This window comes from Acanthaster planci, linkage group LG09, assembly GCF_054643075.1.
Source record: "Acanthaster planci isolate LZ-2023a linkage group LG09, COTS_SCS, whole genome shotgun sequence".
In the NCBI taxonomy this organism is placed as follows: Eukaryota; Metazoa; Echinodermata; class Asteroidea; order Valvatida; family Acanthasteridae; genus Acanthaster; species Acanthaster planci.
In genome coordinates this window covers 3,173,417-3,304,563 of record NC_141785.1, presented here as the reverse complement: position 1 = coordinate 3,304,563, position 131,147 = coordinate 3,173,417, and the positions used below count along the sequence as shown (strand labels likewise).

The 131,147-nt window shown below is 40.4% G+C and overlaps 6 protein-coding genes and 2 long non-coding RNA genes across 21 annotated transcripts; 3 read left to right on the top strand and 5 right to left on the bottom strand.

Moving 5' to 3' along the window:
- Positions 1 to 1,292: 1,292 nt before the first annotated feature.
- On the bottom strand, positions 1,293 to 8,080 carry LOC147798023 (RNA-binding protein Musashi homolog 2-like). Its single transcript, XM_087141567.1, has 4 exons — positions 7,713 to 8,080; positions 7,317 to 7,357; positions 3,130 to 3,211; positions 1,293 to 1,437 (listed from the first exon to the last, which is right to left on the bottom strand). The coding sequence occupies exons 1-4, from the start codon at positions 7,772 to 7,774 to the stop codon at positions 1,308 to 1,310; spliced, it is 315 nt and encodes a 104-aa protein (XP_086997693.1). The 5' UTR covers positions 7,775 to 8,080; the 3' UTR covers positions 1,293 to 1,307.
- Positions 8,081 to 16,801: 8,721 nt separating this feature from the next.
- Positions 16,802 to 54,239, bottom strand: LOC110986742 (uncharacterized). 3 transcript variants are annotated; one of them, XM_022248903.2, is made up of 9 exons: positions 53,872 to 54,229; positions 51,551 to 51,769; positions 49,395 to 49,486; positions 47,473 to 47,537; positions 44,529 to 44,643; positions 43,658 to 43,714; positions 39,048 to 39,109; positions 37,076 to 37,203; positions 16,802 to 20,016 (listed from the first exon to the last, which is right to left on the bottom strand). In XM_022248903.2, the coding sequence occupies exons 1-9, from the start codon at positions 54,025 to 54,027 to the stop codon at positions 19,732 to 19,734; spliced, it is 1,179 nt and encodes a 392-aa protein (XP_022104595.2). In that variant the 5' UTR covers positions 54,028 to 54,229; the 3' UTR covers positions 16,802 to 19,731. The 3 variants fall into 3 exon arrangements, with proteins under 3 accessions (XP_022104595.2, XP_022104596.2, XP_086997714.1); XM_087141588.1 differs by lacking the exon at positions 16,802 to 20,016 and adding an exon at positions 22,621 to 24,737 and having other exon boundaries at positions 53,872 to 54,239; XM_022248904.2 differs by lacking the exon at positions 43,658 to 43,714 and having other exon boundaries at positions 53,872 to 54,223.
- A 63-nt stretch (positions 54,240 to 54,302) lies between these two features.
- LOC147798022 (putative tRNA (uracil-O(2)-)-methyltransferase) lies at positions 54,303 to 64,212 on the top strand. Its single transcript, XM_087141586.1, has 9 exons — positions 54,303 to 54,952; positions 56,158 to 56,263; positions 56,579 to 56,810; positions 57,388 to 57,564; positions 58,223 to 58,401; positions 59,179 to 59,362; positions 60,202 to 60,664; positions 60,893 to 61,009; positions 61,828 to 64,212. Exons 1-9 carry the CDS (start codon positions 54,421 to 54,423, stop codon positions 62,070 to 62,072), a joined length of 2,235 nt encoding a protein of 744 aa, XP_086997712.1. The 5' UTR covers positions 54,303 to 54,420; the 3' UTR covers positions 62,073 to 64,212.
- Positions 57,504 to 66,927, bottom strand: LOC110986745 (uncharacterized). Of its 2 annotated transcripts, none has more exons than XR_002599185.2 (4): positions 66,810 to 66,927; positions 65,821 to 65,918; positions 65,006 to 65,162; positions 57,504 to 57,592 (listed from the first exon to the last, which is right to left on the bottom strand). It is a non-coding gene; the product is annotated as an uncharacterized LOC110986745 (long non-coding RNA). The 2 variants fall into 2 exon arrangements; XR_015426534.1 differs by lacking the exon at positions 66,810 to 66,927 and adding an exon at positions 66,582 to 66,707.
- On the top strand, positions 66,895 to 77,437 carry noc4l (nucleolar complex associated 4 homolog). Its single transcript, XM_022248902.2, has 11 exons — positions 66,895 to 67,108; positions 68,422 to 68,670; positions 69,650 to 69,754; positions 70,203 to 70,355; positions 71,112 to 71,246; positions 71,905 to 72,067; positions 72,322 to 72,382; positions 73,282 to 73,392; positions 74,030 to 74,193; positions 74,977 to 75,173; positions 75,372 to 77,437. Exons 1-11 carry the CDS (start codon positions 66,947 to 66,949, stop codon positions 75,486 to 75,488), a joined length of 1,617 nt encoding a protein of 538 aa, XP_022104594.2. The 5' UTR covers positions 66,895 to 66,946; the 3' UTR covers positions 75,489 to 77,437.
- Positions 75,886 to 87,328, bottom strand: LOC147798021 (uncharacterized). Of its 4 annotated transcripts, none has more exons than XR_015426531.1 (4): positions 86,590 to 87,328; positions 85,791 to 85,943; positions 81,657 to 83,560; positions 75,886 to 78,599 (listed from the first exon to the last, which is right to left on the bottom strand). It is a non-coding gene; the product is annotated as an uncharacterized LOC147798021 (long non-coding RNA). The 4 variants fall into 4 exon arrangements; XR_015426533.1 differs by having other exon boundaries at positions 81,657 to 83,208; XR_015426532.1 differs by lacking the exon at positions 81,657 to 83,560 and having other exon boundaries at positions 85,791 to 85,895; positions 85,926 to 85,943.
- txndc17 (thioredoxin domain containing 17) lies at positions 78,152 to 82,412 on the top strand. Its single transcript, XM_022248906.2, has 4 exons — positions 78,152 to 78,293; positions 80,284 to 80,365; positions 80,690 to 80,771; positions 81,673 to 82,412. The coding sequence occupies exons 1-4, from the start codon at positions 78,152 to 78,154 to the stop codon at positions 81,742 to 81,744; spliced, it is 378 nt and encodes a 125-aa protein (XP_022104598.2). The 3' UTR covers positions 81,745 to 82,412.
- Positions 87,329 to 87,471: 143 nt separating the features above from the next.
- Positions 87,472 to 130,939, bottom strand: LOC147798020 (copper-transporting ATPase 2-like). 8 transcript variants are annotated; one of them, XM_087141583.1, is made up of 24 exons: positions 130,748 to 130,939; positions 128,227 to 128,267; positions 127,592 to 127,728; positions 123,727 to 123,814; positions 122,147 to 122,336; positions 119,586 to 119,681; positions 113,614 to 113,667; positions 112,032 to 112,229; positions 109,754 to 109,920; positions 106,532 to 106,693; positions 105,928 to 106,167; positions 104,460 to 104,693; positions 102,970 to 103,219; positions 101,760 to 101,884; positions 100,315 to 100,452; positions 99,092 to 99,277; positions 97,072 to 97,254; positions 96,567 to 96,741; positions 96,100 to 96,258; positions 95,505 to 95,647; positions 94,633 to 94,836; positions 93,665 to 93,782; positions 91,250 to 91,352; positions 87,472 to 90,402 (listed from the first exon to the last, which is right to left on the bottom strand). In XM_087141583.1, the coding sequence occupies exons 5-24, from the start codon at positions 122,325 to 122,327 to the stop codon at positions 90,339 to 90,341; spliced, it is 3,180 nt and encodes a 1,059-aa protein (XP_086997709.1). In that variant the 5' UTR covers positions 122,328 to 122,336; positions 123,727 to 123,814; positions 127,592 to 127,728; positions 128,227 to 128,267; positions 130,748 to 130,939; the 3' UTR covers positions 87,472 to 90,338. The 8 variants fall into 8 exon arrangements, with proteins under 8 accessions (XP_086997709.1, XP_086997708.1, XP_086997704.1 ...); XM_087141582.1 differs by lacking the exon at positions 123,727 to 123,814 and adding an exon at positions 122,781 to 122,905; XM_087141578.1 differs by lacking the exon at positions 123,727 to 123,814.
- Positions 130,940 to 131,147: the final 208 nt, after the last annotated feature.

The following is a 131,147-nucleotide window of genomic DNA, read 5'->3' as shown; positions in this document are numbered from 1 at the left end:
CAACCCACTGAAAAACCCCTGGCCTCAACTGGCAATTCTAATTTGTCGCCGAATTACCGTGCCAAACACAGCAATACTGGCCCTGCCAAAATTAACAAATCTTTAAAGGAACAGTCCCAACTCGGATATCCAAGCATGCAGGTGAACAGAACAAGCCAACGCCAATTCCTCCTTTAAAAAGCCCCTTCAACCACACCCAATGGTTATTCCCGTCCCAGTCCAGCGAGCACGTGAAGAACGGGACAATGGGGTGTTGGTACAGGGTGACCCCCATGCTCTGCAGTTTCACTTCAAAGTCCTTCGATGTGCATACAATGCAACCGGGTACAAATAAACCATGGGAAAACACCCACCACCGACAAATGTACATGTACGTCATTGGCAAGGGGGGGGGGACCATTGAGACAACACAGTAACATTCGGGTGGGTATTGTTGTGTTCTCTGCCGTGTCTGGAAATACGGTGACATGCATACACGTAGTTCAGACCAGACAGTCTTTGACTGGATCTGATAAAGGCATGGGGGTTTGTCAGAGAAACGGAAAGGGAGGACAACGGCACAATGAGGAGAGGGCTGGAGGAGAGACAAGTGGGTGCTTTGCAGCCGTGATGGGCGAGAGACAGGGGTGTGAAGAATAAAGAGGGCCGGGCCAGGGAAATTTGAGGGCCGGGCCAAGGATTTCTTCCAACAGAAATTGCCAACAAGGGAGGGGAAAATAAATACAAAAGAGGCGACCCACTGAACTTGGAAGGAAATATTCAAAACTTACACAATTCTGGGATGTGTTTGGGGCATTTGAAATAATATGCTGATTGTTGCTTTTTTCGTACCAACTACATGTACACATTGAGAAAAGGAAAAACTTGGACAATCTGACCAGAATATCAAGTTTGACACTGTCAAAGAAGGTTTGGTTTCCTGAGAGCACAACACGGTGCACAGGTCAGAGTTTGAGTGGACAATTCAGAATCTGTGTGGACTCAATGTACTGAAAGCTGGACAGAACTGCAGGAGATTACGGTGCCCCAAACTGGTCAAACGTCTAACAGGATTTATCTTTTAACAAAATAACAAACAAAATTTTTAGGAGACACCTAGATGCTTCTTCAGCCAGAGCTATGGCAGGCATGGCACAAAGTCCACCCACGAGGCAAGGCTGGATAAGAATGGACTACTTGGATTGTGGGTCTGTTTACACTGCAATTTGGGAGCCTATCAAGCTCCTATAGTTTCATGGTAATGTGTGTCCAACCAGGTGCACACTTTTTAAGTAGGGCAGGTTTTGACCAAAATGGTGGCCAGAGAGTTAACAGGAACAAGTTATCCAAATGCAAAAATGTTCAAAGCCTACCTTTTTACTGTCTACTTCGTGGCGCTCTGTTTTAAGCACTTTCTCTACGCACTTGGGATCTCCAAAAGTCACGAATCCAAAGCCCCTGGAGAGGCAAACAAAAACATGTGAATCACACCAGTTGTCGAAACCCATTGCCCTGCTGTGCCTAACTAGACACTAAATCCTGCCCCCCTCCCCGATACAACACTGAGATTCGACAGACAAATGGCACACTACATGTACTATTTATAACAACCAACATGAACATTACAAACTTACACACAATAATGTGCAATAAGGGTTTAACGGGCAATTCAGTTACTTCACCATGATTTCATGTCACATTAAAGACAATCTACTACACCGTGAATTCCAACAACCCAAATCCCTAGGTATTCTTATATTATAGGGATCTGTCCCCCCCTCCCAAAAAGAAGAAAAAGTGAAACACTATGTATAAACCAGGCTTACATGACCGTGCAATAAGTAAACAGAGTCCATTTCACTTATGGAATTGCACTTGACTACAATGAGATACATGTGCCTATCTGATGCTGACTGTAACTCCTTGCGGCAGCAGCACCAACTCTGACCAGGGTTCAACCAATGGCCAATTCAGGGAAGAGTCCCAGTGATTTCAAGCTTTTGACATAGCATGCAATGCATCGTGTACCAAGGCCAAATGATTTGGTTCGTCAGTGAAAAGTGCAAGTTCGAAGCTAATGCACCAGGCCTATGCCAATTATTTGGATATTTGGTGATCCAATTAATCAAGTAAATTTTCAAAAGGCGCCAATTCAACCATGTCTCCAGGTTTTACGAGTAAACTTCATGGCAAATAAATACATATGGCCAAAAATAACTTTTCCTTCAAGTGTTTCCCCTTTTTAACTTTTCATAAAGCATGTATAGAAAGTCTTCTGTTTTTGTGGGAATTTGGTACATGCATCCAAATATTTAATATTTTATCGAACGGCAAGTTGAATAGTCAAATAATTCAATTATTCAAATCATCTCACCCTCAAAATTCACTCCATGGAATTCACTTCATTTGTAGGCTTTTACTTTAGGTTTACATCCTTAACTTATTTCTCCATCCCACCAATCCCCTAGAAATTTGGAGTCCATTCCAAACCGACTCATGACTTCCCAAGAGAGTCAAAGTCGATTTCAAAATGTTGGAGTCATCACCGAAGCCTAATGTCAATTCAGGGGCACTCAGGTTCATGCACAGGCAATGCCATTTGGGCTTAAGATGCAATCGCCAACCCATCAGAGCGCAGGAAATCCATGTGGTACACTTTGAATAAATCAAAGTAGAGTTGGTAACCACTTCAACATTGTGAAGCGTTAATTAACGACAGCAGCCACTAAACACCAGGCTCAGGCATGGCCAAAAATGTACCTGTCGGTACAAATTACGTTGTCTGTCCTTGAACAAATCCTGCACAGTGTACCACGGTGGCCCAATCTGACATTGGGTGTTCCAAACCATCAAAATTGAGAAGAAAAACATAATCAGCTCACAGAAAAACTAAGGAGTCTTTATATACACTGATGTATCCCTTTGGATAAAACCATATTAGTATGTAATATACATGTAGGGAATGGTTACTAATATCAAAACAGCAAGCGTAATCGGTACATAATATTTTTACACCTGACCCGCATCCCCAAAAACACCTCAGGGATTCTGTTTTGCGAGATAAAGAAGGAGACAAACACTCAGAGATACGGATGTCACTTGGAGATTATATTTTTCTCCCTCTGTTTTTTTTTTTTTATGTTTCCTCACCGTGACTTTTTTGAGTTAGGATCCCGCATGATAACGCACTCCTTGATCTCTCCATACTTGCGAAAGTATTCCCTTAGGCTGTCTGGAAGATTCAAAGACAAAAAACAAGCGGGATTCACGTTACTCTGGGTCAAACAAGTTTACAGTTAACATCATAAACAAACCCACATGAGAATTACACAACAGAGAGAATGGTAGAAAGTACTAAGACAAAACCAGGATTTTGTGAGAGAATTTCTCTGTATTTGTAAAGGAAAGTATTCAGATAGATGTACGTTTGTAACATTTAGTGGAAAATACCATTGACATGAGAGATGACACAAGACACTGAACAAAAATTATACATTAAATCATTTATCACAGTTCTGTGATTCAGTCTTACTAGCGAGGCTTAAAACCAAATCAACTAATCCTATATTTATATCTGGCTTGAACCTTCTACTTTCTAATTAAATCGTGAAATTGATGCATTCATATTATTTTTTATTGCCAGGATTAGCCTCGCGACAATGGTCGACGTCTGCCCAAAGGGCTTGGAGGGTATTATACACCAGATGGCACTACGGTAGACCCTGGCGCCAACATCCATCCACCAAGTCCATAGGAATCAACCCAGCAAGGAAAAAAATGTATTAAGTCATGTATTCTTAGGGTTCTTATTTCTTCCCCTTTTTTTCCTTTTTTTTTCTTTTCCTCAACCTCGATGAAAAGGGCGAACGACCATGACACGTTTGCTGCTTGTTTGATGTGTACGGCCACATCAACTGAAATTCATCCCTTTAAAGGTACAGTCCATCATTTGCAGTTATCCGAAGAGTAAATAAAACGATTATTGTTGACAAGCGCACTTGGTTTAGAGATGGTTATGGGACTAAACTGCCCGTGAAATTGTTGCCTTTGGTGTGCTTTCATTTTCAGGAAAACAAGACCACTTCCAATGATGCGTCTAAAGAATTCCTTTTTGGAAAATTGTCATTAAAAACGAGGGCAAGTACTGGCAACAAACACACACATGGTTACTATAATTTGTCGGTTCAGTGTGCAATATCGCGCAGCTGCACTTGAACAAACTTGAGAATGTGGTCTCAGATGCTGCATTCAGGCGAAATTTATTCAAAACATGACTCAGCAACTTTTCATCTGAAATCAAATCCTGGAAAATAGTTTTTCTCGGACTGTATGGTGGTATTTGCTAGGCTGAAACTTCACTGGGATCATTAGGCCACTTAAAAAAGAAATTGTTTCGCATCAGTTGTATTTGAAACAAGTGAGGAGGGAGGATTTTTTTTTTTTTTTGGTATGCATGCTGATCTGGACTCCCGCAAGAACAAAAGCGCCATGTTCACTTCAGACTGACAGACTCGTGCACTGAAGTGCACATGACATTGTGTGTATGTACTCAGGTCACATGTTGTGCGTGCAAGAGGTTGTGTGGGCACTGAGGGAACTATGGGGGACAGCTAAGGACATCGGAAAAGACAACTTTTAAAGAACAACAAATCATGCGACAAGGCGTTTTGAGGCAGGCGCTGATGCTAAACTAATTAGTTTTTTATGTGGCCTTATTACGCACCATTCTTCATATTTTTGTTGCCTCAAAAGGAAAATATTGCACACATGACGGACTGTACCTTTAAAATAACAGTTGTGGACTCGTGAGGACAGGGAATTGTGGAGAAGATTGTGACACAAAGGAGCTTCAATTTTGGCAAACTGATCCCTCCGTCTACATGAATGTATCTCAATATGAAATCTGTAAGCCACCCTTCTCTTTGCCTTCTCTTTGCAGTCACTTGTACCCCCCGTGTGTTCTTTCAATTACGATTTGCCTGGAAAGGGAAGACCTTATGAATTACTTATGAAGCCAAACTGCGAGTGTCTCACCGGTTCTTCTTTTTTTCGCTCTCTGTATTCTCTTTTTTTTCTCTACAAATAACCTCAATGGGATTATGCAAACCCGAGCTGGAAGAGCAACTGTCATAAATCAGGCTGCGCGACGGCTGAAATGTTCTTCAGCTAGCATGTCTCTAGGACCAAAAACCAGGCAAGTGCTTCAGAATGACGCCTTACTTGTAAATCAGTTTACTGCATTACACACCTTCTGTAAAAATGCCGTATAATTTACTGACTTACTTAATGCATGGTGTACAAACACGAACAGCCAACATGAATTTTATCTCTCTGAAAAATGTGAAAGACTACCTGCAGACCTCTTTTTGTTTTTAACGCTCTATATAAATAATGTAGACATGTGGTAACGAATCTACGACTAGCTCCTTGTTAATGAGGCTTTCTATATGTGTTCCATCTTTTCAGGTCAATTTTTTCTTATTAACAGATAATTTATTCAATTACTCCAAAGTTTAAACTGGCCTTGCAGCTTTGGTAGAAATTTACGATTTGGGGTTTTTTTCCATACTGAAGGTGTGACAACATCTAGCAAATAAAATGCAAATTCATCTTCAAGGAATTTCTTCAAGTGACCTTTGATACTTCCCGCCTTGCTCAAATATCAGAAAACTGGCAGCAAGGAGGACTTGCTACGTGATCTCACAAGCCCAAATGACACTGTTCGAACAGTGCTTATGCGCAAGCAGATGCACTCAATAGTCTCAGCTACACATGTCAATGTGCACTGCCCTTTGCTAACAACGCAGGTGCACACTTGGGGCCAGTGCACAGCCCCACTGGCAATGCAACGCCTTGCTATCCAAGGACCAAGGGACAAACAAAAGGGGATCAAGGCCATGATAATGCTGTTTTTTAAGCCAGGTAGTCATGTGTGTGCTTAGACATGTGGGTGCAAACACTGGGGAAGAAAACAGCAATGTGCAGTGCATGGCCCCTACCAGATTGACCATGGACATTAATACACCAGTTTAACCATGAAGGTTGAAGTGCAAATTTGACATGGGGGAAACTAAACGGAGCCAAGGCGACCGATGGCGTGTAAAGGAATAAAAATGTGGAGAAAGGAGGTCACCTTCGATGGTAACTTCAATATGTCTCATGGCTTTGTGTCGGACTGGCTTGACATGAATACGTTACTTAACTCACAACTTGTAATGTGTTGGTATAGGACTTCCTCCCATGAAGCCATTGCAGTAATTAAAATCAGTGACCTGAATGATATGTCTGCTGGCACACGTAACCGTGCAGGAGTTTTTCCCCTCGTCAGTGTCTCTCAGGTTTTTTTTTTTCCGATCAAGGTTGTGCATGCATCGATATACGGCGGAGCCAAGTGGCCGGTATTGTGAGAAGAATTGCAATATCGTGCCCAACCGCCTGGCCTGGCCAGAGTCGCCTCGGGCTAAGGCAGGGAGAAATGTAGGACAGCCGTGGGCGCCGGCACAGCCTGCACCTTGCGCCAGTAGGGCTGGCACCTTGTCCTATCCTGCTTGACATTCAAACGTGTTACAGGCATCCTTGTCATGTAAATGCAGAAACCATCTCACTCTTTCTACATGAGCGTGGATTGTGGATGTGCGTGTCCGCACTCCTCTTGTCAAATGCCATCAGTCCCCAACCTAAATCCTTGCGTGCAACAGCATAGCAATATTCATTCCGCTTCATATTTGCCATCTTTGTGTCAGAACAACTTCACAGATGAAACACCGTGTGAAACACCGATGATCACGGCAAAGTCCTCCAGGACAGTCTGCAGTTTCCTCTCATGTGGACATTCCATTTGTGGGCGAACGTGTTCTCGGTCATCCGAATATGTGTATAAATGTCTCGTCGATTTGTCGGTTTGTTATCTCCCACAAAAGATCAAATGAAGTAGTCAGGGCAATTCAATTCACACGTACATGTCCAGTATTTTGGGCTCCACTTGTGTTGACAATCCTCGTGCCTCCTGATGGCTGCATGGACATGCTGACCACAACGGTCACATTTTGTTGTTTAGTTCACATTTTCAGTTGTCCAGCATGCATGTAAACTTTGAACTTACATGTTCAATCTATAAATCCTCTGGCACTGGCAGCTGACCTATGACCTTTCCCTATGTTTAGGGGTTCACGTTCATCTCATGTTTTGTGGCTGAATTAACATGATTAATGTGGTTACTGAATCGATTTACTTCATGGCAAAATAACAACTGTAACAAAAATATCTAGAGGACACAGCTGTTTCTTCATAACATGTGGAAAACTACAATATCTGGAAATGTGGAAAAAAAAACTCACCTGTCTCTGTCTGCCAACTCAGCCCTCCTATAAACATTTTCCTGTCAGACAAAAAAATACACCAAAGAGAAATTGAGGTGTAAACACTGAAAAGGAACCTCTTCATGTATATCCAAGGTCGACAGAAAAATATCACACGAGAAAAAAAAACTGGCGAGGCAATATAACAACGCTGGCTGACCCGTACAATCATGTACAACACGCACATAAGAACCTGTCCATGGGATTTGCGTGATGAAAGATCCCGTTCCATTGTGCTGCTCACACACGAGGAAGGATGCAGTACATGCCCTGCATGCACCGCAGCACAGCTGATCGCCCCACTAGACATCGCGAGCATTTTCCCCCACCGAATTGAAGCCCCGAAAACACCCCTCTCCGGGCACTCTTACTCACCCAGGATCGTTGGCCACCTCCGTCCCGTGTACGGTGGAATTCTGGTTGTTTCCTGCGTCCATATTTTTTTGGTGTTTTTAAATTATATCTTAAAATCTACGCTACTAAAAACTGAACTAACAGGTAATGTTGATGACTACAGTATAGTGAAATGTGTGTGGTAATACACACGCGCTGGCTATGCTATAGCTGCGGATAATACACGACGGTACGGTGTGGTAAATGTCCGTGTGTGCGGTTTTACGCTAGGCCACTATAGTAATAATACACACACAACCTGTACACCGCGCCAATATCACAACTCTACACGTGGGGCAATGGGCCCATGCACATACGACATACACCACGCGCGCTATGTGCACAACGGCATGGCCCAGCATGGGTGGCGCTATAACCGCTTTGTCAACACCAACCTGAATGAATGACCAGTGACTGACAGCCGTATCGGCGATTTGATTGGCCGTCCCTTCCCCTCCAGTCCTAGCCGGTCACTCAGCGGTCACTGCCGTGACCCCCCGATGACGTATGCCAGTGTTGATATTAAATTATGCATATCGGACACACCTTTATTTTTTGTTCGTGTTATCCTGTTCTTAAAATACATTTCCTCTTGAAGCGTTGTTAGGTAATTGTTTGGTTTTTTTATACTGCCAGAGTCAGTCACGTCACCCCAGTGGTATTGTTTGATCAGTGATTTTTTTCCCTGCCTGTGGTTTATCGGTTAAACTTTGCATAGCTCAATTATGTCAAAGATGTACTACCCTTTTTTCTTTTGGGTTAAGTAATTGGTATGTCTTTCGTGAACGTTTTGACGTTTCTAATAGCATTGTCATTGTGCGCTTTTCCACAATTATACTACATAATTTAATTCAAGGGCTGATCCGCAGGCGCAATGGCGTCCGAACCCCCCCCCCAAAAAAGAGGAATCGTCCTTGATTATATTTATGTCAAAACTACCAGGAATCTTTCCTTTCCAGGTCATCAATACAGATCAAATCGAATAAATACTTGTTTCAGCTTGTTTTATCGTTGGGTTTGATGATTCTTTACAATACTAACAATATATTTTCCGGTAAACTATAAAGAAAAGCCCCCCGAATAATTGTTGTTTTAGGGGCCTAAACAAACATAAACAGCTGCCGAATGGGATATTCCCTGCCTTTTTCGGGCAAAGTTTGTAGTTTTGTGTTTGTTTCAGATTGCTTTGATTCGATCCCTTAACTGGAACCTTTAACTCGGATGGATCAATCCGCGTTTATAAGGACAACTAATTTTAGTGAATAAATTAATAATGAAAATCTATACATTAGCGAGCAAAATTCAACTACCGCCCCCCCCCCCCCGGAAAAGAGGAAAAACCAGTAGATCCGGAAGCGCTATGTAGACCTACTGGCCTTCCAATTATTTTAAGTTTTTAAGAGGGCAAATTAATGATTTTACTAATACTTCGTGTTTTGTTTTTTCCTCGACCTGGCTAATTGTACCACCAGAAATGCAGGAACCAAATCTTCCACACTGTTTTCAAGTTCCGTTCTTCACAGGACTCAATCGGTCAATTCATTAGCCATCGATTGGATTAACCTCGGGTCTTTGAACACAGTTCAGATTATCGATCGGTCAATGGGAAAACCAGTCTGCAAATCACACTTCCCTTGTTGACAATCGAACCCATAGCCTTTTGCTTAATAGCACAAATAGGACCACGATAAGATTTTCTCCCTCCGTACGTCTGTAATTGTGCGTTGTGTTTCCAGAGTAATGTTAATTCCACTTTCATTTATACCGTGGTGTACTATACCCAAATGCGATGTTAACAGATTATTGTCGCGGCGACGCGACGCCCTCTCACCTACTGCCATCAACATTTTATTTTGTCATCCTCGAATACATCCCTTTCTGATAACTTTTATCAACTTTCTTTGTAAATCAATCTTTAAATGGACTTTGTGAACTTTCTTCCCTTCCGCAAACCGATGATGTAGGCTTTCCCCTTGACACTGGTTGGTGTGGGGAATCTATCTGTTCGTGTGACGTGTCAGGCATAACGCCTGTAGGCCTGTATTATTTCGCAAGGTAAAAAGAAACGTCTCTTGGCGCAAGCTTACTTGTTGCCAACAGGAACACCAAGGATGGTCTTCGAACGGCAGCGAACATCTCGTTCAACTGGACCTCGATGCATGCCATCTTTCCTGAGGCCCACATGAACATAACCGAAAATTGTGGATCAATCCAGCTGGATATCTCCAACAATTAAAGCGAACAAGTTGCTCCATTGCAAAGTTCATCTCCGAAATGGAGCATGGCCGACGCACCTATGGTTGCAATTACGAGAACGCTTCGGGGGCAACGTCCAGCCAGGACCCAGGCGAGGGGGCAAAGACCTGCCATCCACCCGGGGAACCATCCCCGGCTGATCCGCCGGCGAGAACATTAATGATTCCTGCCGATGAAGGAGGGTCAAAATTAATCAGGAATGACGTCTGCTGAACCGTTGACAGCTTAGTCATAGCGGTTCGAATTGGCGTTATTGCACTCCTAGTACGCATGAACTATTGTTAAAATCGTGCTCCGGCTTACCCAACGAAAACACTGTCTCCACGGTATACGGGCAGATTGAGATTGGCGTGTCATTTTTCAATTCCCCGTGAAATTTTTTAACATATCCGGCTAAGTATACTGTTGAGATACTGGAAGTGTTGCTGGAGTCACGTCGTCTATCTCCAAATTGACGAGTATTTCACAAGAACCCAGTGTATCAGATATTGCAGAGGTGCACGACAATTGCCGAAGGCTAGGCACGACGATCGAGCATGCTTAAGTTTAATTAAACCCGTCCAAACTGTGCCATATTTACGCTATTTCATTCGTGAATTCTTGATTCAAATCTTGTATTATGCTATGAAACATCAGTCGCCCTTACCTTTATAGTAACCACACTTGAGAGATGTTTTCGAAGTCCCTCTTCAACTTAGTGGGGTATGTCTGGTCGACAAACCCGCCCCAGTATGACGGCGCCTCCATCGCATATTTACAATCGACACAAGAAAGACTTGGATTGTAAAAACATTAACCAGAGAATGGGAAGTACAATTTTCTACATTGGACCAATTATCCGCCCGAATCACTAAACCACGTGAAACAAACCTAACTGGGTGTTGACGTTACACCAGCTAAGATGACTCGAGAAGAAAGTCTGTTTTACGCGTTTTGCCTTGTATAGACCGCAAAGACAGCGCCATCATATAGGTCCTCGGTAAGGTCATCGGGAAGAAACGAGGACACTGTCTGAGCATGCTCGAAAACCTATTCCTAATTCCTGAAACTGTGTAGGTTCTCACCTCCACCGGTACGATGGAACTTAAGTAAACTCGTTTCACCCAGTTTAAGTTACCACCACTTCCAGCGGTTGTGAGGCACGGGGCAACGAAGATCGCTTAAGGTCAGAGTTGGAAATCAGAGAGCTGTGTCTTTAATTACCACTGAACCGAGGGAGCTAAGAAAAACACACAGGGGCATGAAATGAACATGCATGTAGACACCACTGCAGAGCCAGTGTGACTAGCAAATCCTTTAAGGGCGGTCAAACCGACAGTCATTTCCAAGTGCAAACAAAACATCCACGTCTTTATTATACGCCACCCTGCCGACCCGACGGCTGCAACGGGTCGGTCCCCCTAGTCTTAAATATTCAAGCCATAGACATGCAACCACCATAAATAAGAAAGGGGAGAGTAAGGAATTGACTGAGTCCCCTCCCCGTCCCCATCTCTTGTCCTCTGTTTTTTTTTCTCTCCCCTCTTCTTCTTTTTTTTCCGCCTCGCGAAACCCCAAGAGGACAAGAAAAATATTCATCCGGCTCTCCCGGGCCGCCCCGGAGGACAGTGAGCGGCGCTCTGGCCCCAGGCTGGCCGAGTCGCAGTGGCGACGAAATCGGAAAAGGGTTTTCGTCGGTATGGGTCTAGGCTACTTGCTGATGGTCGGGGAGGGGAGACAGAGATCAAGCTCGTTTGGAGTTTTGTCGCCATGGTCAGCCAACTCGGGCCAAACATGTTACACGTATATATTCTCACTTCGAAGAGGACAGAATGCACGTCAATGTAATAACATTGTGAACCTTTGCGAACCTCAAGAAAACGAGACGATCCCGTCTGGGAACGGAGCCTGTTTCCAGAAATCCTCGGTCTAAGAATTTCCCCCAAGTAATCCTTAACCTGTATCAATACCCTGTATGGTACTTTTTTTTAGTTTTGTCATAAAGCTGGTTACTGAACAGCACAAGGCTATTTTATTAAGTGTTTTCGAGGTGATGCGGGTTCCGTGGGTGGGGCTGTACCAGGGTCAGACTGTCTTATTCCGATCAACACGAAAACCGGCACCTACTTTAAACGAAGCCATTCACCTCATCCATGAAACCCACCTTCAGGGGTTGTAATTACTGTCACTAACACCGTCAATGTGGATACATGTTATTACCAATACTAATCAAAGAAGGTATCGTTTTGTAATTACTATAGGACAGACAATCAAACGATCGTCATGGCTTTCGTCGAAGTGAACGCATGTATCGCCAATGCCACTACTTAGCGCCGTCGACATTGACACCATTAGAAGCCGCATGGGCCCACTTCGAACGATCCGTTTTCGTCCAACCTGACCAGGCCTACTTAATGACGAGAATAGCCCTATGGTGACGACAGTGACGGTAACAAAAAGGCAATGCTACAAGTGAAAGCCAAGATGATGGCTAAGATAACGAAAGGGCAAAATGACGGCGACGAAGGCATAGTGTGATGATGAAAATCATGTTGATGATGGGAATGGTTCAGTTTGGTGGTTGGCTGCGAGTAGCGCTATACTGCTGCTGCAGCTCCTAATAACGATAAATCACGATGGCAAGGACGACAAACGACGATGACAATCACGACGGCAAACGTTCCATATCACAGTGCACGTGGAAGGGGTTGCCCCAATACAATCAGACATTTTTTAAAGAAGCACCCAAGATCATTGACACATCGCCACCTCGTCTGCCAGGCGAGACGCAGAAGAGACGGAGGCCGGATAGGAGAGGACACCATAGTGACGCTGACCACTCCATGTCCGTCATCTTAACGATCAGCCACATCCATTTACCACACCGATCAACAGTCGAGTCCAGTGCCGGTGAGGAGACGAAAGGGGGGGGGGGAATAAAGCGAGCTTTGCAGCGATGATGACACCACGATTCATCTTCATTACAGGAACGTTTTCAGCAGGATTAAACTTAAAGGGGCATGCATGCACGAACCGTGCAACCCTAAGTCGAAATCAGATTTGGCTCGCTTCAAGTGTGCATGCAGAAATTGAGTGGGGTTGAACAGTTCCCTTCTATTTAACACCCACCTATTTGTTTTCTCTCTGTTTTCTTCACCATGAATATTCTCCGAGTTCCGGGTGTGCACATGTCGTTTGAATTGTTGTCGGACAATTTTAAGACATTTCCACAAAACCAGCTCCCAAAACACATTTCCGATAAAAATTCTAACTGAAGTCAAAAGTTATCTCCTAAAACGTCGCCTCCTAATATCTCCAGCCTTACCTTGGGACTGATAACACAAGTGGGAGATCATCAATGTTTGAAGGGTGATAAAATCAAGTGCATCCATCCAGATGTTCCTCAGGAGAACTGAAACAATGCAAGGCAAAAACTGTTGCTTGGCCAGTAAACAATTGCATGAAACTCTTTCGAGTAGTCTGTAAACATGTTTATACGCTAAACGTGTTTAAACTTGGATGCTTGGCGTTCAGTCATTGGACATTGGTGTTTAGCAATTGGACACAAAATGTTCAGCAGCTAAACATGTTTCAAAGTGATAGCAAGATCAAACCTTATTCATTGGGAAGCCATTTTCGATCTTGTTCCCTCTATCATATTCACTGTAGTTTGTTAAATGGGGTAGTGCCAGACTGCTTTGGGATCGAAGCCTCACTTTCACTTTTGGTGTTAAACGTGGCTGAAAACTTTAGATACATGTACAATAAGTCACAATTTTGAATCTCAAATTAACTTTCATTTCTTTGCTGTTATTTCTTCTCTCACGTTCCCAAAAAGAAAAGTAACCGCACTTTCGATGTAAGTTGGCTGACATACGAATACAGTCCATTGCTCAGCCCAGTTTCAGAGTGTAGTGGGCGAGTTGTCTGCGTTGACATTAAGCTTAGCCTCGACCTAGAAAACGGAGTTCTGCAACAACTAGTGCGGAAAGAGAAAAGGTTTAGCAGCCCAGATGACCCACGTCAGTACAAGGAGAACCGCAGAGACATTTTATTTAATTGTCGTTGAATGCATAATTTAACGACACTTTGTGGCACAAGGGAACGCGTTTGATAATTTTTCGTTTTGTTCAAATTGTCAGCTGATGATTAGGTTAATGATTTGAAACGTCAAATGACAGTTCAGAGTTAATTAGACTCAAATTCTGTTTGGCATCGCGAGTAGCTCCCAACAATGTGTAAAACGTAGATTTGAGGAATGTTGGTCTAAAATAGAACGTCACGCCCACGTGACCGTAAGAACTTCGCTTACACTATCCCAGTTGCGATGCGCAAAGTGAATGGACAAACCGCTAGCCTCGCGTTCAAAATGACGTAGGTCTTAATGGTTGATAAGACATACATAGTTAAGGGGCATTCTCAGCGTACAGCGAAGTCGAGTGAATTATCTCGAAATTATCAACTGAAAGCAAAGTACAACGACACTGCCTGATGAACGCATGGGCATGCATTAAAGATTCTTCTCCCAAAATTAAATTGATGACCTAGATGCGGGGGAGCAGAGTTTACTGGCCACTGTGAAACAGATGGGCAGTGTAAATGTAACAGGCATCGCCCGGGCTGATTAGGAGGGATTGCCGGCTGGTAGCTTCGCCAAACCTTTGGCACGAATTTGTCGTCCGCGGACTTTGATTCTGCAATTTTAAGAGTTGTCCGCTGACTGATGATGAACTGTAGGCCTGCCTAAACACACCGCGGGCCTCTTTTCCCCCACTCAGAAACGATTTTGTTCCTACCAGACACTCAAGAAATGGAGAGGCCCCGCAAACTAATTAGCTGGCAGGGGTCGAGGGAATTTATCAACGCGTAACTGCTGTTCGATGGGGTGTTCAGAATTCCTGTGGCAAATACTGTGCGATTTTTAAATGCATATTTCAAGGATTTGGTCAATTTATCAAATTACAAAGGGTGGTGATATACAGCACGTGTGTGCGACTGTTGAGGGACGCATCGACAGACGATTTGCGAGACTGCAACTGTTTACAACCAAAAAGCTGCCTTCGACCGAGTCGAACTGGGTCATCATGTAAAACATGACGGATATGCGCTTTGAGTTTTGCAGCGTGGGCGTTTCACAATAGTGCGCCTCCAAGAGTCTGCAACGCTTTGGCCAATCACAATCCGCGAAAACTGTAGACCCAATGGAAATGGTCGACAAATTTCGCGCGTAGTGATTGGCCAACGCGTTGCAAACTCTTGGAGACGCACTATTGTGAATCGCCCGTATAATGTTTTGCGTGTTAGAGCATCCCAAAGAAAACGCACAATTTCTCCTGAATAACTCTTCGGTGAAACTTGTTTTAATTGACTGGCGTTTATGGCAGCGACGGGTCAAATAATGGAACAGATTTTGTTTCCAGTCTATGAGAACAAGATTTTATGAAAGTATATTAATTTAAAAATGAATGACTACCGGTTGTTAAATTTCTTTCTCTTGTTGTTGTTTTTGTTTATCATTTTTTTTGGTCTTTTTTTTTTTAGTTTCTCTTTTTTAATGAAATAAAAAGCGGTTGAAGATAGCAATTGTAACAAAATTGGGATTGGGTATGGTACACGTCTCGTAACCCATTTTTCCCCTCAGGACTGAAAGTGGAGAACTTATTGGGATGAATTTATGGACAGTATTAAGTAATTTATGAATCGGAATGGTCACTTAGAAAGAGATGAGATTCTATTAATAAATGTGATAAATTCATCCACGTCACGCCTGCCTTGTCGCATAATCCCCTGCCCCACTGATGGGTGAATGATCATCCTTCCCAAAATGTGTCAAATTAGAAGAGAAATCCACAGAGGGTGTTTTCTCCTCTACTCTCTGCTTTTCGTTTCCGTGACCAACATTCCCGGCACAGTTTTGCATCGTGCCGTGGAGATCGGAATACATTTCCCTCTCTGTGGTTCCCCACGCACACCCTTCTCTGTGCCCATTACCCCCATTAATCAACGAACACTTACAGCTCTACTTCAACCGAGATCCGATTTCTCGTGCTTTTCTCCTCCTCGAGCGATGCAGAGGATCAGCGCGCTCACCACTGGCCCTTCCCCGCACCGTCAACCGGTCACATATACATATATACAAGGCCTGCCTTAATTGGGTTACCGTGTTAGCGTGGAACGCCGAACCATTTATCACTTTAGATGAGGTGGGACGTGGAAGAGACGGATTCATCCCAAGGTGTTCGAGAACAAGATGTTCTCATGGACATGACGAGTGCGTTGTTCAGCACAGGGAAAGATACCATGCAAATTTCAATCAGTAAACTCTACCGAGACAAGGAAGAAACAACGTGAGATGTGAACTTGGATTTTCGTGACTCTCTCTCTCTTCATTGTTACACTGCACGGCCTGTTGAACAACTGTGGACATTTCATGAAAGTTCTTTCAGTGACGAGGTGTAATTGGACGTATACTCTGACTAGTTGTGATAATCAGATCACTGAGTAAATAGTTTTGAGCTAATTTTCAAACGTGTTGATGAAACGTGTACAAGGAAAACATGTCCAATCAGCACTCATCCCCACAATTCTATGACGCACGTATAGTGATTGTTTCATAACGTACAGCTAAAACGGCTTTTCTCCAAAAGGTGATTATCCTAATAAAAAAAAAACGAATCACAGGTGTCCTCTGTAATGCTTCAATGGAATGTAGAGAGTACCTGTTGTCAAAATGAAGCTTTCTGTCTTTATTTCTCCCCACTGACTCTCTGGGGTAGGTTTAATTATACTGAAGACTGCAACGACTCACAATGGAAGAAAGAAAAACTATGTACAGGTTAATTCCAAAATATACTTTAATTAATAATGATTAAACTCTTCAAAAATAACATACCATTATAACAAGGACCAAATTGGAGGGCGTATTCCTCAATGAGTTGATTATACTGATGCGTAATTTAAATAAATCTATCAACCTTCTTCCACTCTGAGATAATCATTATAAATGCTGCTGCACTTTTGGAAAATAGATTTTCAAATATTTACAAATGTGCAATAAACATGCAACATAGGTTACAAATATTTGATTAGTGAAACCAAACTTGTAGAATTCAACAAAATCATAAAATCTACAACCAATCTTTGCAAAGTCTTTGGTGGTGACAGAGTTACTAACTATGGTCCTTCTGAACTATTCATAAGATGAATTTGAATGTGACTGTAAATCTGAAATCATAAAACAAATGCTAGGAAATTCAACAAGGTTGAATTATGTTTGGCATGAATATTTATAGTGACATCACAAATTTGTATTCACAGGTGCATCTGCACAAAGTACGAACCAAAAGCCATGATGAGCTCCAAATGATGGATGGGCAGTGATGAGAGGTCCTCCTCCCAAGGGATAAACTGCTTCAAGGAGATTTTTTCCAGTCACAGCCCAAGTGTTACTTTTTGATGAACAAGAAACACCATTCATCGTTAGAAAGCAATGTATACTTTGTGACTTCAAGGGTGAAATAGTGCACAGACCCACTTGTGTTGGGCTCCAAGCCACAATACCCTGTGTTTTGTGCAACTACTTGTTACAACTTGATAAGTGTTAGGGGTGGGTACAGATCAGTCATGGGGCAAAGAAGTTCAAGGTGTAATGGATATTTACCCGAGTCCCAAGCAAAATGAAACAAGATGTTTAACCCCAACCTGACTTGAGCTCTCACTCCATCGAAACCCTCCATGTACAGATCCAAATGTGTGATTAGGACAAAAAACAAAAAACACCAGCGTCGTCTCACGAACAAATGTCAGACAATGTTTCACCAACATTAGATGTCAAACATAAATTTGTGCCCCTTTAAAGTGATCCAAGGAATAGTAAAATTCAAAGTTGTGCCTGGACGAAATGTTCATCACATGTACTTACATTGTACATGTATCAACTTAGGCCTGTGAATTGTTTTGTTGGATAAAAGAACGTAATTAAGGTAAATGTTTGTTAGGCACTCTACAAGCAGTGATTTAATTGAAAGCTATATAACACAAGTTCCTTTTTTGGTATTTATCTATTTCATGGTTGAAAAGCAACTTTACTAGTCAAGAAATAGTTGTGGAAGTAACTAGACGAGCAACCACAAATGACTTATCATCAAAACAGCTTACTGTTTGTCAATCAGAGGTGTAAAAAAAAAAAAATAAATAAATGAAAATATCCTCTGTGAACTGTATTGACACCGTTTAAGATATGACAGGAAACCATGAGCACGGACAAAGAGTACACAATGAATGACCGTGGTGATACCTAGAACATGGCATAAACCTGAACAAGAATGGTCATTCAAGGGGTAAGTTTCCTTTACTACAGGCAGCCATTATGTATCACAATGTCAGAAAGCTTTGGGGGGAAATTGATAAAAAAATGAATGAATTTAAAGCCAAACAACAATGCATTTGGGCAAACTATTTTTCACATTTTGTTCGCACAAACTGTGTGCATTCAGTTGTAATGCAAACATGCATGGTTGGGCAGTTTTTGCGGCCCACCACGATGTCACAGTGAGGGCACCCTGGGGGCGGCTCCAGGATTTGCCAAAGGGGAGGGCACAAACTCAAATGTTAGGGCCACGGCTGTAAAATCAGGGAGCTTGGGTAACTGGAAACAGAACTGTTTCTTTGTTTTTTTTTCACATTTTTGTCACATTTATGGGGCTGAGTTCCTCCCTCTATTTTCTTCCCCTCTTCCTCCTTTTCTTCACTTCTTTATTGTTCGGTAAAAAGGGGGTAAGGCTGCGCCCCCTTGGATCCGCCCCTGGTACCCTTGTTGCTATTCGTAACTAGCACACTAGGCCAAAGAACTTGTGTCTCCACCAGGTGGTGCCCGTCAGTGAAGGGAGGGTGCTTAAAGTTTCTATATGGCAACACCACCCTACTGGGCTGACACACTGCTTGCGTTGAAAGGATGCACACATAGGTTCTGGAGCATGCTTGACCAACTTCCGTTTAACTACAGACTTTGTGTGAGCCCTGGGTGACCACTTAAAACAGTCAACCCAGACAGTGATGGAGCTCAACGCTGCCACAGCAGAAAATGTCTATAAGAAAAAAGGGTCACACAGCGTAGGCTTGTGGTAAAAATGTTCAAGCCCTCTGCCAATCAACAGACCCGGTCACTTAAAGTTTGACAATGTTACTAAAGCTGATTATCAGTTGAGTTATCTACCAAGCACATCATCTCAAGGTTGAGTGTAAACTCAAAAAATTCTGGCAGTAGGCATTGTAAAATGAATACGCAAGTAAAGACCAGAAAGAGATGCTGCCCGAGGTAGACTTGCACAATGAGACTCCATGAGAATTCCACTTACCATTTCAGTGTTGGACCAACTGAGTTGTGCATGACAGACCGAGTAAAAACTACACAGTTTTTGTCTGTTGTTAGAGAAACTGGCTTTGGAAGCAGAACCTATGGAATATCATTTCCAAACATGCGACCATATGTATTGATTTGAGTTAAAACCATTACACAAATTTTCATTGTAACTGGATTTGAACCCCAAACCTGTGGAATGTCATTCCAGCATTCAACCAAGTGATTTGTACGGGCATGGGTTTAAACTAATGAGGAATTTCTTCACTGGAACTAGGTTGGAACCAGGTTCTGAACTGTGACGAACTCAGCCAGAACCGGATTGGAGTCCAAAAACCACTATTCCACAGACACTGACATCGCTGAGTTAACAACACTGCCAGAATCCCGCTTAAAGGTTGGCTGTCATCAGTAGTCAAAGACAAACTCGTCTGGGTGGTAGAGCCTGTAGACGTACGTACCAATCAGGACGCAGAGCTGGACCAGCCGGGACACGCCTACCTTCTGCACCAGGCCCTTGGTGGCCACCTCCATGATGGGCCCGCTGGCCGTGTAGGAGAGGGGCTTGGTGGACACCTCTATGTTGTAGACCACAAGCTGGGTGTAGACAAAGATCAGGGCCAGCTTGACCATGCAGGGGGAGTGCCAGGCAGAAGGGGGCATCTCATCACTGGAATCATCATAGTCATCTGACTGTGTGAGTGCGAAACAAACGGGAAGAAGATAAGTGGCCCCCCAAAAAACTGGACCAATATGTTGTCAGCCAAGCATAAGGAATCGATTAATAGCAGACAATTAAGAAACTATTGCCCAGGCCGATACACATAAAGGGAGAATCAAGCAAAGTTTGATGAGGACTCTCAAATATTCCCACAATTACTTCAGTCCTCAAAATAGCGGTTACAAACTATGGGTGTGACGCCGCAACCATACACAAAGTGTGCACGTAATACAAAATAATGTTGGATGAGTGATGAAGACCAGTGATGCTTGATGATTGAAGGTGGGGTTAGACTCTGTTCCAGTCTTACTGTTCCCGAGTGCTTCTCTCATGCAAACCGTGGAAAAGGTCTCAACGGTGGGAAAAGGTATACAGAATGAGCCACATGTTTATATTGGCAAATTTGACTGTAAATCGAAACCAAGCCGCAGTGAACATTTCCTGAAAGTGGTGATAGGAAGCCTTGATACCAATGGATATTTTGTGGTTGTGTTCATTCCAGAATGAGGTGTACATATGTGCATGTCATAATGCAGACATGGATCCGGGGAGGAAGAGGGATTTTGGGGTCAAACCCCCCTGCTCTGAGACCCCCCCCCAAAAAAAAAAGAAAAAGAAAAAAGGGGGGATGGAGAAAAGAATGAAAATCACTGTATGTTCAGCATTATTTCGGCTTGTCCACAAAAATGAGAAATTAAAAAATCTCCGGCCTGAACCCTCCCCCCTCCCCGAAACATTTCTGAATCTGCCCCTGTAATGGGCATTCTGTCATATGCTAAATATTGTCCCAGGAATCCAGAGACGGGGAGGAGTTGAAATTCACAATTGTCTGCAAGAGGTAGTTGGTCAAGGAAGAGAGGGGCACTTTTCTAACGGTTCGCATCAATGTTTCTATCAAGGTCCTATCTGGTTGTACAGTGACATGTATGTTACTTTTAAACCTTTGGGCAATAACTCAACAATATGATAGATAAATATATTCCTTGAGCGAATTGTATCCTGCTAGGAAGGTGTGATGATGCACAGAATGGGGTTCATCTGTTTAGTACATACTGTCACCTACACACTTATAACCAGATGCTTGTTGTTGGAGTGGTCACATGCGTACTGTTGAAAGTGGTCATCAACCCCACTGCATTACTGCAATAAAAACATTTCCAGCTGACATGTACTTTCACTCACAAACTGACAAATAAATCCGTATAACTTCATGGTTTCCAACATAACATGGTCTGTGGTATGCAGGGACTGAATTAAATATTGGCATATGCATATCCCATTTAGACTGCAGCTTCAACAAACTTTTGCTAAATCCATTTCCTTTTCCTCAGGAAAATATATGTTTCTTTTAGTTAAGATGATTCAGGGATGAAGAAAAGAGTGCGTTCTGTTGTTTTTTTTCCTGGCTCGTATGAATCTTCTGGACAGTTAACTGATGTAGGATCTGGTTAAAGTAGTTTCTGCTCTCTTCTTTCAAATTTCCTTTATCTGAAAACACACCTGTTTAATTTACTTTGACATAAAAATTGTGGATACAATATAATTTGTGTAGAACACCAGTCCAAAAACCAAAAGAATACACTGCACATTGCAGTGAAACAAAATGACATGAAAGAAAACAATCTAAACCTAGACAAACGCAACAAAAATGACCTGAAATAAACCAACAAGAAATGCAACAAAATGGAATGGAATGAACCAAATCGAAACAAGATGAAACAAAGAGAAAACAAATTTAACCTCACCTTGCCCAGGCCATTAACCTGATCTACTGATGAGCAAAAAAAAAACCAATTTGATATTTCTACTTGAATTTACTACAAATGATTTCACATGGACTACAAAACACCACTTTTGTGTATTTGCAGGGCACCAGCATATCCTTACATTGTCTATTTGTTTTTCAAATGTCTGTGGTTGGCACAGTGTATACAGGCCTTCCGAAGAAGCAAAAGCTTTGCCTCAAGACACAAACTGGACAACTGAATAAGCCATTCCCAAAGGTATCCAAACAACTCACTTAGTGTTTAAACTTAGGATACTATTTCTCAAATTGGTTTGGATAGCATTGATGATGTTATCATTCTGCTGCATTTTTTTCTCTTGGTTGTATTCCTGGAGAAAAAAAATGAACGTAAAACTTCACAAGCATTCGCTGGTGAATTTAGCATTATCCTCGGAAACAGATGTGGCATTTTATTGATGAATCATCAACACAGGTGTACGTTGACTCTCGACAATTATCTTTGGGAATAAAAGCTCAAAAAAAGAAGAAAATGACAAACTAAAAGCACAACCGAACCAAAAAATTGAAAGGAGTAGAGGCAGATACATGGCGATAGAATCTGAAATACGTGTAGCTGTTTAGCATACACTCTGTGTGTTCCTTGCATGTGGTATTTCTTGACAAAATAAGTTTAGGCTGAAGACTTGAAAAGTCAGATTTTGAAGAAAAAGGTGTTAATTAAAATTTGTTGAAATATGTTGAAAATGAAAACTTTCTGGAGAGCTGGAAAAACAGCCAAAGAGATTTCATAAGAAATAACTCAGCCGGTTTACTCACTTAATGAGCGCCATCTTATTTGTGAAAGAGAGGTGTCACAGTGATTGTGTGACAGTGACAATACACTGGGCGCTTGCTGTCAAAACACTGTAATTACGAGGGGCAAATGTTCATGAAGATGGACAGTTTGGTATCCTCTTGGTTCAAAGGAGCCTCCAAAGATGGGCAAACGACTTGGTCAAAAGAAACTTCCAACTTTGGATATTTCAATCACTCAAAAGAAATGTCCAAAGTTGAGCATTAGAATCTTCCAAACTGGACATCTGATTTGGTAAAAAAATCTCAAGGTTTGACATTTGACATAGTAAAAGGAAACTTCCTAAGTTAGACATATGACTTGGTCAAAAGAAACTTGCGAACTTGGACATTTCACTTAGTCAACAGAAACTTCCAAAGTTGGACATCTGATTTGGTCAAAAGGAACTTCCATTACGGTCCAACATTGATAATAATGAACAGTGGTGAAAAACAAAGAGAAAAAAAACACCCCCCCAAAACAACAGACATCCTGTCTTCTTTAGTCAACAAAAGCGTTTCATCAACGCTTGAATTACCACACCAGGTCAAGCAGTCTGGTGGGACTTCCTAGCCCCTTCCTTTTTGGGCTGGATAACTGTGAATCTGTAAACAAGATGACTGAACAAGTCTACTCCCAAGTACATGTATGTTTATCAAAGCCCCCAGCTTCACCATGTGTACATTTGCCACACTGTGTATGATGGTATAAAAGCCTCCCTTGTTGTCGCGGAATTCCTCTGTCAAATCTCTACAGGACCAATGGGTCAACCACCTCCTGTAGTGCAATGGTTATTCAACAAATGATTGGATAAAAAAATAAAAACCTTTCATGAAAATCAGTTAAGAAAAAAATTATGCTTGTTCAACCGTATGTGGACATAAGTTCACTGAACTAGAGTGACTCTAGTGTGCTGTCAAAAGGTTACCGCAAAAGACATCTAAATCACATTACTTTGGCGGAAACTCAATTGCCAGCGAACATGACCATTAGGTTCTCTTAAATTATTGGTAGTGGCAATGCATTATCACGAGTCTTTGTGTCTATCAATGGTTGGAAATTTGTCTGTCTGCTGATATCCCCCCCCCTCCGATTTCTTCATAAATCTTAGAAGTGGGAATGGCCGCACGGATTGCGGAATGAGCTGGAGTGAAGTTAAACAGCGATTAGTGTCGGTGAACACGAATCGATGGAGGTATCTCTTTACAGCTTGACGATGACAATATACCAAGCCGCGAGAAGTGAAACTACTCCTCTGAGTGCCTGTACCAAAATGAGTGGCACTGAAAAACATTTCAGCTTCCCCAGTGTCAGTCTTTTGAAACTGTAGGTTAGTGACCGACTGACCGACCGCTGGCTGGGAAAAGGTGGCACGAATCGAGTCAATAATGCAAGTTCCAATATGAATTTTACGATAACAATGCTGGTAAGACGAAACACACAATATATTATCTGTTGCCAGCTGTTGTTTCAATTTACTGAAACCAGTCAAGTCCAGAATTTTCCAGCACCCCTTCCCAACAGATATTATCTACATATATTTCTACTGTATATCCTTTATTTGCTACAATGACGATAATTGTGAGGATAATTTTTTTATTACCGTACTCCAGGGACATACAATGCTACATATCATAAGTCTTGATCGTCACAAGTATCAATATTGATGGGTCCATCTCAAGTCTATGGAGACTGCATGTTGCTGATACAAATGCTAGTCCCACGTTGCAGTCTCGGCAGCACCAGACTAGGCTTACAACAACCTGGTCCATCCCAACAAATGCCATGATGCTCCACTTGCTGAGATAACCAAGAGTAGTGGTGACTTGGCCCGAGGGAGAGGCCACCATTTTCTTCGCCCGTTCACTGATACAGACCTAATTCTCTCACACCGAATTCTTGAAGCCCTGGCAAGAAGCACAAGAAGCATGCTTCCTACTGTAACATTTGGGGCATCATCATTCCACAGACTGGCTTCCGCCCACAGGTGCAGAAAAGTCCATTGCACGGAACCAAACTGAATTTGAGGTCCCTCAACTTGTTTGCTCAAGTGGGGAGGGGGGTTGTTGGGACTTGTTTCACTGATGGTAGAAACAGCCTTGTTTTGTTGTCTCCTGTGGAATATACAGTCATTTGCAAAAGTTTAAGACCACCTGGAATTTTATTGGTATTTCTGTCACTGGGCCTGCATTACATTGTCTCATTGAATAATTACTTAACATGTTTTTACAGTGGTGCATAACATCAGTGTGGTGCTACATACCCATTGGAATGAAATTTTTAGCAAAGGCAGGTCTTGTATGACACTTTGTAAGGCAGCATGGGTAAAAAAAAAAGCCAGTCTAAGTAATCAAAAATAAGGGAGGACACACTAAATATTAGACTTTTACATTTCAAATCAAGGAAATGCAGTCAAATAGCTGTTTAACCAAGATACGAAGGTAACACACTGAAAATATACCTAAGTTACCATGATTGATTGGTTTAAGCTTGGTTTTTCTGCAGGTTAATGCATTTTTGTATAGGGGGTCCTAAACTTTTGCAAATGACGGTACAGTTCTGATACACTCTGGCTCGTCGGTGTTTCATCTTCATTTCTTTGATTGACACTTAGCATTTTAGCAGCATATTCCTCCTGCTCCTACTTTGAAGTTATTCCCAAGCAAGTACTTGCACTCAGTTTGGGCCAATAGACAGACTCGTTTTTCCGGGCTTAATTACTTTCATACAATGCCTGAATAAATACCTGTCATCCGATAAGTGCATTATCAAATGACTATTCATCCTAATGCACAGCATGGCAGCACCTCAAAAACAGAAGTTCTATTCAGCAGTAAAAAGAATGTTCCATTCGTAGGTCACGAGAAATGCCTGAACTCATAGGTGATGCAAGGGAGTTTACAGGTGGTGTTGGGGGTTCTTTGGCAATTATTTATGCAGTGCAGGGGTGAATTAAGTCAAGGTTTATTGAGGTACTGCCTACAAAAAAATGAAATGCGTCAAACTGTGAGTGTTGCTACCCACACAGGGATTGTACAGACTTGAGCAAATCTGGGCACAGAGACAGAATTTCAAACTTCCTGGGGAACTTTTGACATGGAACTGTCCTTAATCCTCCAAACCTCTCACAGTGCAGGAAACTGATGGTACCTAGGCCATGTTTCCACGGGTACTTTTTTTGGTCAAACTTGCTGAGACAATGGTTGCTTTTGCCATTTTACGTCTAGTGCTGACATCATAGGAAGTTTTCCTCTCGGTTACTTTATTAATTATCAGGACACTTTTTCCCGAGACGGAAAGACCAGTGCGGACAACGTGAGCCAGTAAAAGCATGAGAAAGTGGCCAAGTAGAGCATACTACTAAGAGTGCACCATTTCGAGATAATGAGGATGGTGATGTTGTGTCTAAGAATGAAAATAAATGCCGAAAGGTCACGAAAAGCGCCCTCATAAGTCACTGCATTGCCAGCTCAGTTGTTTTTCCTACGCTCTCAGTAGAATTTTCCTGTGTTAAAAGCCCAAGTGCAGACACTGGTCACATTTGACCATTTTTTATTTGACCATTGTCTTGGTAAAACCCACCGAAAATATGTCCAGTGCAAATACGGCTAATCTCTGGTGCTTAAACTTGCAAGGAGCAGAAAGTCATCTACCTCATTCAATCCTACAAAATCCTTCAAAACCTTCTGGAGGCTTCTGAGGGATCTGGGAGGGCTGGGGTTGACGACGATCTCATGAAATACCCGATCAGACATAACAGGGCTTATCACGTTGAACTTCAAAGCCTGGGGTGGGACTCAATTTGTTCCTCAAGTTAACTGGACGAGGCAATGGTGTTTTTGTTGTTAGCAGAAGTGGAGGGGGGAGAGGGAGAACAGGGTGGGGGTATAATCAACTGCCCTGGGGAAGGGTGAAAGCTACAGGTTTCACATCCGATAAGGAAATCCCACTAATGCAGTTAGTTTTGCTATAGGAGGATGGGCCAAGAACAACACCTGTAGAATTCATTGTGTAACTTCCTCCCCGTTGTTTGGCAGTGCTCCTCAACAAGAATCTCTGTCTTGTGGGGGTCTTTGGTACAACATCCTTCCTGGGTCTCTGTGTAAGATGGTGAAGTGGGGGTTTCCTTTCCAAGTGGGTCACTGACTGACGAAAAGCAGACGTTTGAGTTTGGCCAGCCAAAAGGGAATGTTAAAGACCAGTGTTGTAGTTGAGACCATCACATGACCATCACAAGACCAGACACAAGACCATGGACAAGATCGGTCAGAAGTAACAGGGTGAACAATAACAAAGGAATGCTTTTGTTACAGTTCAATTGAATAGCTTGTGACTTCAATTCAGACTCGATGTCTTGTGTTGGTTTTGTACTGGTCTTGTGCGGTACATGCAATACCCATTCCGTAATATATTTTGCTCTATGGACCTTTGCCATGAAATATGCAAATTGGACGGGCGCATGTGCACTACTACCACTGGTTGGCAAGCACAGACGTCAACACTGTCGGCAGTGTAGGCGAGCTGCTAGTAACCATAACCTGGAGCGTGGAAGGTCAATCAAATCCACATTACAGTCTTTGCCCCATACTTGAGCACTCTCTTCTCGAAGCTAAGTGAAGTTTTCAGTGTCCTGAGGTTGGAAAGTAACAAAGTCCTTGTCTTTAAGTTTGGAACTCATGTCAAACTGTACTAGAACAGAAACAGCTATAGCGGCGCGCGCATGGAGATTTGTATTGTTACATCATAGATTTAAGCAACTTTGCCAACCAGTGGTAGTAATGCACATGCACCTGCCTTATTTGCATATTTCATGGGGGGCCAAAACGTTTGCCCCTTTTTAAATCAGGGATAACAATTTCTGAAAATTTGAAGATTCCTGTGTCACTGAAAAATCCTAGAAAATAATGAAATGATAATTTCATCATTTTGTAAAAAATGAACCAATCTTTTGAATTTTGTTCTTCAAACATTTGTCAGTCCTTGATAACGGTATACAGCCCCCAAAGCACATCACTTGTTTGGAGACAACATGGTGCATGTTTATGCAGTCGTGGCTGGAGAGCACTCTACACGTGCAAAGACCAAAATGGACATCACACAGGCTACTGAAATGACAAAGGGAGAGTTTCTCTCCCGTTTCTGTAGTCAAACTCAGTTAAAGGACTGCGGAAGCAAAACAGTTTTGGCACATTGTGTACAGTGTTGATGAATGGTTGTGCAAAAGTCCTGGAGGGCTATCCATGAGGGGCCTTTATTTTGTTGGTTCCCAACTCCCCAATACAAAAATCTATACTGACAGAGAAGAGTGTTTGGTCAGCCAAGCGACTGAACAAACATCTAACTGAGGCTTCATCAGCTCCTTGCCATTGTGGATGTAATGGACAGTGCGTCGAAAACTGCAACATTACTACAAGTAGTTTTTATGAGGAGAAACCAAAGGGACTCCCAGTTGACAGAGATAGGGCTCAATCCATCCAACATGCCATTGTCTCACCGACTGCCTCAGCCGATGACAGAATCATGAACGACCATAGAAAGGGATGCCAATTTGGGTCTTGTCCACAGCCTGAAAATATGGCCGGGACAGATCCTAAAACACCCTGAGAATGCCTAAAACTAGCAACATTTGAAATGCAAAAGCCTTTGCCTGAAAACTAGCACCCCTTGCATGGAGGAGAAACAGATTAACTATAGGACAGACTGACAAGCAACTAGTGACCAACTGACCACCTGAGGGTCTGGTAGCCTGACTTATGTGACAAAGCTCACTTGCAAGCTCCCTCTACAACTCTAGTTGTACAGTACAGAACAACAGTAAAACCATAAAACGAGGAAATGTTCCCAAACGGACTGGAGATTGCAGTGATCGCACAAGTGACTGAATGATTTGGGTGAAAGGGTAACCTTCCCACACCCTGCCAGATCAGCCATGGGTTTGGATGATGTTTGCAAGAATGAAGAGCATGTAGGCAGGATCAACTGCTACTTCTTTGCATGGAGCTTCATGCCACTTGTAGTTGAAGTACAAACTGCCGAGTTGCCAATTTTTGAGGGTCCATGGAGACTCTTGAAGAAATGTATCAACTGACTGAAAAATTAGATTGAAATAAGACAAGGGCAATTTACATATGCCCGACAGACAGGAAACAGAAATGAGTTGTCTCATATCTAATAAAAATTGCTTGACCACCATGAAATAGATGGAATTTCAGGCTACTCATGATGAAAGACAGCACTAAGGGAAAGGTTTGCGGTAGCACCATGCGAAGGACTGAGCACGCAGTCCGAAATGTTGAGTAAACTCCTGGTTCTTTTCAGAACCACACATACTCATAAGAGATATAGTCCTTCGTATGGTGCTACCACAAACCTTTCCACTTATTGCCATGAAATAAACTAGAAATGATAACAATGAATCGTGTTTTACCCCGAGTAGAGTGAAAAAGGGGTAGGGTTAGTTTAACAAAAATAGCAGCGGGGAAACGAATCTTTTTCTTGAGCAGCTGATCATCTTCGTCGACAGGAAGTCAGAGTGAAGAAGAGAAATGAGTGTTTAAAGTCAGACCCCAAAGGTCAGTTGCCGGCCAACAGTGTTTGCAGAAGCCGGCTGGTTTCATCGCTGAATGTGTTGGGGTGACATACTCCAACTCCCAAAGTTCTCTCTCCCTGGGTCGTGCTATGTGCTCTGCTGAGCACATAGCTCCGCCTATTTGCCCGGGTGATTTATGGGTTTGTTTAAAGCCCTAAGTGCAGACATGCACATGCTTTTATTGCCAAATATGTGTATCGATTCATGAGTTTGAGGGGGATGGAATATCACAGACGGAAAAAAGAAGACTAGGGGATGCTTGGAAGGAAGCAAAGGGAATGTATTTTGGGCAAGTGATGAAAACGGAATAGCTGGAGAAACACAAATTGATTTATGGACAGTACACTCTGGGAAAGCCGGAGAGGATGGAATACACACTTAAAGATGGAATGGACCATTTGTCATTTGTGCCTATTCTTCACTTGAAAGCAACCCAATTGCTCAAAATCTTGAAACGGGTTAATTAATAACTAGCCTAATACAGATTTAGGGCTGTGGATATCACATTAGGAGAGAACACGCAAATTACCCTGGGTTGCAACAACTTGATTCACAAGTCTGCAAGTCATGTTTAGAACTGCGCCTATCCAACTACAAATTAAATTGCAGGGCGTACGTGTATGTAAATTACTCCGATAGGAGTCAAAACTTGCCCAGATGGATACACACCTCAGGTTAAGAATGGGTGTGTAATGCATTCGCTTAAATGCACTGGAATTTCCAAAGACGACTTGACACACCTTCAGAAATATCCCTCTTGAATCACTTTCTTCAATAAATGACAGCGAAAACCATTCACTGCAACTAAACCAACTCTCGAGAAGACAAGAACAGTGTGGTAACAGCGGCTGAAGAACTCAGCCCGAAACAAAGTTACGGTACATGCTGTGGCCGCTGGTGCACGTGAAGATTCTTTCAACTGAACCCGTTTCAATAGAAAGAGTAACATATACGGATAATTAAGCTTCCTCTAGCATACTTATGCTTGCTTAACTTCAATTTGTTCGGCTCAGAACTAAAAAGATCAATATGGCAATTGGATGAATTTTGACATAGACTCTTAGGGCCTTATTCTGAATTGGAAAGAACTATTTACTTGAATCAGAACGTGATCCAAATTATTTTATTTATGCATTTTGAAGGCCAATATGCTTAAACTTCCCCAAATTCTCTTGCCTGATCTCAGGTTTTAGCAAAATGTTACATTTGGCATTTTTTGATGCAATTTTCAATAAGGATCTTATAGTATCCGCCCCATGTGAAGAAAAAGCAAAAGAAAGACAGATGCGAAGGCCATACATTAAGGAACAAATTTGTTAAGGGTACTCAGCGTGCTCCGCGTCAAACGCGCCATTGATCTCCATTATAAACGCGCGCTTATGTGGTGAGTGCCAAAACAGGTCCTCCCGTGTTGCGCTAGGAGCAGATAGTACTGACAAGACATTTCGCCCCTCCCCTTCCCAATATGATAACCCTTTCAGCCAGTAATTGAGGAGTCCAGACTGACTGTCTTTGGATTGGGTAATTGTTGTATCACAGACCTCTCCCTATGGATGTTACCCCTTAATGATATTGGGTATGACCATGTGGGACCATACTGGGCATGGAATTACATGTACCCCAAAAATGAGAATGAGATTATCTGCATAATGCCCAATGCACACATTAGCGTATGTGCTGTGTATCCAGGATTTCACATGTACATATTTGTTATACCAATACTAGACTTGATTGGGTTTTTTGTTGACAGACTTGAGCTTAGAAAAGGTGTGGGGAGTAGTAATCACTCTGGCCGTGTAATCTTCAGGACAAATATTTGGTTGGGGAATGAAAAGTGGGATTGTTACGATAATCGCTACATTGCAATCAAAAATCAGTTATTCTGTATTCAAAGGGTCGTGGTTTGGGCCTACAGTTGTACATGTAACTCTGCAGTGGAATGTAGTGATGTCTGACACCACTGTGCATGGTACCTACTGATCAGTGGAGATTGAGAGATATTGACAGACATTTGAAGTTCCACGCAACCACATTATATGCCTGGGGTCAACACTTTCCTCCATGCCTGCGAACATGTAAAGCAAAACAGTCTTCACTGTGTGGACCTCTTTGGTTCATGGGTCCACACAGGGCATGACTCACAAGGTTTGCACACATTCATGTGTCCCACTAGCTAGGTGCTGCATTAACGGTGAGGAACATTCTGTGTTAACCTCTGTCAGCTGTGTACAATCATTGAAATCAATCATTAGGGACTCATAAGAGCCAATGAGAACCAACGTGTGCACTGTGCCCTGGTGCATAGTACCAGTGCATATGACCAATTTTCATCTGAATATGCACAAACCCATATGCATCTCTGTAGGTTTGCATCTGAGTGTGGGCACACAACAGTACCGGTGATCACAAGTCCAAAACCTCTCTCAGTTCTAGCAAAAGGCCATAGAAACCAATCTGTGTACTTGTGCACAGCATGCAGTACATATGACCAATTTTCATCAGAATGTACACAATCCTGTTGAATGCTCTTTACAGGAATACATCAGAAAGTGGGCACACTGAAGTAACAGTGATCTAGTATCATTACTTTCTCTTTTACCCTTGAGAGAGCATTATTCTGAGAGTCCATGTCAAACAATGGATAAATCAAACAAGATGTTTTCTGAAACATGGTCTTGTGATAGACCAATATAATAATTATCCACACTTGTTGCACAGTGTACATGTACACTACACTCTAGTACAACAATAAAACCATATCTTTGTTGATGATTTCTTATTATTTCCAAACACTCTGACCTCCAAGTCTGACAATCTACAGTGTACGGAATGTTAAACTTGAAAAACTAGAGGGAACCAGGCCGAGAAAATTAGTAAGTGGAGGTTTATGTTGGACTGGAACCAATGCTATGCAAACAAAGAGACAATGGAAATTTCCAATGGTAAGGGTGATGAAACACACAAAACCTTGCCAATGAACATGCATGCTTGTACACAAATGCTTCTGAGAAAAGAGACAGTACTGATCATAGTGATCAGTGTACTGTAGATCTAATGATTTGACAGGTCGGTTATGTTACATTAAAAAATGTCATTTTCCTGGTACGATGCCTCCATAAGGGACTCAGCGGGACAAGTCCTCTCCTTCTTTGGGCCAAGAATCTTGGACAGATGCCTGATCATCCCAGCGACTTACGGAAAAGGGGAGGATGATGATATCAACTTGATGTATACCTCTCGTCGTAAACAAACCGTCAGTCAGACTCATAATATTTACGCTTTTGCAAGGGCCCCAGGAATGCTGCAGTCAAGGAAAATACACAGCCAGGGGGAAGGCGCACTGCCGCTGTATATTTTCATGCCCTTTTCAGTGACGGGCGCCAGTTGGTGCGCGCCACTAAAAGGGAAACATAGGCTGGTGATTAATATTCCATCAGGACCCACTTTGTTGACATTATTAATAACGGCCTTTAATGAACAATTCGGTGAAGACCTTTTGGGGAGGAAGCAGAGCCCTTTTTTTGTGCACTTTATGAAAGATGGGCTGGCATTGAGGTATTACCATTGAGCTTTATGGAAAATGGGAAAGGCATTTGAACAATGCAGTAATATTGATGATGGTTCATTTTAACACATATCTACAATTAGACGAATCCAGGAACATTTGTTTATCTCAACCGTCAACATAGGATTGTGCTTTTTATGGTGCTACGGTAATAAGCAGTACCCACATAAAAGTTCGAGCATACATGGTTGAAATCAAAATAAATGCCACAGACAAAAACTTTGGTAATGTTTCTCAGAGTGAAGGTTTATTTTTATTTAAGCTATGTCTCATAGGATGATGACAGTTGTCCTGGTGCATCATAATTATGTCAGTTGACAACATTGATGTGCAAACACAGTTTGAAAAAAAAAGAAGATTTGATTTTTTGTTCACTTTATTAAGTTTAATAAAAGGTCTTATGGTCGCAACAACATGTAAAATGCACAGAGAGCCATATGTGTAGTAAAAATATCGTCTAAGCTCCGCTGGAAAACAACTCACTTATGTCCCCGAGCGAGGCAATTTGCAGCAATATTTCTCTGGATAGCTGTGTTGACCGGTTTCAAAGCTCCAAACATGAAATCACATCAGTAGTGGTCACTGAGATGTTAGTTTTAAATTGGAACTCTTGTAGCAAAGGAGAGACTACATACACATACTTGTACTATGATAGCATAGGAGTTAAGTTAAAAATTACCACTGTGTTTTCAAAATGAGGTTTTTCCCAAGAACCCTTGAGAGTAGACGTTCACCCTCATTAGGCCAGTATTTAAAACCACAACATGGCTGCATTTAGTTGATAGACCCTGATTATTCTTTATACTTGGGTGTTGGTCTTGAGAAATAATTCTGGTCAAGCAGAATGTTTGAGCTACAAACCCTTGTTCCACCAGATTTGTTTGCAAAAAAATTTGAGCAGAACTCTCAAAAGAGCCTGAGATTACTAAATCATTTCACTGAAGGACAAACAATAAATGTTACACTGTATAAATAATTTATATATAATTTTAGGATTGACTGATTAATTTACAGTGCAATGTGTCAAGGCAAACACCATTTCCTGTGCATGACAAGTTGGGTATCTTTGGCATATCCCCACTGAAAGTACATGAACATAAACTGACAGCTAATGCAGTCATCACTTCTTAATGACCTTTAAGTGGTTGGAAAACAAGTCCGATGGGAACTTTGGGGACAAGGATGCAAGGTATTTACAGCCAATTAATAAATATTTCATAGACAGTCCGTACCCCTGCTCTGGACCGTCGAGCATTACATAAATGTCCCATCATGCTCCATACATTCCGCTCTGGGAATGGGGGGGGGATCAATGCCCTATTGATTTTCATTTGTGCCGTTCCCAGCCAGATCTTTCTGTGACTTGCGTGAGAGTCTGTGCACAATGAACGGGGTGTTAACAGGTAAACTACGGGCATCAATTATTGATGAGAATTGATCGGGACCGATATTGGTGTAAGTGAGGATACCATGTTGGAGGGGGATCATTCTAAGTGGTAACAGAGAAAGAGTGGCCTTGGTCACTCGGAGGTTGGGACAAAATTGGTGTAAATATTTTTGTTTGGAAGGGGGTGACGTACAGCAATTTGACGTGGTCCTTTTAAAGAGAATAAGTAATTTTATCCAGTAAAGTTTTGACTTAAGAAGTACATGTATGTATAAAAGATTTACGGGAAAGACAGCATAACTGCTAATCGTTTTTTATTATTTGGTCTCTTTTATTCATTTAATCTCTGGTGTCCATTATCTGTTAGTTGTGCACTGAAATATTCAATTTACGAGGGAAATTAGGCTAGCCGTCAATAAACCGCTGTGCGACACTCAGAGGCTGCATTTCTCTGCAACTTCCAATAGGGCTCAATTAATGTGCTTTACACTGAGAATCAGCCACATAGGATAAAATTCAGGTTGGTATCTTCTGGGCTAAGCAAAGGTTCTCAAGCTTAGAAGCTTCATGAAATTGGCTCTCTGACAGTCAGTCACCTTGGAGTTACTGTTAACACAACATAAGTATGTAGATGTATTGTACAGCAGCTCCTGAATGTAAGTTTGAGAAGGGGACACTGTTCAATTCCGTGCATTCTCTGAGCTCATCTGGGGGTGATGAGCGTAGTGTGTAGTATTTTAATCTGTGAGACTGCCGGTGTGGTAAGTATACGTGAGGCTCAATAATTGACTAATAATGCTAAGGAGCTTACAGTATTACATGGGTGCTTAATCGGGTCTTTGCAGGCTTTTATTGGGATGTAAAGCCACAATATCTGGGCAGGGAAATCCTGGATTTCAAACTTCATAGAATAATACCATACTGCAATGATCAAATCTGCATTGACTGTGAACAGACGCTACAATGAATGTTTGAATGCACGTTACAAATAGAAGACTTTTTGTTGCATTATGATTTCAATGCAAATTGGGAGGGGAGGTCAGAGACAGGTAACACAGTAGTGTGGTATTCGAGTCCATCACAAGTCCATCACAAGTCATTCGGATGAGCTGTGACAAAAGCATTCTTTTGTCACTGTTCACCTCGTTACTTATGACTGGCCTTGTGGAGGGACTTGTAACTGGAATTATGAAGGGACTTGTGAAGGGACTTGTGAAGGACTTGAATACCAAACCGGGTAATACCCATTTGAAACAGTACAAAATCCACTGGAGACTATCACAGACACACAATTTGTAATGCATACAAACTGATGCAGGCGACAAGAGTCACATACAGTTTCTCTTTTCATTTTCACCGCGCAAGATTTCGTTAAAGATCTGTAACTCATAAGCAGCATTGGTGATCTGCAACAAATTCCATCAGGTTGGGTTGCATTCACCTCTTGTACTTAAACGAAGAAAAAAAATCCTCCCCCCCCCAAAAAAAATAGTGGTATCTCAGTCTGGCTAGGCAGAGGTCTGAGAAGCCCAATTTCCTCCATGCTGTTTATATCAGCTCAAGCTCTGACACTGGTGATATACAGGTTTTGAAAGAGTAAATAAGACCACGCTACTAGACACATTCCTAGACAGAGTGGAGCTACAATGTGTGAGTCAACACTGTGAATGTCTGGCCAGATAAACAAGTGCACATTGTACAAGTTTCAAGGCAAATCTGTACCACTGGAGACAGATCAATAAGGCTTAAGGGCTTTCTGTCAAAGAGGGAGCACTTTACATGGAAAAGGCGAGGGGAATGCCAGCATACATCCAATCCAACTCAGTCAAATCAGTGTGCATGACCGATGGCAAGTCCCAAAAACAATACATGTACTACACTTGCTTCACAGACATTACGAATCAACTAGCACGATGTGTACAACGCATGTTCTCATGCATAGCTACCAGTAGCGATCAATATCTGTGGCAAGCCCGGTGGCATAATGAGGGGGAGGGGTGGGGCATAGCTTCCCTCCTCCTTTAAGCCGATGCTGCGTGCCATCCAACGCAGAAGTTCCAGAACAAAAATACAGGAGAGCTATGTATTCAACTGAAAATTTTGCTCCACTCGCTGAGCAACAATCCCTATAAAAATGCCGGTTGGGTTCCTTTGTTTTTCCTTTTGTACAGTACTGCAATACCACACAGCCAATATCTCTTCTATTCAGTATTGATGTAGAGTGTGAGGCGTGCATCCAGCATTACGTCCAAACCTTCTGTTAGAACATTAGGAATTAAAACAGCGTATTTTGCATAATGTATTGAAAGGACATGTGTGAACCCTACAAATATGTATAATTGTTGGTTGTCTATCAAAAGCATAGATCGAGGCCTAATTTTTAAATTTCATAACGAAATCTTAAAAGTTTAATGAGCCAGTTGAGTATTCCAACAGTGCATGCCCAGAATAAAGGGTGTCTGACGTCATTTGGACGTGTGTTCAAGGTCTGCCTGATCAGCTTGACCATTCACGGACCAGCGCACGTGCTTTATTCCCGAAAGACCTTGCTTTTTTGAAATACCAAACTGCCTCCTTAAAAGGAGGTTGATTCTTTCAATGTGTTCTGCCATGGACCCAGTACAAAAGTATGCCATCAGTGGTAACATTGCGTACACTGACAGAAAGTTTTGTGCCTTTTTCACTCTGCGTTTTGATACATTTGTCATGGCGTCATCACCATGCACTTCTGACAGTTCGCAAGGGGTACCAACTAACACTAGGAGGCACTGTTCCTGCCGGCCTCCTTGCAAGTAACATTTACGCAACAGCAAGGAAATGAGAGAGTCAAATCCTCAACAACATTCTCTTTCAATATCACCCGAACCTGACTCTCAGAAGAAGCTGTAATGTCATGGCTCAAATCCCTTACCTGCTCTGTGATGCGTCTGGCGACCAGGGAGGCAACGTGAATGACGCTCAGGACGCGAATGGCCACCAGGAGTAGAAAAGATGCAGAAAAGAGGTTACGCAAGAATGAAAAGGCCAGGGTCACACGAGCTGAATGGGAAAACCAAGTAAAAAAAAAAAGTAAAATCAGAATGAGGAAATAACAAATCTGTATTAATGGCATTTTCAACTTTTTCTTTTTTTTCCATGTGAAGCTTAAATTTAAGGCACCAGCACCAAAAAAAAAAAAAAGCCGTTCTTATGTCTTGAAGGTTGGGATTTTTGCAAATTGTGAAGGACACATTGTAAAATATTCCCAGCATACACAGCTGTCTAAACATCTGCATTACGCAGATCAAGCTGTTTCTGTGGACATGCAAAATGAAGTGTGTTATCAAATACAGATGATGGAAGGCCTTTTCATAAATGTCATCATGCTTTGCCGTTTTGCTTTCGGCAAGGCATACTGTTCACACTGATTTGAAGAGATGTCAATCATGATATTTTTATTCCTTACATGACAGAGCCGGTCAAAGCTGGTCGAAACCAGGCCTGAATTTGACCCCTTCACAGGAGCAGAGCCCATGTTTAACCCCAAAAGAGCTTGGGGGGTGGAATCCGCCCCCCTCGATATTTTTCTGATATGGCCCGCAGTGCATTTTTTTCGAGCGTTGAGCCTTTAGGAGTTTTCAGAGTAACTCTTTTGAGACATTTTGACACCATTTTTGCAAAAAATTAACATACCATTCTCGTGTAGCACACATTTTTCCGTGACGGGTTAGCCAAAAATACTTTTTCCACTGTGATGCTTAATGCACGCCTACTGGCACGCATTTAGCCATGAACTTCAAACAAAACCATATGTCTGATTGAGTTCAAACTTCACCTTTGTACATATAGGGTCTCTACATGCATGCCATGTTAAAAAAAAATTAGGCATGGCACAGAAGAGTTCTTGGGGGAGGGGCCAGAATCCCCCCTCCCTTCCCCATTGTCAGACGGGCCAAAAAAAACCCAGCTCTTTTAGGGTTAAGCTGTGTTGGATTGTTGTTGGTGGGATAACCGGAGTTGCCAAAATCTGAAGGAGTTCAAAATGAATCTGACGTAACATTCACTTAAGTCAAGGCCTGTGGACTTTTTGTGCAAATTAAGGTAGTGTAGTAAATGATAGATACCTTGGAGTTGATAGACTAAACAAGAATTAAAAAAAAAAATCCCACATTTTCACATGGGTTACTTTTGGAGTATTCAAGTGATGGGCAAGGACATAACAGGGAACATTGTTGATATAATGACACTCACTTTCACTTGTGTCTCAGTATTGGCAAAAGAAAAGCCTCAAATGAATTCTTAGTGCAGATTTTATCAACAGAATGTTGATGTTTTGCATAATTCACACCCATGTTTCCTTCTTCCACTTGTCTAGAGACTTGGAGCAACATGCACCCCAAACTTTGAAATACTCTGAAATGAAGTATCGTGGCGGAGGGCCGGGCACTTTTCCTTCCGGCAATTCAACAATTTGTTTTGTTTTTTGGTCGGTACAGCACACTGCTCCCACATACACTTCCCTTTAAGACCGATGCGATCCAGCCACCCATGCCCACCAACTCTGTAGCTGTTTTTTTTTTTGTTTCTCCGCTGCATCCCAGAGGCCAAGTATTGATTCCTCAAGATAACAAACACAACGACCAGCACAGTATCTCTTAATCAAGTCTAATTACAGAACCCCCCCTCCCTCTATGTGTCCCCCTCCAACATCTTTTCCTTCTCTTACTGATGTTAGTTTTAGTGATTGTATCTCGTCGCTCATCCGAGAGCATTGATTTTAAGTTCCCTGTCGTCCATGCACCCCTCTAAATAAATTCCCGGGGGAAGTTTACAAACTCGAGGTGGGGGGAGGGGAGGAAATTTCTTTTCTTGTCTTTTTTTTTGAAGGGGGGGGGGTTACTTACCAAAACCCATTGTTGCCATCGACAGTAGCAGCTGCAGAAATGACTTCTCATCAGAGCTGGCACTGAAACATCAATAGGGAATTTCCTTTTAACACGTCTGGGGAATTCGATTTGGTTTGGGGATGGTTTTAAGTTCATTAACACAGTTTTTTGTCGTTCTTTTTTTCCGTGCGGGGGAGGGGGAAATCTTCAGTTCCAACATTTGAAAATGACAATGTTTCAGCTACGTACACATATGTAGGATACTGCATCTGAGGTCAAGTCAGGTAAAAAAAAAGACCCCCTTTTTTCTTAAAAGCTAGTGAGTAGTTTAATAAGGAGATTGGGTATTGAGTTCTCCATTTCATACGTAAGTAATTGGCCTAAGGCATGTGCAAACATATGAAAATCCCCTGAATACCACACTTAATCAAGTAGTGATTCCTTCAAAGTACAGTGCAATTCTGGAGAGAAAATTTTAACAGGGAAATTTGGGAAAGAATAAGTGTTTGCACGTTAAGGGAAAATATCGTCTCATTCTCAGAGGACCAGATGGACTGAATTCCCTTACTAGTACATGTACTGGTATGTGGTACAAATGTGGTTTTTGTATATTTTTCCTTTTTCTTCCATATTCCATACTACCTCAAGGCAAAGCCTGCACAGGTCTTCTACAAGGTTCAACCATAAAATAGGGAAAAGATTCTTCTCCAATTCTTTTTTTTCTCTCCGGACAAGATGCCAGCACATTACTTGAACACTTAAAAATCTAATTGCAGCTGGAAAAGTAACTCTCTTTTTTGTTCATCTCCAAACACAGCAGAGCTTGACTAAATTACAAACAAGCCTTAATTTGATATCTAATCATTTTGTGATTTTGTTGAAAATTTTCCTGACTTTCAAATTTACACATCTTCTAATGTCACAACAAAGCCCTCGTATCTCCCTTCCAAAAAATGTGAAAAGAGTCCGATCACGTCTCTGATAATTGCTTAGTCCCGCAAAGACCACTTATCAATGTGCTTTCTCCTTAATCAATTTAGACATCCTTCATTAGGTAAGTCACTCGTGTATTAGTAATCTCTGCTCTTGGGGAAGAAGGAAATAAATGCCACCACAACTGGAAAAAAAGAAGAAAAAAAAAAGAGATGGAATAACAAGAAATCCACAGTGGCACAATGTCATGGGTTACGTGCTCGCCAAAAACTTACACTTGATTCACCTTTACAAATAACACAACTGCATTTGGGTTGAATTGAGGATAAATACATTTATTGGTTTTTTCAATGACTTGATGATTTTCAATGGAGAATTTCACTAGGGTATTGCTGAGAGTGCCTATAAGGTTTTCATATTATACGGAGGTGCAATTTCATTTGTGGGTTCTTTGTAGTTTAGTGGGCAATTGTGTGTCAGTGGATTTCTACTCACTGGAGAGTGCGGTGGTTACTTGTCCCAAGGGGCGAAAATGCAATTAACTTGTGGAATTGCTTTATAAAGGTATTTTTGTCCCTTTAATAGCATATTCTGAGCAAAAATAACTGAAGTAAGATGAATTCCTATAGCAATGTGGAAAAAGGTGATTTTCTGGCATGTTTCTGCAGTGCCTTTTTCAACGGACAAGGAGATTGAAGGGGATTTAGTTCAAGCTTTTCCACAAACCTTTGGATTAGTCCTGACTGTGGAATGTAATTTCAACGCTAAACTAAGAAAATGACTGCATATGTAGAAACATTGGGAAATTTTTGATCCCATTTAAATATGACACAACAACAATGCCAGTACATTTTCTTTCGTTAGTATTTTCACATTCACACAACAAATTAATCAGCGGTGAAAATTAAAAGAAAGTTTGGCCCAGCTCTTATGAAAGGGGAAAAATCTACAGTCTATTCCTTTCGACAGAAAAGGATTTGGTACTTTAGGATTGGTTGCAAATGTAAACTAAACTCTTTTCTTTTCGTTTCTTTGAAAGTGCTAAAAGATTTCACAGTTTTCACAACTGAAGTAAAACGAGCCATTTTTAATTTCGCCGTTGTGAATTTAAAATAAATCAGTCATTTATGTTCATTCACTATGCATGATAGGATGAGCGCCAAATATATTACTGCATAAAACAAGAAAAGAACCACAAAAGGTACAAAGAGAGGAATATTACAAAGAGCGATAAATTTACGAGGGGGAAAAAGTTTTTTATAAGAGCACGTGCCCTGAGGATTTCTCTAATTATGAGAAGTCTAAAGGGCTGAGGGACTTTGATGAAGCTGTGTGCATGAAGGGTATGACGGGGGATCTGGGGATCTGATCATCAGCAGTTAGCCCCAGGGTGGGATCAAAGCTTGACAGGTGCTGACTTCTCTAGCTGATGGACTTTTTCCCCCCTTTGCGGGAATGTACGCATTTCTTACCGGTGTGATTCCGCTGACATTTCTGCTTTTGCTTTTTTTTACCCCGGTGAAGATGGGGAAAATTTGGCATTCTGCTTACAGTTACTTTGGGTGTGCTTTCATTAATTTTTTTCTTTCTAAATATGGTTCATCTCGGTATACTGTAATCCTTAAACTTATGGGACTGAATAGGAGAGGGGGGAGTGAATCAAAACAAAATATCTGTTAAACTGTAGGTTTCATCCACTGTTTGTTTTACGCAGAACTATGGTTGAATACAGAGGAAAAACAACGTAGGAGTGATTCACAATAACAGTGCCACACAAAATACAAATCACAGAAAGGCAAGTTTTGCAGCACACTGTCAAAATTGGCAAATTTGTTTCTGACCAATACAATCCAAGTAAGAATGTGTGCATGCATGTGCCGGTATAAAGAGTACACATACACATAAATGTAACTGGATCACTGGCGCTTTACATCTACTGAAGTGATTATAGACATTATGGGCAAAGGTTGTATAGCGCCAAAGGCGCAAGGTGGATAACTCTGCCTGAAAGGTGTAATCACCACGGGTGCCGTTTGAGCAAGCGATACGCCTGCGCGGTTTACGGTAATGCTTGGGCGCAGGCTCACCAGGTGCACGTGCCTGCCGCGGCACCTGCGCCTTTGCATTAATGCGCACTGCGCAGGCGTATCACTTGCTGAAATGGCGCCCATGCGATTACAACGTTTTACGTGTATTCACGGTGAAGTTCTCCATCTTGCGGCGCTATATGATCTTTGGTTATGGGCGACTAAAATGTCTTGGGGACAAGTTTTTGTCCCACAACTCCTTCCAGACTTTCCTAACAACAGAAAGTGCCCCCTTAATGCAGTGACAGGCCTGGGCACATGTGCGAGTACGTGTACTTATCAGACTTCCAAATGCATTTCTGAATTTAATTTAACCTTGCCAAATCCCACAAAAATTCCATGTGATTTCTACTAAACCTTAGGGGGGGTTAAGAATAGCTACTGTAGGATACCGCATTCATCAACGAAGAATAGGCGCTATCTTACGCATGCAAGATATTGACTTTTATGTTGATAAATGACCTCTTCAAAACAAATGCTTGACGGGACACTCTACGTTACTTGTTCCAAGTAAGCTTGGAACCAAAGACGGATTGGTTTCAGAATAAGGCTTTTGATAATGGGTTAGAACAGAGTTCCAGTCCTGTTGCATAGCCTGTGTGTCTACAAACTCAAGTTCCCAATCACTGAAAGGTAGGTACTTACTCAATGTGGCCATTAGAATGGATTTTTTTTCCTTCTGTACACCTTGTACAAAGGTTTATGTGGGCCTGATGAGGCAAATGACTTTAATTAATAATTTCAGCTCTGCTTTACAGGCGAAGGGGTGATGTACAAAGACAGCTAAGCCTACACAGTTTAAGAGGAAATTGAAAAAAACTCATGATCTTATCTGGCCTATTGCCTCAGGAAACTTTCACTGTATATATGATGAAAAAAAAAAGCAATTAAAACAAGTCTGGGCTTCAAATTAAGATGTTATTCATAGACAGTTTTCCTCGTCACAAATTTCGCACTAGAGAGAAAAAAGGAAGTGGCTTCTTTAAAAAGTAATACTAATAAGAAAGTGAAACTGAAACTTATCCATCTCCTGACCTTTAGGGCTGACATTTTCAGCAAAATATGTATGAAAGATATCCGATCAGATTTTTGGTAAGATATACCAAGTCCGATCACAATCAGATTACAGTAATTGAGACGCTGCGCTAATGAGCTTTGGAACTCTAGACGCAGGAGAATGATGCAATCCATACCTGTGCATTTTCTTACATTATTTTTTTTTTTCTTCCCTCCTGAAACGTCCTTTCACTAATTACCACTCACGCTACACGGTTCTAATGTTATGGTGTTAGCCTGCCTCGGCAATTGAGTTTACAATGTGGCGGATAATTTGAACAAATTTGTATAGGACCAGCAACTCCAATCTGCCCGTTGAATAGGTAGTAATTCAGTTACCAATGCTGGCTAAAAGAATGGCAAAGGATGGGCAAACAGCTAAACCACAAAGCATGGTATTGTATAGCTTTTGTGTGATATGTTAGTATGCACACACACGTGTGAATTCCAGCCAAAGTGCACTTTGCGTTTGGGAACAAGTTACAGGCTGATACTTTTCTGCTATAAGCGAGCATTAGCGGAATTTTCCATGCTGAAATGAAATTCAGTCACCTGATGCCAATCCGTGTAGGATGTTCGAAAGACACAAATTCCTCATGAATATTGCCACTGCAAAACATACAAATTCAAGACTGTAATGCCTATTTAAGGATAAATGTACGTAGGGGATGGACCTTTGATATTAAGCTCTGTTCAATCGTATGTGGTTGACGTCAACCACATGGCACTCTGAGCTGAGACAAAGTGCAGTTCATTTACATTGCCCTGGTGGCCAAGTATAACAAATTCCGAAAACCCAACTTTTCTGAAAGAAAATACCACAGCTTTCTAAGTATATTTGGAGTCTTTCTTTGGCTGAGGTGGATTGACAGAGAAGTGATGGAATATGGAAAGTTTCCACAAGTGTGGAAGAGGTGGACGAGGAGCTAGTGAGTTCTTCAAATCAAGGAGACCTGCAATTTTCAAAAGACTTTAGCGGCACTGTTCACTGCAGAATCTACCTGTCATGTCTGTGCGTATGAAAGCACACACGATGGCGGTCCACCTTCAACGGTTTGTGTTTTGTAATGTTGTAACGAGGGATGCAACAGTGCAGGAAGGGCAAAATTCATGTGTTCAGAAATAAGACGGATCAAAGTTGTAATTGAATAAAAACTCTCACCTGAAAAATTCATTAAAAAAAAATCGTGATCAAACCATGTTCAGACAGGAAGACGGGTCAATATCTGTGCATGAGCGTAGCCCTGTCTTATTTTACAGGGAGAATAATGCATCCATAAAGCACTGAGCTCGTATGAGGTTATCATTACTCTGGAATCCGGCCATGTCCTAGCTACCACCGTTTCCCAGGTTACAGCCTTAATGAATTGAGGCATTAGTGAGATGCGACGTCTCGATAACGTATATACAGACGCTCTCTTACTTGATCCACTCCTCGGGCACCTTCATGGGATGAGCCATCATGTTGGATTCCTGCTGCATGGCCCACAGGATGGAGAACATGGCCAGCGTGGCTATCCCGCAGTCTGATATGATGCCTGTTCAAGAGGGACAATGGGAAGAACTGGGCCATGAGGTGGCTGTTCAATATCACTTACTCCTTTGGTGTGGTTCATGGATTTTTGGACTCAACACCTGAAGGACGTATGGCACCAGAGACAAAACCAAGGGTGTCATGCATCTTAGAGGGGGGCGGGGAGAGGAATGCCCATCCCAAATTCTTGCATTGAGGAACGGTTGTGTTATTTCACATGGGTTAAAAGTTGATTTATTTCCAAACGGAATTATGACATACATGCATTCATGACTTCATTCATGGCACATTCTGCAAGAAAAATATACAAGCTTCCTTCTAATTACAGTGAGCTTTCCTGCCTGACAAGGGAATATGAGTTTTTACAAATGGACGCAAGTTCATATTACAATAGCAAAATTAAAAGCCTGAAAAGGGGTTGGGAATACGTTGGAAAACATTATAAATAATTTCTTTTGGGCAACATTTGGCAATATTTCACACTAAGCGTTTTTTAGTTTAATTATTTGAACCATATTTAGAAAAAGTTTAATTTTGGAGAGAAAAAAATCTTATCAAAGCTTTTTATCAACTTCATCACTTCAGTCTTGATTTACAGTATTTTACAGTTTCTTGTTGAGCCTGTTTGGGCATTGTGACTGGATCCCATAAAATGAGTCTTATGGCAATTGTTCAGTTATCCTATTCTAACTTACATTAGGAAGACCAAACCAAGGTCCTTGTTTTGATGTTTATTGGCATCCTGATTAACATAGTACACTGTATGTGTGTCAAAATATGTTAACAGTTCCTTCTGGTTCTACTGTGCAAAATCCTTTAAAGGCCTGTGACTCAAAAGTGGGCCTGATGACTTGTGATTCATGTTCCTGGGTTGGATCACATTGGTTGATTGCAAACCCCAAATCTTTCCAGATTTGTCAAAATTCATCAGGAGATGTGGGAGAAATTTGCAGGAAGCCCAGTGACTATCACTTTCAGCACAGATTGATATGCCTTACATGTTGATGCGGGGAGAATGAGCCATTTGATTCCTACAGATTTTCAGGATTCAAGAAGGTTCCAGACAATAGAGCCTCAGGAGTATACAAATACAGCATGGTTTTGAGGGGAAATAGTGGGAATTGCTGGTCCCAAGGTGTAGGTCAGCTTGACTACATGTACCTCCAGACACAAAGTGGAAGGAGGTAGTCAAACTGACTCACACCGAGGGACCAGTAATTCCCACTATTTTCCCGAAATAAACCATGCTGTATTTGTTTTACTACACTTCATAAATATTCAAACAGAAATCTCACGTTAATTGTACTCACAGACGCCATTGTTGTTTCTGAGCTGCTAAATTTCCATGTGATGATAGTGGGGTGCAGATGTGCACAGAAACAGGGCTTCAATAGTCTGGTGCTGACATACGTTTTTGGTCTTTATTGTAATAGTTATTAGGATACAACTCCAGACTGGTTCCGTAAAGATTAAATGACACAGACCACATATTTACGCGGCGGGTTCCAGAGATGTTTTTTTTATGCTACCAGAAAAAACTACGGCACGGCAGCGAGGTGGATACTCACCGCTATGACGTCACCTGGTTGCGTATCATTTCTACTTCCCAGACGCGAGGTGGATTCGGCCAATGATGCGCTCCGATTTGCTCATGAATATTTATGAAGTGTAGTATAGGGGTATCATATCGCATCTAGCAATGATACACATTAATCTGCTAACTCAAATTTCGAAGTCCTACACCAATAACCCATATTGGGGGCAGCAGACAACATGGATGGAACCCATCCAGTGAAAATGAGCAAGTCAAATGAATTACATGGTGAGCAGACATTGGCCCACATGCAACTCCGAACAAAAAGGATCAAAACATTTATGACAAGCAATATCTGGCACTATATTTAGGCAAAAATTGTCCAATCACGGGCAAAACATAAGTGACTTATTTTTTTTTTTGGCAGAGAGGTTTAATTCAACCCCTCCCACCTAAATGGTGAATGTGTGTGGGGGAGGGGGGGTTTCTGCAATACACAAGCACTGATACATGTTATACAACGTCCATTTGGAAGGTTTGACTTTTACCGAGAGAGGACCACTCAGCACAAACCATCAAGTGCTCTCCTACAATACACTGCAACCTTCATGCACACTGTTTACAAGTACGTATGCCCGCTTTAGTGATGACAAAGAGAGAACAAAGTATAACGGGCACGTCAGTGACAATGTATATGTTTGCTGACGTACATGCGCTAGCCCTTCAAGGAATTTACGGTTAAGTGCACAGATTCAAATAACGACTGGTTAGGCATGTCCAACGTCATTTGTGTGCATCCCACACACTGGAATTCTCATGAGTGGTTACACAATGCCATCTACTCTTTCAGCATGTAGCGCATTCCCAACTAAAATCAAACGTGCCACATGGCTAGCCAACCAAAAAGAAGTGTGAAAGCCAGCAAGTTACCCTAGCTGAATTAACCATTGAAACCAGTATCCAAATCCATTACATTTGTCAAGGTTCGAAAGGGGGGCTTTCAGTTTAAAGCTGACAATCTATGTGAATCAATCATTCCTGAAAATAGCTTTAACGAGACTTGATAGAGAAATGCACTTGTCAAGAGTAATAATATCAACGTATACTTTTCAATTGGGCTTATCTTGAAAAGCCACGCCAGACTCAGCGTATCTAAATGGCACTGCATCTTGCACCATCGTTAAGATTAGGGTTACAAAATAACTGGGGATTTCAGCTGACAGGCCACTCCCAAATTTGTCTCGACAGGGCCCAGGTTCAAACGCCTCTGTAAAAATGTCTAATTGTGTTCAAACTTACCCTCTTCTTTCATTAATGTTAGCAGCAGCAACACAACAGATACGACTACAAGAGCAGCAAGTATCCTGACCCAAAGAAAGCAGAGCGGGTGACAATGTGAATCATCAAACTGAACATGTTTCTGGTCACACAATGCCAAAGGATGTGAAATAGCAACAATCACCTCAGCAGGATCTACTGACGAGAATAATAAATCAGATCAAATTATGAAAAATGTACATACACTACTAGAAATGTTTCAAAATACCATGAATACATTGCGTACACACACACATGCCTAGTGTGGACATTGATTTGCTCTCCTCCGGTTAAGGAAACTCAGGGAAAATGCTCACTACGATAACTGTTTTAAGCTAGATATTTAACTATAATTTCCTGGACTGTTCCTCTTCATTTCACTACCGATGACCCTGACCCCAAAATGCCTCTGAAGCTGTTTCTCAGAGAGGGGAAAACACTGTGTGGACATGTGTGAATCCACATGTCTTCTTACCCTACATTACGTGGACCTCTTTTGTATGTCACCCAGGGTTTGCCCCTAACTATTTTCTCACTTGCCAGCCAAACCAGCAGTGAAGGCTTTTAATTTGTCTGCCAGCATTTTCACACGTACACGCATATACATGTATGTAGGCCCGGCAAAATGTACATACAATGTACCTACATGTATTGTACATGCTAGTTCTCTACTGTGTCGAGTACCTGTAGCGCGCGAACCAAACACGAAATCACAACCGCAACATTTCTAGTGTCACAACTACCAATGACCAATCAGAAAAACCAGTATTGCATATTCATACTATAGCACCCGTAATGCATACATGTACACACACACTCACGTCATACGCGTGGGATGCATATTCATGAACTTACATACATGTACCTCTGCGATGAAGTGCATGAAAGCACGTGCTGATTATTAATGTGACCTTCATTGGTAGAGTACATTATTAGCGTTGGGTATCACAGCCTTCAAGAGCTTGTGACAAATAATTGTGCTGGCATTTCTGAAACCAAGCGTGATTTGCTTACTATTGCAAATCACTTGACCTCTCAGGTTACTTGGCTTGCAAGGACTACCCACATCCATTGTGAAAATGCCATCACTTCATAACGGAGAAAGCAAGCCTCTCAAATCCAGCAATGCTTCGGTTCTTCACTGAATAATCTCTGGAGGACACTGCAAGGTGCAAAGTCTGTTCACTAGTCTTCCCGGCATTGCTCCTGGTTGACTAAATTTCCAAAAGCGTATGCCGTGTCTGGCACCACTTTGAGGGGACAATGTCTTTTTGTTTGGAAACTGGCGACTGAGTTGGTTTGCACAAAAAAATTGTCCCAGTAACAAATTTGTCCCCACAATAACCATCATTCAGCAATGCGTGAAGTGCCCACAAGTGAGGCTCAAACATGCATATGTGCATACAAAAGCAAACGTTCCCCTCAGAGACAGCCTGGCATTCCCTGTAGGACTGTGACTGACGGGTACCTGGATATCTTCAGTCCCAGAATCTCTGCTATCCTAATACCTGAGACTCAACTGTTACAGGCGAAACCTCTTGACTCTGATACTTTTTTTACATGCTTCTCTGAATGAGATGTACCACTTCAAGGGGACTTTTAGTACTGGCATTTACAAAAACATGTGGAGAGAGCACTCCATGGCAGTGTAGTACAGAGAAATTTTCCAACCAAATCATGTAATAAAAAAAAGCTTGACTTATCAGTCTAAGAGTCACACTTTCATCGGTGTCCAACTGTTTGAAACAAAGCAGTCCCTACCTAGGCTGCCCCTAGTGGGCGTGCAAAGCGAGTGTTTCCAATTACGAGACACGGAGCTCAATGGAAAGTTCTACGCTGTTTCAACTGGATGCCTTCAAATAAATTACCTGGTGTCAAGAACCATTTTTCAGTGTAACACTTACCACCTGACAGCTGGTGAGCTTGAAGATAAAAGAGCATAACCGATGATGACAGAGAGTAAATAGCTTATCCCAGCTGCACCAAGTATCAAAGACTGGTAGGAAGGAAATGAACAATAATGTTTAACAAATCTATCTCATATTCTTCAACATTATCACTTTTACGGAACCACAAAAGGGCCATTGTTCACAGGATGCTATCAAAGGTGCTTTCACACTGTTTACACCCTTGGGCAGTCAGGTGGGAAGTCGGGCATGCATTCTTTAGTTGACTCCACGTCCTTTGATATCCCAATTTATTTTCTGCTAGGGCTTGAAATAAAAGTGCGTTTCAGTCCCACCCTGGACCCAAACTCAGCTAGCCTCATGGCTCTTCTAAATACCAAGTTATGCACTCATGATTAGCACCTTGTGTCAGCACTGTTACGTACAGTTGCAAAAGGTGCATTGACATATGCCTGTTATTCTTTCCTAAACTCCTAGCACCATACAGCTGTATGTTCTGCTATTAAACGAACTGGGTGACAGTATTTTTCTGACTTGAATACATGAAGTAAAGCTTTGTTTACGTGTTAAACTTGCCACCTTAGTTGCAGCAAACGGAGCACATTTTCAACTTTTTGGATCTTAATATTCATGAGCCAAGGCATGATGCCACTCAAGGCAGAACAGGAGGGTCTCCGGATAGCTTTTGTGTACGAAATATGTATCACAACTTTTCTACATTTTCTTGAAGTAGGTTCCGTTTCATACTTGGTTTTCACATTAAACACCATGTCTGGACAATAGTAATGGCCAATATTTGTTCAAAGATTATTGGTGGGTGATTTCGAAGGACCGATATTTGTACTGTTTTAATGCTCTTTCTGACAAGGAGTGCCTTCCATGACAACACAAATATAGCACCCCCATGCATACATTGATAAAAGTATTTTCTAAGAATTATGTGTAACATCTCCTTTTCACTTCCTGAATAAGTATTTAGATCTTGTTTCATTTTGTAACACATGGTAGTAAGCATGAAAATAAACTGAGCTGATCCAATGCGTGTTAACTTTAAGCAGAGATTCTTCACTTACAGCAACAGGGCCCTCAAACTGGGCCCTGACTGCATGTTTGCAACGGTTTTATGCAGACTACTAAGCTTTTACTTGCAGAGAATCCATCAATTTCATAAGCACAGCAAAAGAGGAAAAAGCGACCTTCCTCAGTGATGTTACAATATAAATTTGCAAGTCCCTATGAATGAGCAACTGTTTGTAAACAACATGAAATGCTATTTTAAAAGCAGCATGATTACCTGCAGCGATACATCAGCAGGGGTGCAAAAAACATCTTTGTAAGAACTGTGAAGGCCGGCTCAAACTTCAGGCAACACAAAAGCAAAACGAATTTGACACCACGACAACTTAGTGGGAAAATTTTGCTCGAGTTGAAATGTGTTCAACTTTTATGCATTCGCTTTGCGATTATTTGATCTGACGTCACAAATACGCGCCAAGTATGAACCAGAGCAAGGACACTGGACCCTGTTCATCAAGGTTTTCCCTCCTGCTTCTGAAATTTCCTTCCTCATTTCCGATTACTTTAGCAATGCAATCAATTGAGAATGGCATTGAGGGAGAAACATTCATTTTGGGCTATGCCAAATATCCAAATATTTGATCGATTCTTGAATCTTCAAATGTTATTTTTCGAATTTGAATATTTAAATGCAAAATTCACGAAAAGGAAGGGACAATTTTTTGTTTTACATGAGAAAAATTGCACTTTGAAGGCTTGTTGCAAGCAGTTTCAAATAAAAAGTGTCAGAAATCCTACAATTTAAAAAGTAAAATATTCTTTACACGACTTAAAAGGAGTAGAAATTTTCAACAGGGCAAGAAGTCTTGTTCATCTCTTAAATTTTGCTAAATCATAACTGAAGATACTCCTAGATGTGAGAAGCTATTATATTGATTAGAATGTAAAATTGTGTGTGTTATTGCAACTGATTTTATATGGTTTGTTCATCAACAATCTGCCACTCGGTGCGACTGAACATTCGGATATTCGATCAAATTGAAGGTCGAATATTTGAAAAGTGAATTATATGAATTGACTCAGCCCTACATGCATTTCTGTAAAGCTTGTCATTGCTGAATGCTGACCACACGCACCTTCATGAGGAGTGGCTGTTCCTCAATCTGCTCGGCCATGCGACTGCTGGTCCTGACTGACACCCGGACCAACTCCACGGCCTCAATAGTCAGGAAGACTGGCTCTGACAGCCAGATTAGCTTATCGTAGACCCACAGGAACAGGTAGGGTACTACAGTGATGGGCAAGGCTAGTATGATGCAGAACAGTGCTGTTTGAAAGAACGGTATGAGCGACACCTGCATGTGTATGAAGAATATTGTTAGAAATTGACAAGCCTCCATTTTTTCTTTCTTTGAATGTCAGTCTTTCAAAGTAATTTAATTTAGAGATTCTCAATGACACTAAAATGTAATACGTTCAAGTTAAAATAAAAGCACACAATGTTTGTAAATTATATTTAGAATCATTCCACTAACTTATGGTGTTTTTTTGGTTTATCACTGCAGGAGAATCAGAGAGACAAGATCTTTTATTTCAGGAAACTGCAATTCACCACATTAATTTGTCTTGGAAAACACACAAGTCCACAGACCACTGTCTATTCCTTATTGGATGGAAATGCATGTACATGTCTGGAGTCAATCAATGTGTTAAAACCATCAAAAAGTAAAAACCTTAAATCTTTAGAAGGAAATCAGTCTTTCAGTGATTGCTCACAGCGACAATGCAGCGATCCATTTTTCTGGAAGCAACAATTGCACCTGGATGACTCATTCCATCATAAAGTCAGCAATTTCATTAATTATTTATTTACCAGTATGTATCAATATGATGTGTTTTGGCAAGTAAACATGGTAAAGTGGTGAGCCGTGGGGGAAAAAATTAGGCCTAATGTTTAGGACCGTATAGTAGCCAGGTCCCTTCTGGTAATTTCACCAACTGTTACCAAGTGTGCTTGGTTTTTCAGTAGGTGGCAAAATACATGTGAGGGCATGAAGGGGCCTGGAGACTCTACTGTAATGGATGTTAATTCTTTCACTTTTGTGTGGACCCTACACTTACAACATAAGCCTTATGCTTATTGTTAATAGTAATGTGTAATTGTGTATGGGTGATTTTGCATAATGGTAGTAAGGCATTGTGGGAAGGAAAAAAGGGCAATGATTGCTCCTTTTTCCTTTCTGCAGACATGACAGACTGCATTCCTAAGAACGTCGGTCACTTTGGCACCTTGCCAACTCGGCACGTCTACCAACTTGACACCTCGTCAACTTGGCACCACGTCAGCGTCTAGCCAACTCGGCACCTTGCCAATTTAGCACCTCAAATGTTGCCTCCGGTCTGCATTGTCCAACTCGGCACCTGACCGACTCGGCACTCGAACCGAAGCAATTGGTTCTAATTCCGAACATGTGCTTAGTTAATTTTAATTGATTTGGAGATTGGGTAATCCGCATGGATTATGGTAACCCAATTAGTTCAACAAAGAAATTCATAAAGAAACATAAAGAAAAAGATTGAAGGAAACCCATTTTTGAAATTAAAGTCCGATTTTATTTTAAAAAGAGAAAAATAACCCTTGCTTTATCTTGGCAACTCTATGAAAGCTCGTTATCGAAGTTGCCCCTGTGTCTCCAGCCCCCCTGGCAGACCCAACCTGACCAACAAGCCGAGTGGCTACTGGGCCCAACTGAATACTCATATTGCTCTGCAAATACACGGCCCAGCCCACTGTGCATGCAACGCTGGCAACTGGTCACAGCTTATGGGCAGGCAGGGTGATCCATGCCGGCTGGGTCCAGCCGGTTATACTAACTGGGAGAGCTAAGACAGTGGTGGACTAGGCACCCTCTCGAAAAAAAAAAAAAAGACTGAGGCCTAGCCCTTTTTGAGAAACAAGCTATTTTAGAAACTTTTCTTGAACTTTTCTTGTCTAAAGATTTGGAGGTGTAGATTCCATTAATATAAAAACAAAATCTCCAAACAATGGGTTGGTTGGTTGGTTGGTTAGTGCAATGTTCCTGTACCTCATTCGCTTAGTCTTACTCTATCTACCGCGTACCGCATACAGTACGTTCCGTCCGTGTAGGTGCCGAGTTTGAGAGGTACCGTGTTGGCAAGGTGAATGCCGAGCTGGCAAGGTGCCGAGTTGGTGGGTGCCGAGTTGACCAGGTGCCGAGTTCGCAGGTGCCAAGTTGGCAAGGTGCCGAAGTGACCGGTTACCCATTTCTAATTCATATCATACCCACTGCTTGTGCAACTTCCAACACAGCCAACATCATGAACATGGGCATGTCGAAAAGAGTTGACATTTCAAAATGAAAAACGAATCCGATAATTTGATATAATTTCTTCTATCTTTAGAAATGACTTAATATTGTCAGTTTTTCAAACTTACCAATACACCTGGCAAAGCAGCGCCAATTAGTGTGTGTAACATCATCATCAAGGACAATCTAAGCACAACCTCCGGCCCACAAAATGACCCAAAGAGGGGCATCGTTATCAGCCAAAGTAATGGCACAATTGATAAACATTCCATAGGGAAACACATAATGACTACTTATTACTTATTTGTCGATATTAAAGAAAATGTTAGGTCTTTATAAGTGCTTTAATCTTAACCCCTAGCAAAGTGGTTACTAATCGTGGAAACACACTGGCACTGCAGCGCACGCAGACGACGGGTTCGAATTTCGCAGCAAGCAAATAGTCCGTTTCTCTAATAGTAACACGCCAACTTTCACGTTATGACTATAACTTACATGTGGCGGGTACCAGACTTCAGAACTACGCGTTTTTTCCCCAGCATGCATTACAGTCGGAAATTATGGCAGCGCTTCCGGTGATGTGACGTACGATGCAGCGTTAGCGCTCATAAATTGTTTAATTTCTTGAATTTTGTGTATTTTCATACTGTGGCTCACTTTTACAAGCGGTAACAAGCATGGAAGGCATTAACTGGCGAAATATTAGAGGCATCGTAACCTCTTGTGGGGTGGAAACGTTTATGAAAGCAGTGGAAATTTGGCTGTTGAAACCGCACGTCGTTAACCGTAGACTTTCAGGAGCAGTCGTTGTGTGCAGAACGCACACGACGTGTAAGAACAGTGCAGCGACGACGTTACGGCAGCTTATCAAACAGTTTTCAACCACAAGCTGCGAATTGAGAGACAGTTTCCTTACTGAGAGTATTGCAACATTTACGGAAGACCACTTGCATGACCTTGATTTGTCACATGGTAAAATTGGGGGTAGGCCTAGGCCTAAAAATGGAAACCTTCCAGAAAATGAGCGCGTCAAAAGAGTATTTGAACTGGACGAGCAGAGTCACGATGTTGCAACTACTAGTCCACAGCTGTCAGATGAAACATACAGTTCAGCAGTTGAGCTGTATGTGAGGAAGCTTATACCGCGAATCACTGGACATACCAGACATGGAAATACTGAAGAATCCATGAATGAAATAATAATGATTGGTAATTAATAGCCTGACCGCCTTTTTAAACATTTGGACAGGGTCGGACTATTGACCGACAATATCTGAATGTTTAAAAAGGCAATTTGTAGAGTCTAAGTTACTGTAACTTGGACATGTTGGACTACATGTAGATAGGCTGTCGGCCCTACTTATCACAGTATTGAGCCAGTACTAGCCATATGGGGCAGCGCAGACATCCGGGGTTAAACAAAAATACGGGTAGCAACCACACCGCGGCCGGTGAAAACAACTGCAATGAGCATGCGCAGATCAAAGAAAAGATTGCATAACTGGATCCTCGGACTAGCTGGTGCGTGCGTACGTTGCCAAGGTCCCTGTTTGCACCGGCGTAGTAGGCCTACCTGTCATTTTGTGAGAATACCGGATGTCCGTGCTGCCCCGTAGGCAGATCAATTTTTCACCAATTTAGTTGTATGAAATTTCATTCTGTTGGTTATGTGTTCAGTCTGAACATGTCATAAATTTTGTTATTCTTGAGTTTTTTGAGTGGAGATGATGTAAATATTGTGTGTCGTGTGTACATGTATTCAAACAGTGGAGGCGCACATCACAACTCGAGTCCCTGTATTTGGAGACCCTTTATTTGGAGACAAAAGCAGTCTCCTGAAAGAGAAAATGTCTCCAAGGCGACAAGTTTTCCCAAGTGGGCTTAGGTACAAAAATATCCACATGCTACTGTCAATTTTTCTCCCATATTTTCCATTCATATAATTTAGTTACGTTGTTTTTATGAACTTTGTGCCATGTGACTTGATTAACTTTATCATAAAGAATTGATTTTCAAAAAAATTGTTTGAATGAAGTCTTTTCTCCACCCTTTATGTGCCATTGCAGACGCCTGCTTGTAATGGTGGGATCTCCATGCCCACTTGGAAAAAAATTTTCCCCATTGTTTCTTTGTAGGGACTGGTTTTGTCCATAAAGGGACTTCGAAAAACAAGAACTGTCTCCGATGCGCCTTTATTGTCAACAGTGGATAGGTTAGAAAAATGGAGAAAGAGTTCAGTATTCAGTCCATTCTTGGACTTTTGTGAACATCAACATGTTTTGAAAAACATACCTGAAACAACTTTTCCTCAGCTTCAGTTTTACCCAAGCTGAATAGGATGGAGTTTGCCAACAGTGGTGGTGAGTACTATCGTGGAGGTGATGATTTCTATTAAATGTTTCATATTCTTCCAGATCATGTTGAGTGTGAAGCCACATTCATTCTTCTACAAAGAGAAATTGACAACTGGAATGCACTCCAAACGGTTTACAGACTGAGCTTCTCTTCAAAAGCATCAAGGTAATGTAACTTATTCAACAGGAAAGGTTCTTCAGTTTAAAAAGTCATTTGCTGCACATTCCAATATTGAATAGTTGCTACTTTTTGCTTCAAGAACAAGTGAAATTTATAAGTGTGCATACATTTCGTATGAGTTATGAATTTGTAAATGAGAAATGACAGGACAAATAACACGAGAGACGTAAACACAGTTAAAGGCAAAGAACTGCTAACAAAGTGCAGCAATTGGAAAAAAAAATTCAAAGTATCTTTCCAAATGGCATGAACATCTGCACAACTGTGAAACTCCTTTTGACATATCCATCCTCTCCTCAGGATTAGTCTCCATATTTCAGAGAACTACAAAGAGCCGCAGTCCCCATCCCTAGCTGTCACATGTCCAACGGTAGCCTGGCTGCAAGACTGCTTACTGCCCAAGATAGCCAAGTGGGCATCCAAAGTCAGTGCCGATGCCCCAGTGAAGAGTTCCCAGGTCCTCGTATCCATGGAGAAATACAGCGCTCTGTACGGGAAACTGAAGAAAAAATACGGAGCAAAATTTGTCAAGGTGTGGAAAAAGATTTTTGTCTCTACAGCCCCTTCAAAATCAGACAGGATATACAGAATATAGTGAAATAACCAAATCTCTCTGAATAAAAGAAATTGAACTGATGGCAATAAAAACTAAAATCAAGAAAAGTGTGGATGAAATGTAGTGAAAAGTAATTGCAATTTTGTGATATGTGATTGTAACTTGTATATCTCTACTCTGGGTTACACAGAACCTCGTAGAATCGTTGTAAAAATGGGTATATCTGTGTATTAAGATAATTCTCAACAGTGTTCATTAAATAGAAATCAGTGGTGCAAAATTGAGTTTAGCACTCAGAATTACAGATTCAAATCTAGCAGAGGTTGCACAATCTTTTTGTGAAAACTGTATAAAATAACCGCAGAAGTATTTGAAAAAAAAAGAATTCCAAGTCCTTGATGTCAAGACACCAATGCATTTCTATAAGGTAATAACATGCAATATAGCTTTGAACTTGCAACAAATTCTACTCAGAAATGCTTCCATAATGTCGTATACAAGGATTTGATGAAAAATGGGTCGTAGTATTATGATGATTATTATTTTAAATCAGATTTGGCCAGAGAACACCGATCCCCTGAAGTTTGTGTATGAGGATGTTGCCATAGCAACCTACCTCATTGTTCTGTGGGAGCAAGAGCAGGTGGAGAAGGGGTTGAAGAGTCCCCAGTCCTTTGTTGACTTGGGCTGTGGCAACGGACTGCTGGTGCACATACTCAACGGTGAAGGGGTAAGTTATGGTATGTTGAAGGACGACTCTACGAAGCAGAATTAGAGTAAAAAAAAGATTGGAACATGTTTTTGGAGAAACAGAATGTATTTTTTTTTAATTTAACCTTTTTTTAATCTACTGTTATTGAAAATGCAGTGTTTTCTGAAATTTCCGAATTTTTGTAAAATTCATTTGTGCTGAAAAAAATGATTTCAGTCCATACTTACTATTTCATTTTTGGAAATGAATTTCAAATTTAAAACACTCTTTCTTTGTTAACATTAGATTCGAAAAACCATTTGATTTGTTAAAACTGACTTCTGTTTCTCCAAAAACCATATTTCAATCTATTTGACTTAATTCTGCTGGGTACTAATCCTTGCACATACATATAGGTATAGACTAATATGCGAACATTTTTAATGTCCGACTCAAATTATCACAATGAGTTGCAAGTCACCAGGGCAACATTTGATTTGAAGGCCTTTGAAAAGAATCTGACACAATGGAAAATCCCCAGGATTCTCCAACATTTTTCACCTCATAATATCAAAATGAAAAAGCTGTGATTGTTTAAACTAAAATAACAATTTCAAAATGGTCTGAAGATTTCATTTTGTGTGGAACCCGGTTATATATGATAAAGTTACGTTTTATTTCACGACTATTTTTTTAGTATCCTGGAAAGGGCATTGATTTGAGAAGAAGGAAGATTTGGGACCTGTATGGACCAGAGACCCATCTGGAAGAGTGTTCTATAACTCCATCTGATACTTTCCTTTTCCCGGATTGTGATTGGCTGATTGGCAACCATTCAGATGAGCTGACACCATGGATACCCGTTATGGCAGCAAGGTGTTACTTGGAGTGTTTTCTCTTGGGTTGGATTATTTGGGTCTGGTGAGGCTGAATGTGGTTGGGATGCTTGTATGGGATTGGGTTGGGCTGAGTTGGATCAGGTTGGATTTGATTGGATTGGGTTAGAGTATATAAGATTCGATTGGATTTGTTCGGGCTGGGTTGGATTGGGTTTGGTTCGGTACGTAGGATTGATTTGGTTGGGTTGGATTGGGCTAGGTTAGTCTGGATTGGGTTTGACTTGGTTGGATTTGGTTTGGTTTGGTTTGATTGGGTTGTATTGGGTTGTGTTGGGTTGTATTGGGTTAGGTTAGGTTGGAATTAGGTTCATTGAATTGTGTTTTATTTCGTTGCATTTGGCTAGGTTGATTTACTTCGGGTTTGTTAGGTTGCACAGGGGTTGATTGACTGATTTTGGGTTTTGCGCAGGATGTATTGGGTTTAGATTGACTTACTGATCAAAATTCTAGCTTGGCTTCAATTGGATTACATTGATTTGCACTGAATCAGGTTGACATGCAGTAAATTGGATTACTTGTGTTCACACTGGGTTTGGATGGGTTAAAGCGGGCATTGAATGGAGAAGGCTTGGTCAGGTTCAGATTGAGTTCTTGTATGCCAGGCTGGCTTGAGTGTGAAAAGAAGGAACAACCCGGGAACAACCCGGAACATCCCATAGCAACCCGGTTTCACCGGATAGCTATCATTCTTGCAGCCACCCCTGTAGCAGTGTATTCTGAGCTTATATGCAAGTGACCAACTCCATATTCACAGGTCGTCCTACTCAACCAGATACTTTGTCCTTCCCTGCTGCTTCCACGACTTTGACATGAAGTACATGAGGACCGACCAGACCAAGACCCAGTACCGTGCCTACCTGGACTTTGTTGAGGAAGTGGGGCAGGTGTGTGGCTTCCAAGTGCAAGAGGACACAATGAGAATCCCATCCACCAAAAGGGTGAGACTGATTTCTGCCATTTTGCTGTAGTTTTTTTGGCCATCAGTGAGACTATCTCTCGATACTATCATATCTAGCAGGCAGATGTTATCCAGTAAGTTAATATGTTTAAAAAAATAAATGTACTCACGGCGATGGCCAATAAAATGAAACATATACACATAGTAAAAAAACAAACTCTTCAATGTTTTCGAAGCGGGCACAATTATGTGATGTGACATCTGTTTCTTCAGTAAGTTGGTATGTTGGACTTCATCATTCCGAGCCCTGTGTCATTTGTTTTCTGTGCTACAAAAGCCTATTTCCATGAAATCAACTTTAAGAAGGCCTTAGGCACACGTTTGTGTGTACATCAAATACATCTCAGGTGCTGCAGCATCACATCAATATGACTTTATGGAAATTAAATGTACACCACCCATACAACCCTGTACAGTTGAACCCCAATAATAAGGGGACCGTTGAAACAATATCAGTCTTATAGCAAGATAAATGTTAGGTCCCAAGTGTTATTTTCTTTCTATTACAAATAATACAAGGTTTCTGTAACAACAAGAAAATTTTTACAGTCCCAAAGACCTTGTTATAAAGGTGTTGGACTGTATTGCATCACTTTCATTTAGGAGAACCTGATAGAAACTTTGTTTCCTTTGGGCTTTTTATTTTTTAACTGTATTTATTGTGTGTGTGTTTAATTTAATCTGTAAATTTTGATTCCTGAAAAATAAAGTAAATGTACAAATATCAATACGTCAACCTTGGACAGAGAGATCACCATTATGCACTTTAAAGTAGATTATTGAATGGTATTTTAAATGCCAGTTTTATCACTTGTTTAGATATGCCAAATTGGAAGTCACAGAACCTATCCACGGGAGCAGTCAGAAGACATTCGTCAGCTGATCACAAAATACATTACAAGCCGACGCGCACACAGAACTGCAACCGTCCATGATAAAGAAGTGGAGCTGGCTCAGGAGGGCACCTCATTAACATCTGAAAGAAACGTCAGTGGCACCAGTGCCTCACCTTCTCAAGGACAAAGTGCCGGCTTAAGGTGCGGTAACCAGACTCACTGTCCAGAGTCTGACAGCAGAAGCAGCGAGGCCTCGTTGGTTCAGTGGGCCCCTCGTTTTCAGCCCCGCAAGAGAACTGAGCCGGTCCGGAACTGTGCCAAAGTGGACTATAACTTGAGGCAAAGGATCGTCAATGAGGTGGCACGTGCCATACTGACAGAGGCAGGCTCGGACGTTTCTGACAGTGCGAGGGACAGGAAAGACAGGAAATTATGGAGGAAAGGAGGTACTTGACCCAACTGTGTTACACTAGACTCTAAGGGTTCGGGCTGCCTGATTTTTCATCCATTTCATCTTATTCCTATCTCATTTGTATTTCTTCTGATGAGTTATCTTTGCCTTTAAAAACCAACATGTGGAAAAAATGAAGTCACGCAGAAAAACCGTCTTAAATGAAGTTCTTCAATTATTTTGAAAACTACTTTTCTGTGACAACTGCTTGTCTTTCTGTCAGGCTCCTTGACGTTTGCTGAGATTGCGAAACTCTTTGACAGTGACACCCTGAAAAACCTGAAGAGTGAATGCGGAGGCTTGAAGACTCTCCTCAAAAACTCCCACCAAGTTTTCCAAGGTAAAAGAAATGCGCCACTGTGATGCCTTAGTGTTTGTAAGGATGGGAAGTGCGTTTTTTAACTCTTGAGCTTCACCCTCTAAAAGACTATCAGTTGCTTACAAATCACTAACCTCAGTGCCTGAATTAACCCCTTCGTGCCCGATGACGGTAAGAGCCGCCGTAAAAATTGAGATCCTCAGCCCACTTTTCAGCTATTATTCTCGGCTCGAGCGAAAGAAGGCATACCCTGGCTCTTGTATGTATGGTGATTGGCCTTTGTGTGTTGCCAAGAAATGAAAAGGCCGAATTTGCATCATAATCACCAGCTTCACAATAGTCCCACTTTGAAAAGAGGCAACGGGAATGTGGAAGCGTGAATAGAGCCGCATGCTACCGAACAATGAGCCTTTTCACTGTGTAATTCAAAGCGTGCAGAGCACGCAGGGCCACAAACCGAGAATTTACGGTTTGGCAGGTGGCCTTCATGGCCAAGCGAGGCTGGAATTCTCGGAGTCGGCTTTCAGAAAAAAGTTCCCGTCGTCAAGGGGTTAACCTCTTCACGCTGGGATTCTTTTGACCGCGACTGCTCGGCTGTGGTATGCCCAGTATGCAAAGCCCTGTCCAGCAGCCGGCCACAATGATCCGGCAGCTGCCTGGTGAATAGACTGTATGTGTGGTATGCACTAATCCTCACACAAAGCCGCGGCTGTCAATGGTTCCGGACGCAAAGGGGTTCAAAGAATTGGTTTCTGTTTACACTTCACATACAAGTGCATTATGTCTAAATTATTTACCGTGAAGCAATTGTTTTAATTGTTACTGTGTGAACGATGCAGTGTCCAACACCAGTGTTGAGATTAGAGACTGGTCGGCAAGTGCCCCAGCACAGCAGACCCATTCCAAGAAGCAAAAAGGGAAGAACTCTCGGAAGGAGGACGCTTTCAAGACAAGACTGTGCTGGTTTCACACCTGCCACCCCGATGGCTGCCCTCGCTTGGCCAGCCAGTGCCAGTTTGCCCATGGAAACGATGAACTGAGGAAATTGGCAGTGTGTACTCAGCCACACGCCATCCATGTGTAGTACCATTCACAATTCCCTATTTGCAGCTGCTTCGATATAGGAACATTTTCCCATGAAGCCATGGTTACTTTTTTGCACTGCATAAAACAGAAGTGAAACATCTTAATTATTTGCCATCGGAAGTGTGCTGTCCAGTGTTGTATTCGAGGCTATCATAAGTTCCTGTAAGTCCATCACAAGTCATCACAGGTCATCGAGGCTTAAGCCAATTGACAAGCTATTGAAATGAGCTGTGACAAAAGCATTCTTTTGTCATTTTGCACCCTGTTACTTATGACTGGCCTTGTGGAGGGACTTGTGACTGGCCTTATGAAGGGACTTGTGAAAGGACTTGTGATGGACTGGAATACAACACTGGAGCTGTCAGTAGCCACTCAATTGGCAGCTACCGTCTTGGACCTTTTTTTTTCGCGGTCTCTTCCAGACACTCCTCAACAACAATTTTGGTCATTTGGTCGAGAGTTAGGTTGAGGAATTGCACAGTCAGAAATACTTTTGCAAAAAGTCTTGGGGTCCACAAAATATTGGGGGGGGGGAGAAATTCCTCAGAAAGCAAATATCCCCCCTCCCCACCCCACCCCCCAAAATGACAAAGCCCATCCCCCACACAGACACCTCCGTTGGTCAAATATTCGATGTGGTAGGAGCATCGTAACAACTCGTCTTCGGTTGCAATGAAGCGAGTGCACCTTTTTTTTTCTAAAGTTTTACACTCAAAATTAGCTAATTCCAATAGAAATTACAGACTGTAAAAAGACAAGTCATTATTAATGATTTCTTAATTTACCTATAATGTGTACAACCTCAAGACTTTCCCTGGACACAGTGTACAGCACTCCAAGTGACCCAGTATGTGATTAAGTGTGAATGCTTGAGGGTCATATTAGCACTAATCTCTGGGTTCTTATAGTTTTCTAAAGTATTGGAGGAATTAGTTGTGAGTTATGCTACGAGAATAGTTTGCGTCATAGAAAGTCAGTGACACACAACCGCTTCCAACCATTACAAGATCAGTAATAACAAGATTCTGGATATGATAATGTACACCGTAAAATCTTGGCAGTTGTGTGCAGATTTCTACGGGCTTGAACGTCATTTACTCGGCGAGAATGAGAGTTCACTTGATATGAGCATTTTCACCAGCCTGGTGGAAACCTTCAGTATACAAACACAGCATGGTTTGAGGGTGGCTAGCTGATATTAGCTTGTCAGGTATTGGAAGTTGTCAAACTACTTTGAAGCCAAACCTAGTTTAACACCTAATACCTTAGGTAATATCGAGCATCTAGCCGAATTTAAACAATGATATTTGTTGTACCCTACCTCATACATGTGGCATCACTGAGCATTTGAAAGTGTTTGACACTTACTTGAGCCACAATCCTTTCACGTGTAGCTAGCTAGGGTCTATATTCATGTTTTGGCACTTCCCAGAGGGACAGTCCCAATAATGCTTCACGAAGCGCACTTGCCCCAGGTTAGTTACTCAGCAGTCTACTATGTTTGTGTGTATTTGACCCCTTGTGGATCATAAATATGTATGAGATATGGTTATTGTCATCTGATTATAGCAAAAAAGTTGGGTTTTGCTCCTCAGCATGACATGGCTGAAATCACTTTGCGTTTTCATATTGACTCGGTTGAAAGTTTTCAGTTTCTCTGTCAAGTTAGGAGGTAGATAACTTCAGGCCTGTACATGTTTTCTAGAATTGTCTTTGTATAATTCACATTAACTAATATAGTGCACTTTCTGTTTATATTAACTGTAGTCAATAATCAAACTGTGTACTGTACGTACATGGACATGTTGTTAATTTTTGAAATATATCAACTTCTGATTTGTTTATTACAGATTTTAAGAATGATGCTTTGATGAGACCACAGAAGTATGCAGTTGTCTCCACATCAAGAGCAAAGTAAAGCCAAGAATTTTTGGGAATAATTCCTTGCTCTTCAAATCAACAAAGAAAATCCACGGGCTTGTGGGTTGTTAGCTTTCTTGTTTCAAAAAGATATTTCTGCCATATTATTATTTTGACATTTCTTTTGTTGGTTTCCTTTGGTAGGTTAGCGTTCTTTGACATCCATACAGAGTACTTGCAGTGCACCAGTCAAATAAAATAAAAGTTTACAAAGACTACATTCTTGCTTGATATAGTCCCTGATTTGGCGTCATACTTTTGACATACTCAAGAGATTTGCTCATTGCTTCAAAGACCTCCATTTAGTAATAAAAACTATTCAAAGTTACACTTACATAAGCTATTGCTAATTTCCCTTCTTGAAGTATGTGAATGTATGGCCGCCTAGTGGTTGTCAGGTTAATCTAAAAAATGAGTAGACCTATACAATCGCAGGTTCAAATCCCAGCTGGGGGAGTCATGCTGGTGATTTGTAATTTTATTTTTACTCCAAAGTCCTAATGTCATAACATTTTAAATCAAATTCAAAGTTCAACTGCAGGATGTGGGACTAAGTCTGATTTCTGTCTTGCGATATGAATTCATGGTTACAATGTTAGCATGAAATGAGACGGAAACACCGAACACGTTAAGTTTCCATGATAGCAAAAACAAAAAGAAGCAAATCAGTACTTGTTCACAGTCATATATCCTCTGCTCAGAATTAAGGATTTCAAAGCAATAGTTTAAAAAATTGATCAATTTTGAAGGTGTGCTTCTGATCAATCTTGGCCCAACTATTTGCATTTTTTTAAAGTTGATAGCCTTGTAACCAGAGTTGCTGACTCGAGTCGTTATTTTTGTGACGTGACTTGTAAATACCAGCTTTGACTTGTGACTTGACTTGGACTTACAAAAAATGACTTGTGACTTGACTTGGACTTGCAAAAAATGACTTGTTACCAACCCAAGTCAGACGTTACTTGACCATCCCCATATATTTTTAATTAAGCTATTCAGTTAACGTCTTACGTGCATAAAAAATGGACTTCGGCTTGGGCACCGGCTTCTACTTCGCCCAGCTGCAGCTGTAGATCAGGGCAGCATGCATATCATGCTGCTATGTTGCGTTGATGCATGACCAGGATAAACAGCGCCCTCAATATCGTTTCATCTCAACACTTCCACCCTGCAAAGTACATTTGTTAAATTAAAAAGAGTTCCAATATAGGACAAAGTATGTGATAAACTGCAAGAATGGTAATTACAACACAAGTGAAAAGGGGGAGTTACCTAGGCATTGTCAAAATAATTGGAGAAAAGGTTTTCAGCTGTCCAAAACTCATCTCGTAACTTCGCAAGTTGACGCCTGGTTCTTTTTGCTTATTACAGCTGGACAAAATGATGTGCAGCTTGGATTAAGTGACTTGTGGTTAGACCAAATGACTTGACTTGCCCTGTGACCAAATGACTTGTGACTGGACCTAATGACTTGTGACTTGGACTTGCAAAAAATGACTTGCTGCCACCTCTGACTGGGACAGACATGCCTGTAGATTAATCTTGGAGAACATCCATTCACTGGGGAAGAACTTCCCACTCGGCCAGCTAAGCATTTCAAACAGTATTGATACACTTGCCTGATATTTTGCACTGGGATGAGTAACAACCCTCAAATTTGCCTAATTTCCCATCAAGCCAGCTGAACGGTCAGGAAATATTTTGCCTAACTGTCTTTTAAGCCAGTGGATGGTCATCAAAATATTTGCCTAACTTTGTACCAAGCTAACGATTGGACACTATTTGCCTAACCATCTATCTTCCTAGACATCTAACAGTAAACTTACTCGTTTCTCTAAGCAGCCATGGTCGAGAATCATTTGCCTAACTCCACTGACCCAGCTGCAGAGGTTACAAGAAATTGCCAAATCTTCCACTGACCCAGCTACACCGTAAAGAGATATATGTGATTTGCCAGTTACATTTTGATATGTAATTGCACTTGCAGTCAAGAGCAGCTTACCGTTGTTATTTTACAAATTTACCCAAAACAGCACTGTAGCAAGAAATTGGGGTGAAAAAAGGATCACTTTTTTAAACATGTTCTAAACCTTCCTCTTTGGAGTCTTGTTGGCTAGTTAGGTCCATGTCAATTTTGTCAACTCTTTTCACAACGTCGAGCTGGCTCATAGTATGGCTGCTCATACAGTGAACTTTTGTTGGGCAACTTTTTCAAGATTGTTGAACTGGCTTGACGGGCAGGCCATTTCACACCGACCCTTTATGTCCTCCATGAAAAACATTGGGTAAATGTTTCAGGACCGTTAATGTACTGGTTCGGTAAGGCAAATTGTTTCAGAACCGTTTGTTCCACAGTGGAAAATATTAGACAAATTGTTTTGTGACTATGAGGTGGCTCATTGTCAAGTTAGGCTAAAAGTTGCTGATTACATGTATTCTGAGTATTGATGGATCAGTGGAAAAGTGGCATTAAAACTTCTTAGTAATTGTTAGTGAAAAGTTAGGCAACCTGTTTATGACTGCCAGCTAAGAAACCCAGACGAAACATATTATCACTTTGTTTAAATTATTTTCTTGTTCTTTTTACCTCACACTGTCACGACTTGATGATTCCAACGGCCGAAAAAAATGAGTTAGGGTCTCTCGAAATGAATTCACGCTTACAGTCAAACAAAGTTACATTTTCTAAAACAAAATCGTAGGATTGGCGCAAAGTCCTAAGCGTGGTACATTTACTGTGCGGGTTGTGTAGCAAGGTGGGTCGTATTTTTAATTTTGAAGATGTATTTTGCTTTGAATTAAAAACCACACTTACTACTGCGAAGTATTTCGAAGTTCTCCTCCAGAGACAAAACATTTAAGCTCTTCTACCTCTTGTAAGAGTGAATAGCTATTCAACCTTCTCAGAACCGCCAGCCCTATTGAAAAAAATGGAGTAGACCAAAATTCAAGATGGCTGCGCCCTCCAATGGACCGATGGAGCACGTGGGATCACAGAAAATGACCCAAACCAAAAGAAAAGCAGTGATTTTTAACATCAAAGAACACGAAAAACTCTTTCTCGAAAGCAGGGAGCATTCTAACTCCTTGGTGGAATTATTGGAAATTGTTCAGGTGAGATATATAGGCTGAAATTTAATCCTACGGGAGTGTGTGTGTTCGATCACGCCATCCATCATTGAATTAAACGTATATCCCTCTATTTCCGACATAGGCGGCGGTGTAAACATACATGCGTTCCAAACCATTGCTACTTTGGGAAATTCTTACCAACATTTGCATTTGAAAACATTCATATGGGAAAGAGTTCCATATACGCACAGTACTAATTTTCCCTTAAAATATCTTAACAGCCATCAGAAAGTAATAGCCCTAACATGTTCCAAAAAGTGAAATTTAGCTGAGAACATTCTGAAGCATATTTTGTTACAGACTTAGAAAACACATAGGTTTTTGGTATTCATTACCAGATAACCTTCAGCACCCTGTTCCTTCAATAAGGAAACAAAGTCTACTTTCTCAAACTAACTAACATTTTGACCCTTATTAAGGAACCATTACTAAATCCTGATAGGCCCAGTTTAGGTAAATTTTGACGGAGTTCATTACCATTAGCACCCTGTTCCTATAAGGAAACGAAGTCCACATTTTCAAGCTAACCGACATTCAGACCTTGAGGATCCATTCCTTAATCCTAGTAGCTCTAGTTTAGGTAAATTTTGACAATATTTAAGCAAGAAAACCAGAATTTTTTACCCAACTTTGGTAAAAGATGACCGCATCACACCATTTTGTTTCACGTCTTGTTACCCGACTCAGCCATTGTGGATATACTAAATTTCATAGAAGAAACTTTTATGGTTCCAGGTCAAGGAACCAGACTACAAGCGCTGATTCGTCTTTGTTCACAGCTCTTCGTCACATCATTTACACTGCCGTTTTACCCCATAATATCCCTCAAAAACCAAAAGCCCTGTTCTCTTTTTTTTCTAATATGAAAAAGGACATCACCAACAACTTGTCTAGATATGTTTTTTGAAAAAGTAGAATTTGTACATAGGAACAGGGTGCTAAAGGTTATGAACACCAGGTTTTTTGAGACAAGTCTCGTAGGTTTGTCTACAGGGACAACAAGTGTTGTCCATATATGGAACTCTTTCCTTTTTATTGTACATGTTATACTTATAGGAACAGGATACTAAGTAAAGGAACATGTGAATATCAGCCCTAGTTCATGTCAGTTTGAACATGGAAAAATCACCTGTACAGTAAACTTGGACTACAGTCTTACAGATCTCGCTACTCAGTTAAAAAAGCTCTCTTTATACCTCCATGCACATGCAGAGTTTCCTGTGTGGTAGAGTATGAAAACGGAAATCCAAAATCATAAAACAAATGAAACTTTCCACTTTGGTTTTCAACAACAGTCCGATGACAAGACAGTTGCAACTGCAGCAGTCAAAAGTCTCCACAAGATATTCTCCCGGTTGCTTAGTAAAGATGCGCTGACCTCTGACACGCCGAGGACGAAGTCCATGAAGGGAAACAAGGAGACGAGAGAGGCTACTGTGAACCCGGAGGAGCAGTACAAGGCCTGGCTGCAGGCCAGGTACCATGACTGTCTCAGATGCTTGGCGCGGGTGATTGGCACCTTCACAGATGCGCCTGCGCTTCAGGTAGGCTCATTTGTCTCTGAAGCAGGTAACAGTCCAGTCTGTACTGTCATCTAGTTGCAAAGGCAAACGGGGGTGGGAGGGGCAAAGGAGGCCATGCCCCCCAACAGTGCAGCCAAGTTTTTAAGCAGTGAGGGAAAAGCACGAGGGGGGATGTTTTGTTTCCCCTCCATTCAAAAGCGTGTTAAAAGCCCCCAAAGTTAGCCTCCTCAGTGGGGTTCCTAAGGCATCTTCTGTATGTTTGTTACACAACTCGTTCATCCACCCCTGTACTTTGGGGCAGGGCTGAGTTGTTTGATCCAGGTTTTCGTATTTCAGGCAGGCTTCACACTCTGATACGAGAACAGGCATAAATAAATCGACCCACAGTCGCCAAAATGACGTCACCCTCTGCATAAGGCCATAGGAATATTTTCTTTTACAGTCGCAAGTTCAACAACGGCGAGTGAAAACAGAATTTGCTATTTTTTTCCCCAGACTGTTAGATTTTCATTCTTTGGTCCACAGTCCATACATTGTCAGGATCGCTGATCTTCTCTCCACTGGCCATTTCATAAATTAGAAGAGAGATTGCCCATAATAAGCTGTTGTTGAATTCTGCACAGAAGGCTGCAAGGCAAAATGAGCCCATGTCTACAGTCTTTAGTTCAACTAGAGTACTCTTTTCAAAGATTTACTTTGAATCGAGGAAATTTTAGCAATTTTTATAATAGGTTTTTACCCTTAGCCTGACCTACATGTATAATCATAACACTGTGTTGTCAAAAACCTTGCCAAACATTTCACAAGCTGACTCGAGTAGGACTCGAATCCTTGCTGCTCACTAGTGCGGATGGCAACCACCGAGCTTAATGGGGTTGGCTGGCCAGTTTGAGTCAGATGCAGCAGTCGGCACTGCAAAATGCTCCTCTAAAGGTTGTGTCCAAAAGCTTGCAAGCATTCAGCACTGTTTAGTTTCCTTTCCTCTGCTTTTATTTGGCAGGAAATAACCCTGTGCAGCCTCATGAAGCTTCTCCAAACTGAGTCCAACCACCCTCTAAGGAAGAAGGACTTGGATGGATACACATTCCCCATCAGTGTGTTGGCGGTAAGTTTGAACTAGCAACTGTAATAATGGTTTCTTAGTCAGTACCCGTAGTTTTGATGATGGATGATTTCAATTGTGGGCTGAGCCGGGAATCAAACCCAGGCCATAGAGGTGGAAATGCCCACCTGACTCCTTGATGCCAAAGCAGTCCCCAGAATCCTTTAATCACCGCCTTCCTTGTTAGCACTGGAAAGTGAGCCACTTGATATAAATATGATGTCCTATGGCATCACTTCTCTGTTCTCAGAATTAGGAAATAACACTCAACCACTGCAACTTCTCCTTAGTTAAACTGGTTATTCAAACTTACTTTATAATTTGGTGACTTTTCCACAAGTGGCTCTGTTTTCTGCCCAAAGGAAGATGTATGTAATTTGTTTTAATTGACATTCTGCTTCTGAATTTTGTTATCATTTCATGTAAAATTTTTTTGTCCTTTCCTCCCAAGCATGTTGTTCCCAAGCTTCTCTCTAAGGACACAGACATGAAGGACTTGATTGGCCGGTTCCAGGAATATCTGGAGTATGATGACATCAGGTTCTACGCCCTGAGCCAGGTCAGACAATACCTGGGCCAAATTGTCAAGAAAGACGACAAACAGGTGAGGTCCCAGGCCCAATTTCACGGTGCTGCTTTATACTGTAAAGCAGAGTTTTTTGCTAACCATAGCCCCAAAATTTGCTTTTTAGGAAGTGTATTTCACGGCGAACATTTCACCATTGCTGTGCTTGGCACATGAATTACATGAGTGTGCATAGAGATTCCCATTCTTGCGTCACTAAGTAAGCAAACTATACCTCCGAGGTCAGTGTGCCCTGTGCTATACTTTAATACTGCTGACGGTCTCCATGAAATTTGCAGAGCCTCTGTTGCTGTAAAGTTGTGTGCTTAGCAGTGCCGTTAAATTGGGCCCTCGACATCAGAGGGTGGACATCTAGTGCTTTCAGTGTGGAAGAGTATGGAAGGAGACCTCTGATTATCACTTTGAACCAAATTAAAAGTTTGCAGTGTGTATTTATATGTAGGGCCCCATTGTTCTATCAGTGTGAGTGCGCGATCGCGTTGCATTGGCGGCCAGTTGACCAAGTATGAAATCTCTGACTTCACTTCCCCTTTTTGAAACAATCTTCCGCGAGTACAAATTGGAAAGAAAAAGTTATCAGCCGATGGCAGAATTATTGGCAAATCGTGGAACAACATTGAATGATAGGGCAAAGATCAAGCAACTGCGCAGATTGACTGACCAAGCCCATCAGCTTTGTTGGCTGATGTAAATTGTCATATTTCTGCTATAATTCTATAAATGCCAGCTTCCAGACAGCTGACTTCATTTTGTACATTTCCGGTTTATGCTCAGGACCTGACTGTACTCTGCAACAACACATTTGCCCTGCTAGAGCATGTTACCATGCCGACAGCGGGGGAGGACATTGGCAATTTCATGTGCAGAGCTCCAAGGGAAGATGAGGAAGTCAAAGTGACGTCTCTTAAGGTACCTTCACCCTGACTTCCTTGTGAGATGCTCTCCCATATCTATCCAATTCCAACCAATGGCGTAACCTCTATACTTGAACGGAATTAGTCGAAGATGCCAAATAAAGTTTATTACCAGCTTAGATCTGCAGTTTAGAATGTGATGTAATCATGCCAAGATGATGATGGATTTTGGACAGTTTGGGGGAACATTGATATGTGATGGAGTTGGGTGTTTGGATGTAACTGATGTATTCTGAAAAGCTCAGGTTGGAAATAATTTGATGATACGTGAAACAAGAGCTTAAAACCATGAAACACTGGTGTAAAATTGGATCGAATATGTGACAGTTTGCTATGAAATGATTAATTTTTAAAAGTAATTTGAGATTGGTCAAAACTTGACTTGAAAGTCTTCGGAAGCTTTTATTTACTAACTGAATAGGCTTTCCTGGAGACTTGGCAACCTAACTCTTCACCAAGAAAGGAATTTTTGGCTCCCCTGCATTTAGTCCAGCAACTTGTTAAATTGAATCGGTTTCCTTGGAACTTTTGACTTTTGAAAAAACACAAGAGATAGACGCACACGTTCCCCCTGAGTAGTGTAGTACTTGGAAATCATCCGACATGTGAAAAATGTACAAATCGTTTGACACTGAAGGTGTATTTTTGACCAGAACCACCGGAGACATTTCAGTGAATCCTGGCTGGTCTTCCTCAGTCTTACCTTACCCCCAGCCATCTACAAGAAGGCGCTGGTCATTCTCCACGAGGTGGTCATGCCTCACATGTCAAACCCACTCTTGCTGACCGACTTTCTGACCATTTCCTATAACATCGGTAAGAAAGCTTCAATTTCATTCTACAGTTACCTAACTTTTCAAATAAATCCAGGGGACCAGTATCAACTTCTTTCCGTTTCTTTCTTAAGGCCGCCACCTCTCCTTTTTCCCTGTTACTTTTTTTGTTTCCCGCTGGTTTGTTAATAATTTTAGGCTCAAAGATTGATGGTGCTTTATGTGTGCATTGGCAATGACTTTGTTTTGTTCACACTGATTATAATGTGTGTCATTGTTTCTTATATGTGTTTCCAGGAGGTGCCATTAGCCTACTAGCTCTCAATGGCTTGTTTATTCTCATCACCAAACACAACTTGTGAGTCTCAGTCACATTGGAAAATACAGTCATTTGCAAAAGTTTAGGACCACTCGCACAAAACTGCATGAACCCGCAGAAAAAAAACAAATTCTGCAAATTTATCATAGCAACTTATGTTTATTGTCAACGTGTAACCTTAGTCTCTCGGTTGATGAGTATTTGACTACATTTCTTCTATGATTTAAAATGTTAACAGTCTAATATGCCTTCCTCCATTTCTGATGACTTAAAGTGGCTTCTTTTTACCCATACTGCATTGCAGTTAAAAATTCATACAAAACCTGCCTTTGCAAAATATTTCATTTGAATGGGCTGGTATCACAACTCTGATGTTATAGACCACTGTAAAAACATTTTATGTGATCATTCAGTGAGACAATAAAATGAAGGCCCAGTGACAGAAATACTAACAAAATTCCAGGTGGTCTTGAACTTTTGCAAATGACTGTATGCTATGTGAATGTACACCGTTGACTTTGGAGGAATGCATGTAATGTTGCCTAGACTTTTACTTCCGTCAGAGGAATGGATTTTGTGGGTGTCATGGAAATGTCTACAAAACCATACTGAGTGGGCTATTTATGACTTCACAGAGGCATGCTAGAGATCAAGAAAACTGAAAACATTATTTGTGTTAGAACTCTTCATCACATAGGTTTATAACTTGCTCCTACACCCACATGATCGCTATATCATTTTCAGTTAAAAGCAAAATGCTTGTTGAAACTTTTGGTTTTGTAAGATCGCAATGCTCATGTTTGACCTTTGAGAGAAATTCCCATTTTTTAAAGTTTTAAGAACAAAGTACTTGTAAGTTTGTTTCATCCAAAAGAATTTGTACTTTTGATTTTCTTATGCTGAACGAGTGCTATTTTCAAATTTCTGAATTTGACCAGAGAGTATCCAGAGTTTTACAAGAAGCTGTATGCATTGTTTGAGCCAGGCATCTTTCACGTCAAGTACAGAGCACGCTTCTTCCACTTGGTGGATCTCTTCCTCAGCTCAACGTAAGACAGTTTTAGTTAACTTCACTCGAAAAAAACAAATTGTCGTGCTCTGTTTTCTGTATGAGCTAGCAAAAGGATCATTTATAATTCTGTTTTTCATCAAAATCCTCCTTTTTTGTGAATAGGTAAAATGAAAAACTATTTAAAACAAACAAGAAAACAAAAACCTGCTACAGACTTCTTACCGATTGGAATAAACCTAAAATGGGAAATGTTTGAGGCCGCAGACTGATGTTTTGATCCTAACATTCTCTCTTTTTTGAGAAGAATACTCCTTTTTTATCCTGATTTTATCAGGATTGAATTATGGGTCCTTTCTATCTTTTTAATTAGATGTGAGAATTCCTTTGAAGTTTCAGGGTTGAATTAAAACTTAAAGCAGATCAATCTTCACATTTTGAAAAATAAACTTCTTCTAACTAGAATTTCATAAAATTAAAGAGTTCGAAGAACTAATTCAGTATAACATTTCAGCTGTTTCCATTTTAATTTCACAGTCATGTTTATATACATGCATTTTGTGTATTTTTTTTTTACAAACTTGGTCAAACTTTGCCAAGCCACTCTCTCGTCCAGCTCTGACAGAAGAAACGTGTCGTTTTTTGTTTTTTTAACAAACTCATCTGTTTGACATCAGGTACTTGCCAGCTTATCTAGTGGCTGCCTTTGCCAAGCGACTCTCCCGTCTAGCTCTGACAGCACCCCCTCCAGCCCTGATGCTGGTCATCCCGTTCGTCGGCAACCTGCTGCATCGGCACCCCAGCTGTCAGGTGATGGTGCACCGACCCGACGGTCCATCCGGTGAGTGCCTCTCGGTACTTGTTATGTCTTGGTTACTTGTTCAGGGTCCCCAATTGAATGCAGAAACAAACTCACACAGTTGTATTTGCCTGCAACTGGGGACCCCCTATTGTTCCTCTTTTGTTTGTACTCTAACTTTTTTAGAAGACCACCCATATGTTTTGTACACAGTTGTCAATCGGGGACCCTCTGTCAATCGGGGACCTTATTGTCCTCTATTGCTCAGGGTCCCCAATTGCATGCAGAAACAAACTCACATAGCCCAGAATGAGCAGAAATTTCCACACAAAACGATGCAACTGGGGAAATGGGAGAACAAGCATGTGGTTGGAAATCATGACATTGAAATTGTGTGATCCATGACTTGTGGGTAAGGTAGGCATACTGCATACTCACTCTATCAAGACCAGTTGACACACTTAATCTCTATTTTATGATAGAACTTTCTTGTCAATCTTATGATCTTTCCACAATAGTGTGACACTTTGCTAATGATTTGTAGCTTCGCTTAAGTGATGCATTATACCTGAACTATCGTAAAGTAGCCCCAAACCACATTTTTTGTGATTACTCACTACAACATAATGGGCAGCACTGTTGAAATAGTTAAATAGAGTATTTGTTTTAAAAAATATTGCAAGAATTAGCCTAATGTAAGTTTTTGACTTTCAAAATAATGCGATCAATTTGAATGTGCAATTATGGCTTTTTCTTCAAATCTGTAGTTTTTGAAAGTTTGCTTTGTGGAATGATTACGTGAGCATGTTTCCGTATTTTCTACAGAACTGGCAGATGACCCTTATATAATGGATGAGACAGACCCTGCCAAATGCCGTGCCATGGAAAGCTCACTATGGGAGATACAAACTCTCAAATCCCACTACTACCCAGGGGTGGCCACAGCAGCTGCATGGACCGACAGGCCCCTCCCTAAGGAAGAGTGGGACATCTCAGAACACCTGGAGTTGTCTACTGCAGAGGTGGGCTAGACCATTCTGTTTGAGGGTTGAGATCAGGAGAAAACAAATTCCTTGAAGAGAGTGGACCTCTGTGGTACAAATGTTTGTCTGGCTGAGATTGCTGTGATTAACTCTATTATAATTATTACAAGCATTGCCCGTGAAATTGCTGCCCATGGTTGATTTTCTCATGAATATTCATCATTCTTTTCTATATAGATGATTGGCTCAGTGACGAATAAGAAGATGAAGGCAGCTCCTGTTGAGTTTGAACCTCCTAAGGGACTATTCGGGGACAAAGAGAATACCTTTGCCAAGCTTTGGGCTTGTGACTAAAAAGTCATTCTCTTCATTCATTATTTGCCTTCAACCTTAAACTATCCCAAGTCTTTCAAACCCATCAATGAATCTTACAAGATTTTGATGGTTTAAAGACAATGGACTGCATTCTTGTGCATGGGAAGAGATTTCTTGTCACACGTGGGAAGGGGGAACGATCTCTGGAAGCTCAGCACGGCCTCCGTCCCAGGTGAGATCATGATGCTGGTAAGTGCCAAGTCTGGAGGTGCAGGCTAAGTGGGTGGGCTTAGTCAGTGACTTGAAAAGTCGGGGGGGGGGGATTATATTCGTAATTCCCCCCAGGTTACCCCCATGTCCCTTCAGGGTCTCCGCCCATGTTCTTGTGTCCGCCATCTTGAATTGAAAGTGAGGCAACGTTAACTTTTTCAAAACCTGTGATTAAAAATAGCCGGAACAAACTAAACATTTATTATAAATTATCGCCACTTTACACTCAGAATGATTAGAATTTGTGATAAAGTAACAATCAAAGAACAAAATTACATTGAATATGATAGATTCAGGGAACACAATCGAAAATGGTTTCCCCGTGAATAAGGTCCAGTCGTTATTGCTTTCCAAAGGGGCTTAAAGATGAAAGTCAAATTTGTGTTTGTGTTTCAAGGGGCCAGTCAAATGAGCAAGGTTTCTTTAATGGCCGTAAATTTCTTCAATGTTTCACCCCCCCCAAAAAAAAAACATGTTACAGTTTTGACTATGTATACAGGCATTAGTTTGAATGGACTAATAGAGTACTTTATGTTCTTTACAAAGTTGTATTTCCTTTATAATGTTGAAAAACGGACAGAGCAACACCTAACCTGTCAGTTTCGACTTGAAAATGAACATTGCTCTTCATTTCAAAACAGAAATCATTCTTTGGTCTCAATCCAGTTTCTTACTGAAGAATAGGTCATAGAGTGCATAATACGTGGGAAAATGTAAAACCTTCAATTCTTCTGATGTGACAATTACTTAAACAGCCTCCTTTTTACCGTGTTTTGTGCCTAAATGAATTCTTTGCCAATCGCTCCAATGGCCCAGATTTTGTTTAAACTTAAGAGACCTACTAAACACTTCTCAGTTCTCATGATTTTGTTGTCTAGTGTTCTTCATTCCTTGATGAAATAACCTGACTGGTCGTTGATGGTGAATATATAGGGCTAAATTCCAAAGTGCTGCTAGGACACATTTTTTGGCTTACTGCATCTGTGCATGTTTCACATTGGTCTTTTTTCAAGTCACTGATTTGTTAGGTCCCTAGTTTACCATTGAAACCAATTGAAAATTTGCAAAACATATCCTTGTATAAAGTGCATTGGAATACATCCGTGGTAGAACTTTCAGTTACATTGAGGTCGGAGGGTGTCAGGTCAAGAAACTAAACTTGAAGTCTGTAATAAAAGCCGAGCTCAGATTTGGAAAGCCCTTATAGACTCAAGCAGTAAGTGCAGCAAGGAGCACCGATCAAAGGTAGAATTTCTATAAATATTTATATCTCTGCTGTAAAATGCTCTAAAGGGTTTATCGTCCTTAATTAAGGTGAAAGTGAAAGCAAAAGGGAATCACTTTTGGCAAAAGTGAATGTCACAACCAAAAGGCAGTGCAGACTTTGTCAAGATGTTGCTTTTCCAAGAAGTGTTAACTTGCTCAAAGATCACACTGCAATTTCTCTGCTATGCTTAGGACGGGGCATCTGGTAACTGTTGGGGAATTCTGTAGAATTGAATCCTTTGCACTGTTAATGTCTGGCCTGTCTTGGACATTTGTATGTGACCCACCACTAAACATAGCCTTGATTACAGTTTCTTATTTTTGTCTATATTGACTTTTTGAAAGATAATCTACAGCTTTCTTTACTGTGTGTTGGGAATTGCTAATTAATCCTGAAATATCGGGTGGCGAACAAGGAAGTTTCAAATAAAGTGTAGAAATTGAGAAGCCAACTCAGCCTTTTTGAAGTCTTTTGAATCAAAGGTTTAATCTCGGGACTGAGGAGACTACAAGAGAGAGAAGGTCACTTCAAGAGCAGGAAATTTCAGGTAAAGATTTTCCAGCAAAACTGTGTTCCATGGTATCCTGGCAAAAAGTGACCAGGCATCCTAATTTGCTTTCTGTCTGGTTATTATTTTTTATTAAAACTGGATTGACTAAGGGAAATTTAAAGCCAACCCATATCAACATTTATTTGAAATCCTGATGAATCTACAGGAAACAATGAAAACGTTTTGTACTTTTCTTCATTTTGGTATGTGTGCATGTATCTGTTGTAAACTTCAACTTCTGGAAAAGTTTGATATACTTGTACATGAATTCGAATTTTTCCTTTGGGAAATAAGATAATGCATGGCATAAAAAAAGCCAAATGAAATGCTCGGAAACAGATTTTTCTAAATGAAAAGCGAATAATTTTGTCCTTTTCTGAAAGTCGTGATTTCCTTGTTTCTACATGTACTGATGCCCAAATGTAACACTTAGGATGCTCTAATTTTGTCGAAAGAGGGCGCTTCTTCCAACTGCCTTTATTATTATTTATTATCAGGCAGATACTCGATACGCTAGACTCTGGGTACCATACACCAATAAATAACTTGGTTTGGGGCATGTGGTGAAAGTGTGCTGGAGTGAGTGGGCGTGAATATCCAAAGTTTCTCGCCAGAATGGTTGTAAAAGAGACAGTAAAGGGGCTGACTGAGTGCCTAGAAACAATTGACAAGTACAAAGGAAACGACTCTCTGTTTGTGTTGTTTTGTGGGGACAAAGATGCTTCAGGAAACAGTTGGTGTCCAGATTGTGTGGACGGTACGTAAAGTTAACGTTACAAATTGTCAATGCACGAAACTGTAAACGTTATTGCCCTGGCTACTTTTGATTGTGGATTTGCTCTTACGTGTAGATTAACCCTAAAACAGAGCTAAATCCTCCAATTTCAATATAATTTTACACACACAACCCAGGGAGTCAGGGTTAACTGATATATTAGGCCTACTTGTAATTTGGGTGGAGTCTGTAGATCTGCAAGTTACCTCCAGAACTGTGGGGTCCGATTTCCGCCCTGCCCCCTCGTATGGGTATCTGCACGGTCATGTAGGTTGATTTCCCTGTGCTCTGTTAAATTAGAAATTGGGGGAAAGAGTTTCATATCCGAACATCACTTAACCTTATGAAACTAATCTGAAAAATTCTGTTGGAAGTAAATGCTTCAATATCTTCCTTGCTAAATGTTGTGTTGTTACAATGTTCTGATGGCTAGTAATAAACAATCGCAAGGGCAAGGGGGAAAGATTTCCATATACGGACGCCACTTGACACCCTATGCACAAACCCTATGGGACTGGTCTGAAAAATTCTAAGTGTTTCCTAAGTAAACAACTTGTTTTTTTCCCGCCTAACTTCATCTTGATCTTTTCTGGACAGTTTTTGCTTTCTGACTGCTAATAGGTCACAGTAGGGAATAATGGCTGGCTTTGGTTTTTGGAACTCTTCCCACCAAGGAAAAATTATTGATGTCCTTATATGGAACTCTTTCCGGAACCCTTATTAATCATGGACTTTACTTCCCCTGTCTAAGAGAATCATCCAGAGACACATATCAATTGTGCAATAGGTAGCTTGGTATTCGCATACCCTGTATATCTTTATGGAGCCTGGAAGTAAAAGGTCATGCAGCAAGCTTCCGGAACCCTTGCGCGGGCTTCCTGTGAGGATTTTACATTGGGCCATCCTATCACGTTCGATAATTTTGGGAAAAAATGATTCCTTACTGAAACCACCCCATGAAACACTCATGTTGAAATTTTACCTTTGTCTTCCTCAAGTAATATTTTGGAAAAGTCACATGGAGATGGGTAACAACTCATTTTATTAAAGACCTTTCATGTCTGGTGATATCGTACCTAGGTCACCTTGTTCATGCACATTTGTTTTCACTCGCTTTCTTGAAAATGAGATTGTACAACCTTGCAAAGATTTACCTGCACTGGATGGGTTCCAGATTTTGTTGAGCTGACATCACGCAGTTGTTGTCAGCAAAGGTTAGATAACATATCAGAATCTTTCGTAAAAGTAGAATATTGCTTTCTGTTTATTACCTTATAAATTATCAAAATGTGCGAAATATTTTGATCTGTTTTTATTTTGGTTTTTAACCACAGACTACCATAAACTTTCAAACCGTAAAGTATTCATCTGTGTACGAGACTGCCATATTGCACTGTTCTTAATGTATATTAGATTTTCGGAAGTGATGGGTCAATTCACAAAATTCTGGTGATGAATTCATGGTATTCCTTTGGTATGACCGAGCAGTTAAGTGTTCTGAAAATCAGATTACATTTTACAGGCATCGTTTAAAAATGAATTCCAGACTGTGTCAGTCAAAATATCAAACCTCTAAACGGATTTGGAACTTTTATTTTCATCTAAATATTTAAACTTGTCAACGTCCCATCCTTAGCTGCGATCTAGAAAGAAAAGGCAAATCAAACTGACCATGGTGACCAGCGTTGGGGTTGCACTTATCCAGTTATCAACTGTCAATCAAAACTTCCCCATCACACGTTTACTTCCTTGTTAAAATGAAACTCATTTTTTCCCTTCTCAGGTTTTGTTTATGAATAGAGGATCAAGAAAAAAAGGCAGTCTTTGTATGCGACATTGAAAAAAATGATGTTCACTTACATTATGTAGAAAGAAAAAGGGTGCTTCTTTCCATGGGTCTTTGGACTAAGCCAAACACAGTATGGTTTAGTGTTGTCATTGACTTTTCCTACTAACATTTTGTCTTTTTCAGCTGAACCTGTCGTGACATCGGGCCTTGCATCAGCTCCAGATGATGGAGTATTTATCTACTGCTCTGTTGGAGACCGAGCTTTGTGAGTACTGATTTCAAACCGGTATTTGATTTCCATCAAGGAACAAAATTCAACAGTCTCACGGCAGCTTCACTCTTACTGGAAGTTTAGAGCATCACTGATTTGTTTTGGGAAACAAAAGTAAACACAGAAGAATTCCATATTGGACCGTAACAGTTTGTGAGTGTCATGAACATCAGGTTTACCCTACTTTTTAAATGCTTTCCCCCAGGTACTGAACCTCTGTCCTTGCTGAAATCCCCCTTAAATTAGCAGGCACCCCTTTTTAAGTCTGGTGCTTATGAAACCCCAAATTTATGTCTGTCTTCCCTCTCCATCTTGCAGCTGGAAGGACCAACAGAACGGATTCCGGACTCATGACAAATTGAAACTGTCTGCCGTGCCAACTCTGCTGAAATATGGAACGGTGGGTGATCAGAACTCACTTACTGGCATAGGAAATGAGAAATTCCTAACTATGCATCCCCATCCCTGCAAAGAAAGACGATCTTTGTGGTTGGTTCAAATAATGTGTTGTCACTGTTTGTTTTGGAAAATAGATGCAGTTACACTTTTCCCTCAAGTACAGAAGGCTTGCCATGCACAGCAAAGCTAGAAGGGACCCTAGGAGTCATTCACATGGCACTTTGAAACACACAGCATTGGGACCTCATTCAGTCTAGAAACATTGCCTTCAAACAAAAATTAGTATGTGTGACTGGCTTTAACACATAAATGTTCACACTTTGCACAGGTGCTAGGTCAAAGGGGAGTTGAATAATTCAAATAATTTAACATTTGACCTTCCATTCGGTTGAATATTCAAATGTAATAAAATGCCCACAAAAGCACAAACAAAATGTGCATGATTTCACCAAAAGTTAAAACACAAAAACTTGAAGGAAAAGTTGTTTCGTACCCTGCCCAAGTAGAGTAAAGCTTTGCAACACTGAAAAGTTCAAAAAATTTCTTGCCAAGGACTTTCTTGTAAAGATCTTTCAGTTTCCATGGATTAAACTTGTGTTCTAAAGTGCACCAGTGTGGTTCACTGCTGTGTCAGGCATCAGAAATTTATTTAGGTGTTGTAGGTACATACCGTAATGCCCCCGGATGCTCCAAATCTCTCAAGAGATTTTTGAAAGATTGGGTAGGATTTAGGACAGAAAAAAAGAAATGGATACACCATTGAAAAGTTTGCCATCGGCATCTTGCACTCTGAAATATTTTGGATGATTCAGTTTAGGTCTCTGTAATTTTTATGCTGTTAAAGCGAGTCGAAGTTCTGACACTTTTAACAAAGAAGTGTAATTACTTTTCTTTCTCTCTAGTCCAAACGGCTGGTTGAAGAAGACTGTAAGAAGTCAGACCTGGTGAAGATGTTGTTTGAGGATGAAGATTGATTAGACGGCCCTGTATTTGAATACACCAAGAAGGAGTCATTGCATGTATCACGCTGTACAGAACTTTCGCATGCTCATTATGCAGTTCAGATACATTCGTCATTGCCAAGCATATAATGATGACATATTGATTCAGCATCATGGATGTCTTTAAATAATTAAAGCAGAAAGAATATTATCTACTCTACAGGTCACTACCATACAAAACAAATTCTCTTCAGAGACACAAGTGTTTAAAGACAACAGAAATGATAGAAAAAGGACAAAATTGCTCTTAAAACTACTACTTCTTTCAGCGACCAAAGCAAGTCCCATCAGAAGCCTAGACACAATTATTATTTGATTTTATCTTAGGATTCTTATATCAGCATTCATGTCAAGGTACAGATGTCTTTTCAAGATCCTGTCTTCCATATTATTTCTATTTTAAACCCGAAACATTAAAGCAACCAAGCACAAAGTTAAATCAGTTTTCCTTGAGCTGGGTTTGATACCTGGAGATCTGAAACTCTCAACCCCCTATAGGGCAGGTACCCGACTAATTTGTTTGAATTTGCAACCCAGAACCTTACTAGAATTTGACTGAAGTGTTCTGAAGGGGAACAATTTTTGTTAAACAGTCACAAGGAAAAACAAGATAATAAAAGTGAGAGAAGTAAACAGAGAAATTTGTGTCCAAAAATTGCTTTGCTTCAAGTCTGGTTGCTCCTGATTTCCCGCGGTAACTCAAGGGGGGGGTTACTCTGTTTGGAATCATATCGAGAAAAAGCTTTACTTCCAATTTTGTCAGGTTTGAAAAAGAGACCAGAAGGGTTTCAAAAAAGTGTATCTGGTTCCATTGAAACCCAAAGAAGTACACCCGATCTCCATCCACGCTTGACTTCAATTCAAATGTTTTAATAATGCTACTGAACTTTTGCAATAGGGTAATTCCAGAATTAGGGGTCCATTTCCTTTGTGTTTCTTTTACCTCTGACATGATTTTGTAAGTTCAGAACACTTTTCTAATTTCCAATGGTGCTAAACTGATGCAATTTACCTGCCAAACAAATAGTAATAGTTTGAAATCAATTCCGGTGATATTTCCATGTCAAATAACAACGGTCAGATGTAACAGGGACACACAAATGTCACACTTTTGGACCCCTAATTTCTGGAATTACCCAATACCAGGAATCTGAGTTACTTAACTTTTATGACATTTTGATTTTTTCTTCTCTGGAAAGTTGTGAAGTGAGTCTGCAACAAAGAGGCTATAAATTCAGCAGCATTGCTGGGTGCAATCAGACAAAAAGCACAGTCCCTCAATTGCATAGTGCTACCAGTCAATCGAGGCTATAAATTCAGCAGTAATGCTGGGTGCAATCAGACAAAAAGCACAGTCCCTCAATTGCATAGTGCTACCAGTCAATCCTGTACGACATCTTGGGCTTCACTTCCCGCTTTCGGGACAATCTGCCACGACTGCAAATTAGAAAAGATTACTGAATTTGCGGCAAATCTTCTAAGATCAACATACACAAAGACTCAGCAATCTGGCGGACTGACCGATTGTGCCCAAAGGTGTCCATAAAAGTGGCATAACAATAAAAATTGTACATATGCACATGTACATGATATGTGATTTCTGCCCTCGTAGAAGCTTCAGCATAATCACATATCGAAGATACCTCAACGAAATGTACACAACAAAGATGGCCTCTCTGAATGTCTTAATTTTGATGGGGTTATTGATATGAACTTGCAGCTATTCATGGTTCAGGCTGTGATGGGCTACACTCGGTGTCTGCAAAACTCTCACTCTCGTGTGAAGATTCTGTGGATGCAGAATGGTGCATTTTCAGAAGATTTTTTTTACACAAAATTGGTCGGCTGTGGTCCTGTGCCACTGGTTTGTGTATAGTTCAAGGTATGATTTAGCCGCTTAAGCACAAAATTTGCTTGAGCAGGAAAAAACTTTGCTTAATAAACAAAGGTTACCAGTTGAAACTCTATCTGAATGTCATGCCAACCCCAAAACAGCTAAATACAATCCCCAAACAATATACATCACATGGAATTTTGGCCAGTTAACTGATTTATCAAGCAATGTTTTTTCGCGCTTAAGCAAATTTTGTGCTTAAGCAGCTCTAGGAAATTGGCCCCTGGTGGTATGTGCTTGCATGAATACCACCATGAAGAGGTGAATAATGAAATACTCTGGTCGACCGTTATTATTGGAAGTGTGGTAAAGGATCATGGTGTGGACTGACAGATAAGAAATGTTCTAAAAGCTACAAAATGACGGAAGGTAATATGACTAAGTTTGGAAAAATAGGCCTAAATTGTGTCCAAAAAAGCCAGATTTGATTAGCACTTGAGGTCTGTGTCACAGCACTTGATTGGTCGAAAACAATACTCGAAACCAAATTAACCACTGAGCCAAATAATTCAAATTTACATTAGAATGTACCTCTCTCAGTGCAGATTGAGAAATATTTTAGACACCAGTAGATAAATTTAATATTACCCTGTAATTATTAAATTAATACTATGGTTCTTACACATGAAAATGACCTGTTTGCTTTGTGCACATTCAAATGGAATTATTTGTTTACACCCTGTGCCACATACTGTAAAATAGTTCAAGCACATGCTGTATCACATCAAAACTCCCCACAGTGGTCACAAAGCACGCTTTTATCAGTGTAAAGTAGACAGTCACTCACGCCCAGGCTCTGCCTATTAGGCCAACTGCCTATGCAGTCAAATGGAAGTGGTCAAACGGCCTGTGCTAACTAATTGAATTTTGAGCGCTTATTAGTTCATCCGCTGTGAATGTGAATACATGCCATACAGCATGCCTCCACTTGAAGAACTTCAATGATTTTGGACACGCAATTTGCCCAAACCAATAAAATGTTGTTAAAAAGGACTTTTACAAGGTGCCTACTGCCGCTGTTGAATGCAATCAATGCAGGTCTACATGGCTCATCATAATTAGACGTCTGCAGCGTTTAGATTGTAGATGTAGCTAGGTGTGAATTACAAGTAATTGGTGGTTTCAAATTAATCAGTGTGATCAAAAATGGTGTAGTCTTAAAGCAGCTGTTGGTCTGAATGTAGCTGGTCTTCATAACATAACTGGTGGTTTCAAAGTAGCCGATGGTCAAAAAGTGGCAAGTGCTTGACATGAGTGGTTGGTGGTTTCAAAGTAGTGGTCGAAAAGCAGCTGATGGTTGAAAAGTGGCCGGTGGTTTAGCCCTAAAAGAGCCAGGGGTGGGGACGGAATCCACCCCCCTCATCATTTTTTCGATATCTCGGCAGTGCATTGTTTTCAGGAGATGAATGTTCAGGAGCTTTAGAGTAACTCTTTGCAGTCATTTTGACATCAGTTTTGTGAAAATGGAACCTACCATTCTTGTACAGTGCCAATTTTTCTGAGACAGGTAGGCAAAAACTGTATACTTTTTCTTCTGTGGTACTCAATGCATGCAGACTGGCACTTGTTTAGCCTTGAACTTCAGATGATTGTAACAACAAAACCATGTGTCTGATTGACTTCAAACTTCACATTTGTAATAATAAGGAGTGTCTTTACATGTCTATTAAGCTTTAAAGAAATTGAGTACGGCACAGCAGAGTTCTTGGGGGAGGGGCGGAATCTGCCCCAACCTGGCTCTGAGAGGGGCCAAAATAACCAGGCTCTTTTACGGTTAAAGGTAGCCAGAGGTTGAAATGTGGCTAGTGGTGGTCAATAAGCAGCTGGTGACTTTTAAGTAGCTTGTGGTCAAAACAAAGCTGAAGGTTACAAGTTGCTTTAAAAATAGCCGTAAGTTTGAAAGTAGTTAGTGGTCAAAAGTAGTTGTGGTCTGAAAGAAGCTGTGGTTTAAAAGTAGCAAGTGGTTGAAAAATAGCTGGTTTTTAAGAATTGCTGGTGGTCAAAAAGTAACCAGTGATTTAAAAGTACTTGTGGTCTGGCATTTGTGAAATTCCCACAAGGATATGACTCTGGATTAGCTGGTTGGCATCCATAGTAACCTCCATACAGATAAAAAGTATCTTACCCGGCAAAGGGGGTGTCTTGAGTTTTGGCAGTGTCTGAATGTTCACCCCACCCAGGCACGGTGCTTCCCCTTCCTGGCATGTACTGGGGCTGGGACTTATCCACTGTCCCGATCTATCCTGACCCACGTAGCACTTGCAGGCAAGGGATGTTCCTAGGATACACAAGAGGAAAGTTTATCAGCATTCAGTATGATGTACATGTAAGATGTACATGTAGAGTCAATGTGGCAGATCTCAGAGCAGCCAAACCCCAGGCAACACATCCCATGGTACCTTGCTCAATCAAAATCCTACGGTGGAAGTCAAGTCATTTCAAAGCCAGTGCAGCTACAGGCTCATGGCCAGCAAAGCCTATGTAGATTGTAGCCTAACCTTCAAAAAAAGGCAAAACTATTTGAAATGTGTTTGGTCACAGAGTACACAATTTAGACATAAAATCTTTCAAAGCACTAGGTTACACCCCCTTCAACTCCAAATTTCATCCCTCCCCAAATGTAAACACCCCCCTATCCATCTCACTCTTCAGACAAACGTGCCTCTTTTCAGTGACATTGCCATAGCATTATGTAGTTAATCATTTCATGTTATTTCCTGAAATTAATGAAAATTTAAGAAAAGCAATTCACAGAAGTGGTTTTTCAAGTTTCTCTTCAATCCACACTAAAGGTGGATGCATTTGTGCCTTAAAGTGGCCAAATATAGGCTTTTAAACATCCAGAGGTATTTCCGGCTACCGTTACAACAAATTGCACATTTAACAAAATACGTACAGCTACAATATTACGGCAACAATCTTACCAGATGAGCTCACTATCAGGAAAGCTATTGTCATTATCACAATCATGATTGCACCGAGCAAGCCTTAAACCAATCCAAAGGAGCTGTATAACTTTATCGCACCAGGAAAGCCTCCAAAACTTGCATGAAAATGTGAGTCCACTAAGCTCCTTACTCAGCCAGAACAGTGTCTGCCACTGCAGCAAGCCCTTCTCCTGAATTATACTAAATGATCTTCTGCTCCTGGCATTCTAAACTGTATTTTTTCTACAGATTGCCATAGCAACCTTTTGGTCTGGTGACCAGAGGACCATACACAGATTTTCATTGGCTTAAAATGAAAACCAATCAATTAATGTTATCATTGCTGTTTCACAACTTCCATTCTTAATGGGCCTCGAGCTGGACCAAGAGAGGGCACTATTTCCATAGCAACGGAGGCTCCTTTGGTACTAGTTGCATATTGCTTCTGTTAAGGTGCATTGTTCAGTTGTCACCGCAACCGGGGAATCCATTCATATTATTCAAAGGAATAACAGCTTTATGGTTGACAAAGCATGAAAGCATCATTCACTGATGAACCCTTTGAATCCACAAGATGTAAATTAAAAAATTTTAGCTAGATTTGCTGCTAGTGTAGCGATCAAAGTGCTTCTATTTCATCAAAACTGTACCGCTTGTATTGGAAATTGAAACCTAAAGAGGCCACAGAAAGACAGTGTGCAGACTTGATAACCATGGATTCTGATGCTACTTTTTCACCTGAAACACAAATTTATCTAAAATGTATTTCCCTTTTAAAACTGACAATTTTCACCCATGTCAGAATGGATGTCTGTCCATGTGTCCTGTAAAAACAAATCAATTACTCTCCTTCACAACCACTGAACAATACTCCATTGATTGAATTTGGCATATCCTTCAGAGATACATTTAAACATTTATTAAATACTAATATAATTCTTTCTTCACAAAGTTATTACAGCATTAAATACTCAGGCCAAGTTAATGTTACATGTATGTGTAGAACAGCCCCTGCAAATAAAATTCAGGTCAGTCTGTGGAGAGGAAACAAAGATTGAAAGGTTTCTTTCATAATCAGACAAAAGATGGCAGCATGACTTGTCCCACTGCCAAATTTGCAAATTAACTTCAGGTTCTCAAAACCAAGCTTTTAGCCAACGCCACAAAAATTGCAAACTCGTACCAAACTTAGTAGTTAATTCCTTACCCTACAGATGGTGTTTGAAACCAGATGCTCAGAAAACTTGATACAATTATCAGAAAATAACAAAAGCTGTAATTATTCTTGCAAGGTCATACCTGTCACCAATACTTAACACTTAACACAGACCATGCATCTTTAAACAAGGCAATTATATCAATTATTTGGCTGATATACTTCACATATTTCTAAGAGAAAAATCCTGATTCAATTCTCTCTGAAATTACTGCCTTTGCTGCAAGCAATAGAAATTTGAAGCATAATTGCCTGATACAGTTCGAGTTAAGCCAAGTTCGTCTAGGATTACAATGCCATTGCTAAAAACAATCCATTTTTTTTTTTAAAAAACAGGCATTATCCTCAACAATCTACTATGGACACATGTAGTGTACAATGAAGAAATTCATCCGTGAAGAACTCAAATCCATACTTTGACTCTGATGGATAGTAATAACCCTAACCCTTCTGATATCACGTGAAAATATTAAACAAACTTCTCAAATTTTTACCAGGTAATATGAGCAAATTTCTTACTAAACACAAGCCTCTCCGAAATTTTTTACAACACTTTTCGGCAGAGTGAATTAAATCTGCTTCAGAAAACCTCGTTCATATTAAAAAAGTTTTGTTTCAATGGGTTACCATCATAAACTGCACAGATTTTATAAATCCAAGCAATATTGACACAGATGTTACATCAATAGTCGGTTTTAATAATGCACATCAGTCTCTCAGTACGATGTAAACTATTCATTATTTTGGCAATCACATTCTAATTGGGTGAACCTTTTGGCCAGCACCAACACAACGTGAGCCACATAGTAGCTGTACATGGTGTCAAATATACACGTACATGTATGCCACTTCATACAGATAATTACGTGTAAATAGTGATCAGTCTGACTAGGGATCCATGGGAGTTGCAAAACAAAGTATCAATGCTGTTTAAAAATCATAGATGTACATATATTTTGAAATTCAGAGAAATGTATTTATGCTGTGGGAAAAACGGAAGCACTATGACATGCATTAATATAAACTATCAAGACAAGTGAATATAATTATAACATCCTTACAGCCATATTTCATTGATATATTAATCACCTTACGCTACACGACCACCATGTGATTGGTCAATTCTAAAGTGAAGATGGTTTAAGCATATAGATGTGCATTTTAAAAAATGGCTGTCCACTATTAAAAAGCCAAACATTCTATTGCCGTCTCCAAGTATATTTGGATGCCCTGCTCAAGTATAACAACCTATTTCAATCGTTAAGTGTTGTTCTGTGTACAATGTACAATGCTTTGCAACAAAACAATTGAGATTGCTTAGACTAATAAGTATAGAAACTATACAAACTAAAATATAAAGGAAATATCAAAAATAGAACAAAATATGAATAGTTTAATGGCAGATATCCATTACTGGGATTTTGTAAAAATTCATTTCGAAGTGATAAATCCCTATGGGTCTGTGGAATTTGTGCATAAACAGAAAAAGTACAAATAAAGTAAAAAGTAGCACCATTCACAGATACCGCTGTGCTGAGCGAATAGAGGGATATGCTCGCATGGTGCTACCAGAAACTGTTTAACTTGCTACTTTCACCAGGAAAAGCTTCACAGCTCAAGAAAGGGTACCTTGTTACTAGGTGCTATGTCCCCAAGGACACCAAGGGAACCTGTTTACATGCATTTAACTTGGAGAACAAGTCATTTCAGGACAGAATGCCCAAACCAATAGGGTCTTTGCGTGGGTACCAGGTACAATATATATATTGACAGCAATGGTGTTTATGTTGGCGCACCTTTTCTCTTTGTCCCTTGTAATGGGGGACATGTGGTCAGATTCCTCATTAAAGATACACAGAATGTCAGTTTGATCTTTAGTGGAAAAGTAACTATGACTTTGTACACAAAATATTATAAGCACTGCTGTCAACTGCCACGAAGTAAAAATGGTAATTTTTCTCTTTTTTTTTTAATTCATGTTTATTCTTGTGGAGCTTATTGCTCAAAAACAGCATTTCTGGAAAAATATAATTAAAAACTGGCACTGACAGCTGTGTGAACTGTGAAAAATGCTTTACTTTGTGTAATACAAAACAATTTGCCATCTGACGTACACACTGCACGTACAAGGGCAATTCTAGATCAAGTTGAATGGGGGAATGTGTCCCCAAATTGGCGAATCGGCAAATAATTTTTAATGGGGTGCTGTTGAAAATGCACAGAAATGAACAGTACGTAACAGTCAGTCACAAGATTCTTTTGCAATGCTACTGACAAAAGAGGGTTTGCATGGCTGCCATCTTGCAGGACCGTGCTTTTGTTCCACAGGGTGTGCACAAAGGAGGTTTCCCAATGGAACAAAACAATTGCCATGCAAGATGGCTTCAATGCAAGCCTCTATAATAATGATTTGTTGACAAAAATGTACAAATCTGTAGAAGGATGTCACATCCCTATCTTCCCTCTAGCAAAAACCCTTGATGTACTTCACACTTTTTTTTAGCCAGTGAAGGTGATCTTGCAAACTCAATTACACATTTTCTGGCACATTTTCTTTGGCAGCAACTCTGTTCTTGTACGTTGGCTTCTTGTAACTGAAACAGGACAACCAAACAACAAAAGACAGAAGATGAAAGGATCTGTTATGGTGTAGTGTCTAAATGATAATTGTATTAATAATTGATAAGAGATATTTTAGTTTAATTTAGTTTTTGAGATGCAATGTTCAACAATTTCAACTTTCCACAACACTTTTCAGTCAAGTCTGCTTTTTGTTAGTTGCACTAGTTTGAACAAAAATAACACTGACAGTCTACAATGCTTGAGGAATTATGAATAACTAATGGCTATATTTTAACAAAATATTTGCTGAAAATGAGATTTGCATGAAATGTTCACCAATGAAAGCTTGTATCATCCAACATGAACACTAGTTACCAGGTGAACTAGCAAGGTGACAAGCTAAAAGCGGACTCTTAAAAATTGTTATTCAGCTGAGGTGGTGTGTACCTTTGCAACAGATTTCACAGATAGGAGCAACCTGAAAGGGTATTCTTGACATTTTAATTCTTCAAGAAAAAAACACTGTTTGAGCAAGAGTTTGGTAAATTTCCACAGCTTTGTTGCAAATTCAGCAAACTTGCCAATGACTCTGTGTGTTGCTCACACTGTTTGCGCAAGACTTTGTTACATAGCAACAGCTTTGTTGCAAATTCATCAAACTTGCCAATGACTCTGTGTGTTGCTTTGTAGATTGTGGATTTTCACTTTCCATATGATCTATTTTTAGTTCGCCAAACATTTTCTATGGTTTGTTATTGAGACATTTAATTCCCAAATTGCCTCTCTCTAGGTCAATGTTGAGTTCCTGCTAAGCAGAAGCATGAAAATAAACAGGATGCTTCGAAGATTTAGAACTGTTTTGTGGTAATGGGTACTTACAACTTCAAGAAGAGGGATGAGAGCACCACAGAGACAGAGGACATTGCCATGGCAGCGGAGGCCATCCAGGGCCTCAGGAGCAGACCCACAGGAGCCAGCACTCCTGGGGAGGAAAAAAAAGGTTGTCCGAATTAAGTAAGAGGCTGATGACAAATTCATAACCTAACCACCATGCAGGAAGCCATCTTTATACATAATGCATTTGTAACAATCTGTGAAGTGAACAACTGCAATTGTTTGATAGTTGAAACAAAAGAAACCTGGTGATATTGCAAGGAAAGGAAAAAGAAAGAGTTAGGAAAAATTCATATAGATTTCAAAACTTTTTTACAATCCCCAAACTCATCGCTGACAGCATTAGAGGCATGGACTGTACACTGTAAAATCAAAGACAGGCTGAACTTTTAGTGGAAATATTGATATCTATTTACTAATTATTTACTTATATTTACTAATTTACTAAAGGTGCCTGTGTAAGTCCTTTCAATTTTAAGGTCTCAGAGCTTGCCTTTGTGGTGATCAAGTGAAGCACTTAACAATTGTTGCCTGTGGTGTAGGGGTCCATGGTGTTTTGTACACCCGAGGGGGCAAATGGCACTCAAAGGCAAAGCCGAGGGTGTCATTTGCCCCTGAGGGTGTACAAAACCCATGGACCCCTCACAGCAGGCAACAATTGTTTTGTTATATACCATGGTCATAGATTTCATCAGAATGCTCTTACATGTATCTGTAATATATGCATATTTTATTACCAAATAAATTAAAACACTTTGACAAATTGAAACACAAGAACAGTATATTAGATATAAATTTCACGGAAAATTATCGATTGTGATGAAATTGTTGACTGATTTTTTTTTTTTTGGCCGGGCGGGGGGTGAGAAATATAGGATTCATAACAAACTTTAACAGAGAAATTTGTAACCCATAAAGCATAAATATAGGACTTATAACAAACTTTAACAGAGAAGTCTGTAACCCATAAAGCATAAATATAGGATTTATAACAAACTTTAACAGAGAAATCTGTAACCCATAAAACACTGGGGTTTTTGTCAAGTGGTTGAATTTCAAGACATTATTTACACCAAATAGTGTTGAAAAGTATTGACAAGATTGAAGAGCAGATGAGAAGATACAATGGCATGAGCATTTTATATAAACAGCAATGGCGATAGCACCCAAAGCAGTGATCACAGCATACTCGAAGCTGTGCCACTGCGGCTGTCAACCCTCGTACCCAAGGTTACACAATTACAAAGTAGACACAATACCTCGACTCTAGGAAAGATCACCGTGATCCATCATTTTTTGCGGCCCGGACACATACCCAGTGCGCACAATGCATGAATGATACAAGCGGGCGTGTAACATATGATCACGTGATCAATTCGTGCCCGATAAAAATTCACAATCTATGACTATGGTATAACAAAACCATTCCGTACGACCAGACATGCATGTGTGCATTGGCTGACCTATACAGGACGCTCCCACCATTTAGGCCATGTCAGCAGTTTTCCTTTGAATGGGACTTAAACTTTTCTTGGCCATGCCATTATTCTCAGTCAGAGGTGTATATATTTCATGTTAACCCTAACACTCCTCAGTCCTCCAACAGGTGAAGGATTGAGGAGGGTTAGGGTTAATAAAAGCAAATGCTTCTTTCATCGGGCAAGTGTGGATGACTTTTTTGTAAAAAAAAAAAGTACACCTTAACTGATACATAGCTTTGGCAATAAACCTGAAGGATTATACTGGTAAAGACATTTTCTGTTTTTCTTTTCTGTTTTTTCTTGTTACAAAATATTCGTCAACATATTCATATAAAAAAAACAACATTAATTTGTCAATGCTACAAAAACAAAAAGGCCACATTAACTCGATGGGGACAATGTTTCTTCAGAACTTGATCTAGTACTGCATACAGTGCATTGATCTATAGTGCTTCATGGTATGCAACTGCCCCTTCAGCTAGCAGCCATAATAACCGTTGGGCAATTTGGCTTTTGGCAGAAATCGCCCAAGGGCTTCCATCTAATTTTCTTAATTTTGCACCCTGCAAACATTCTCGGAATTGGTTCTAATTTCACGCATTGAAGTCACAATTCCATCCTGAACCGGCTTCAAATTTCCCTGGCAAATGCAACTGGGAAAGTTATCATAACAACATTAATGAATTCAAGGAGTAACTCGCCACTGCAGGCAGATTAGGAGAAAATATCCCCTCTCTACGTCATCACCATACATCACGTGAAAACTTGATATGAAGTGTATAAAATTGACTCCATGGAAATTGCACAGTGCTCTTTTATTATGTTGACCCCCCAAAAAAAGAAAGAGCGTGCAAAATATGGTACTCAGTAAAAACCATTTACATTCACTGTCGATTGAAATCAATTAAGCAGGACTTACCAGCAGCAATAGGGATGCCCACGGCATTGTACACGATAGCAAAGAAAAAGTTGATGTAGATTCGGCGAACAGTGCACTTGGATAAGTCAATGGCGGCTGCCACATCCAAGAGATTATTCTGCAAATACAAGATTTAAAAAGTTATTACTTTATTTTTTTCCATCAGTTTTTGAGTCCCCTTTCTGACGATGACAATGCAGTAACAAGTCCAACATTCATGAAGAACTACTCCGATGTAACTTTGAAAGGTACCAAAATATAAGTCTCGATTAACATAATACAATCAAGTTCCATATATAACACAATTTGAGGATTATTTTCTGGAAAAAGTCTGGCAACCTGTCGTGCAACTTTTCCACCGAGAGTAATGAACTATTCATGATGATTGGATTAGTCATCTGAGGGGACAAATTACCACAGCTGAGCTTCATCATGTTTTAATATATATGTCCTTTGCTAATGCAAATATTAATATTTGCTGTGCTACATATCAAATATTACCAATTTACCAAATTACCTGATCCCAAACATTCATTGACAGCATTTGCAAATATATGAGTTTGCAAATAAATACATGTAATTGGTTGAGCTTTGCTATAGATCATTAATTTTTTTTAACATCAATGTATTTCTTCTGTCTTTCAGTATTTTAGAGTTAGATCACATGCATCAGGTTGAGTTTGTCCTTCAAAATAATAATATGATATTAAAAGGAAGGTTTCCAATCAACATCTGGCTTTGATATTTAAAATGCTAGCTTAGCTTGTTTAGTGTTTACGAATGCTTCAAAGTCACTTTTGTTACAACACTTTTTAACAAATCAAACTTTCCCAACATAACCTGAAACAATTTCTAAAAACTGTAATTTTCAACATAAATTGTGCACGCTCCCCAGCTTTCAGAAGTTCTAAGAGACAACTTATCTGGCAATCAATCAAACCCGATGGACAAGAATTTTTGACACTGACCTTGATGAGGACAATATCTCCTGCCTCCATGGCAACATCTGTGCCCGTTCCTATGGCAATACCCACATCCGCTTTGACCAGGGCTGGCGAGTCATTCACCCCGTCGCCCACCATGGCCACCTTGCGACCTTCCAGCTGGATCTCTTCCACTTTTTCGACTTTGTTCTTGGGCAGGACCTGGGCAAATACCTTGGTGATGCCAACCTGGGGAGAAGGAGGAGGTCGGAGGTCAGTGTGAGGTCAAAGGAAGTATTGCTCAGACCCTGTGATAACTTTCAAACATGCAATGTGTATCCAGTGAAAACTTATTCTGAGAATTTTCATTACCGATTTTTAAGGGTCATCCGTTTCAAGTTACTCCTTTTCAAGAGCCTACAAAATGTTCACTATATGAGGGGTGGTGTTTACAACACAAGTACGCTTTTGTAACCATGGAAAAAGGTTAATTGGCCATTTTGTGCTTTCTTGCAGATCCTTTTGAGAGGGGCCAGGGGTCGAGGAATGAGTACATTTTGAACATTTATGAACAAGTTGATGTGTGCATCAATCTAACTTGACCAAAAAAAGTTACGGGCTGATGCCACATTTCACAATTCTTGGAGACTCAGAAAAGGACTGAGAACATACTGGCTACTGGTGCCCTGCCCAACATAGGACTGAGAACATACTGGCTTCCGGTGCCCTGCCCAACATAGGACTGAGAACATACTGGCTACCGGTGCCCTGCCCAACCAAGTAGCATACTGCTTGCTCTCATCATTTAATTATACCCTGATAACAACGAAACTGCTAATGCTGTCCAATGCTACAAAAGTCGGTGCCCGGAATTCCACCATCCAGCAAGTCCTGCATCTGTCACTGTCTCAGCATACCTGTGTCGCGATAGCATCAGCTGTCTTCTTATTGTCACCGGTCAGCAGGACTACATCCAGCCCCATGTCCTTCAGAACCTTCACTGCCAGCTTAGCTTCCTCTTTGACTGCATCGGCAATGGTGATCATTCCAGCTATGACACCTTGACAACACGGAGACAAGGACAACAGAGGGAATCAGATATCTAAAGACCTGGTCAAGCTGGTGGACAATTTCTTGTATCAATTGACACAGGATACTTTTTTGAAATAGAGCAAGTAAAAGTTAAAAATTGGATGTATTTTGCCAGTCTATGTTTCTGCTTAGTTACAGCTGTCTAACAAAGGGTTAAAACGTCGAAAAGTCCTACTTATTTCCATTGAGCATATTGAATTAGGAAAAGAATTGGAGCACACAAAACTTTTAAAAGGTGTTTATAAAAATTTAACAATGAAAAAAAAAAAAACTTTCGTTTAGAATTGTATTCTACCATCTCAGTTTCATTAAAACTTGTCTGAGTTTATTATCTTGGTTTCTAAAGATAACACATTACCACAAACTTCAGGTTAATGGTGAAAAAGATGACTACAGTGTAACTATTGCACAATTACACACCATTGATGGCGACCAGTACAGCCGTTTGTCCAAGGGCTTCATATTGGGTCATGGAGTGGCTCATCTCGTCTGTCACATCCAGGTAGTTTTTCTTCATCCATTCTCTGTTGCCGATCAGCACCTCATAGATGCTGGAGTCATCCTCTTGGGTTATCTCGTCTGGAGTTTGGGAATAACAAAAGTCCCTGGAAAACTGACCTCAAAGTCCAAGAATGTCTATTTTGAGACAGTATGATAGGAGGAAGAGCTGTCTAGTATGCATTAAAGGTAGTTGAAAAAATCTACTTCACGAAATTTAGACAGATGTGGCACAACCGATTTATCTAATTTGATAAATAAAGTGAAAACCACATAACTTCGGTTTCATGCATGTCTTGAAGTCCTTGGTTCTCGAGACACATATCTTTAACTTGGCTCTTTTTGCCAAGTTTGAAAACCTACATGTATGTTCCTATAAGTAAACTTACCAGGATCATTGGCCTCCTCGTTAGACGCAGAGGTAACCTCAGAACCACTTTGGGCATTTTGTTTATTCATTTTGGCATTCAGCATAGCACTGATCTTTGTGACTGTGCACTGGAGACCGTAGCCAGGCTCAGCACTGAAGTTGGAGCACTTGCCTACTACGTCAGACTCTAGCATCTGCATTGATCAAGTAACAAATTTGATCGTTAAGGTTACAGACTACCAGTGACCAGAATCAGAATGCCAACCTTGCGCACAGCAGGTTACAAGTGTGTATTAAATAACTTTTTGATGAACAGGGTGTTGATTTGCCAAAATGTGCATGCCTCTAGTTCAAGAATAAGCAAAATCGTGCAAAATGTGTACTGCGGATTTTGAAATTTAATTCATTCTTAACAAAAGTTAAAAATAACGTAAAACGCTACAAATTCTACAAAAGCTGGGATATCTTCTTTGGCTCAGTTGCAGTCAAAGATTACTAATAACCTAGTGAGAATGCATACTGACCTCTTTGGCATGTCTGGTCACGGCCGCACCCAAAGGATGTTCACTGCTTGCCTCGGCCGTGCCAACTATGGCTAAGAACTCCTCTTCGCTGATCTCCGAGATGGGCACAAAGACCATGGTACGCATAACACGGGGGATGCCATAGGTTATTGTACCAGTCTTGTCAAAAATGATGGTCTTCAACTGGAACATAATCAATGACATCAAATATTACAGACTTTGAGGGGATGCAAAATAGCCTACTTGTTTTTGTCACTGTGTGCAGTGCATTCATTACTGGATAGCGCACATGTGTTCACCTTGTTCACGGGCCTTCACCGCGTTAAAGGGGCAATTTCTTTTGCTAGGCAAATTAGGATGGAGTTGTAGGGACACTTCTCTGTCCCAATAACTTTCTTGATCCCTAAAAATAGGTGGAATATCATTTGTGCCCACAACTACAAAACATGCATGTGTGAGCAAGTAGAGTTAATGTTTATCAACACTGCAGCTTTGATTACTGGTACCCAAGGGCAACTTTCTCAGCAAGAATATCTGGTTTGGTTTCTATGACTAAAAAGGTCTTTCTCTTTCAACGAGTCCGTTGAGCAGGAAGCCAAAAACCCCAAACTGAAAGCTCCAAATAACTTGACACAGAAATCATTGATCTTCAGTTACTCCATTGAGGTCTGCATATACTGTACTATCCTGTGTCTTGTAAGAACATGTTAATAGTTATCAGGAAGGACACTTGTGTTCTGTACAAAAAAGTCGGGTTCAGCACTGAACATGACTGTCTTATACACAAGCCCAAATTTAAATTAATCAATAAAACAAAGTTATTAATCCTAAATTAAAAGTGCGTAACATTCCATTGCACAGGCATACTGCAACGAAAAACTCTGTTGAGGGACTAAAACCGGACAACAGCCATGAAATGGCTCCACATTCTGCTGTCCAAGCTATGCACTTTGGCAGGTATCTAAACATCAGTTCCTTGGGATCAAGTCTGTCGCCTGCGGTGGTGGAAACAATGCTCCCAACCCAGAGCTTTTTCAACGGATAGGAGAACAATCAGAATGACCTCCAAAGCTAAGGGCACCCGTCAATTCTGACTGAAATATATTTCTCAAGTCTTACTGGCAGCTTATTATTGGCTAATGAATCAATTCAACATATTTTTCAACTTCAAATGTCCTCTTCATGCAGGAAGTCCAATTGTTGCTATGTCACGCCCTCACAAGCATTTCATACACTAATGGGTATTCACTGAAGGTCAATGATGTAACAAGAGCTCCAAGGCTCTGGAATGGGGGTGGGGCGAGGCTGATTTTCTAAAAAGCACAGTCAAGCAGTTTGATTATAACAGTTTCAAGCAATATGGGGGTGTTTCTTTAAGGGGGGGTTCTCTCCAGATTCTGCGGAGGGGACCAATACATGGCAATACACAACTGAATTTGAACTTCTGTTAATGGGGGTAAAGCATCTGAAGCAATTTAAAAACAAGCTCCGGGCAAGGCTAAGAGGAGGTCTATTCCTAGCAAAAACCCTTGTGGTATTTCAAGGACTAGATGTATCAAAGAATGCATATGAAGCCCCCTTCTTCTTAGTATTTAAAAGAATGTGATAAGCAGCTTTCTATTCTTGATATATGATTCAGTTTGTAATCATAATAAATATAAGCAATAGGGTAAAATCAATGACAGTTCTTACTGATTTATCTTGTGCAAGATTGAACAAGTTTTTCAACTGAGCCTGTGTATGGAACAGGTCTCATGTGAAGACCAGAGATTCCGCTCTGCACTAAACCCACGTGCTCATGCAGTGAGATCCCACTAAAGGACTATTGTTTCCATGAAAAGGCACGCCCTCTACCTGTTCCTGCTTGGAGCACATGTTTAAAGGTACCTCTGATGACTTTTGACTCCTTTTTTGGAGTTGGATCATGTCTGGGCAGCTCTGCTTCACTACTTTGAAACTAAAGCCCTCAGACAACTCATGGCCGAGACTCCAATGCTTGACAACTGAAACTAAGACTTACCCTCCGAGCGAGTTCAAGTGGCTCCCCTCCTTTGATCAAGATGCCCATGCGGGCCCCTATTCCGGTTCCCACCATTACGGCCGTAGGGGTGGCCAGGCCCAGGGCGCAGGGGCAGGCTATAGCCAGGACAGAGATGGCCACTTGGAAAGAGAACTGAATGGTGTTCTCGGTGGTATGGTTAGCACCCTAGGGGGGTGGAGACAAAAGAGCTGGAGTAACAGCTTTTTATTACATAAAGCTTTTGTTTGCACATGAACAAAAATTAGAGATATCCGACACTGCTCATCCTCTATGCACTGACCATTTGTGGCCTAAATTTGCAATGAAGACTATTTAGCACTGTAAGCAATAGAAACAGGTGTAAATAGACACTAAAATGACAGACTTAAGCTCCTGAAATCACTTATTTACATAATCACAGCACACCATTGTGCCGATATTAGATAAAACTTGTGTCAGACAAGAACGTCTAAAGATATTACTGACAGTGAAGAAAGTGTGCGGGGCAATATATCAAACAAGAAAATTTTAACAGGCAATTTCAAGGCAAACAGCAAAAAGACTGTAAGTCAGAAGAACAAAGAAGACCGTTCTCATAGTCCACAGAAATTCCACAGAAAATAATACAAAATTAAAGTCTGACTTGTGCCTTTGAATGGCACGGCCCTCATACTTCCAGAATGCATCATGTAATAGAATAACGACATCGTCCTTTGTTTATATGTGCACTTTCCTCCGGTAGTGAGGTAGGGTGTGATCCACCAAGCCCCACAAAGGAAAGTGCGCATGCAAACAGAGTGTGACGTTTAGGTGCATTAGGGCAGTGAGGTCGCTCATACCTGACAATTGGTACAAAGTAGCAGGGTACCAAATATTGTTTAAATAGGGGTTATCATCCAGAATCTTACACATTCTAACTTGAGCTTTGCACTAATTTGTAAGATGACAGTTTTACTATTGATGATTATAACACGATGTGCTACGGGGACAGACCAACATGGCACTTTTGTGGGAAATTGTGCATTGAAATATGTTATAGTTCCAGGTCTGGTTTTTGTTCAGGAAACAAACGGCAAAATTCTACACTTATACCTGTGCTCACAGTATTCAGACCACAAAAGAGTGCAGTGGAGACTTTGTGACACTGCTGTTGCTACTGATAAAGACCTCGAGACCTAGGAATTTATAACAGATACTAATATCAAGCCACAGTTATTACTTACACGTGGGTTTTGCTTTGGGATCAAGTCTGGGTGGGTCATTCCAATTGCAATCCATATCGCCAGTGTGAGACTTGACAACACCAGGATACCGGGTACAAACACACCAGCTATCTTGTCAGCTATCTGCTGGATGGGGGCCTGACAAGAAATGGGAAAAGAAAAGCAAGAATACTACCTATTTGACATTATCTTTATGCAGACCTGGTTTTCAATGAAGTAATGCAGGCGGGAAAACATACGATTGCAATTATGAACATTCCCACTCATTCCTATTATATTAACCACTTACCAAAGTGGTTTAACCCTAAGTCTTGCCAATTTATTTGAACTGATGTCATGGTAGGTTTTGAAATTAACTGAATTCATTTTCAGGGGAGGGGGTTCTAAATTCAAAGTGTTTTTATGCGACAGGCTTGTTATTGAAAATTTGGTTCACACAAAGATGCTATGAATTCAGGATGGTTGCAACCAATTAACATTCCACCCTCACCCTAAACTGCACGCGTGCATTGTCAGACTAAACAATTTCATAGGAAGAGAGTCTGCGTGTGTGCAAATTAATATACATGTAGGTTACCTGCACAACAGTCACTAAGAACATGAACCTGGGAGAGCATCATATTTCACAATGTACATTTATTGCTCCAACTTTCGTTGTTCACACTGACCTCCCAGCCCAGTGTGCAGTGTGCCAAGTTGGTCACTCTTGTTCTTATTTGTATAGTAACTTACTGTGCTTATTCAGTTGACATTAGTAAAATATAGAAGTAGCTTGCATAACTCTTACACTTTAATAAGAATAATACAGAAGTTATATAGGGCCCCATTGATTTAAAAAAATGCTCAACTATTGAAAATAATACCATTGAGATCTATTCATGAATACCATAGACAGTTTCCCTATTCAACACCATGTAATGTGAATGTCTATTCACATTTGATAAAGCCCGCTGCTTAAAAATGCACTGGCACTTGGATACAAGACAGTTTAATCCATTCCTATTGGTCAAGAGCCTATGTGTGCCATGGCAGGCAGAACTCACAACTTGCGCCAAGTCCACATAAGGAGATTCTTCTGGACTACTAACAAGGAATATACCATAAAAAGGACGGCGTGTTCAGGAATATGAAAGTAAAATTCTTGAACAAAATCCTCGGAAATTTATATCAACTTCTTTTGACTCTCTGACTAAAGCAAAATTTACGAATGGGAATAAATATGTGCTTGCTAACGTTTAGACTGGCTCGGGAGAATGAACACTGATAATTCCTTTTCCTGTGGCTTGGGCATTAGTCCCATCCAGTCTTAAATGCACGTTTCAGACAGGCCCTGCTCAGATTGATTCCCTTAATCTAAGAACCAACATTCAAATAAATTATGCACAGAAATGAAAGGGTTTTCCAAGCCATCAAGCAATGGAATCAAGCGGTTCACGATGACTCACCTTGGAGGTCTGCGCATCTTCAACCAGCTTGACGATCTGAGCCAGAGTCGTGTCTGCACCAACGTGGGTCGCCTCCATCAGTATGGTGCCCGTTTGATTGATGGAGCCGCCGATCATAATACTCCCTGCAATTAACATATTCATTAGATATTGCCTTCAAATAAACTTTGTGGAATACCAATTAGCAAGTCAACTTTATCACTAAATTACTGTCACTGTCCGTGTAATGATAAGTGACAAAAACGGAATCATCTACTGCAATATCCATGATGCAATGACGCTCATTACTTCATACTGATTGTTTTTAGTTTATCAGATTTTCCTGTTCACAATATGTTTACTTTTCAACTTGAAACCTTTTTGTTGCTTTCTTTTGTCAATTTTACCAAACTGCATATTCTGTTGATATCGTTACTTTTACGATCGTTTGAAGTTTCCTTCTTGAACAATTGCTGAATCCGGCTGCAGGGCAAATTTCATAGAGCTGCTTAATTAAGCATAAAATTTGCTTAAGTGCAAGAAAACCTTACTTGATAAATCAGGTAACCAGCCCAAACTCCATGTGATGTATGTTGTTTGGGGATTGTATTTAGCTGTTTTGGGGTTAGCATGACAATCAGATAGAGTTTGAGCTGGTAACCTTTGTTTATTAAGCAAATTGTTTTCCCGCTTAAGCAAATTAATGTGCATAAGCAGCCACATAAAATTGGCCCCTGGCTGCAGATCTTCAAGTTACATACTTGCCAATTCTAACACATGTTGTATATGAGCTAAAAATATTCAAGAATAAAACCAAAACCAAGAGGAGCAGATCAAAACCAAAATCATGACTGAGAGCTTGAAATCTTAAATTACACAAAGCTCTGCAAAACATGTTACATTGACAAACAGACCAAGGGTTCATATACAAGACTCGGGGTTCAATATCCAGCTGTTGGTTTGAAAATTCATTGTTGTGTTGAAATCAGGACAGATCTATCACAAGTTAATGAAATCTTAAATCCAGTCCAAACCTGTTTCAGTGATCATGCATTCCTTTGTCCTTGTTCATTCAGTGTTCCTTGAGTATGTGGTTGCTCAACTGTAAGTGTGACTGACTATAAGACTACAGAAATCTCTTGAAAAAATGCTAACGATTTACCCAAACCACAGGGTAAAACAATGTGAACCTCTAGCAAAAGAACATCCCCAATGATTTTTGTGAACCAACCTGGTTTCTTGTACACTGGCATGGACTCTCCTGTGATCAATGATTCATCAGCCGCTGACAAGCCATCAATCACTTTCCCGTCCACTGGAATCTTCCCACCAGGGACTACTTTCAGAATGTCCCCCCTTTCTACCAGCTCCACACTGATGGAGCGTTCGCTCGTCACCTGAAGCTCTTCTCCGACAGTGACGAGGTTTGCTTCAGCAGGCTGCAGGGACATCAGTTTGGAGAGCGCATCTGATGTCTTCATCTGAGATATCAAAATTAATAGTTGTTTTCATATTTTATCACACCAGAAATATCCACAGGTTTAAAACAAACAAATGTACAGCCCATTATGTGGAGTCTACAAGTTATTCTAATTGTATAAAATGCTGTATCAAACAGCAAATTTTTCATCTTACATGTACTGGTGTTAGTCAAATCTATCGCATCAAAAGAAATATAGGATAAATTCGTATAAAGCTAGAATTCATCTTTGGGAAACTTCTGTTTAACTGGATTGGTTAAGTGTTACCAAACTGGTGAAATGAAAACTACTTCATAAAATAAAACAGAAATTGAAGAATAACTCAATTGGAACCTTTGACAGAACTACCAAGGGGTGCTTTCACAACAAAAATTGATCAAGTACTTTATCTCATAGATGGTTACCTTCCCAACATGTGTATGAAATTTAACAAATCCTTCTGATGAAAATAACAGGCTCAATGCATAACTACAATGTCCTCTTGCCCTCCAGTAATGGAGCTGCAATTTGAGGAAGGGACGTGCCACACCAGCCCTCACACGATTCTTCTCACAAGAATACTGATTACAAGTTGCACATAGTGAATCGCGATTTTGACTGATGTCAACTGAAAAACGGATACATGAGCAATATGCAACTGCTGTTTTATACAATTTCTGAACTTTGACCTGGGTGAATCAGTTTACACATTCCATTAGCTACAAGAAAGGGGCTCCCTTGACTTGTGTGAACAGAGAAAGATTATACATGTGTCCCGTAATCCTTAATTTTTTTAATTTGACTTCTAACCCGCCTTTTTTTACTAAACTTTTCGAGAATGTCATTTTTGGAACAGGGGAGATGCATGTTTGTCTTTTTCCTTCGCCATTGTGTATCGACAAGCACTGCGTACTCACCCATACCTGTTTTACATACAAAGTGTGGATATTCCTTTGCTCTCCTGTGGTTAAGGAAACTTGAGGAAACTGCTCCTTTTTCTCCAATTAGGATAACTCTTTCGAGCTGGATTTTTGATGATGACTTCCTGGACTGTTCCTCTTCATTTTGCTACATATAACCTTGACCCCAAAATGCCTCTGAAACTGTTTTTCAGAGAGGGGGAAACATTGTGTGGACATGTGCGAGTCCACACTACACCATCGCACCCTACATTGTGTGGACTCCTTTTGTGTACAGGTCCACACTATATATGCCACGCCTTCACACTTCCTTGTGTGGGACTTGAACCCACTTAACTTACCTTAGCAATGCTCTCCAGCCATCTACCAAGGTTGATGAACATAAGCAGCATGGGCGGAGTCTCAAAGAAGGTGACCGGGCTCCCTTCGTCCTTCTTGATCATGGCAACAGCCACCACCACCACAGAGTAGAAGTAGGCAATCAGAGTTGCCATGACAATCAGAACGTCCATGTTGGCCGTCTTGTGGCGCACTGCCCTGTAGGCCTGAACGTAGAAGTACCTCCCTCCAACAAACTGTGGATAGTTCAGAAAGTTACAAACAAGCGTTGCAAAGTAAACTGCTTTGAAATAGTTTTCTGAACAAATAACAGCCTCACTGATTACACATTTCTGATTTCAAACAACCAAATTAACAAGACAGCAGGGAGAACAATTCCTAAGAGTCAACTGCACTACACACTGAAAAATGCAAACATATTTGTTACGAAAATGAGAAAACAGGTTTACACTTTTAAAGCCTTATATTGAGGGTTTTTGTAAATCTTAACTTTGGTTATGTCTGACGAAAACCCCCCCCCCCAGAAAAAATGCCTCAATTTCACAACTTCATTTTGAAACTTTGATTCACCCCAGATTCCAACCTGGCTCCAAATTCAAAGCCCTTTTTTTCACTTACTGCAGCAGCAAATAAAGTTATTTTGCCCCGTGAGAAAACTGGCCTTAGGACACTTTCTGTACCCTGAATTTTGTCCCATGAGACTGCATTTTAACCAAGTGCAACATATAGTAGCTGCACGATAGAAGTGTATCGATTGCGTCCCTTCTTTGTGATATGACTGGTGAGGTCTTGATATCATAACAGAACCTGATACTTTTAACTTCCTTTATGGCAGTAATGGAAGTGTCTGACACCTTTGACACTGTGGCATTTACTTATAAATTGTCCACATGCTGTGCATGTCGGGGGAGAGGTATTTGGTTGTATATGATTTTTGTAACTCTTTGAAACCCTTACAGCTGCTCATAGTCTCACAGCTTTCATTAGAGAGCCACATCGTGATTTTTTTTCCCACAAATATAGGAAGTAATTCCTCAGTTTTGTCCAGTTCCATTTGCAGTGAAGTACTGTGCTTCAGATCATACGCCAAGTGTTCACAAAAAGTAGGTTTTGGTCACAGAGCACCACCTTCCCACATGTGAAAGCAACTTAATCAATGCATGTCCATTATTGGATATATCACTGCATATAAGAGTATCTGGTAATTGTCATTTCTAATGTGACATGATGGTCACAGTGGGGAAGATGAGTTGAGGCCAGCTACCTTGACTGGTGGTAGATACAGAATGAGCACATTGCCAGACAAAACACAAGGCACGATGTCAATTAATTTTTGTAACATGGTGCTACATGTCATGCCATTCTTGTATTTAATGCATTTATTAATTGCTATATCTCTAGTGTATGGGCTGACCAAGACAGAAAAATAACATGAATACGGCAAGACACACTTTGGAAACGAAGACTCACCTGAACAATGGACGATAGGACGAAGAGGATGAGGTTTTCCAGGGACAGCCCCGGCAACAGGATCAGGTTCTCCTTCTGGTCTTTCTGGATCATGAAGTAGATCATGGTGGCCATGACAGGGAGGCCAAAGATGAGGGAGACCAGGAAGGAGTTGCGCCATTTCTTGACAGTTTTCTGCTGCTGGAGAGCAGTGGAGGCATGGGCCTCGTCCGTGGCAAGCTTGCATTCAAAACCGGCTTCCTGTAAAGGTGGATCACCAACCACACTTTCAGGGGAGTAAACAAAATATTTTTGGGGGGGAGGCCCCAAAAATGTTGGAAATTTCTTCTTATCTTTATAACCTTTCTGTGTAGAGAGGCTAAATTTTTGACCTTTTTTTCATGCTTTCGGGAGGACGGGAAATGAAATAATACTAATAATGATACTCTTAGAGAAGTGACAACCAATCACCAAACACTAAAATAAGAAATAAATAAATGAATGAATACATTTAACAACTTAAAAAAAAAAACAGCAAATAAATCATACCAATACCAATCCACTTTTTTGAACTACGTAACCTCATAAATCTTGCATTGCTAAAGTAAATGATTTTTTGTGTTACCTCAATAGCTTTGATAATGGCCCGAGGCCCTGCATCACTGGAGTTGTATTTGAATTCACCCCGGCACGTGGACAGTGCCACCGATGCGTGCGTCACCCCCTTGATGCGCATTACCAGGGATTCAATGTTCTTTACACAAGACGCACAATGCATGCCAGAAATCTGACGCAAATAGCAAGAACAAAAAAAAAATTATTAACTATATTTGGAACAAACAAAAAAGGAATAAGAAAACATATGTATTTACATGTGCTTCCATAATATCAGGGTTGCAATACATTTCATATTGCTAAATGTAAGGCATATTTCTTTACTTCTCATACCAATCGACCCTCTTGGAGGTCAAATGAAAAAAAAAACCCAATTCTCACTGATTTTTCATTGAACTTTCCTCCTAAACTTGTGTACAGTGACAGTGTTCGAAAATAACAGGATTTTGAAATTTATCATTTACAGTACATGTCATCGGATGGCTGAAACACGTCACCCTCACTAAACATTCTTTGGCCTGTAGCCAATTTTCTTGTTTAGCTACCCCCTGAGACAGCAACACTGCTGACCCCGATTTGGCAGTGTATTTGATTGGATTCATTCCAACCTCTGACACTACCTTCTTTAAATAAAATGTCTCATCAAAGGGATAAAAAGGATGATCTAAACGTGATATTTGCCATTAGTTTTAACACTTGTATAGCTTGAAATATATTTGAGATGAGGCAGGACATTTGAACTTTTCCCTACAGACAGACAAAAGTGAAACAAAAACAAACAAAACAAAACACCAGGAAGTACCGAATGTGAACGCAAATGAGAATGGGTTAGAGCCCTTTAAATGTTTCTATGAAGCATGGCATCTCTGGCTATCAAAACTAGTGTTTACTGTAACAAGTCAATCTTCTTCAATTGCTTCCTTAAGCAAAATTGTCCTTTTTAAATTGAGTTCTGTACTACATTATTCCAGAACTTCATTTTGAAATTCTAATCCACCCCAGATGAAAAAGTGGCTATGAATTAAAATTGAAAGATTTTGCTCAGGAACTGACATTTGACTGTTATTAATACAGCTATCTTGGAAGCCCCACGAGTGCCATATGAATGAACAGAACAAGACAATATCTGAAGGAGAATGTTTACTTGGCCTCCGACTGTGCACAAAGGCTCCAAGACTGCTGGTACATGTGGCACTCAATATGTATACAATTTGCATGTGAGCATGGTGTTACTGTAATAATGGTTTTGAATTCTGGGCTCCCAAATTATCTTTGTACAAGTCAATACACCATTTGAATTTTAACACAAATTAAGGCTGTGAATTTTTTACTAAAAAGATTCCGCACATTTGATTCTGAAAATAATAATGTTGTGTTTTGTGAAGCAAGAGTTTGTGACATTAGTGTTATAATTCTTTTGTAAGAGGAAAAGTCTGTTGTACTGTAAAGTGGTGGAACCTTTTAAAAAGATAGGGCTGTAAGAAAAACCATCACATCTGTCTAAAATGTTTCAAATCTAAATGCCATATCAAACTGCTGCCAGTAAAAACTGGAGCAAGAATGTACATGTAGGTTAATTCACTTTAGAGAAACAGTATCCGAATAGCAATTAAAGAAACCAGGAACCTAGATGTCACTGTACTGATCACATGACTGTGCCTGATAAACACTTGCACGGGTTGATCATGTGAATAACATCACCAGTTTCACTATTACAGCCAGCACATGATTAATGGGAATTTCCCAAATGTTATCACAGTCACGTGCAATGCTCGCGCAAATATAACTGGTGTTAGAAGTTCTAGGAACGGTACATAAGTAAATACAGGGAAGGGCTCTTTATGGTGATGGAGCAGTGTCTGAGATCTCTCTAAATGTCTGTCATAATAAAAGTACCGAGTTATGATTTTTTTCAAATAAACTAAACAGCATGAAGTTTTTGAAAACTATCAGTAAAATTACAATCAGCTGTAGTCCAGATGCTATTTGTCACAAGAATCTGCTTCCAACTGAACACTACAAACAATGAGCACGACACTTCAATGGAACTGACTTTGCAGATTTAGATGTAATCTTGGGGGAGAAACACCACCAAGGCCGTCAGCTGACCCTTACCTGCACTATGGACGTAGCAATGTCCTTGAGCGATTGCTTTTAAAAGAGTCTAGCACGGAAATGATGTGATTTTTTGGTTTTTTTTTTTTCTCAGTTCTAAATTTCTTCACCGTGTTAATGGATAAAATGCCGACTGAAGCATAGATCGCAACTTCAATGTTTCAACAGACACTGACAAACTTGTTCAACTCTACTCTGGGAAAGATGTCATTGTCTGCACAGATAACTTAAATACAACATCCTATTGGCATAATTTTTCACATTCTGTAAATCAACAAAATATAGGTAATATGCACACAACCGCTGCTTTTAATGATGTGAATGTCTGACTTCTCGGGAAATCTCTTTAAACGGATGGAGTAATAGTCCTGTGGTTGGTGAAATTCCCTTCGAAAAGAATACGTAAAGGCACTGTCATCATTTATGGTACATGATACTTGGTCTCAAAACTTTAAAATTTCTCACACGGTAGCTTGTCCCTCTAACATATTGTACTGGGTAGTGACATTGTTTAACTTCATGAGTTCTCCCAGCTAGTATGTCTATAGAATTATATTAGAGAAGGAAATAGACAAATAGGACATGACGCTCCTGTCAACAGGACTACTGAGCAGTTCACCTTGAGAGCTGAAAGAGCTTTTATCAACTTAAACAATCCAAATTTACATTTATCAAACCTATTTGTTTTTCAAAGCTCTTTTTCAGTGCTCAGTCTTCAGAAGATGACATTGCTGAGCAACTTTAGTATGTATTGAATGTTCCTGTCATAGCATACACCTGCTAAAACTAAGCGCAGTAATTAGCAAAGTTGAACATGGTCCTTGCTTAATAGCTTATCGTCCGAATCAGTGTGTGTATCAGTATTGATAAAACATTTCCATTAACATTTCCACATCTTAACAGTCGTCAGGAACTCTCTGGCAATACTGTCCTTCAAAATCAAATGGAAACCAAGCTCTATTTATCCCTTTTAAGCTAAGAGCGGTTTTTGAGGTATATCGGAGAATGTGGAGGAAACCAAGGCATTCTTCAAACTACAAAAATGAGCTTACATGACAAAAATTATACCTCCTGGGGCAAGACATGAGAGCAAGATGATGTGCGAGTAAATTCTCACCGTCAACTTCAATGTTTCAATCCCACCCTGATTCTTCTCCTCAAGAACCTCGGCATCAAAGCCCATGTCATCAATCATTTCTCGGATTTCTGCTGGTGTCATGACATCAGGGTCGTAAGTCACCTCGGCCTTTTGTGCCATTAAGGCAACAAGGGCTGTTCTGATCCCTGTTGATAGAGCATTTCAAAAATACATGAAAGAATTCGCTTCCAAACTTTCTGCCTTGAAAGTAAAAATCGGTCCCCAAGGTAACGTGGACATTTTATGATCACTTATAGTGGCGTTCTTCAGTTTTCTCAACCGGCTTAGGCTCATGTAGCAAGCACATATGTATGGGAAGCACACACACAAAAGAGTCGTTCTATAAATTTGGGGTCCATTTTTTTCCAGTCCATGTTATCTCCGGCATATGCAAACGCAAATCACCTGCCAAATTAATAAAAATAGTTTGAAATCAATTTCAGTCATACATGTATAAAGGTGTAGCAGGGATAAAAAAAATGTCACACGTCGGGCCCAACATTTATAGAATGACCCCAAAACAAAGACAAAAAGACTATGACCATCAAAGTGACTGCGACTGTAAAAGGAAAAGGACCACAACTGGACCCACATAATGCAGTAATGACTGGGAAAATAAAGCAACTAAAAATGACAAGTTACAATCAACAAATCATCACACATACAAAAACTCCCTCCAACGAACAAAGTATCATCGTTAAAAAAATTGATTTTGACTTTTTAGACTGTACGTGGGTTTGAATCCAACTTAAGCAGGAAATATAATAACAAAGCAATTTCACCAGATGATAACAACAAAACCTGTAAATTTGTTCTATCTCAGTAAATGCACAGTCGAGGTTGAAGTAAGCTTTTAATGTAGCCTGAAACAATCATTTCCTTTCATTTCATCAGCCCTTACGCGATCTAAAACACACCCATACTGTACATACAACTGCTGCTGGGTTTTAGGGCCAAAAACCTGTCCCCCAGTTTCATCCTAGCTCAGTCTAAATTTTCCTGGCAATTAACACTTCTGTAACAAAATCCATTTTTAAGGTTTTTGCTCCTTAAATTCTTTCACAATAAATACAGAAAAGGACAAAAAAGTCTACTAATGCACATCCCAGTGGGATGACCTGTAGTCTACATGGAACCATCACTGTACGTGCGAGCACCATTCTCATGCAAATATTGCTCATAAATTTTGGCAAGTTACGACATCCAGCATGTGTACCGCTGGAGTATGCGTGATGCCACTGCAGTAATAGCTTATGGTTCTAAAAAGTTTGCTGGCCCGTGGAAATAATGTAGGCACTTTATGAAACACAAACACGGCCAAGCGCACACACACAAGAATTACCGTTTCTCTTTGATTTCTTTTATTTTGGCCAAGCTGTACATAGTTTATACATGTAGCTTGTACCAGCTTTGATAGCATCAACATGCAACACGCAAAACTGTGAGGATCCAGTGCTAACCAGTGCTATGAAATTGGTGCTTGTACTTCGGGGGAGTAGGGCCTACTGATGATTGGGGCCTACAGAGCACTGGTGCCAAGGGCACATGGGACACAGGTGCCTACAACCTACAGAACACTAGTGCCAAGGGCACATGGGACACAGGTGCCTAGAACCTACAGAACACTGGTGCCAAGGGCACATGGGACACAGGTGCCTACAACCTACAGAACACTGGTGCCAAGGGCACATGGGACACAGGTGCCTACAACCTACAGAACACTGGTGCCAAGGGCACATGGGACACAGGTGCCTACAACCTACAGAACACTGGTGCCAAGGGCATATGGGACACAGGTGCCTACAACCTACAGAACACTGGTGCCAAGGGCACATGGGACACAGGTGCCTACAACCTACAGAACACTGGTGCCAAGGGCACATGGGACACAGGTGCCTACAACCTACAGAACACTGGTGCCAAGGGCATATGGGACACAGGTGCCTACAACCTACAGAACACTGGTGCCAAGGGCACATGGGACACAGGTGCCTACAACCTACAGAACACTGGTGCCAAGGGCACATGGGACACAGGTGCCTACAACCTACAGAACACTGGTGCCAAGGGCACATGGGACACAGGTGCCTACAACCTACAGAACACTGGTGCCAAGGGCACATGGAACAAAGGTGCTTACAGCCTACAGAACACTGGTGCCAGTAGAGCCTATGGAAAACTTGAAGATAGGGAAAACACTTAATCAGGTCCCACTGTCGCCAGCCTAATCTATGCGGCCCCTGCCAGAGGGTCCTACCTCGATGCTTGACCAGGGTTTTCTCGATGGTAGCCACACAGGAGGCACAGGTCATCCCCGTCACCCTCAGCACGCATTTTTCCTCTTGGCTCTTGCTGCTCAGTGCCTGGTATTTGTTCTGGCCAGAGATTTTAATGGTTGCCCGCTCCTCGTCGGATCCATCCTTACTTGAGAACCTCACCATCTCGATAGATCCTCCTGCAAAACACAATAAGTGTGTGCCAAGACGGAATCTTTTCAGAATTTCAAGATTTTGGCAAAATTAAAAGACATATACTGTACTTGGTTCTGACGATTGCCCTTTCCTGTCCAATAATAAACGAGTACATGTGAGGACATAAGTGTTTGCATTACATCAGAATTTTAGCACAAATTGAGAGTTTAATTTGAGAATTACAGCAGTTTCATTTCCAGCTAAGGTGATCTCACTGCAAACGTCTAACAACAGAAACACAGTGCACTAAAAATGAACGTCCATTGTCATAGTCATAGAGTCTTTTGGAATGTTCCATGTGCCCACTTTGCAATAACAGTACATGGCCTTAATTTAACAGGAGTGGTTGGTGTGTGTGATTGTGGGTACACATTATTATAACTGTTGTAAGCAGCACTTCATGCCAGCATAAACTCTTCCTTCTCATGCCAGCATAAACTCTTCCTTCCCGCTCAATTCCCCTTTAAAAAAGAAATTACACTCTAACTGTCAGTATTCATTTTGCGGAATCATCTAGAACCACAAGGCATGTTTGTTTTAGGCTAACAGATAAACAACCTGACTCAGGAATATCCGTTCATAAGTCAAACAGGATGTCTCAATATCCAGACTAGTGAAACACCTGCAGCACGTGTACTGGGAAGGGTACAGTCATTTGAACAGGGAGACAAGTAAAACATCCATTAAAATGCACTGCGCGATTTTCAAATTGACTTTTCAGTAAGAATGAGAAATTTACTCAGAAACCTGTTCATCAAAATAAGACCAACTTATGCAGTAAAGATTTCTTGAACACGTCAGTGCACCATTCAAAATAGGGTATCCTCAAAGGACTCCTTGCAAGAAAACACAATCAACAGAATTATTGATGAACATTTGATTTGTTGCAACTGCAAAACCAAACTAAGGTGTGCTTTATTTGGCAAAGATGCAATGGATTTGCACACTTGAGTCATGTGCATCCTAATCAGAGCGCTCATATAATACGTCCATTGGTGGCTCTCAGAGAGGTAAACTTAAAGACACAACCTGCCACAGATAAGTGTCCTGCCAGTTAATTTCCACCTTCATTCCCTTATCATTCGTTACTCCTTCGAATCCTGGAAACTACTGATTAGGGAGCATTAACTTGATTAAATGTTAAGCAGAAATTGAGTCAAAAGATCAGTGAGCATGAACACTTGGATCCTGACTTTGTCAATTTCTTCTTTGAAAAGCCAGCCTTCAAGCACATTTATTTGCCATTTCTAATTTCTATTTATCGCTGTACATGTATTTCTGCCAATCCAATTCCACTGCTCTTTAGCACCTGACTGAGAAAAACTTGAAATTTCTTCCGATCAGCTCAAAGTAAAAGAATAGTTCTACCTGCTCCCTCTGTGTCTTCAGATGCTCCTTCGCCTTTCCTGCTTGACACGAGTTCTACGAAAGTGGAAAATGAAACAATATCATAAAAATACTTCAATTCAATGTTGTTTTTCTTCTGGTTCACCAGACATTAGATCAACACATTTGACCTCAGTTACCTCGCACTGCAACTGAGCAGAACTAACAATCTTTAAACAAAATTAACAAAATACTTCCGTAAGAAACAAAAAAACACTACAGCTTCAAATTGACGGTGAATGAATGAACTAACAATGCTATTTTGCTAAGTAAAAAAGTAAGCAATTTCAAACGAACAACTCAAACAAGTATATGTGGGACCCAAATTAAAAAACAAACGCCAAATTTTACTTACCTAACCAGAATGTAACTGTGCACAAAATTTTAAAAACAGTGAGAAAAAATTAACACCACTAGCTTCCCGAACAAAAGTCAGACCTCAAACTGAGGAAGGTCCCCACAATCGCTAGTCCACCTACATTACATTTACCAACCAACCCAAATCCACTTTCAGAACTGGCCTTTTCCAGGGAGTTTCCTCAAGGAAGTACCATTGAAAGAAAAAGCAAGGGTTGCACCAACCCATGCGTTATTTCCTGGTTATCATCAGGATAGCATTTCCTTCAATTTGACCAGAGGCCAAGTCATCTTTTTGCATTTCTGTCACGGATCATAAAGGTTAATGAGGCCTTATTACAATCCATTAAGTTTTTAAAACATTACAAACAAAAATATCATAAAACTGTAAGTTATGAGGAACTTTATGTAGCTAATCTTAATTAAAGAACAAAACACAATGTAAAACAAGTAAGTAAAACTAAATAAATTGCCATTTATGCAGTGCACATGTACATTTAAACGTAAAATGTGCAAATATTACAGGGACTTTAGAACAGGACATAGATACTGTGATGCAGCGCATCTGTCAGGGCAGTTTTGGATCTCGTCCAAGATGGGAGTGCTGGAGAGTGCTGCGCTCAGGTAATACGAGGCTACAGAAAGTGCTCTGTGGATTTGAGTGTGGGCCACTGTTGTCAGTACTGGTGTGGGACACTGAACACTGTGGGATATGGGGGGGGGGAGAATTAGGGATAAATTTTGGTCCATAGTGGTTTGGTTACGCTTGTGAAGGGTACTCATAGCCTGGAGGCTACCAAATGGGAGGATCAAAACCAGGAGGCGTGCAGGTAGCAGGAAGCTTTAAGGCTGGCATTTGTCATTGTAGAGGTTATCCCACTGAAATTCTATAATCCTTAAGGGTACTACATGAGTTAGGGGCTACCTGCTGACTCAAACTTCCTTAGATGGTTGTACAGTAGATAAAAAAAAGTGAAACATAGTTACTTTGTCCCGTCTGTTCTCGTCATGTCCAAAGTTTACCCTGACTGTCCCTGCAGAGGTTGGCAAGGGAACCATCTGGTTTGCCCTGTGTAATAGTATTGACAATTCTGCCTAACAAGTTTACTCCCCCCTTCCCCCATCACAGGTTTTTCCTGAAGGAGTAGTACACTCACTGAGTGACCATGGGGGAAAATTACAGTCCAGGGGTAATTTGGTAATTCCGCCTTAACACTATGGATACAAAACTATGAGACGAGACATGGAACAACTCAAGAAAAAAAAATGTGTAGGTTTACTCAAATAAGACTGTGCAGCAAAAGAAATTTAAACAGAAAAAAAAATCCACGTAAAACAATGAAAAATTGCAATCTATTCAAATTACGAATGCAAAATATACATACTGGTGTTGGAAATACAAATTGGAAATGTAAAATCTATATGAAATAAAGTGACATTTCAAAAGTCACAGGAAAAAGCCCTGTCAGACACAAAGGCACGTGTCTCATTCTGATGAATCCAATGGTCAATCTTTGACGTCCTACATGGGTAAATGGTCCAAACAGTTTCATACAATGTATGTCAAACTGTTCATGAGTTTAAAACAAATCTTGGGAATAATTTGGTGTTTAAAACAAATCTTGGGAATAAATTGGTGTTTAAAACAAATCTTGGGAATAAATTGGTTTAGTGCACCTCTAGTCCTGGTCCACCAGTCTTCACTGGTTACTAGCTTTGTCTGAACCGAATTATGGATGATTATGAGCATACCCAGAACAAGTTTTTCAGGTGGCCATCTTACAAAAAAAGGGCAAACGGGGCTGGTATCAGCTGAAGCAAATACTGAAAATGGAATAAAGTTCTTGGTAATGTACAGGTATAAAACCTTTTTTGCCCAAACCAAAACATACATGGTTGTTTCCTCTTTTGAGGAACTTAATAATGGAGCCCTCTGCAAAGACCACCAAAATATGCCAGAATAAAATTTATCATATGCCTTTTCAGGTCTTCTTTTTCCTGTCTTTTGACCATACTTGCTCTGATAGCAATGCACAACTAGTAAAAATTTATCTATAGTTTCAATTTAAAAAAAAATGTAAACACCTGGAAACCTTTACAACCTTAAAATTAGACATCAATGGAATACCCCCCAAAACAGAAATATTTGCAATTACCAGGCTGAAACTTGGTACAAGTTTCCATAGAATAGTCACATATAACCGATTGAGGTGAATTCATGATGATGTCATCCACGATGATATGAATAACAAGCTAGCACTCAGTTAATATGCACCTCTGTTCTCATACATGTACATGTATGTTCACCACCTGATTTATGACGAATGACATTTTACTGCTATAGCTGCTTTAGTGTTTCAGAAATAGTGTTTTCCAAAGTGTCAGCTACTGACATCAAAAGAGCAAGTCTTTTCCAGTCTAGTAAAAAAAATCTTCATTTCTTGGGAATGAAAATTCTCACTTGAAATTAAGTTAACAATGTACAACAAATGTGCCGCAGAAGGTTTCAAGGTTCATTCATGGGCATCACAGCTGTTTGGGTCAGCGCTACTATCTCATTTGTAACTGCATATATGTGTATCCAGTGGGGATGCGTAATTTTTGTGTGATAGACGCAAGTTAAACGGAGATTGTTCAATTGATATCGGGTTTATCACTTTGGATAATGCATTGTTCGAGGTTCCACTATACATGTACTTGTGCTTTGAGGATTGTATTTTGCACGCACGGCTGTGTGCATGTGCATGCCAAGAGAAGGGGGGCTGGCGAATGTGCATCCTTACAAAATCCAAAGAATTCCCATATAGAAACTGGTGGAAGCTGTAACATTACAGCCATGAGACTTGTGTGGGCTTTTGTCCTTGGACAAAAAAGGGATGATACACTGATTTAGAAAGATCAGAAGGAGTAAGTGAAAAGAGAAACACCTGTTTTTGTGACCATTACTTTTACAATGATCAAGCTTATATAACCCAAACTACACCCTGAACTACATATCTTCAATCATAGGGTCGATGATTCACAAGTGAAAACTGAGAAATTACAGTTAATAATTAACAAATTTTGAATATGGAGTGGAATTTTAGGACAGAAACTAGAAAAATTTGAAGAAGAACGCAAGGCATTTTTGAGGCAAGACGGGAAAACTGCACAAATGGGATTGTTCTGGTGAGAAGTCTAGTGTGTAATGGCACATGATCAATCAAAATTTTGTAAACTTGTCCAAGCACACAACTCCAGATGTTCAACATTTCAAATATTTCAAGTCTCATAAATACAAGTACAGAGGGACAAGACCAAATGAAAGAAAAGAAGTAAGGTTTGGCTTTCATTCAGCTACTAAGAGAATTACTAGAGGAGCCCAGTTTATGCTTATAAGTGAAGCAATTTTCTTAATGCAAAACATCTGCAGCAAATGCACTTGAGTTGATAACTGTGTTCAACTTTTGCAAATTCACAGCATGAATATCTGACCTGTGAAACTTGATGAATGTGACTATGGCAAATGAACAAGGAAATATGATACTATGCTATATGTACAACTCTGAACATGATACCAAGTGAAAACACAGAAAAAAGTAATACTCTAAATTCTTGACCAAAGAAGATGGTGACACAATATAGACTGTGCAAGTATTGGAACTCCAAAACAATCAACCTCTGAGTCTCCTGATCATGAACCAAAGCTTGAATGCACCTGTCATTTTCTCACGGCCATGGACTACAGGTACCAGAACTTAAAACGGCCGTTTCACAGTAGTACGCCACCAAGAGTTTCCAACGCGTTGGCCAATTACAATTCGCAAAATTTGTCGACCCAATGCGCTTTTGGAAAGGGTCGACAAATTTGGTGCGCTATGATTGGCCAACGTGTTGCAAACTTTCGGTGACGCACTTTTGTGAATCGCCCGTATTCCTTCCTGATACTGTTATTCTTTGCAATTTGCTATAGGCTAAACAAAAACATACTGGAAAGCCAGTTCATTACCCCTCAGGCAGCCGTTGCCAGCTTTGGGAATTAGGGGAACCATACACCAGCTCTAGGGGACACATCACAAAAACTATTGATAATTTTGATGCTTATGGTTTTTGTCGATGGGGGAGGGGGCTGCTTGCTGGGTGGGAGGGGGGTGGCCCCCCCACCCTTGACGACGGGCCTGCCTTTGGGCTAACATGAAAGCAAAGTGAATTTGATGACATGAAACATCTGTGATGAAATTCACTCCAGTTGAAAAGTGTTTTTCATTTTTTTGCAAATTTACAGTGCAAATGTTTGATCTGGTGTTGGGATCATGTTTGCTCTAGCACTAAGTTTGAATAGGCCTTAATTCAGGCTCTTTCCAGCATTCAGTAGCTCTAAATAAGACCTATAACATATAATGACATCATGCCTTATTTGTGCACTATCCTATGGCAGGGAGTTAGGACATGACCCATTAAGCCTGCACAGGAAAGAACACATGAAACAAAGTCTGACATGGTGCTTCAGGACTGTTGGTTTGACTGATTACCCTCTTTGGCTTTGAAATTACAGCATATAAGGCCAAACCTGTTAGTTTGGTGATTCAAATGCCAAAAATCTCTGACAATGCTTATCACTTAATCTCATCAGTAGCTGACTGTATTAAAGTTGTGTAAAACAGTAAGTACAAAAACACCTGACGTGTGTGTATGTGTGTCAGATGACTTGATGTCCAAGTTACTTGTACATTTCAACTGGACAAAATGACAGTGCATGAATTTTGGGTTTGAAATGATTGTGGCATCTCCCTTTTTGCAACACAATTTCAAGATGTGTGCCGACAAATCCAGAAATAAAAGAAAACAGAAGAAAAACTATGGCTACGACAGAGCAAAAAGCAAGCACCGGGCTACTGAGGGCAGTAATGCTATGAACTTAAAGAAAAAAATGATGCATGGAGTTTTGTATAAATTCCTTGTAATGGAGTCGAGCACTGTCCAATCATGCAAACACTCTACCAGGGGTGCACTTTGGCAAATGTAGCTAGCAAATGTTTCAGTTACCCAAACGCTGAACCAATTATGTTGCATTATTATACATATATATGTATATGTAGATCGATGTTTTGGAAACTTCAAGTTATTCTTTACAATCATGTGACAGCTCTAAAGTGAGATTTGACACTTGGGGCCATGCAAACATTTCCAGACGGCAGAAAAAGTAGCATATTACCAAACTTACATATAGATATGCTTTTGCTTTTCAAATATATGCCAATAGTGTATAACCGTGAAGAGCATACCTTGAAGTTTATTTAAAAATAAAATATAATCTGCTTGCATCTTTTTGTTGTAAAGCCAAATGTAGTATGTCGTCACTGTTCGCAGTTACATAAAAAAATGCATCACTAATTTTCTTTCATTAATGCCAAAATACATCCCCGGCAAAGCTTGGACAAAACATTGCACCATAGGACTTTCCAAACATTGCCGTTTGCTTTTGATTTGATTCTTAATTACAGTATCTACAGAGAAACAATGCATGACGAGGTAATGTCAAAGAAAAACTGTTCCAAAATGTACGATGCAGTGGTGAATGTTGGAAAGTGACATTTATTAAAGTCTTGTTTGGTTACCATCTCTGTTTGCTAAGAGTGATTGTAGTTCACTTCCTTCTTCCTCTATTCTCGGATGGTGGAGATCCTCCTTGTGTTGAAGACAAGGTCTCCGTCCTTTTTGCGCAAGCATGAGTGAAAAAATTAACAATTAAGATTACATCAAAGAAGACCTGCAAACTACACACTTCTTTTCATTCAAATAACCAGAACAACGGTTCAGATATAGGACTTCCTGAAAAAAAAACTACATGAGTTAAAAATGCATCATGGAAGAGTTCAGATTTTAGTTAAGTTTGCAAGCCTGGAAAACCTTGAAAGTATTAAGTGGATACATGCACACACTTTGAGCTACCTGTGATGACAAAAGTTAGTCTGAAATGGATGCAGTACTTTGTCAATGGTGAAAACAATAGAAAGAGATGCACTCGGAAGCCATTCCTGAAACAGTACATTCTTATCGTTAACTTTAAGATTCTATCAGAGAAAACAAGTAACACGTACAGTACCTCCATCTAAATGTATATCCAATACAAATACTGCTTTGAACAGTGTAGCAAAACCAGCCTCTCAGTGTGATCCATAGAAAAAAGAATGCTCCTTGCAGTGTTCTAGCTAGGACCATTTTAGTGCCGGGTAAATGTTTGGATTGCGAAACGTAGCGAGCGTAGTGGATTGCGAAACGTAGCGAGCGCAATGAGCAGAGCTCTCTTGTGGCTTATAGCCGGACTGGATTTGCACCCTCTATTGATACCGCTGTTCGGCTGGTCTTGAGCCAAGACTATGGACAAGTGCACACTGCCTCGGGGAGGCTACATTATATCCCATAATTTCACATCTGAATTTTGTAACAATGCTAGCTTGAAGTTCTCAATGCTTTCTGATGCTTGAAATACGATCAAATTGGTACATTTTCAGTAATATTTCAGTTCATTTTTTGAAAATCCGTGCTGGGCGGCACAGCCAATTTGAACCTGAGAGTCGGGCGAAAATTTGTAATATTGGGTGGTACTGCCTGGTGCCGCCCACGGTGGCTAGAACACTGGCTCCTTGGATCACTGACGGAGGCTACTTTTACAACACCATGAGATAAATTATTACCATAAATTTGTGAACTAGCCTTACGAGAGCACTGTATGTTTAGTCATGTGCTGAACCAAGCCAATCAATAAACAGCATTGGCGGTGCCTGCATGCGTGCGCACACACACACAGAAAGCTACAAAGTAGTCGACTTTAAGATTTAAGCGTAATCCTGTTCATAAATGGCATTATCTAAAAATAATTGTTCACTGATTTATCATGTTAAGTCGTAGGTTTATGGTAGTAGTTGCACGGCGCAAGTATGTGTGGGTCTGAAAGAAACCGAAGTGTACTCAACGTTTCAGACAGTACGGTCCGTCATCAGGAGACTGCAGGAATTCCAATCGTGAAGCGGCTTACATGGTGACTGGAGGCAGTGAGGGTGTGGAGAGTTTGCTAACTCGGGATAAAACCCAAGGGTCCAGAACATACCCTGAATGGCCTGAACTGCAACCTGAACGTATGTGCAGCAATGCCCAGTTTGTACCTCACTGATGAATATGTAGCTTTACTCTAGCTTCCTCGATCTTCCAGTCTCTTCCGAATTCACCCCAGCCCGCACTTAGACTTTGCAGCAAGGCAGGCCTGACACAATATTTCTATAATCATACGAAACCAACCCCCAACATACCACTAGCGCCAGCAAGTAGCAAACATGTGTGCGGCTGGAAAGATAAGCTCACTGGCAAACTAAGCACGTTGTGGCAATGCAATCTGCTCAGTTATCTTAAGTGTTCTTCTGGAGATCCGAGCACGCTGGATAAGTGAGCTAATATTTACAAAAATGAGCGCAACCGCGACATCGATGGTCATCACAATACCTCTCTGCTTGCTACAGATATAGTATTTTGGTTACTTACAAATATAATTCTTCTGGCCGTGAGCAAAAAGATAGCAAAAACAGTGACTACCATGTGATTGGTTCTTGGCCAATCAAGATACAGCATCTGTGGGTAAGGTTTAAAACTACCACTACCTAGCAGCTATTCTTAATATTAATGTATGTACCAACAAAAATTTCACTGATGCACGGTCTCTTCACTGTGAGCTTGTTCATATGTTTGTTATTTAGAAACTTCACGAGCCATAAAAAAGATTCAGCCCTAGGTTTCTGACACCTTACATTGTACCACGGCAATGAAGTGGGTTTTGCTCAACTGATGAAGCTCAATTTTGGGAAAAACAAAAGAAGGGTCATCAATGTTTTCAGAAAACTCAGGTTGAGAAATATTTGCCGATAATAAAAGCAATATCACCAAGATCCCAGTAGGCAATTCCACTTTTAAAAGACATTACCATATCATGATGAGAAAAAATGATATGGTCTACATCTAGCCGGTACCTATAAACGTAACTGTGACAAGTGAAATGGAAAGGTATTGTTATGTTTACTATTGTTGGAAAGGCAAGAGGCCTAAAGTACATAGCAAATATGTCAGTCCCAATGTTAACAAGATTGACCGTATTTTGGTGGCGATACACTTTCAATGTTCATCTCACCTTGAAGTTCAGCCTCGTACCCCGTGTCATTGATGGCTTCCTGCAGCTCTTGCGGGCTGACTTCCTCAGGATAAAAATGGACAGCTGCCATTTCCTTTTCAAGGGACACCGAAACACTGGCCACCCCGTTTACTTTTGCCAAGTGTTCTTTGATGGACCAGGTGCAATTCTCACAGGTCATTCCACGGACCTACATGTACAGAGGTGCAAACATACACGTACATGTACACGTTAAGCTGGCTGCTTAATAGTATGCTTATCAATATAAATTTAGCTGCTACTTGTTTGGCTCAACAATCAACAGCAGAGGAAGGATTTTCAGAGTGGAGAGCCAGTTGTGAGACCATCTGGTATCAGCCCTTAACAGACTGATCCATTGGGACCCATCCCTTTATAGGACCTGCCTGTGGAAAAAGTCTGGTGGAGGGAGGACTGATCCCCCCCAGCCAGTGTCAACAATGCTCATATTTCAGTAAAGTGTGACACAACTTGTGGCCTTTTGATTCAAGACGAGATGAAAGCAGATCAGCTGGGGAAATTCCTTAAATACATTTTTTTTGGTAAATGATGAACAAAACATAATTTGCGGCAAATATATAGCTGATAATTGATGAATCCAATATGGTTTGCTCACTGCTCAACGTCCTCATTGATTCTTTAATCTTTCGCCCCATCTTCATCCAAAGTTCCTGCCCTTCCTCCCACATGTCCTTTCTTGTCATTATCCTCCAACCCCCATCTCCCTCTATTTGGTACTTCCTGAAGGTTTTTGGTCAAAAACTTCATTTTGACATACACCGTGTATCATATTAGTTAGGTAGTATGCTTGAATTGTGAAGATGTTTTCCCACCGCAGAGTTTTTATGTGCTGTATCAACTAACTTATAAGCCTTGCCCATTCACAGTGCACCACAGGTAGTAATGCATTTGTGTATATCTTTATGATGCACTTATGAGCCTCATAATGCCATAAATAATTTATAAATATTAACGTTTAACTACATGTAGCTCTAATTATATTTTCAATGTGAGGCACCCTTTGATATTAAGTTTCAATAATAACATGACATGCACTGACAATCAGTTAAAGATTTATTTTTCAATTGTAAGATCATGGGTCAGAAATGCCACTCGGGCACTTCAGCTGTCAGGTTTGCAGATCTTTAACATGTGGGTCACTCAAAAGACAGCTAGTCTACACAAGTCAACACATCTGCAACATACAGTATATCTAACTTTGCAAAGAAAATGATTTTCCTACCGCCGTGATTACGAAGAAATCCACCAGCAACTTGACTGAGGTACACCATTGTGGCTGTTGGACTTAAACATTTCAAGTTTCAAACAAAACTATGTAAAGCTTCATTTCACCTGCAAGTGCTTGTATGTTCCTGACAGAGTGAAGCACAACGTTCACTGACAGAAGGTTCTATCCACCAGACACTGAACCATTCACAAACTGACCTTTAAATCAAAGCATGGAATTTGGAAGCATGTATAAGACACTATCAGAACTATACCGGCACTTCTGTATGGAGAGTACATGTACATGGGCATGATGACCAGTCTAACATGCTCACCGGAGCAGAACACTTGTAAAGCACTGGTGGGTGCAGCAAAATCTCTGACAAAAGTACCAAGGTCACACAGCTGCCTCTTCAATCACATCTAGCAAAGCAAATTTCGACATATACTGTATAAACAAACACTGCATGTGCATGTACACTGTGTGTGCATTCTAGGTTTTTTAACTTCCATCCAAACTTCGGGTTTTGGTTCAGAACGAATCCAGCATGCAGTTATGAAGACAATTCTAAAGATTTAATCTCCAATGATAGGTTGATTGTTACCTCCTTCGACAAATCCACACAACACAGGAAGTTACCGTACTTGGGTGAGGAACTCACCAGAGGGGTCAATATCTGACACCTTGCTCAATTGGCTGGCTGCTTAAAGTACACATAATGAAGTAAGCCGTGAAACCGTGCGTTTACCATTGACTGACTACTGAGGCATCAACAGATCTACAGTTCCTTCTGCCCAAGTTCACCTGGTGATGGTATAAGCCTGGCTTTAATTTTTTTAGCATGGAGATCAGTAAGTATTTCTACAATAACCTGACTACTCCAGGTAGTATGAAGTATATAATGGGCCAAAATAAGACATGGTTTCCATATGGTCATCTGTAACACAGACGGGAAGCAAGACATGGCCCCAGACGTGCATGACGTAATTCCACCCAAAAATTGAAACGAACGGCATCAGAAACTCCGAAACTATTTAGTTGATTAATGGGGCGTAGTATTTAAGCATATTAAGAAGAAAATGGGCAAAATTTGTGGAACTACGTATCCGTGAGAGGGACATTGTTGTACACGGTCATGCTAGTGTGAGTGTTTATATGACGGTACCATGGCTACACATCGCAGATAGTCTAACCTGGCTCAACTTGGGCTGGTTTGCATTTGTCTGCATTGTCGGTGACACTTCCGTTTGACACGTTTCCACATGTCTGCGTTGCAGTTTGCGTCTTGATTACATTGCTCTCTGCGTTGCAGACGTCGGAATGGAAACCAGGCTTTAGTTACCAGTTATGGTTTCAGTGTTTAGAAACAGATGTCTTGGTAGGTGTTGGTGAAATATCTGTAACTTCTGGAAAATGTTGCCAATATGGAAATAAAAAGCTGTTGTCAGATTCTGTAGAACTTTCAATTTTTTCTCTTTTCTTAACTTGTTGATACCACCACAGAGGAGTAGCAGGGGTAGGCTGTGTTGTCTACGTAGATGACCCTATTACTGATTTTGTTTCATAGATGCAACTTTTAATGACTGTGGGAAGTGTCAGTTGAATAGAGCCCAAAGGATTGGGATAAAATCAAGGCATATGTGCAGACTGGATTGAAATGGACAAGAAATAAAACTCTGTGTGTCAAGCGCTTGGCTTGGCTATATGATAAAACCATATTTGCTTAAAATGTATGTCTGATGAACAGTGCAATATATGCAAAATAGAATGCATATTTATGAGCATGTGTTTATGTATGAATGTTCCGAACAAAAATCTGCAGGGGCTTTGTGAGTTTCTACACAACTTCGCTAGAATTTTAATTTTTTTATACGTCCTGCTTACATGGAAAATATCTCCTCTAATACTGGAACAACCTGGAACGTTCAACATGTGCTTTCCCTGATGGCCTATTCTAAAGTTGACTTTGCTGGTGACAAAACAGCAGAATCAGAAAGAATCAATTCTAAACTTGGAATTACTCTACTTTTTTGATTTTGGAGCACCCTGAGAGTCAGTCAAACACCTTAAACTTTTCCCTCTCTGGTAAAATTGAAAAAAACAAATGAAAAGTGGACACACAGAGAAAAGAAAGTGAAAAAATAACAAAACCACCTTGGAAATTACTGTCGTTCATCATTAACCCTAACACTCCTCAGTCCTCCAACAGGTGAAGGATTGAGGAGGGTTAGGGTTAATGATTAATAACTTTGCTGCTGGAAAAGTCCCGTCCACAAAAGGAAACTTGGGAACATATGTAGCTTAAAGTATTATCAACAAACAAACTTGTCCATATTGCTGCCAAAACTGCAACTCCATTACGAATTTCAGTTAATCATTGTTTGAGAAAGTGACTGTTGTTCAGTAATTGTTTTCATTGAGGGGCAATTTGATCAAGGACCATAGTTAACCATATTTTGACTATCTCTCATCGAACTCACCTTAGTCAACGATGGTTGGACTAGACAAGTCAACTATTCGCGACCAGCCTAAAGAGGTTGGTCGCGTCATTGGTTGCCACCAACCCATTTCTGTTACCACAGTGCAGAGAGGACCAGTTATAAGAAACATGCCAGAGAGAAACACCATGTCACTAGTTAACAACCACATTCACTTTCATATTTGCAATTTGCCCTTCCCGAGGCCACCTAATGACCTGACAACAGTTGACTAGGGTTGTTCGCACTTCAACTTCACTGCACATGCACCAGGTACATCACAAACCAACCACTGGTTAACTAATGGTCTTGATCTAACTTGCCCGAGAATGTTGTAACTGAGGTCACATATGTTTTCCCAAAACATATTTGTATATCCCATTTTGTGCATATCTGCAAAAACAAACTATAAGAACAAGCTGTTGGAATCAATGTTTGAAAAATAACATAATTTCATGAACATGTATAGGAGATGCACGAATGTACATGTATCTTTTCAAGAGGAACCTTGGAATTTATGTAGTTACTGAATTGAATTTACTTGTATGTGGTGTTATATGAGTTATATTGTGTTTAGTACTTTGTCTTTAATTTAAACAGAAAACAATTAAAGTGAAGGCCAATTTCACATTGGGTGAATCTCTTTGTTTACGTGATGCATATCCACAGCCGTTTGAATATTCAAAATGTGGATGGAGGCAACAAATTTCTCACTGCCTCACATCAAACCTGTTCTGGTTGTACAAAGAGTACCCTTTGTGGCTAAATTCCCAGCATATTTGTTAATTTCAGCACAAAGTTTGTTTACAAAGACACTGGCCAATAGTGCTCAACATCTCAAAGGTAAAGCATGTTGACAAGCATACCTGAACATATTGAAAGCCCAGCTGGCAAATACGAAAGCATATTCGTTTGTGAGACATTACTCCTGTGGAAATGTTTGAATGATGACTGTGTACATTTTAGTTTTGGACGCATCTTTTTGGTTCTTAAAAAGATTTACTCCTTTCAAATGACTTCTGCCTTGATTTGAACACAATTTCAGTTTTAAAAACTTGGCCTTTTTCACTAGCGCACTATACATTTCTGTTCAACTTCTTCGATAAATTGTCAGTGACTTGCAAGTTTTCAGCATGTATGTGCTTGTCATCAACAATGTTTTTATCCCCAATCCCACAAATACCCCAATAAATCAAAACCCACATTTTCAAAAAAGTAATTCCTGCTGACCGTTAACATGATGACATCACCATCATTCAAAATATTTCACGTGGATAAGCTATTCCCTAATAATGAGGTCAATGCCCTATAGTAAGTGTGCACAAACGCAGCTTTAACTATCAAGAACAAAACTGGGTTCTTGGAAAAAGAACAGTCATCGGTGTCGGCTGAAGTCAAATCGGATAGATATCATCATTTTCAATATACGTGGCGCAGGTATCACAGGCAATGAAAGACGACAAACTGTTATTTGATTCCAAGAACACAGATCCCTGTTCCCCGTAAACAAATCTGTGTGACTGCACTGCAGCGTGCTTCACTGTACAACACAACAGTCCTTGACCCCACTGCAGAGAATGGGTGGTTATGCGGCAGTGGCCACGAATGCAGAGATCCTTGGCACTGTGGTGACAAAGAATGAGTCAGGTGTTTTGTGTGGTCAGAGTTGAATGGCGCCCTCATGATGTGCTCTGCACCTCTGACTCCAAGGGACAACTGTACCTGGATTTTGATCTCTTCTGGAGGACTTGTTGCATGGGTGAATCCCTGCATGTTGCCTCTCTCGGTGCTTACAGAATCCTCCATCTTGACTGCTCCTCTCTCTAAGTCTTCTCCAATAGTTACGCTAAATTCTGCATCTACCATGCAAAAAGAACATATTTATTATTTAACCTACATTTCACACAGCCGTGATTAACACTGAGAATCATGGTACCCTGATCTGAAATTCTCATTTCTAGAATATTTTGCATGCTCTAAGATGTATACAATGTAACTTTCCAGAAAAAAATAGCTAGAAATAGCTGGAACCAGAGGTAATCTTGTGAAAAACATGATTTCTTGCCTTCTGCTTTTTATTTCAAAGCTTGTAAACAATGACCGTTAACACTGCATGTATTTACACATGTACATACACGTTTATTTTTACAGCAAACCTTCTAAAAAAACTGTTACTAATGGCTTGATAAACTCTGCATCTATTAAGTTGATTCCTCTCTGGAATTTTACAAAACTGAATTCCATATTCTTTCCTAGTCAGTTACAACTTACTCTCGATTTCCCCATTTGGTAATTTGGGCACAAGAAAGTAAACAAAAGATGCACAAACAGAGAGCTGCAAAAAAAATGGAACTAACCTTTGTTATCAGCCATCTCCATGTTTGGTTGACTTTCTTTTCTTTATGAACAAAAAAATGAACACAATGTATCAATGACAAGTTTGTAACTCAATATTCATGACAAATACTACATGGAATATTTCAATGACTCTAGCAGTGTTCAAATACAACCATTCACAAATGTATGAAAAACTTTCCCCGTTCTCTCTTCAAAACAAATTGTGTCTTTAAAGAAAAGCTTTTGTTTTAAATTCCCACTTTGGGGATTTTTTTTATCAAGATGCATGGGCCCACTGTGTTACTATTCCTTGCATTCAAGGAAAGAAATATCCAAATACATGTACATGAACCAAGTTCTGGTGCTTTTCGCCATTCACATCATTTGTGGATTGTTGGCATTCAAGGAAGTAGGTATTAATTAATACAGCAAATAGCTTGATAGTTTACCCCTCCCATTGTGCTTAGGACCCTTGAATAGGAAAACAATGTGCAAATAATGTTAGAATTGACCGTATATCTCATTCTTTCGCATCTTTTCAAAATCATCTTAGATAAAAGCCTGTATACAGCATGATAATTTATAAAAAATGAAATACTGTTTGAACTGAAAGAGAACTTTTGACTCAAAACTTGAATTCTAAAGTTAGAAATAGTATTACTGTGCATAACAACCGATGCAACTGGGTATACTCATACATTGATGAAAAGTAATGAAAGTTTTTGTGATTTTTTAAATCTTAACTTGAACCTGTACATGTACATCATCACCCAATATCCTTCATAGCATCATAATCCACAATAAACTCCAGATTTTAGCACGTGAATATCATGAACTCAAGATATATAGAACTCTCAGCCTAAAACCAGTTCATACTTAGCAATTAAGATTATATGAATGCAAAACTATGACATAAGATCAAATATTGATGCTGGGAATTTGAAAAAAAATCAACACATCTCAACTTGACTGAATTTTACTGTACATGTACATATTTTTGTGATGTCAAATTTGCTTCCCTTTTACATCTGCCTGAAGTATGAACAGGCCTTCATTTGGAAGGGTAAAACAAGAGCCATTTTTAAATATCGATGTGAATTTTGCCATGGCATAGTACTGTATTCTTTCTACAGGGCCAGTATCACACTGGCACCATGTAAATATCAAATTCCACCACCAGTCTGAGCAATATAGGCGATTCACAGTACAGAACGCCACCAAGAGTTTGCCGCAGACAGGCCACTTTTCAGGTTTACGATCAACACGTTGCTGCGATTGAGTGCACTTTGGTACGTAAATTGTTAGAGAGTTGATAGATTGAGTCATTCCCCACAAAACCATCAATTTGACTACCTCACACCCATTCGCAATACGCCATTTCGAATTTTCAACCTACAAACAAACATTTGGAAAAACTGACATTTCTCCAACTCAGCGCAATTAGCGAATGAGACTTTGTCGACTATTTATCCCATAACGCACAACGAACAGACCTCTCCATGACAACCTCTTAGTGGCACACTGCATTGCGAATTGTTCGCATTCATTGAATTTTGTGATGTTGTGGTTGGCACCCAATTCGCAGTGTGTCACACCAGACTATTTTATGTATTATTTATTTATTTAGTTTAAAAAATGCACTGTTATCCTTTATTGTTTAAATCGAAATTTAAATCGATCATTTTCACAGAAGGACAGTTTACCTTCATTTCATGATGTCCTGAAAGGACTCTCTTTAGGGGAAAACACAACTGCACTAGGTTTGAATTTCATCATGGGAATATGAATTCACTATGATAAATATAAGCATGGAACCAAATGAAGAATATTCTGTACTTAAATCAATTGCTAAGACTTCCAATACCAGTCACTTTACATGCTCAGAGCTGTACTAGTATATGGAAAAACAATCAAGAACCACTTCGCACTATGAAATATTGACAATGCTCACTTTTAAGACCCTGCTACTTCTGTACTTTAAAATATGTATCACTGTATGTCTTGAACTGTCAAAATGGGTAATCCTGAAGAACATCCTCCCTATATAAATGATTCCTCAATTTGGCAGTTGTGTAAACATGAAAGGAACAAGTAGTGAAATCGTAAGAATTTAACCTTGTCAGTAGTTGAAAGATTGTGGGGCTATATAACCATGATAACATGTATAACTTGACAACTATTAAACTAAAAATGCCTACTATTGCCAACAAAATATACCCATTAATCCTAACTTTATTTAACCCTTTCATGCAATCATGGTTTTAAATTTTCCCCATTAGGCCTAATTTGATATTCAGTATTTAAGAAATAAACTTAAAAAGAACATTTTAGACAAATCCGGGATGATACGTGGCGCGTAGCGTTGGCTGTCAATTTCATCGTTTTAGAGAAAATCGCTGATTTCGCAAAATTTCAACACGTTAAAAACAATTTTTCCACTTTTAAACGCTTCTTTATATCTGCTTATAGCGCACATTATTTAAAAATGATATCATTGAAAACTTGAGTTTTATGTAAGCATATAAATTGGGTTGTACCTACCTTAAAAACAGTGCAAAATGAGTAAATCTGTTTCCGATCTTTGAATTTTTACTCGAGCTCGTTTTTCTCAGTGCGCAAGGCAGGTCTATGGCGCATCGCAACGCGCAGCACGGTTCACACACTAACAAAGGCACAAAAGTGTAAATCACGTGTTTCGTCAGCTGACAGACCATGTGATTACATTCCAAAATTATCAGATGACTTTGAGTGGTCACCTGGTTTTCGGATATATTTAGATACCAGCGTGCGTCACCCACTGATCAGTGGCGTCATCTTGTTCTCGTAATTTCTACGAAGCCGGAATTGAGTTTGGTTTGTGAATAGACTGGCTCCCTGTCTTCCATATATTACTTTCACCACAGCTCTGTATATTAACACGGCCTTTTCCAAATCAACCGTT

What these genes read in the sequence shown, in the direction of transcription:
- LOC147798022 (XM_087141586.1), top strand. Translation starts at nt 54,421, where the DNA reads ATGGAAGGCATTAACTGGCGAAATATTAGAGGCATCGTAACCTCTTGT. An exon ending in ATACCCGTTATGGCAGCAAG is followed by an intron (nt 58,402 to 59,178) that starts GTGTTACTTGGA and finishes CCATATTCACAG; the next exon opens with GTCGTCCTACTCAACCAGAT. An exon ending in CTCCCACCAAGTTTTCCAAG is followed by an intron (nt 61,010 to 61,827) that starts GTAAAAGAAATG and finishes TGAACGATGCAG; the next exon opens with TGTCCAACACCAGTGTTGAG.
- noc4l (XM_022248902.2), top strand. Translation starts at nt 66,947, where the DNA reads ATGGCTGCGCCCTCCAATGGACCGATGGAGCACGTGGGATCACAGAAA. An exon ending in CTCATCACCAAACACAACTT is followed by an intron (nt 72,383 to 73,281) that starts GTGAGTCTCAGT and finishes GAATTTGACCAG; the next exon opens with AGAGTATCCAGAGTTTTACA. An exon ending in GATCTCTTCCTCAGCTCAAC is followed by an intron (nt 73,393 to 74,029) that starts GTAAGACAGTTT and finishes GTTTGACATCAG; the next exon opens with GTACTTGCCAGCTTATCTAG.
- LOC147798020 (XM_087141578.1), bottom strand. Translation starts at nt 130,920, where the DNA reads ATGGTCTGTCAGCTGACGAAACACGTGATTTACACTTTTGTGCCTTTG. An exon ending in TTGAAACATTGAAGTTGACG is followed by an intron (nt 106,694 to 109,753) that starts GTGAGAATTTAC and finishes TATTTGCGTCAG; the next exon opens with ATTTCTGGCATGCATTGTGC. An exon ending in AAGATGCGCAGACCTCCAAG is followed by an intron (nt 100,453 to 101,759) that starts GTGAGTCATCGT and finishes ATTTCTTGTCAG; the next exon opens with GCCCCCATCCAGCAGATAGC.
- txndc17 (XM_022248906.2), top strand. Translation starts at nt 78,152, where the DNA reads ATGGTTGTAAAAGAGACAGTAAAGGGGCTGACTGAGTGCCTAGAAACA. An exon ending in GTGTCCAGATTGTGTGGACG is followed by an intron (nt 78,294 to 80,283) that starts GTACGTAAAGTT and finishes TGTCTTTTTCAG; the next exon opens with CTGAACCTGTCGTGACATCG. An exon ending in CTCTGCTGAAATATGGAACG is followed by an intron (nt 80,772 to 81,672) that starts GTGGGTGATCAG and finishes CTTTCTCTCTAG; the next exon opens with TCCAAACGGCTGGTTGAAGA.
- LOC147798023 (XM_087141567.1), bottom strand. Translation starts at nt 7,774, where the DNA reads ATGGACGCAGGAAACAACCAGAATTCCACCGTACACGGGACGGAGGTG. An exon ending in GAGGTGGCCAACGATCCTGG is followed by an intron (nt 7,358 to 7,712) that starts GTGAGTAAGAGT and finishes TTTGTCTGACAG; the next exon opens with GAAAATGTTTATAGGAGGGC. An exon ending in CCTAACTCAAAAAAGTCACG is followed by an intron (nt 1,438 to 3,129) that starts GTGAGGAAACAT and finishes TTGCCTCTCCAG; the next exon opens with GGGCTTTGGATTCGTGACTT.
- LOC110986742 (XM_022248903.2), bottom strand. Translation starts at nt 54,027, where the DNA reads ATGTGTTTCCCTATGGAATGTTTATCAATTGTGCCATTACTTTGGCTG. An exon ending in AACAGCCACTCCTCATGAAG is followed by an intron (nt 49,487 to 51,550) that starts GTGCGTGTGGTC and finishes CCTTCCTACCAG; the next exon opens with TCTTTGATACTTGGTGCAGC. An exon ending in CCAGACGCATCACAGAGCAG is followed by an intron (nt 20,017 to 37,075) that starts GTAAGGGATTTG and finishes GCACTCACACAG; the next exon opens with TCAGATGACTATGATGATTC.